At 45.0% G+C, this 144179-nt stretch overlaps 2 protein-coding genes and 1 non-coding gene across 5 annotated transcripts in view; 2 read left to right on the forward strand and 1 right to left on the reverse strand.

The window, feature by feature from the left end:
- Positions 1–1466, forward strand: part of LOC142582306 (uncharacterized) — a 6774-nt gene extending 5308 nt beyond the window's left edge. The window contains exon 1 of the mRNA XM_075691865.1: positions 1–1466. This exon is cut by the window's left edge and continues 5308 nt beyond it. The gene's annotated coding sequence lies outside the window, so the exon portion shown is untranslated.
- Positions 1467–9676: 8210 nt separating this feature from the next.
- Positions 9677–9751, forward strand: TRNAS-GGA (transfer RNA serine (anticodon GGA)). The gene has a single exon. It is a non-coding gene; the product is annotated as a tRNA-Ser (tRNA).
- A 4378-nt stretch (positions 9752–14129) lies between these two features.
- LOC142582307 (uncharacterized) lies at positions 14130–107550 on the reverse strand. Of its 3 annotated transcripts, none has more exons than XM_075691867.1 (13): positions 107497–107550; positions 106434–106572; positions 101558–101709; positions 100373–100579; positions 91276–91497; positions 88643–89176; positions 77523–77878; positions 59821–59989; positions 51070–51194; positions 49638–50285; positions 39842–40154; positions 20785–20900; positions 14130–14880 (listed from the first exon to the last, which is right to left on the reverse strand). In XM_075691867.1, exons 2-13 carry the CDS (start codon positions 106549–106551, stop codon positions 14754–14756), a joined length of 3087 nt encoding a protein of 1028 aa, XP_075547982.1. In that variant the 5' UTR covers positions 106552–106572; positions 107497–107550; the 3' UTR covers positions 14130–14753. The 3 variants fall into 3 exon arrangements, with proteins under 3 accessions (XP_075547982.1, XP_075547981.1, XP_075547983.1); XM_075691866.1 differs by lacking the exon at positions 107497–107550 and adding an exon at positions 107380–107485; XM_075691868.1 differs by lacking the exons at positions 88643–89176; positions 107497–107550 and adding an exon at positions 107380–107485.
- Between the last annotated feature and the right edge of the window lie 36629 nt (positions 107551–144179).

Genomic DNA, 144179 nt, shown 5'->3' on the forward strand with positions numbered 1-144179 from the left:
CACATATAAGTACCACCCAGAAATACACCACTGCGCAAGTGCGGCAAAACCAATATAAAAAAAATCTCTTCATGCAACATGCAACCCAACTACACTCTTTGATAAACCTCATCTCATTGTGCAGATAAACTGAGGTATCTCTAATACAATGAAGTCCCTTTTTTCTTACATGGTATGCCTCGCATATTTCCCTTGTTTTGCTATCATGGCACTGACACAAAATCTTTACTTCATTTAGAAGCGGCTTACACTTGCAAGCCGAAAAGTGGATGAGAAGGTGCGCACTTTTGTTATTCTTAATTGACAATTCATGCTCACGGAAGTGCGAATTCACGCACATTCCAGTTTGGCCTACATAGACTTTGTGCCACACGAAAGAGGTATCCGATAGACTACCCCAACACAGCAATCTATGTAGAAATTCGTGTTTGTTTTCCGCACCCAGGCAACCTATTTCTACTTCCTGTGCACAAACATAATCCAGCAAGCTCGCTGGGAGCCAAGAACACCGCCTCAACTTCATGTATTGTTTCACAAACTCCTTTAAGTTATGTGACGTCTTGTGAACATTAGGCACAACTTCGCATTTCTCATGTTTGTGTTCCCTTGCAGTTTCACTAATAGTGTTTTTGCTTTTTATCTTCTTTAGCACTGCCTCCGCTACTGCTAAAATGACTGATTGCGGGAAACCAGCTTCCTGTAACCTTACAATCTCCATATCAAAGCTTTGCTGTACTTTGTACATGCATGCCTTCTTTAAGGCTGGCGTGATACAGTGGGTGGCTATTGTCCACTTCACCGTTTTCGAATGAGCTGAATGGTAGGGCGACAGTTTCTTTTGGGACCTTGGGTTATATATTCAGCACACATGGTTGTCACAGAAGGTTATAGCGTTGTCTAAAAATGGAATTTCGTTATCCTTTGTTAGTTCATGGGCAACGTTAACCCTTTGCCAAGGTGCTGAAAGACGTGTAGTACATCTGCAATGGCGCCATCGTATGTGCAACTGGCTCGCTTTTTTAAAAGCACAAGAAAATCTTCTGCTTAATGAAAAGCAGTAGCAACCTGTCTATGGTTGATCCCTTCACTCGTTGCTGCTCTGTCAAATTCCAACAAGAAAACATTGCACAAGATAGAAGCAATGCAAGAGCCTATGCATATGCCATTTCTGTACGTAAAAGCCTTTTTCAATCTGGATAAACGTAGAGCTGAAGTAAAACTCAAGCAACGCCTAAAACCGAATGGTCGACCCGGCAGAATTCTGAAAAGACAATTTGCCAATAACTTCAGTACATTTTTGAACAACCCGAAACAATGAAATGAGAGGGACAGAATAAAACAAATCTTTTAGGTCAATGGAACAAGCATGACCAATGTCGTCGTTTGACTGTATAAACTTTGTAATGTCTTCCAAGTTATTTCTATCGAATGGGTCAAAAACACTTGCATAAACCTGCTTACTTTGTCCTGCCAAGTTTCTCTTCTGCTCACAATAGAATGGGAGGGGATGTCATATTTGTGCCTCTTGGCCGTCAAAAAGCTGCCACCTTTGCTTTTGTTGACTGAGAAAGCCAGTTTGCGCAGTTCCATTTCCCTGCACATGAAAACAGCCTTTGCCTTTATCTTTGAGGCCTTCACTGACACAGGTTTGAAGTTCTTTTTGAGAGCAGCCTTTGCCTTCTAGTAAAAAAAGCCCCAACGGCATGGCGACAATTGCTTATTCTTTATCCTGCTTTAGTAGTATGAGGTGGTTGTGTCTAAAAAACATGACGATACCTGATGTAGGGTCCTTTCGTTCTGGTAGTTCTTCAGATTTCCCGACCATCTTGGTTGGGCTGTCCACGCCATCCAATCAACACCTTTTCTGATCCTCTGTCTCCGCTTACTTGGCCATACTCCGGCTGAGGGTCAGCCATTCATGCACTTCTTTAAATATATTGGGTGGCTTATCTTTTTAGTAACATTCTCAAAACGTTACTCAAATGTTGGTCAGACTTTCACTTTGTACGTTTACAAGCGGGTCACTAAGAGAATTTCAAGTTCAGAAAACACTAGTGGGAAGGGTAATCGCATTGCCAGTGCAGCACCAACTTGCATTAGTATTCACCCATGCTTTTCTTTGTTGACAACGATATGCATTTCCGTTAAGAATTTCACAATTGCTTTTTATGTGGTGATTTTCATGGTGGTTATTTGGACAGGTCATGCGTATTCAGTGGTTGCAAGATCAGTACAATGTGTGCCAGCATCATGCCATGCAGAGTCTGATGTACAAGCCAGAGGTGTGAAGGTGAACAGTGATCAAGCTGAAGACTGAATTATAGATTGTTAACAACACATTCTATAATTTACTGTTGCAGTATATCTATGAAATGGGCTTGAATGCTTTTTCTTTATAAATTTCATACTGCAATTATGCCGCGTGTCAACCCAAGCGAACAAAAAAAATCAAAAGCCTTAACCAACAGTGTGTGCTTATTATTGACATACAGAAACAGTAATGCAACAAGGGTAGAATGTAAAAAAAACAAAGACATGATAAGGATACAGCCAACAAAATGAAACAGCTACTTAACAGAAGTTCCACTTAGTAACTAGACTTCATTACACTTGTCTGCAGGACGCACCTGGCACGTGTGCAGACAGGGTTGTCGCAAAAATCCGGTAACATCGGGTACAAGTCAGCTCTCATAGAGACCCACGCCTTTCCTGCAGCTGTTACTGCAGAACAGTCTGGCATGCAAACAAAGGAGCAATCACAGCCACGAACTTCAGCCATCCTTGCTGCGAAATGTCACAGAGCCCGAGCAGCCATTAAACACCCCATATTGATGATGATGTTATCAGGTGCTGCCAACTCAGACAAGCATTCCTGCTAACTTTAAAACCACATCGAAATGTGTTCTAGGCAACATTCACCATTAATACTCCTTGAGGTGTACCTATGTATGCAGGTGCACACTGGGGCACCCTGATGTGCTGCTTCATCCAATTACCGTCGCCCCGGGGCTGCTCGGTGCGATTTGCCAGATTTGCCATAACTGAAAGCAGCGTCTCCAGCAGTCCAGACAGTCTGGAATGACAAATCGAAGTGGTCTACTTTTTGCACTTTCAGTCAGCAAAAGCATACCTTTCGATATTGTTTCCATCGTGGGGGCATAGATTTGGACACTCTTTGGCCAAGTAGGTAGGTGAAGAGAAGGAAAGCATGAACAAAACGGGACATGTAGTCCAACCGAAATTCGCGTGATCAGTGACAAAAGATCAGATTTTGAGATTTTCATCTTTTGCGCTACATATGATTCCGGAGTGGTTGGTGGATGGCTGTATTGTACTTCTAACGTTTCGTGTGCGATTCGGCTTGATTGACCTACATAAGGCAGGCTTGTTGCGGAAATAAACTTAGTTGTGAGTGGCGCCGGTCCTGTCGTTTGTGTCCTTCAGTCCTGGTCTTTTACGCCTTGCCTTTACTCATTCAAGCATGAACCAACTAGCCCAAGCAAGAGTTTTACTATCCTGTCATACACTGCACCAATGTAACATTTCAAGATTGACATCAAGAACCTTGTTTTATTCTTCTCCTTTTACTCTTGTCTACAGGAAAAGCAGTTTTGTCTTTTTTGGGTCACTACACATCACACAGTTGACATCATCATTAGGAATAAAATTTTACAATTGCCTTATAATTTGAGAAATACTGCACCCCTTAGTGTAAAAAAATCTATTGGCAACTGTACTTGTTTGGATAAAGGATTGAATTTCAATACAATGAAGCAAATTGCAAGTTTACTGACTTCGTTACATTGAGGTTTAACTGTATATACCCAAAGGTACCACTAGTACAACTGAAAGTGATTTCCAAGAGGAATTTCAGGAACATTATCCTTAATTATTTTGTGCAACTAATAGCTGCAGTAACATCGCTGTTGAAAAGACTGTTTGGCAGTGTATGAAATGGTCTACAGCTGCAACAAAAATGTATTTTCAAAACATAATAAAAAACCATGCTTTTCATTTATAAGAGAAAGTAAGTTGACTAAGAATATTTCTACCATGGACAAGCATTAGCAATGAGATGCAGCAAAAAAAGAAGAGCTTAGCATAGCAACTGACACTACATGACATGCATTAACAAGAAATCAATTACAAGCTACATGAGAACATTTTACAGTTGGAACTGAAAAAAGAAAACAGGTACAAATTGAACAAGAAAAATTTGGCGGACACTTAAGCTTTGCCTTTAAGAGTGGAAGATGACAGCATTTAAAGATACCCAACTGCTTCTCACGCTTGCCGGCAACTACAGCATATGTAACTGTCATGTTTACTAGGAAACGCTCGCGGTGAACGTTACGAAGACGAGTGGGTGAGCTTTCTGGTAGAAGCGTGGCCTCTTTTGTGGGTCGCGGATGCAAGTGCCATCTGGATGTTGCTGCAAGGAACCGAGTGCAGTGCACTGCTCTATGAATGGTAGAAACTGTAGAAAAGGGGTTTATGTTTGAGTGTCCACGTAACAGAATCACGTGTTCTTTTATGTTCAAATTACAATCAAACACCATCATGCCTGTAGGTTGTGTTTAGGTTGTACAGTACAAGTTTTCTGACGCATTTTACTTTGAGGAATTCAATTACTTAGTTCAGCAACGCTTCTGCACCACACTGAGGGGCCCTGCATAGTTGTGGTTCGTAATGACATTTTGCAAAATGAGGTCCGACGCAAGATGCTGACATAGAATTTTACGAGACACAGGGGCCTTAATGTTATTGCGTTAAAATTGTAGGATACGAGCTGCAGCTAGCTTTTACTGGAACTAACTGCGGGGGCGGCACGCTATGCGTGCCGCCCCCGCACCTGTTTAAGCTTTTTCCTAGATGCTAGAGCTATACAATATCCGCGCAACCTTGAGCGATCGGAAAGCGCGTTTTCCACCCTGGGCCGGCGGAGAGGGGAGATTTCGTTCCGGCCGCGAAGCTCTCTACATCTCAGTAAGGTGCCTCGCGGTGGTCTCGTGCTGAAGATGCCCTCTCGGTGAGCGCATATTTCCCCCCTCATCTTTTAAGAGATTCAATACATACAAGCATTTGTCTCGCAAACCAGATTTATTTCAAGGGAATTTCCCACGTCTCAATAATTTCTCTCGTCGTATTCGAGTGCTGATTGCCGTGTTATAGTTTGTTAACGAAGCTTCCCCTCAAGTCTAAATATTGTAAGGCAGTTTTCCTAGTCTCTAAAGCCGCTAGAGTTCACGCTGCTCCTCTGGCGGCCATTTTTCCAAGAAATTATGCCTTCCAACCACTCAGAATCAGCAAAAATCGACTGCCGCGGACAACATCAGTCCCTTTCCACATAAGTATGAGGCTCGGAGCAGGAGCTTTGGCGCTTGAAAGTAACCGTTGGCTTGACGAACCAACCGACTGAGCTACCTTTCCGGGCAACATTGAAGGATCACGAGTTCAAATCACATGTTATGTTCCTTTTTTTTTTCCTTTTTTTTTTCTTTTAATGTATTTTCCTTCCTTTTATCACTGTACGGAAACCCTCCTAAAAAAAAAAAATTATATATCCTCAATTATGTGTGGCCACACATGTGCAGGTCATAAATACCAGGTTCTCTAGCCGAGTGCCATCCATGCGGTATAACCGAGCTCAGATTGGTCCACCTTGACTGATCAAATAGGGCACCACTGTAGGATAAATGAGGCGTACAACTCCTGCGGGACCCGCCGTGGTTGCTCAGTGGTCATGGTGTTAGACTGCTGAGAACGAGGTCGCGGGATCGGACCCCGGCCACGGCGGCCGCATTTCGATGGAGGCGAAATGCGAAAACACCCGTGTACTTAGAATTAGGTGCACGTTAAAGAACCCCAGGTGGTCGAAATTTTCGGAGTCCTCCACTACGGCGTGCATAATCAGAAAGTGGTTTTGTCACGCAAAACACCATAATTCAATTTTTAATTTAACTCCTGCGGGGACGGTAGAGTATCCGTCTCCAGTGCAAGAGGACCGTGATTCAAATCCCGGTGCCGCGCAATTCTCCACCGGGAAATACAAAAAAAAAAAAAAAAAAAAAACGTGTGTTGAGAAAATTGCACAAACAGGCCTGGAGTGCGGCCTGATCCCGGTGACCAGAACCGGTAACGCACTCTCTCACCAGAGCAGGATTGGCCACCCTGGTGCAGTACTTGGCCACAACCTCCTATATGAATACAACAATCAAACCCCGGCCCTCAGTCCCCAGCAGCCGCAAAGCAACTGACCACGGCGGCGGTCAGATCTGTAACGTTGCAGAGGGGGCTAAGAATACCTGGCTCCGGACAGGCCGCCATTGGAATCTGAACCTGGCAACGTTTAACGTTAGAACGCTATCTAGTGAGGCGAGTCTAGCAGTGTTATTGGAGGAATTAGAGGGTAGTAAATGGGATATAATAGGGCTCAGTGAGGTTAGGAGGACAAAAGAAGCATATACAGTGCTAAAAAGCGGGCATGTACTGTGTTACCGGGGCTTAGCGGAGAGACGAGAACTAGGAGTCGGATTCCTGATTAATAAGGAAATATCTGGTAACATACAGGAATTCTATAGCATTAACGAGAGGGTAGCAGGTCTTGTTGTGAAACTTAATAAGAGGTACAAATTGAAGGTGGTACAAGTCTATGCCCCTACATGCAGTCATGATGACCAGGAAGTCGAAAGCTTTTATGAAGACGTGGAATCGGCGATGGGTAAAGTCAAAACAAAATACACTATACTGATGGGCGACTTCAATGCCAGGGTAGGCAAGAAGCAGGCTGGAGACAAGTCAGTGGGGGAATATGGCATAGGCTCTAGGAATAGCATAGGAGAATTATTAGTAGAGTTTGCAGAACAGAATAATATACGGATAATGAACACCTTTTTCCGCAAGCGGGTTAGTCGAAAGTGGACGTGGAGGAGCCCGAATGGTGAGACTAGAAATGAAATCGACTTCATACTCTGCGCGAACCCTGGCATCATACAAGATGTAGACGTACTCGGCAAGGTACGCTGCAGTGACCATAGGATGGTAAGAACTCGAATTAGCCTAGACTTGAGGAGGGAACGGAAGAAACTGGTACACAAGAAGCCAATCAATGAGTTAGCGGTAAGAGGGAAACTAGAGGAATTCCGGATCAAGCTACAGAACAGGTATTCGGCTTTAACTCAGGAAGAGGACCTTAGTGTTGAAGCAATGAACGACTATCTCATGGGAACCATTAAGGAGTGCGCAATAGAAGTCGGTGGTAACTCCGTTAGACAGGAAACCAGTAAGCTATCGCAGGAGACGAAAGATCTGATCAAGAAACGCCAATGTATGAAAGCCTCTAACCCTACAGCTAGAATAGAACTGGCAGAACTTTCTAAGTTAATCAACAAGCGTAAGACAGCGGACATCAGGAACTATAATATGGATAGAATTGAACAGGCTCTCAGGAACGGAGGAAGCCTAAAAACAGTGAAGAAGAAACTAGGAATAGGCAAGAATCAGATGTGTGCGTTAAGAGACAAAGCCGGCAATATCGTTACTAATATGGATGAGATAGTTCAAGTGGCTGAGGAGTTCTATAGAGATTTATACAGTACCAGTGGCACCCACGACGATAGTGGAAGAGAGAATAGCCTAGAGGAATTCGAAATCCCACAGGTAACGCCAGAAGAAGTAAAGAAAGCCTTAGGAGCTATGCAAAGGGGGAAGGCAGCTGGGGAGGATCAGGTAACAGCAGATTTGTTGAAGGATGGTGGTCAGATTGTTCTAGAGAAACTGGCCACCCTGTATACGCAATGCCTCATAAACTCGAGCGTACCGGAATCTTGGAAGAACGCTAACATAATCCTAATCCATAAGAAAGGGGACGCCAAAGACTTGAAAAATTATAGACCGATCAGCTTACTGTCCGTTGCCTACAAAGTATTTACTAAGGTAATCGCAAATAGAATCAGGAACACCTTAGACTTCTGTCAACCAAAGGACCAGGCAGGATTCCGTAAAGGCTACTCAACAATAGACCATATTCACACTATCAATCAAGTGATAGAGAAATGTGCAGAATATAACCAACCGTTATATATAGCTTTCATTGATTACGAGAAAGCGTTTGATTCAGTCGAAACCTCAGCAGTCATGGAGGCATTACGGAATCAGGGTGTAGATGAGCCATATGTAAAGATACTGGAAGATATCTATAGCGGCTCCACAGCCACCGTAGTCCTCCACAAAGAAAGCAACAAAATCCCTATAAAGAAAGGCGTCAGACAGGGAGATACGATATCTCCAATGCTATTCACAGCATGTTTACAGGAGGTATTCAGAGGCCTGGAGTGGGAAGAATTGGGGATAAAAGTTGATGGAGAATACCTTAGCAACTTGCGATTCGCTGATGATATTGCCTTGCTTAGTAACTCAGGAGACCAATTGCAATGCATGCTCACTGACCTGGAGAGGCAAAGCAGAAGGGTGGGTCTGAAAATTAATCTGCAGAAAACTAAAGTAATGTTTAACAGGCTCGGAAGAGAACAGCAGTTTACGATAGGTAGCGAAGCACTGGAAGGGGTAAGGGACTACATCTACTTAGGGCAGGTAGTGACCACGGATCTGGATCATGAGGCTGAAATAACCAGAAGAATAAGAATGGGCTGGGGTGCGTTTGGCAGGCATTCTCAAATCATGAACAGCAGGATGCCACTATCCCTCAAAAGGAAAGTGTATAACAGCTGTGTGTTACCAGTACTCACATATGGGGCAGAAACCTGGAGACTTACGAAAAGGGTTCTGCTGAAATTGAGGACGACGCAACGAGCTATGGAAAGAAGAATGATGGGTGTGACATTAAGGGATAAGAAAAGAGCAGATTGGGTGAGGCAACAAACGCGGGTAAACGACATCTTAGTTGAAATCAAGAAAAAGAAATGGGCATGGGCCGGACATGTAATGAGGAGGGAAGATAACCGATGGTCACTAAGGGTTACGGACTGGATTCCAAGGGAAGGGATGCGTAGCAGGGGGCGGCAGAAAGTTAGGTGGGCGGATGACATTAAGACGTTTGCAGGGACAACATGGCCACAATTAGTACATGACCGGGGTAGTTGGAGAAGTATGGGAGAGGCCTTTGCCCTGCAGTGGGCGTAACTAGGCTGATGATGATGATGATGAACTTTGTTATATATGTATTCCGAAAAGTTAACATACACGTCATTTTTCAAGCAAGTTTTTTTTTCTTCACTAAGAGAGGACAAGTGCAAAATAAGAAGTGTTAATGTCCACTTGTTTGGTTGTATTAGGTATTCAGAAATATGGTGTCACATGCAATGCCGCTCTAACGGCTTTGTGGCGAGCATTGCGAGATGTTGTCCCCACGTCAATTTAAGTAACAGCTGAATGCTGTAGTTGTGGCAGTCTTATTTGGTTGATCAATGGTTGCAGCACAAAGAATACGGGAACACGAAGCACATGATCACTTCTCTGTACCGCGTTTTTATTCTGCACTCACCATAAATGCAGAACAACTTACATAGCAATTGCTACGAACAGGTGGATGTCTGATTTTTCCCTTTATAATTACTTCTCTCCACCTTGCGGGCTTCCGCAGAACTACTACGTCAAACACTTGCCTTTGCTTCGTGTGTTGTTGACAAATTCGACTTCGCCCTGCCCTCTGCGAGCCGCCTGGTTAGCTCAGATGGTAGAGCGGCTGCCCCGGAAAGGCAGTGGTCCCGGGTTCGAGTCCCGGACCAGGACGAATTTTTCTTCAACTCTGAGGCTTTTCTTTCGAGGAACCCGTATGGGTTTCCTTTGTAGCAATTGCTACGAACGGGTGGATGTCTGATTTTTCCCTTTATAATTACTTCTCTCCACCTTGCAGGCTTCCGCAGAACTACTACGTCAAACACTTGCCTTTGCTTCATGTGTTGTCGACAAATTCGACTTCGCCCTGCCCTCTGCTAGCCGCCTGGTTAGCTCAGATGGTAGAGCGGCTGCCCCGGAAAGGCGGTGGTCCCGGGTTCGAGTCCCGGAACAGGACAAATTTTTCTTCAACTCTGAGGCTTTTCTTTCGAGGAACCCGTATGGGTTTCCTTTGTAGCAATTGCTACGAACGGGTGGATATTTGATTTTTCCCTTTATAACTTACATAACTAAACATATATTGCAACAATTCATGCTTTGCCCTAACTTTGGAACCTTTACTCGTATGCACAAAGCCAGATTTAGAAGAGCATCTTCAACACATGTTTGGCATTGTTGCTTACATTTAATAAGCTGCTTGAAGCTGATGTACAGTTGTATTCCTGCCAAAACTAGGCCATCTTGGAAGCCAGAAAGCAAACTGACTGGCACTGCTCTGCGGCTCCTACGACCAAATCCAAACATTTCGAAGATGTGCACTACAACAGTACAGAACCATGTACAGCTAGCTGTTTATTATTTAATTAGTTTCGTTCAGTAGAGCAACAACATGTGGATTTCTTGTTCTGACCACTTCTCAGGCAGTGCCACATGCATGGAGAGGATTTGCACTCTTGAGCACGTTGTTTTCAAAACATAGTCTACATCATAATGCTCTAGTCAGATCATGTGACTTACGGTTAAGCCACATTTTGTTGCTTTTTGCCTTGGCTTTTCTCTTTTTACCTCTTATGCATAGTGCTCAGTGAAACGCTGTCCAACTTAACAGTGCTGACGAAGTGTAACATCATTGCAAGTGGTCTACCTGCACTTGCCAGCCTTTTAACAGCCAGGAACTGCCTCTGGTACTAGCGGCACTTCTGAAACATTAGAGTGAATTTTAAATGGCACACATTTAATGCCACTCTATGGCTACCACAGACGTGGCCTTGTTGAGTGCTCTATTTGGGAAGCCGAGAGTTTGAACCCCCTCTGCCACTGGTTAGCCACCGGTTATACAAATAGGTACAGGTGTAACTCTGCCTGACACTCAGTTTTTTTTAGGGATGAATTGTCCTGGAAAAGGAGCCCGTGCCATGTAAATCTCGCCGAACAATGTGGGCTCGACAAAACCCTGAAAAAGGGCATCTGGAGCACTTCCATGGTGGCACTTTTTCATGTGGTGTCTAAAGGCACTTATTAAAACACCTCTTTCCAAGCACTGAGGCACCACAATGGCGAATACCAGAACAGAAGTACGTTTATACAGCTAAACGTCGATATAACGAACTTCAGTATAATGAAATTCTGAATATATAGATTTAAGATTTTATAGCTTCTTGCGCATATAACACCCATGTATATTGATTATCAATATAACAAAGTTTGTTTACTCACTATTTCAATACAATGAAATTTCACTGCTGCCATGAAGGATTACGGAGACAACATATGGAAACTTGCACGAACACAGATGGTCAATTGGTTGAATTATATCTGGCAGTTGCGAAAGGACCTCTTAAATTGCGTGGTGCACGACCATGAGTGACCATAGATGCAGGGCAGTGTCATGTTTCATACAAAGTCGAAGATATTTTTAAATTCTTGGGTTTTAAGTGCCAAAGCCACATTTCGATTATGAGGCAAACCGTAGTGGGGGACTGCAGATTAGTTTTGACCACATGAGGTTCTCTAAGAGTGCACCCAATGCACAGTAAATGGTCTTTCTTTTTCTCATTTTGCCTCCATCAAAATGCGGCCGCCACGGCTGAAATATGATGCTTCAACATGCTTAGCAGCACAACGCCAAAGCCACTGAGCAACCATGGCAGGTAAAAGTCCAAGTGCGATAACATCCTAACATGCCCCGTGCATTGTGTGCTTTAGGTGAGAGCAAAAGCGAAGAGTGTGCCGTAAGGATGGTAGCTTGGTGAGCGCAGTCTTACCATGCAAGCTAGTGAAAAGAAAGAGAAGGAATGAGCTCACAGTAACGCGATCAAGAGCACGCAAAGGGGGTGGGGAGGTTGTCATTCGTCTGCATTGCAAATAAGAAACAGCTCAGACGCCCTCTTACAGTCATGTTTCCCTCTGACCGATGTTTAGCCTCTACTGAGCAAGTTGTCACTCAAAGTTTGTGATGTAAACAACGTCATACCATTGCTTCACACCGCTATTAGAAGAGTGCTCACAAGTGCACTTATGTGTGACTTCAGGCAGACTTTCCGCACATTATTGCGATACTTGGGAGCTTTCAGAATGCTTATACCATCCAGGTTTAATTTAATTCGAGATGTTATAGCCAGTCTCATGCTTGGCAGCTCTTGTGCCAGAATGGGGCACCGCTTCAAACCTAAAGCATTGAGTAGCTCAAATGGCAATTTGAATGGCTACCTCGATATCTAACCTTACGCACAACGTCGTGCAGTTTAGGGGGAGCATCTCACCAATATAGTGCCTCACTGTTGCCTGCAGTACAGTGTAGCTGGCATTTGTGTCTGCTTGATCACATTAGTGGCTTGGATGGCAATTTTAATCCAGGCCTTAAGCTCCAACCAGTTTAGAGTGGGTTCCCCAACATAGCAGCACTGCCAAATCCAATACCTGGACTAGAATGAATTTTTAGTCAACAGCAAATTTCCTTTTCAAGGTGTCTTTTCAGCTTTCTGCAACCACCCGAGTGGACCCCAGTTTTTCCTTTCATATTGTAGGTACACCCGAATTGCAGCAAAAGGTGCACCATGCTTTAATTGAACTCGCAAAAAACATGTGAAATCTTGGTTCAGAACATTATGTTACGTAACAAAAATTCTTGAACTCTCCAAAAGTTTCAAAGGTAGTGGCTGACTGGCACTCAGTATTGCCCAGTCACAGTTTGGGAAAGAAGTTTCAAGACTTATCCTAATGTGAGGGCTGTGCAAATGGAAAGTGTCAGTAAAGCACGTTGTGGGGCTAGTTGGTGCATAGCTTGCAAAGGATGAAGCGGCAACAGTGACGGCACACTAGGAAGGAACAAAGACAGGGCAAGGCGCTACTTGCAACTTATTGAAGTCAAAGGTGGCTGATTATATAGCCATGGGGAGAGGGGGACGAAAAAAGAGGAACACTGATTATGTGAATGCACACATGCGAGAACACTGGAGATATACATGTATGAAGGGAATCACGATTAATCAAAATTTAAAACTTGTCTAAAAACGTGCTTTGATTCAGAGACAGGGTGCTGACACAGGCATCTCCTCTTTTCTTAATCTGGTTGACCAACAATTCACGCACCACAGAATTTTTACTTTTAAACATGATTGTTGTATCATGAAGCCTTGCTTCACATACTTTTATTCTCATTCCCGCAGGCCTTGCAATAAAGTGGCAAGTTTGAACCACAACCATTTTTCAACGAAAGCTTATGCTCCTGCAGGCGTTCATTAATACGTCGGTCAGTTTGGCCGATGTACTCTTTCCCACACTTCAGCGGTATGCGGAACACGACACCTTCTTCACGCTTAACAAAAGGGTTCATATGTTTAATAGAATGCCCTACTTTCTTAGTCATCAGAACCAATCAGGCAGAACAAAGTAGCAAGTTTTCGGGGCGTGGAAAAAACCACAGAAATTTTATATTTCACGGCGACCTGTTTAAGATTATGTGCCACTTTATGAGAATACGATATTACCACTGGCTTAGCTTTTTCAACTGTTTGACCTTCTTCACTGCTTATTTTTTTTTTCTTTTTTCACCTTTTGCAATAACGCTTCCGAAACTGCACTTAAAACCAAACAAGGAAAGCCAGCCTTCCTCAACTTCAAAATCTGTTCGTCATAGCTTGCTTGTGCCTTATGACAGCACAATTTTTCAAGGGCAGATTCAAAGCACATAGTGGTAATCTCACGTTTTACAGTCTTGGAGTGCGTAGACTCGCGCGACAACAATTCCTTGTGGGCATGGGGTTGGTACATCCAGGAGGAACCTTTGCCAGTAAGGGCTATGTCAAGATCTTAAAACTGCAAGCTGTTATCCTTGGCTAGTTCAAAAGTAAAATCTAAGCCTTTGCCTTGCTGTTTAATATGCAACAAAATGCCCTGCACAGTATGCGAGTAAGTCATGGGAGATCATTCCGTCAATTAAAAAAAATTAACATACCTAAAGACCTTGAGCACCTTGCCTCCATCAAACACCTTGGATAGCACTGTCTATGTCCACAAGGAAAATATTGCAAAGTACGGGAGCCACGCACGAGCCAATACAAATTCCTTTATTTCGCACACAAAACTTGCCTCAGGTTTAGTGCCAGGTTTAAATGTGTCCGTTTAAAAAAAATAAGCGAATCTTGCAAAAGTTGCCCTCTATGTTGTTCTTCATAAAAGCATGTGTTTCTCAGAACAACAATCCACAGGCATGCATTTTCTTGCAATTACAGTCCCTGAGGAGGTCAACAGATATCTGTGGCTACTAACTGCATGTAACGAGCAATGAAGGAACACATGGCTAAAAAACTGCATTGAAATGTTAAATAAAAATATGGCATGTTAAAGCAATTACATGGACTATATACAATGAACACAATGCAAGAACATAATTTGGCAAACAGCGAAAAAATTAGAAAAGATTTGAGGGGAAGCACCCGCATCATCTGTCCCCTTAATAGTGTCCACTTTTCACGCTGTTTGCTACGTGTTAAACCAACAAACCCAGCTAACATTTTACAATGCAAGGGCTGACCCAACTAGTTGGTGTCCCCAGGTTCAGCTCAGACTCTGCCCTGCTGGTGTATGCATTATACTGTGTGAACTATATTAACATGCATGTCAATCACTAAAATTTGTTTAAAATGCTTTTAGAAGCAGCTGTTTCTTCTTTTGAGTCATTGCTTGGCCTGCCTCCGTGCATTTGTCCTCCGTGTAGCGGATGGCTGCTGTTCATCACACAGCTCCACGAATTCGGCATCCGTGGAGAGTAGCTGGCGTCGATTGCGTGTGCTTGTGGTCACACTGCACATACCAAGCAGTTTCTTGTTACTCATTCACAAAAAGAGTAACAATGAAGAGTCGTAACGGTATCCAAAGCATTAGGGTCTCCAAATACACAATTTTGCTTCATACAACAAATGGCAAGTTGGTAAATAAATTGTCTGCATAGTGCTCAGTGAAGCACTGCCCAAATTAACAGTGCAGACCGAGTGCATATAGGTATTAAAAGCTGGCAAGTGATCTAGCTGATGTGCACTCACCAAATGCACTATGCAAAATATAGTGGCAAAAATAGGAAGAACTGACAAGGATAACCAGTGACTTACATATGGCTACTCCACAATTCAGTACACGTCTGGCATAAAAGTATAAGTTCTTGGATTTTCACTTTCGGCCCACACATGCTTTAGTGTAGATGGCTCATTTCTGTTTTGGTTTCTCTCAGTCACCGAGATCATCACAGGTAGCCCACCAATAAATTTACTACCATTTACTTCTATTCCTTTTTTACCATGTTCACTCTGGCAGCGAATTTTTGGAGTTGCCATTCCCTTGCGTGATGACTCACCAAAGGGTCACTTGTTATATCTCTGGTGCGTTGTGACCCACTGGCGAGAAACCAGGAAAATATCCTTTTAATAAAATTTCCGCTTTTGAAACAAGGGTGGACAAGCAACAGTGGCGATGCTGAATGAAGTGCCCACTCCATGCCAACATTTGCACTGAAGAAGTAGCAATAAATATACATCTAAGCAGTCAGTGTCGATTTGCATGAATGGTGCAACTACCATAATTACCCAATTACCCAATTACCTATCATGCCGTCATGAGTCACAGGCAAAGCACGCGCAAACATGTGAAGTAGACAACGATGCACGTAAAGGCAGATGAGCAGGCATTGCTGACATCGACGAGAAGCAGGGCAGAAGCATCCCCAGTTGTGCTCTGGAGACGGCTTCGAGGACCACAGACCAGAGAGGGGATGTTCGAGTTGGCTGGCGATAGCTCTAGCTCCTGAGCCCCGACTACATCGCCAGTCCAACCCCATGCTGCTGTAACTGGCCCCTACCCAGTGCCACAGAGGCAATCACGTGGCCATGTCAGCAGCCCAACGCCTGACTGGCCCGGACTACGTCCTGTGCCACGCTGGTATTGGTGGAGGACAACAACCCTGTCACCCGTAACGGAGGTCGACACCTACACCGTGTCGGAACCACGCAGGCCAATGAATTACGCAATGCCACACCAACATCTGCCACTACTGATGATGTTCATAACATGCAATTCTTATGGATGACATGTCACTTCGCCAGTCAAAGTAGAAACAATATACAGCTATCTTTTCTTTATGTACGTATATACAGTCAAATCTCGATATAATGACTCATGCGGGACTGCCGAAAATCATTCGTTATTTTGAAATATCACTGTAATGAAAAACTTGCAGTTATAAGCGAGTGGACAAACTTAGCAATAAAAATGATGTACCTTGGCAGTAGATGCGAGACAAGCATACTCTCAAGATAAAGATGTGCCGGACCTGGACGAATTCTCCCTCAATTGTGAAGCTTTTCTTTCGAGGAACCCACATAGGTTTCTTTTGTAGCACTTGGCTACGTTTGGGTGGATGTCTCACTTTCCCTGTATTAATTGCTTCTCTCTACCTTGGGGGTTTCCACAGAACTAATACGTACAAAATTTTTCACTCCCTTCAAAGCTGCTTTATTTGAAGAAATCAGTGATTCTCTTCTGGTGTGTGCAGCATGCACGACCGATTAGGAATGCGTCTACATCTTCCACTTTGCACAATACCTCATCGGGTACATTATTGCACTTTGCGATGAAAGTGCAGACTTTGTTCATGTGCACTAAAACATCAATGTTCGATGTGATCTCACCTTCTGTGTTTAGTGACCCACAGTGGTCTTCCTTCGGGTCGTCATCATCACTGGAGACGTTGTGAATGCAGTTAACAATCCCTTGGGTTGTCAGGTTTGCCGCTGTTAGCGCTGCACTGTCCCTCTCCACGTAGTCATCGAAGGAAGAGAAGGCGGGTAGCAGTTCTACAACTTCGGACCACAGGTCTCCTGTGTTGTTGTCAGTCACCTCCAGGTCACCTTCAAGCTGCACAGGCACTTTGACAAGCCCTGCTTTTCGCCAGCAGTTGCTAATGATGGATGCCTTCAAGTTCCACCAAGCTACTGCGAGCATTTCCGCTGCCTGACGAATACTGATTGCAGGTGGCTGCTTTAGGTGGAGGTTGATAATCAACCGCTGCACAAGGCGCTTATGAAATTCTGCTTTCACACTCTTTATAATGCCCTGATCTAGGGGTTGCGGCAAGGACGTGTCGTTTGGTAGCAGAAACTCCAAGCGAATGTGTGTCAAGCGAACATTCACAATGTGAGCAGAGCAGTTGTCGACCAGTAGAATTCTTCAGTCATCCCTCCTCATTTGGTCATCGCATTTGATGAGCCACTCGGAAAAGAATTCTCTGGTCTTCCAGGCTCGTTTATTGGCATGGTAGTCATACGGTAAGAACACGTTTTTCATGCAGCGAGGCTTTGCGTACTTGCCGATGATGAGCGGTTTGATTTTCTTCATGCCTGTTGCATTACAGCAGAGCAGGACTGTCACGCAAAGATAAGAATTTTTTCCCTCCTTTGCACTGCTGCCCTTTGAAGTGCATCGTCCCGTCTGGCAGGAGCTGATAAAAACATGTGGTCTCATCCGTGTTGAAAACATTGTCTTCAGAGTACGATCCAGCTATCTCTAGGAAACGATCATTGCGCCAGGAATCTGCACCTTCTTAGTCAGCAGCCTTTTCCTCCCCCGAGACTAGCTGCCAAGTTATTCCGTTCCTCTGACGGAAACGAAAAAGCCAACCAGCACTGGCGTCGAACCCAGTTATTTCAAGTGCATCGGCAAATTCGCAGGCTTTTTTTTTTTGGCGCATTGGGCCAGATATGGGAACGTTTTGCAGTCTGGCATCTTTGAACCACGTGAGAACAGCTTGGTCCACATTTTGAAAGTTTCCCAGTTGCAGCCGTTTCCTTGTAGGAGCTAGTTGTGATTCCCGATGAAGCTTGACAATCTTGTCTCGGTCTTTCAAAATGGTCCAAAAGTTGATGGGGCAATGCCACGCTTTCTGCACACATCGCTTTGCTTTTTCCCTGCGTCGATTTGCTGCAATATGTCCAATTTGTCCTGCGTTTGCTTGTTCTTGGCACCGTCGCTAGCTGCATTCATCGTTGGATCTCGCCATACATCGCCAAACCTTTGTTGTGAAGTTCTCGGTGAAGTTTGTGGTGAAGCAGTTGGCACTCGACATGGTGATGATAGCTACTGCACTCTCAGTCTCTGTTTCACGTAAGAGTTGCGGCGCTGTTACTTTTAGCCGAATTCGTAATACTGATGTTCCTCGGTTAAAAGGGGAAAATAAACTATATTGAACTATTTGTGTACTGACGATGCCACCTGCATAGGTGGCGAAATGTCTATGTTTTTGTTATATTTTATTGTTGAGTAAAGCCAGTGATAACAACACATTGAAGTATGAGCTCCCCTGGCTTTTGGAAAATTTTTTCGCAAACATTTTTTGTCTCCACTAGCACTCTGGAAGCTACACAGGAGAGAAGCAGAGGTGATAAAGCCCCGCCGTAAAATTGTCTTAACAAAAACGCTTGTCGCGGCACCCTATGGCAGCCGCGCTAGACAATGCTATGCAGCATGCGGCTGATATATCGTAGGCTACACGCAGCAGGTGCAGTTGCCATGTGTGGACCGGAGGTACAAAGATCAAATGATTTTTTTTTTGTCATTTTGAGATTGCATACATATATACATACCTACCAACTCTGAATTCTGAAATATGCGCTGTATTGAAATTCGTAGTTTTGAAATATTTATACATTGAAAATACAGGCAGTCTGGTAGAGATTTTTAATATAATCGTAAATTTGAGAAATTCGTTAATGTGGGGTTCGTGGTAACGAGATTTGACCGTAGATAGTTTTCTGAATGCCTCAGATTTGGGTTCATTGATTAAAAAAAAAAAAGTGGTTAAACTTTTTGGGGTTTATTTTGCGCGAGCTTAATTTGCTGGTCATCTGTTTTGGGTTGAAATTGTTCCTTGAGATAAATGTTCTTTAGTGTATTTGCACTGTGTGTCTGTCAATTTCTAGAATGCTGAAATTCGTGACACATGCAAGTGCTGCTAAAGAGAAGTTGGGCAAAGTGTTTTAAGTTAGTTGACCACCGCAGTGGCAAAGGAATTTTGCTGCTGAGCACAATGTAGTAGCTGCTATTTTCAGCTGTGAACATGCAAGCTAAATATTACTGCACTGCATGCCGCAGGGAATTTGCAATCTCATGTCAAACACAGCGAAAAATCACTTGCTCTGGCTTCCAAAATATTGGTATGCAGCGTCATTGCAAGCAGCTGGATACACCAACCCTATTCGCCGATTTCATAATTGTGAGGCCATTCTCAATAATATATAACTGTTAATCTTTAGTTAAATAAATTGAACATATATACGTACCTGCCAGCCTTGGGACTTCAAAATTTAAAGGGGGGGGGGGGGGAGAGTAAACTGACTTGACTAAAGCCGTCATTATGCAATGCATATTAGACCTCCCTGGCTCTTCCACACTCCTCAATGCATGTCTCAATCTGCAGCAAACTGAGTTAGGCCAACACTGGCTACTCATAAATGGCTGGGATTTTAATCTGACTTCAGGTAGCTACCTGGTTCAATGGCAATTATGATGAGCATGAAAAAAAATTGGTCAAGCAAAGACTGGCCTGCATTGTGGCTTAATTAGCAAAAAGTGAAATAAGCCACTGCACACTCAATTTATTAGGAGTCGTGTTGCGTGATGCATTCTTTTCCTTGGTTGCGGCGGGGCTGGAGTTTATCGGAATATTTATGGCCTTGGCAGTGCCCAAACAACCGGGAGACTCCCAGGCTAACTGGGAGAGTTGGCAGGTATGTATATATGTATGCAATCTCAAAATGACAAAAAAAAATCATTTGATCTTTGTACCTCCGGTCCACACATGGCAACTGCACCTGCTGCGTGTAGCCTACGATATATCAGCCACATGCTGCATAGCATTGTCTAGCGCGGCTGCCATAGGGTGCCGTGACAAGCGCTTTTGTTGTTAAGACAATTTTACGGCGGGGCTTTATCACCTCTGCTTCTCTTCTGTGTAGCTTCCAGAGTGCTAGTGGAGACAAAAAATGTTTGCGAAAAAATTTTCCAAAAGCCAGGGGAGCTCATACTTCAGTGTGTTGTTATCACTGGCTTTACTCAACAATAAAATATAACAAAAACAGACATTTCGCCACCTATGCAGGTGGCATCGTCAGTACACAAATGGCTACAAATGAGAAAATACATCCCATTTATGTATGATACTGCCGTAAACATCCGGCAAGGGGCCACAGTTAGAATTGCATGCAGATTGAACAGTGGCTCCCTGCTGGATTTTTACGGCAGTATCATACATAAATAGGATGTATTTTCTCATTTGTTGCCAATTGTGTACTGACGATGCCACCCACATAGGTGGCAGAACATCTATGTTTTTGTTATATTTTATTGTTGAGTAAAGCTAGTGATAACATGTTGAAGAAAAAATGCTTGCGACACGAGATTTGTGAGACGATGTCTTTGAATAGCGAGGCCATTCTACGATTAGAAAAGTGTCTCGGGGCCTCTTTAACGGACAGGACAGCCTCTTACAAGGCTAAGATGATAATGGAAGCGAACACCTCAGGCTGCTTTGTCTGTAATGTATTCAGACCAGGTTTACAATTTATGGTAAAGAAAAAAAAATATATGTGAAACACCCTTAAAAAAAAAGGGGGGGGGGTCTTTAGCAAAATAAAAAGTCAAGTGAAGTGCACGATTCCTCACCTGCTAGTCGGGCCCCGGGAAAGCATGCCAGCTACAAAGTTGCCAAGACGTTTCAGCGGCGATGATTCTGCATTGTCATCAGCCAGGACAGCACGATCTTTTGAGTCCTCCTCCTCCTGAGTCAGCAAGAAGCGAATGCACATGCGCATAATCACTAAACATGTGGTCACCAAAAAGTTCGAAGATAGGCATCCCAGTGTTTGCTATGAACACCAGTATGTAGTAGTCATGTAATGGTTTTTGTTTTTGAGGGCAATGACTTAAATGAAGCCAATTTCTAAAGTGGCTCTGCGCTTTCCATGTATTCTGCATGTGAAATGCAACCGACTCTGCAGCGACAAAGCGATGCAACCGTCTAAAAGTTGTTCTCGCCGTTCGGCAGGAATTGCTCCCGGCTTATATTGGTGTAAGGAATGAGTCGTCGCAATCACAAATTCCCAAAGGCCGACTGCCTGCTGAAATCAACTTGACGGCCATGTTATACTATGTTATCTTGTGTTTGAAGTGTGGTAGCTACGTATGTATTCTGCCTTGTATCATCCTCCCAGCAGCAGTAGCATTACAGCATTTTTTCAATTTGTTTATGCCTTCTTATTTTACATAATTTTACATAACAGAAAACAAGCTTTCGTTAGTCTTGGTTGGCAATATAAACATTGATTTTTTTTTTTTCCATCATCTGAACAATGTGAAATGCAGAGCGTACTGAAATGCAATAGTTTTCATAACTTCATATGAGAGCCCACACGACCACTTACATAGATGTCACACTTCATGTTTTTATTACCAACGCATGTTAACAAAAATTTTTATGATATGCATGCCAATATCATGTTGAGATCAATGGCACAGAGAAAAGCTTGTGATAATTTCATTGCCACTATTAAACCAATATATGAGGAATCCTTCCGATACACATTTTAAAAGCCCAAAAAGGCATGCAAACTATCGATAAACAAAGTGTTTGCAACTCATACAGAGAAAGGACTCCATAAGTGTTTCCTTCAAAGCAAAAATTTACACGATCTTGCTCTATTTAAGGCATATTTCAGTAAGCGTATGTTGCATTTGAGATGAGTAAAGAACAATTACATGCAAGGGTTGTTTAACAGCGATATCTTAAAAAGAAGCAATTTAACATGGAATCGTACATAATGATGAAAGGCTTTCTGGTATAAGACTTGCAAATTGTTTCAATTATTATTTTGCATCCTTGGTACACAGTACACACGATCCTGCTTGTCTGAACCAACTAAGTCCTCAAAACCCTCAAACTGCATTTTCTGTTCCCTACAAATTCCAATGAAATTCAAATAATATTTCTTGCCATATGAAACAGCAGGTCACGAGAAGTACGCGATTTTCAGATTCTCCCTTTTAAGCGTGCTATTGATATTCTCGGCCATATCGGCGGCGAGGAGTTACGGAGTCGCCATCTATCGGAAGCGCCTCGCTGGCGTAGTATGAGGGATCATGCGGCGCGCTCCTCATAGGTTTTGCTGTCAGCGCTCACTGAAAACACCACGCGCGAGCTCTCCCGGACATTTCTATAAGTACTTTCGAAACGAGAGAAGTTTCTTACTGTCTAAACAATAATCTTGGGCAAACTGAAAGCACACAATCGTTAACAGACGCTATCTCCTTACCGAATACGTACAGTGAACGCCACTGCGCGCGGTCGCCGCGATGGAGTCTCCCGAACCGGCTTCTTGCGTGAAAGGTAGGTAAACGCTGAGAGCAAACTATGTGAAATATGTTCTTATAGTGTTTGTATAACTAAATGGAGCATAATAGAACGAAGCCTCAATGCAGCGATCGCGCAGATTCGCAGCGACCGTCTGCGCGTCTGCATGCTTGTCCGCGCACTGTTTCGCTTTCTCCGCGCGCGCGTTTTCGCACCGTACCATGAGCTTTAGGCCGCAGAATATGAGCATTTGACAGTATACAAGCAACCATTGTTGTGTGCGCGCTATTAGAGCTGTTCAAAAATAATTTCATTGTAGAGACTTCGACGCCTGTGATGTCCCGTTGCGACGATTCAATCTTTTTTTTCTTCTAAATTCTTTGACCTTTCAATATTATTTTTCGAGTTGCGTCGCACTGTAGGTTTATCGGTGTTCTCAGCGTGCAATTTCCCGCTGCTCCTTTTTTGTAATCCAGTGCATTAATTCATAACACAAACATGGCCATATGCCATGCTTTTTTAAAATGTGCTTCTTACCACTGCCTTTCCACTGGACTGAACTTGCGAGTATCTATAGCATCGACAAGTTCATAGACCAAACCGTCATGACATTAGTCGGGCAGCGGACTCGGGCGAGCGTCTCAGTGCGCGTTTTCAGAAGATCGCAGACCGGGCGCCGTAGCAGAAACCTTCCTCGCGTCTGTGCTTCCTGCATACCGGAGTTGTAGCCGATGACTGTTTGCCGGTTTTATGTTTCACGAGCCAAGCTTCACGCAGCTACTTGTCCTGCGGCTACGTGTGAATAAGGCTGACACCGGCCTCCGTTACGTGCGTCCGGCCCTGCGGAACCGAGCAGTAGCCTACCATATATGTAGCGCGCCTTCAAAGGCAGCCACTACCTATTGTAGTGCTTTGAAGCGTTGTAACAGAGACACTCAAAGTGGGAAAATTTCGCCACTAAATGAGGACCGCAGCGTACGACGGAATTTAAACTCGTTTTCAGCTCGCTTCGGTGCGCCCGAAGCAGCCGACGCGGCCGCTATGTCCACGTGATCCCTCCTAGCACGTCACGCCGACGGTGGCGCCAGCATTTCCAGTGGTGGAGCTCGAGGCCAATATTAGATTGTATGTTTAGCTCTTGTTTCAAGGATGGTATTTTCCCCAAGCGCATCCAAAATGCTAGAGTGACAGTAATTCACAAAAGTGGAGATAGAAATGATTTATTGAATCATTGCTCATATCGATACTTCCGATATTCTCAATGTGCTTGGAAAAGGTAATACATCTGTGAATGTCCATCTTTTGTGAGAAGCATAACTTAACACAGCCAGCATGGTTTTTGAAAATCACACTTCACCAAAACAGTGCTTATCCTAAATTTAATTGAACAAAAAGAATTTGCATTGGGTATTTATGTGAACTTTTCTAGAGCATTCAACAGGATTAACACCTATATATTACTTGCCAAGCTTGGTGTACATGGTTTCCGGGGTGCATTTATTAGCCTCATAAGGTCCTATTTAAGATTTCGTCATCGACAGGTAGTAGTCGAACAATTATTGGATACTAAAGCTATTCCTGCAGGTGTTCCTCAGGGTAGCAAATTAGGACCACTACTTTTTCATTTATACATTAACAAGAATGTCAACATCAGTGGTAAACCCGCCTTTGTTATATATGCAGATGACACTAGCCTATTTTTAGAGGAACATGCGTGTTGGAGATTCGAACCCAAATTGATCCTTGCCTACAGTTCTTACAGCATTGGTCCCTCTAATTCCCTCCAAATTAACACTGACAAAACGAAAGCTTTGTTTTTTTTTTTAGATCCAGAATCTCATGCTACTGTTCTTAAAGTAGGATCTGCCTTTATAAAAACTGTACCTCGTGTTAAGCACTTGGATGTTCTCTTTGAGGGACGCCTACAGTGGAATGATCATGTTGGTTCTGTTGCCGTAAAAATTTCAAGAATAGGGATTCTTTTCAAAGTGCAGAAATTTATTTCCTTAGTGTACCAAAAACTATTATTCATTGTTTAAGTCTTATGAACTATGGTTTCTAGGGTGGGGCACAACTTTTTTTCCAACCCCAGAAAACTATGTACTATCCAAGAACATGCTGTACACAATGTACCTATTTTTGAGGCATTTAACATAATACCTATAACAGAATACCGTATTTACTCGCATATAACCCGCACCAAAAATTGAAAAAATGTGTTTAAAAAGTGGGGGTGCGGGTAATACGCGAATATTCCGGAGAAGGGGGGCTCGGCGGGTCGGCTTCACGGCAACGCGCGGCCTGCCGTGCAGAGTCCGCATCCCCATCGACATCAACGTGTGTTGCAGTGCATATTAATATTAAGCATACGCTTTGTTCAGACGTTGATGGGCCTTGAGTAAGGTGCCGTTTCTTGTACGCCCAGTTTGCACAGTTCGCCAGCCTTGTCTAGGCATCATGAGTGTGTCTCGGCGGCAATCATTCACGGCGAAGGAGAAACTCAGGATCGTCGCCGCTGCTGAACAAATCGGCAACAGAGCTGCTGCGAGAAAGAACGATGTCGACGAATCTTGCATTCGCGACTGGCGGAAGAAAAAAGACTCTCTTGAAGCTGCGAACAAGGACAGGCGAGCGTTTCGCGGCCCGAAGACTGGCGCGTACCCTCACCTCGAGACGCAGCTTGCAAAATTCATCGAGGAGCAGAGGAGTCGTGGCCACGCTGTGTCTACAGAGATGGCGCAGATGCAAGCCCTGAAGCTGGCCCGGGAAATGCACATTCCACGCGAGTTTCATGCGAGCCGCGGATGGCTGCAGCGCTTTATGGCCAGGCATGGATTTTCGATGCGGCGGCGAACTACCATGTGCCAGCGGCTTCCCGACGCTTACGAGGAGAAGCTGCTCAACTTTCAACGTTACGTCATCGGACTGAGGAAAGAGCGCAACTACTTGCTATCTCAGCTGGGAAATGCTGACCAAACGCCAGTATATTTCGAGATGCCTATGGACACGACCCTGGAAAAAAAGGGCGCAAAATCTGTTAGTGTGCTGACTGGCGGCAACACCAAGCTGCGCTGCACAGTGATGTTGTGTGCTTTGGCCGACGGCACCAAACTGCGCCCGTATGTAATATTCAAGCGCAAGACTCTACCGAGTACACCACCAAAAAAGACCAGGTGCCTTGTTGGCACGCCGTTCGATGCTGGTGCTGGATTCGTTCCGAGGCCACTGCACTGACGCGGTGAAAGCTCGCCTCGCTGACAACGGCACAGACCTTGTCGTAATACCTGGCGGCATGACTTCCATGCTCCAACCACTCGACGTGTGCATCAATAAGCCTTTCAAGGCTCACGTGAAGCGGCTATATGCCCAGTGGATGGCCGATGGCCTTTACGCCCTTACGCCGACGGGACGCGTGCGAAGGCCAGATATTGCACTGCTGTTCCAGTGGATCGTAGATGCATGGGGGATGATCCCGGCCGACATGGTACGCAAGAGTTTCAAGAAGTGTGCCATAAGCAACAGCCTAGATGGTACCGAAGATGATTACGTCTTTGAGAGCGGCGATGAAGCCTCAGACGGCAGCAGTGAGAGTGGCGACGATTGACAATTGAACGACAGCACTGACAACGTTGCGGCAGTCGTTTTCAAATATATTTGTTTTGAAAACTAAAATGGTGACTGTTTGCTCAGTTGTAACTTCCTAGTCCTCATTTTTTCAGGTAAGTGTGCGGGTTATACGCGAGGATATTTTTTTTTATTTCATGGGGTTCAAAGTTAGGGGTGCGGGTTATATGCAAGGGCGGGTTATACGCGAGTAAATACGGTAGTATGATAATGTGTTACTTAAAAGATATAAATTTAGCATTAAAAAAAATTCTTTTCTTGTTGCGCTAGCCAAGATAAAACATAAAACTATATATATATATATATATATATATATATATATATATATATATATATATATATATATATTATATGATTCCTGAGCAGCTGGAGATTGGTTTATAGGTTTATACCAAAAATATGTACAAATTATGGTCGACAAATGCTTTTTATCGATTATCCTTTCTATTAAATTCATACAATTATTCTGTCTGTTAGGAGAGTGATTTCTGTTTGCTTTTGTATGTATTCAACCTTAAAAAGCAAGTTGTAGAATGCTTTAATTTTAAAAGCCTGTAGAAGGCTTTTTGTCTACATCCCCTTCATTATCTGAATGATGTAAGTAAATATTCCTGTCTGTGGTTTTTCTTCCTGTACCTGAAATACCAGTACTGTCAAGCATCCCGGGTAAAGGGTCCATATTAAACAGCAAAATTCAAAGAATAATTTGCAATTTGTAGTATGCTCTGCTGGTATATGCTCTTATGATGCCTGAACGCCAAACTACAAAAAAATTTTGGATGGCGTAAGACGTTGCACTTCAGATATGTAAATATAAAGCAGGCTTCATGCAAAATTTCATTTTGAATAGAAGTGGATGCACTACACAAAGTTAAAAAAAAATACATGTTTTGGTTCTGAAACTAGGAAAAAAAGAAAAGCACATGCTACCACTACTACTTGCCAGAAAAAATTTAGAACCCAGAATGTTGAGAACAAGTGCTACTCCTTCCCATGACCTAAAAGCTTTGGCGACACCCGCAGTGTGCTGAAAATCTCGGAAGCCATAGTCCGAGATTTGCACTATATCCGCTAGTCACTATGTGTACACTTTGTCTGCTTAGGTTTCACTGGAAGAAGGCATTCCAGGGAAGTATTCTCACTAATTCTGGGGGATGTGATCTCTTTTGCATGACTCGGCACCAAAGATGCTGGCGTCTGTAAGCGACAGTGTTCTTGGCACAGTGCCAAGATAGCATGATTGCCACTGTGCAAGAAGCATATTGCCTAGAGATGCCAATGCTTCCAATACCGAGTCACGCAAAGTCTCACGAAAGTGATAGTATTGCTGACCGACGTGCACTGCATCTATAGCATGTGTTGCATGAAGAGCGCAATTTGTCTAATGCCCAATTCGGCTTTTGCACAGGAAAGTCAACAGAAACAGCTGTGGTAATGCTAAAGGAACGCATACATATAAAAAAAATTCTAAAAAAGAAACAACGCTAGGCCTTTTGTAAACTTGAGCAAAGCGTTTGACTGCCCTAGTCACAATATTCTTGCAAAGAAACTTCATGTACAGCATTCGCGGAAAATCTCGAGCTGATAATGTCCCATGTTCAAGCTCACTGCCAATGTTTAGGCGGCTATAAAGTTCTGTCACAAGAGGTGTGCCCCAAGGGAGCAGTCTTGGCCCTCTCTTAGTCAATGCTTATGTTAACAACCTTGAATGTGTTGACAAGGCAGTAAGGTTTATTATGTATACTGGCAGAAGTACTATTCTTTTTGGTCATGACGTAAAAGCATTAACACAATTTAATGATGTTCTATTACAGCTTTCCCCTAGGTCCCAATTTAACAAAAATGATTAGCTCAACAAAAACAAAACAATTTTTCATGCAAATAATAAGCCATGTAATATGAAAACCACGTATTATAGCTTTAGCAAAGTCACTGGCCTTGTTGGTGGTTTGCATCGCTGACAGTCTTGGCAAGTCTTGTAGCGAGCGATGTCAGTGGTTAGGTGCAACAAGTAATACTTCTGTACTTCTATGTGCACTAGTTGAGGTGTTTGTAATCGTGACTGAAGTTCGTCAGCAGCACCTTCGGTTTCCCTCCATGCAATCGAGTTATTCCCCTTGTGATGCAAGTTTTACGGTCAAGCAGCAGATGTTCTTTGCCCTTGACAACGCCTATGTCTGGAAGCTATGTAGGGCAGAAGCCCCACTGAAAAGTTCAGCATCTCGGCGGCCGCAGTAGACTATGCTATGCAGTGCACCACTGTTATCTTGGAGGTCACACACAGCAGATGCAGCTACATGCAATTGTCGCTGAGAAGCCTATTCAGTGTTATTGCTTGGTCCATGAACAGCATTATCAACTTTGATTTTTAAAGGGGCCCTGAACCACCCCCTCCGGCTTGGTGAAGTAACATAGTCCACGAGTAGCATACATTGTTGTGAACATCTCAGCCAAAGTTCTGCTGTCGTACGCGGTCCGTGGAGCTCGCAAGCGGAGCGCGAAGTCACCTTTCTCTCAAATGCTTTCATTTCAAAAACCCCATGACCCTCGCTCCCTTCTGTGTGCTTCATTTCGTCATAAAGCACACTCCAATACGTGGCTGCTATTGGTTGCTGCGCTGGGCTACACCGCGCCCAGTGGCTAAGCGCACTGCGGCTCTCTGAGGACAGCTGCGTTTGGCTTACGTTTAGCGCGGCATAGGCACCAAATCGGAAATTTGAATTGCATGCCACGGTGACGTTTTCGTCGTAGCCTTCGCAGTGCAAGGCATTGGAGAAGGAAGGAGAGCACAGCTAAGGCAGTGTCTGATTGCCGATAACTCTGCTTCTGCTGAACGTATTGAAATACTTTGTGCGGCAAAGTGGTTCTGAAATAGCCTACCATTACTTCAGATGTCTCTCTCCACTTCGATAAAAAGTGGTTCAGGGCCCCTTTAAGTTTATGACTGCGCCATATTGGCCTAAGAAGTCCATGCCGAGGATTACATTCTGTGAGCAACGCTGCAGGATTACGAAGCTCGGACGGTAAGTATGGTTATCAACAGCGACTCTTGCTGTACAGATTCCATCCAGTCAGCATCGAATTTCAGGGACTCCCTAAGCAGCCTTTACTTTCCTCAACTTGGTAGCGAATGGTCCACTGACGACAGTAGCATGTTCCTATGTCGATTAGAGTGGTGTCGTGGCCATCGATAAGCTTGTCGAGGTTGGTGGTTTTCGGTTTAACTTGCAGTCAGGCTGTGGCATTGGATTACAGCTGCATTGCATTCTTCAATTACCATTGAATTGTACCAACAGGTCTTTAGGCAGTGTATTCTTGAATTCAAGGCCTAGTCTTGGAGTTGGCATGTCGTTGCTACATCGTTGGGATGTTTCTTGCACAGTCTTCGACTTTTCAATGAAACAACAGCACCTCCATTGGTTACTGCTTTCAGTTTTCCGGTTAAGGGTTGATAGATGGGCATGGGTTGGGCCAGCTTATGGTCAGCGCTGCATTGAGAGATAGCGACCTGGTGATGGCAAATCTAAAGGTCACCAAGGTTTCCACTGAGTCACTGCCACATAGTCAGAGCTGTAACGTGGTCTTGTGGCCTGCAGTGGATGCGGCACACCGACGGCAAAGCCTTGTAGTCCCATCTCGCGGTATGGGCATTGGTGCATGGTTTATACAGAACATTTGACTCAGTATTCAAGGACAATTCAAGGATGCCAAAGGTCAGAATTCAAGCAGAGGGAACAAACTTTATTTGTACACATACACTGAAAAGTACTGAAATCGTCTTGGCTGCAATTTCTTGCAGCTGCTAAGTTGGACACACGCTTCAAGCTCTACAGGCCACTTTTCCAAGTAGACTTTCCTACTGTAATGATTGCAATTGCCTTCTGGCATGATTTTAGTAGCGTCCGACTCCAGCCATGCTACTATGCCAAATGCCAAATACCATGCCAGATACTATGCCAAATGGCTGAACCTTACTTTCCACCAGGCATTTATAGAGCCCATGGCTCTAAAATAGAGCCATGATGTCTGTGGTGTAATCCAACTAGCTAAACAACAAAATGGTGGCACAGCTTGGTCACTTTAGGTGCCTTTGTTTAGCTCCACGATGGCAACAGTGATATAAACAAGCCCATCGTTGGTGACTGTGGACACATCACATGGCATTCGTTTAGCCACATACTATAAAAAATATAAACCGTATCTACTTGATTCTACCAAGCACCGATTTTCCATGACCAAAAAGAAAGAAAAAAAAAAAACAAAGTACAATAGTGCGCACCTCGTGCTTTTATACAGAAATACTATTTTCTCTCATTTGGAAAAAAACAGATTTAGTCCCAATACACTAAAGTTGCGATGAATAAAGCCGCAAATGGAAGCGGCGTACCTTGCCGCCAAGATCAGACGTCGCTATCAGGCAACTCCTTATTGCTGTCAACAGACCAAAACATTTCATTCTCGGTGCCATCCATGGCATTTGAAATCCCGCACTTTTATTTATTTGTTTATTTATTTATTTATTTTCACAACACTGTGGACATCTGTCCAAGCAGGAGGGGGCTACGTGAGCAGATACAAAAATAAGCAAACATACAAATATATACAAGGGTTACAGTCAACAAGATTCATCAAGTGGGCGGCTGTAACCAGTGGGAATTTCCAGGTAGGGCATTCCAATCATTGATTGTTTTCGGAAAAAATGAGTTTTTGAAAAGGTTTGTTCGCGCAAAGATCTGTTTTAAATACTGGCTGTGTTTGTGGCGGGAAATTCGAGATGTGTCCTTAATAATATAGTCACGCGGTTGTATTCCTAGTTTCCCGTAATAAAGCTGGTGAAAGAAATTTATTCTGGCAGTTTTTCTTCGATCAGTTAGTGGTTCCAAGTTTGTGGCTTCCAGCGTACTCATTGGTGAATCACGTCGTTTGAAGTGCTTATAAATGAAGCGCGCGGCTAACCTTTGAATTCTTTCTAGTTTTTCAATACCTACCACTGTGTGTGGATCCCAAATGATACTCGAATATTCTAAGAGAGGCTTAACGTACATTTTATAGGCTTTTAATCTTAACAGGCCGCCATTGGAATCTGAACCTGGCAACGTTTAACGTTAGAACGCTATCTAGCGAGGCGAGTCTAGCAGTGTTATTGGAGGAATTAGAAGGTAGTAAATGGGATATAATAGGGCTCAGTGAGGTTAGGAGGACAAAAGAAGCATATACAGTGCTAAAAAGCGGGCATGTACTGTGTTACCGGGGCTTAGCAGAGAGACGAGAACTAGGAGTCGGATTCCTGATTAATAAGGAAATAGCTGGTAACATACAGGAATTCTATAGCATTAACGAGAGGGTGGCAGGTCTTGTTGTGAAGCTTAATAAGAGGTACAAATTGAAGGTGGTACAAGTCTATGCCCCTACATGCAGTCATGATGACCAGGAAGTCGAAAGCTTTTATGAAGACGTGGAATCGGCGATGGGTAAAGTCAAAACAAAATACACTATACTGATGGGCGACTTCAATGCCAGGGTAGGCAAGAAGCAGGCTGGAGACAAGTCAGTGGGGGAATATGGCATAGGCTCTAGGAATAGCACAGGAGAATTATTAGTAGAGTTTGCAGAACAGAATAATATGCGGATAATGAACACCTTTTTCCGCAAGCGGGTTAGACGAAAGTGGACGTGGAGGAGCCCGAATGGTGAGACTAGAAATGAAATCGACTTCATACTCTGCGCGAACCCTGGCATCATACAAGATGTAGACGTGCTCGGCAAGGTACGCTGCAGTGACCATAGAATGGTAAGAACTCGAATTAGCCTAGACTTGAGGAGGGAACGGAAGAAACTGGTACACAAGAAGCCAATCAATGAGTTAGCGGTAAGAGGGAAACTAGAGGAATTCCGGATCAAGCTACAGAACAGGTACTCGGCTTTAACTCAGGAAGAGGACCTTAGTGTTGCAGCAATGAACGACAATCTCATGGGCATCATTAAGGAGTGCGCAATAGAAGTCGGTGGTAACGCCGTTATACAGGAAACCAGTAAGCTATCACAGGAGACGAAAGATCTGATCAAGAAACGCCAATGTATGAAAGCCTCTAACCCTACAGCTAGAATAGAACTGGCAGAACTTTCTAAGTTAATCAACAAGCGTAAGACAGCGGACATCAGAAACTATAATATGGATAGAATTGAACAGGCTCTCAGGAACGGAGGAAGCCTAAAAACAGTGAAGAAGAAACTAGGAATAGGCAAGAATCAGACGTGTGCGTTAAGAGACAAAGCCGGCAATATCGTTACTAATATGGATGAGATAGTTCAAGTGGCTGAGGAGTTCTTTAGAGATTTATACAGTACCAGTGGTACCCACGACGATAGTGGAAGAGAGAATAGCCTAGAGGAATTCGAAATCCCACAGGTAATGCCAGAAGAAGTAAAGAAAGCCTTAGGAGCTATGCAAAGGGGGAAGGCAGCTGGGGAGGATCAGGTAACAGCAGATTTGTTGAAGGATGGTGGTCAGATTGTTCTAGAGAAACTGGCCACCATGTATACGCAATGCCTCATAACCTCGAGCGTACCGGAATCTTGGAAGAACGCTAACATAATCCTAATCCATAAGAAAGGGGACGCCAAAGACTTGAAAAATTATAGACCGATCAGCTTACTGTCCGTTGCCTACAAAGTATTTACTAAGGTAATCGCAAATAGAATCAGGAACACCTTAGACTTCTGTCAACCAAAGGACCAGGCAGGATTCCGTAAAGGCTACTCAACAATAGACCATATTCACACTGTCAATCAAGTGATAGAGAAATGTGCAGAATATAACCAACCCTTATATATAGCTTTCATTGATTACGAGAAAGCGTTTGATTCAGTCGAAACCTCAGCAGTCATGGAGGCATTATGGAATCAGGGTGTAGATGAGCCATATGTAAAAATACTGGAAGATATCTATAGCGGCTCCACAGCCACCGTAGTCCTCCACAAAGAAAGTAACAAAATCCCTATAAAGAAAGGCGTCAGACAGGGAGATACGATATCTCCAATGCTATTCACAGCATGTTTACAGGAGGTATTCAGAGGCCTGGAGTGGGAAGAATTGGGGATAAAAGTTGATGGAGAATACCTTAGCAACTTGCGATTCGCTGATGATATTGCCTTGCTTAGTAACTCAGGAGACCAATTGCAATGCATGCTCACTGACCTGGAGAGGCAAAGCAGAAGGGTGGGTCTGAAAATTAATTTGCAGAAAACTAAAGTATTGTTTAACAGTCTCGGAAGAGAACAGCAGTTTACGATAGGTAGCGAAGCACTGGAAGTGGTAAGGGAATACATCTACTTAGGGCAGGTAGTGACCACGGATCCGGATCATGAGACTGAAATAACCAGAAGAATAAGAATGGGCTGGGGTGCGTTTGGCAGGCATTCTCAAATCATGAACAGCAGGTTGCCACTATCCCTCAAAAGGAAAGTGTATAACAGCTGTGTGTTACCAGTACTCACATATGGGGCAGAAACCTGGAGGCTTACGAAAAGGGTTCTGCTGAAATTGAAGACGACGCAACGAGCTATGGAAAGAAGAATGATGGGTGTAACGTTAAGGGATAAGAAAAGAGCAGATTGGGTGAGGCAACAAACGCGGGTAAACGACATCTTAGTTGAAATCAAGAAAAAGAAATGGGCATGGGCAGGACATGTAAGGAGGAGGGAAGATAACCGATGGTCATTAAGGGTTACAGACTGGATTCCAAGGGAAGGGAAGCGTAGCAGGGTGCGGCAGAAAGTTAGGTGGGCGGATGAAATTAAGATGTTTGCAGGGACAACATGGCCCCAATTAGTACATGACCGGGGTAGTTGGAGAAGTATGGGAGAGGCCTTTGCCCTGCAGTGGGCGTAACTAGGCTGATGATGATGATGATGATGAATCTTAATGAGGATGTGGAGTCACCTAACTTAAACTTTAGAAATCCTAATCTTTTTTGGGCTGCACAGGTTATGTTGTCTATGTGAGGCACCCAGGATAGACGTGAAGTTAAAGTTATCCCCAAGTATTTGCAGCTTTCTACTTTCCTAATCTTATTATCCTTTATTTTGTACAAGTATTCTAGCTTTCTTAACTTATTTGTAATACACATATGCACTGTTTTGTCATAATTAATAACCATATCTCATTCATTGCACCATTCTGCCAACCTACCCAAGGTTTCTTCCAGAAAAAGCTGATCAGAGACAGTTCGAATGTTGCTAAATATAATACAATCATCTGCAAACAATTTGACGCGAACAGGTGATTCCACAATTTTAACTAGGTCATTAATATAAATATTGAACAGTACTGGACCCAGCACAGATCCCTGAGGTACGCCTGAAGTGACCCCAAAAAACCGGGAGCATGATCCATTTATTTCCACATACTGCTTACGACCAGTCAGGTATGAATTTACCCAGTTTATGATCTGTAGAGGTATTCCGAGAAGTTTCATTTTATATATTAGTTTCGAATGAGGGACTCTGTCGAAAGCCTTAGAATAATCTAAGAAAATAGCGTCAACTTGACCGCCCCTATCAAGCACGGAAGCGAGCTCATGGACAATGACTACTAACTGTGTGGTTGTGGAGTAACCTTGTCTAAAACCATGCTGATTAGCCGTGAGTATATTATTTCTCTCCAAAAAATTATTCAGGTAAGTGACTATGATGTGTTCTAAAGTTTTTTCAGCAGCAACAGGTGAGTGATATTGGTCTGTAATTACTTACAGAAGATCGGAGACCTTTTAAGAAAAGCAGGAGGAATGTTATCTGGCCCTGTAGCTTTCTTTGCGTCTAACCATAGAAGGAGCTTAGTCACACCCTCAATAGTTGCACTGATCACGTCTGGGCTGTCAATTATCTGCCTCTCGGCAACACTAGTGCTCGAAGTGGAATAAACACTTTGGAAAAACGCATTAAATGCTTCAGCTATTTTCTTTGCATCTGTAATTATTACTTCACCATCGCATATTTCCCACGAAAGTTGGGAATCTTTGTTAGATAGGAATTGCCAAAATTTTGGGGAGTTCTGAGAGGCAAATTGACCAAGTGTTTCCGTAAAATAATGTTCCCTTGCCTCTCTCAGTTTTAGAGCCAAGTCATTTGCCATCGTGCCAACAATTGTCCTGTCGTAATCTTTAGATTTTTGGTATCGTTTTATTTTACGTTTGAGATGAAGAATGTCTCTGTTTATCCAAGGTTTCTGTCTGCCGATCTTCTTTGTTTTATCTGGAATGAATTTTCTGATACAAAAGTGGCACAAGGACTTAAACTTGTTCCACAAAGAATTCAAGTCATCGTCAGTACCAAGCTGTACAAGTGCTTCTTCCAAACAATGCACAATTTGAAGGTCGTCAGCAGAATCATAATTTTTAACAGTGATATACTTGGGAGTACGTAACTGTGATCGAGTAGGAGTAGGGCTTTTAAAGGCCTTGTTGACCATGGGAGACGGGATCAAGTACCATGCATCTTTCACCCATCCAGCAAAGTCCTGCAGTGAGGCACGCTTCATTTTATTGGTGGGCGTGAATTTATGGCAGCCACTGACAAGCCATTCGGTGTATAGTGCCCGAATGCTATCTTTCACTGGCTTGTTCAAACAAACATCGAGCGGCTGGAGCTGCGATGTCATGCTGCCGGGTATCACGACAAGGTCGGTGTTGCATGCAGCCAGCTTTTCCTTGATGCGCTGGACAAGGTGGCACCTGAACACTCGAGCACAAGCATCCCACAGAGACCCAAATTGCCGCCGGGTCTCTTTCGCCAAACATTATCAATCCAGCCAGCGACCAAGTCTGCAGTCTTCCAACCTTTTTCATTTGCGCACAATCATGCCACTCAGAAACACGATTTCTTTTGGGAGTGTCTTCCGTCTGAAGATAAGATACGGGGGCAGCTTGTGCCCATCCTCAGTGCAACAAAGCATTGCGGTGACTAGTTTTTTTGTGGCTGGAAGACAAAACGTGCACTTTCTTCGCCCCCTTCTTTTCAACAGTTGTGATGGCAGGCATGTCAAAGTAGAGCGACATCTGATCGGCATTTCCAATCTGTCTGAAGTGGTAGCTGTTTCTATGGCGCAACGTCAAAACGTACCGCTGAAAACTGCAATTTCTCTTCATATTCTTCGGGCAATTTTTGGCATACCCATGTCTGCCTCCGAAGAAAAAAGCCTTTTCTTTTCATAAAATTTGATAGCCAGCACCTACTCTCTTTGAAGTCACTCCGCATTAGCCCTTTCCGTAGGGCTAAACAACATCGCCTGTACTTTGAGCAGATCGGTCGTCACAGGCCAGTGTGCCGCTTGCTGCTCTTGCACGTATTCTGCGAGCAGCTCTTCTATTTCAGCGAAGCGGCCCTGCTTTGGTCTACTGAAACTCTTCCTTGCTGCTTTGCTGGCAAATATATTCTACTTCTCTTTGCGCCAGTCCCACACGCAAGTTTTGGGAACTCCGAACGCCCGTGATGCGGCCCGATTTCCGTCAGTCTCCGCGCACATGATAACTTTCCTTTGAACCCTTTGAGGGTCCATGACGTAAATGTACGGTGCCGCGAACAAGTTCAAAGTGGTTGATGCCGTATATTTACAGCGCTGTCTGTACGTTTAAAAAGTACTCCAATTTGCTAACTTATTCTTTTCTGTCATGTGCTGCCACTACATGGGAATACAAGGAATTTTTTTCGCCCGCCTCCCTCTCTCAGTTTTCATTGCATGGTTTACTTTAGCACTAGTTTGCTCCCGCGCATATTGATTGAGGGCGAGGACCTACGGAGTCTCCATTTGTCGAAGTGCCTCCCTTGCGTAGGATGAGGGATCACGCGGTTCACTCCTTGTAGATTTCGCTTACGGTGCTCAATAAAAACATCACGTGGCAGCCTTTCTGGACATTTATGTAAGTACTCTCAAAACGACGGAAGTTGTTGACTGTCGATATAATAATCTTGGGCAAACTGAAAGCAGAATCATTTACAGACGCTATCGCTTTGCCGAACACGTACAGTGAACGCCACTGTGTGCGGTCGCCACGATGGAGTCTCCCGAATCGGCTTCTTGCGTGAAAGGTAGGCAAATGCTAAGAGTAAACTATGTGAAATATGTTCTTATAGTGGGCTGTGTGTATAACCAAATGGAGCACTACAGAATGAAGCCTCAATGCAGCGATCGCATGGGTTCACAGTGACCAAATGCGCGTCTGCATGCATGTCTGCACATAATGTTTTGCTTTCGCTGTGAGTGCGTTTTCGTACTGTGCCGTGAGCTTTAGGCCACAGCATATGAGCATTTGACAGTACACTAGCGAACCATTGTGTAGACGCTATCAGAACTGTTAAAAAATAATTTCATTGTAGAGACTTCAATGCCTACGGCGACTGGTGTGCCGTCGCAACAATTAAATCTTTTTTTTTTTCTTCTAAATTCTTGGAGATTTCAATATTATTTCTGAAGTTACGTCACACTGTATGTTTATTGGCCTTCTCAGCGTGCGATTTCCCTCTGCTTCTTTTTCATAATTCAGTGCATTAATTCATAACACAAACATGACCATGTGCCATGCCTTTTTTTTAATGTGCGTCTTACCATTCCCGTTCCGTTCCAGTGAACTTGCCAGTGTCTAATATCAACAAGTTCATAGACCAAACCCTCATGACAGCCGGGCAGCAGGCGTCTCGGTGCACATTTTCTGCTACTCACCGAACATTGCAGCCCTGGCACCGTGGTAGAAATCTTCCTCGCGTTTGTGCTTGCTGCACACCCGAGTTGTAGCCAATAGCTGTCTGCCGGTTCTAAGTTTCGCGCGCCAAGCTTCACGCAGCTCCTTGCCTTGCGGCTACGTGTGAATAAGGCTGACATCAGGCTCCGTTGCATACGTCCGGCACTGCAGCACTGAGCAGTAGCCTACCATGCTGCACGCCTCCAAAGGCAGCCACTACCTATTATAGTACTTTCAAATGTTGTCAAGGAGACACCGACGGCGGTAAAGCCTCACTACTTAACCAGAACCGCCGTGCAAATGGGACTTTAAAGTTTCGTTTTCAGCTCGCTTCGGCGCTTCTGAAGCAGCCGAAGCAGCCAACGCGGCCACTGTGTCCATGTGATCCCTCATGCCACGTCACGCCGACAGTGGTGCCAGCTTTTCCAGTGGTGGAGCTCGCCCCCAATACTACCACTCGTGCATTGGCGCGCGGGTGGCCGGGCGGTTTCGGCTTCTTGCGCTTGCAAAACTGATGGCTATCTGGTTACTGATCGCTCAAAGGGTGACCGCTTGTTTCTTGCTCGTTTAGTGCTCACTGGGGCGCACATAGGAAGGATGCCACCAAGCATGCGTTTCCTGTGCTCTTCTTTTTTTTGAGACTCATGAAAACTAATTGCCTCTGGTTGGCGATAAGATGAAGATTAGCGGAACTTTGTCACACGTATTGCTTTTCTGACGGACACACAACCACACAGTTTTCTTGAGTGCGTGCACCTACGCAGTTTTATTACGCTATGGATTAAGATTACGCTATTAGTGTAAGAGCAGGAACATTTGAGCCTTGTGAAAGATCTTAGTGTGTGCATTTTCAAGGCCTTAAACTATAACAATGCATCAAATTTTTAATTCTTATCAATTTATTTCCTTCTTTATTGTTGTTATTCATGAATGAAGAGTACATATATACCAACACAAAATATTTTTGTCGCACTTTACGGTCACCCTAGAAAAATGACGGCAAATTTCTTTCAAAATAAGTCCTTAAGAAGAATTGGAATCCAATAAAAAAGATCGACCCTGGGCGGTCGCATATAGCAAACAAGATCAACCCTGAAAGGGTTAAATGCGGCATCATGATGGACTCTGTGCCCTCCCGGTCGGCGCTTCCATGCTGATTGAATAAACGCAGAAAACAGCAAGACAGGTGGTACACTAGGTTACACCAGCGCCTGGTTACACGTACAACATGGAGGTATGCACATGGAGGAAGCTACGGCAGCTAGGCTAGAGGAGCGTATGAGGTTACCATTTTTCTAATGCCGATGGCGATATGGTAATGCGGATTTAGAGTCGTACTCGATTCTAACGCGCATGGAATTCTTGGACCTGTTTATCGAAAAAAACTGCATGTTTGATTCGCGTAAATACGGTATATACTATAACTAAGATTGTTTCCTGATAGGCAGTGTCCATGCTATAGCCTCTATGCAGAGTTTGTTACTTATCCAGGTGGTGCAAATGAACAGGTTGCCTATATAAAGGCTTTCTGTTGTTTCAAAAAATAAAGTTGGTCATCGGTGTTGTCCTGTCCTTTCTTGTGCATCTTGCGCAGCGCAGTTATAGTTCAAGTGTGAACCAACCAGTCCAAGAAAGTATTAGTGCCAAATAATGTGAACCCCTAAAATCTGGATGACCAGAAAAGTGCCGTTGCTGCCACCATATCGAAACAGTAGCTGAATCTGTCAGCCTCACATCTGGCATGGGCCCTTTGTTTCAGATATAAGGCCGGAGAAGGTGACTTCAAGGCCAAGGATTCTGTAAGGAAACCTTGCCTCATAGTATTTGAATAAATATGTGAACAGATTTGGCCAAAGCAAAATGTCATTATAGATGGCCTTTAAAGGTACACAGCACATGTTGAAATTAAACACAGATTTCACTAGCACATATGAGCAGGAGTCATGCAAGCCTGTTTCCCTTGCCCTGAAGCGATGAAAAGCCAGTAATGAATAGAAAGAGAACAGCTGCTCACCAGTAGGTCCTCCGGAGGCACTGCAGACTTCTTTGTGCGACGTGCACGTGGGGTGCGGACTGGAGTCTTGAAGTCCGCTTCACTGTCCGATGGCTCTGATGGTGCCACTGACCGAGCCTTTGCCTGAGTGGCTCGAGTTGTGCGCCGGGTGTTTCGCGTTGTGCGACGAGTGCGACGTGGGCAGTTTTCATTGGCCGCCTCTTCCTCTACATTCTTCTCAGTGGCAGTGGCCGACTTGAGAGCCTGGCGCAAGCTAGAGAGCTCTTCCTCCTTTGCTTCCATGGATGCCATGGCAGCTTGGTGCGACTGCTCACTGTCAAGGAATCATGCAGAGCAAGCAGAGTCACGAAAGAGTGTCACAGCTTACAGAAATAATTGGGGTGTTTCTCTATCATTGAAAGATATAGCCATGACGAAGCAGTGTGAACTGACGACAACTGTATCGGTCAGCTTGCTTCTAGTAGTTGCAGAAGCAAGCAGCTTTAACACTAGAAGGTGGTGCTTCTCAATATTAATGGCATTGTGTATAGTCCATTATGAGTTTTTCTAACACTTGCACTGAAAACACGGATGTCTACATGCTGCATTTCTGGGAAATGCGGTACCACTTGTGTCATTTCCTGCGGTACAGGAACAATTAATGCCCAAGCAACACATGTGTTATGCAAGGTACTGTAAAAAGGGGCTTCAAGTCAACTTCAACCCTGTAGGCTTCTTTAATGTGTACGGAAAGTGTGGTACACGAGAGCTTTTCATTCTTTCCCAGTTAAAATGCGGCTGATGCGACACCGAGTCTCCTGGTGGGACCATAGTGTCCCACCATGGGACACTATTCATGAATCTTGTGTAGTGCAAACAGACAGACAGAGAAATCAGGTGCTACGCATTAGAGACCCCTGGAGACAAGAAAAACATATTAAATAATGTGCATGTGTACTGCAACAAATTAGTTGCAGGTGTAGCACACAGGGAGCCTGATACCATTGTAGTGCACAGAAAACAGACAACCTGCTTGCAAATCCAGCTTCACAAAGGATGTGAACCAACTTGCCATAGAACAAGTTATTTTGAGTTACCTCACAAACACACAGCAGGCATGACCTAGGTGTGTGTGCTTGTCACTTTTACATATGAAGCGTAGCTGTTAAAAGAATCTTCTCCAAACTCCGTTGCAATAATTTAGACAGACACTGAAAGTAGTTTAGACTGCTGTCCAGGAAGCTATCTACCCCAATAAATTTTTAAAAAGAAGGATTTAGCAATTAGTAGAGACAGGAGCCAGTGAAATGCTGAAAGATGATAGCGCAAGAAGGTGGGTTACTCGCAGCAACACAAACTAACTTTTTTTAAAACATTCTGCAAGCGACATTCCTCCATTGCCTCCTTTCATACCCAAGCTAAGGGCCACGATGATTTATTTATTTTTTTCAGAAGAGATAGCTGTTAAGGTTCACATCCCTAGTTGCTTTATTCTATGCCAGTGTTTTTTGGTGGAATCCCTGAAGGCATTGGTAAAATATTAAAGAAACAAGAAAAATTCACAGTGCACAGCTGGGATCACCCACAGATTGCAAGTAAAATATTCTACCTCCAGGCGACTCCACCTATGCTATAGCAAAGAATGCTGTGCTTGGACAATACTGTCCCTGACCTCTCAAGTGCTGGATGAAACCATTGGCTGATACCATGCTCTGCTGCTTATCCAAGAATGAGCACCGAGGCTCAAATGATGCCAGTGGCAAGGACCAATAGGCTGGTTGTGAAAAACAAAGCCACCCACACAAACGAATAAAGCAACACTGAAAAATTATTTTTCTTCCCAAAAGGAGACTGCTAATGCACATCTGCAAATGCACTCAGTTTATTCTGCCTGATTTTTTTTTTAATGCTTTCAGAGTCCACCTAGGGGGTCCGACAATATACACTACTTCAGTAAACCATCAGATTTCACGAAGGATACATGTATAAATAACTGACAATCTTGGCCCGGAGATCAGATTCAACAATCTATCATCGTGCTTGCCACTTCGTTGTGCTTCGAGTGCTGTTTGCCTAGGCATAGGCGTGCCAAATAAAGGATTGAGTTTAAGTCATGGCTTTGGCAGTGTCCCATTCTTCACTGTTATGACAATGTGACACTATGTTGGAGACCCAATCATCCCCACAGGATCTGCACACCATGCTTGCTTGTTTGCAATGCCCAAACCTGGTGAAGGGTGCTTTATATTGGCTTTTCCATGTGGGCAGGCCACTACAGCACCTGCCATGGATTAACGAAAACAATTTTCTCCTCCCACTATGGTATTTGTTGTTTGCTAATTCCTGCATATAAAGTGTTGCATTTGCACATAATGCAACCACGAATACAGTCAAACCTCAATATAACAAACACAGATACAACGAATTATTGGATATAACAAACTAAACAAATTTTGTAGCCAATATCAGCATGTCGCAAATGTATATGCCTATAACAAATATAGAATATAACGAAGGTATTTTCGTATCAGATCCGACTATTAAAACAAAGTTCAACTGTACTAATGTGAAGGGAAACTTTCAGTCTCTCGAAAAACTTAACGTAACACGAGGTGATGCTCCAAAGAAATAGAAAATGTCGCATAAAAATGGATGCCCGTAGGACATTATTCATTGTTGCTGCGAACTGCCATCACAAAATGAAGTGAAGGGACAAGTACGGATGTCGTCTTGTTGTCGCCGAGAACGGCGTTGTCTCCATGACAGCCACCAATGTTATGGGCAAACAGCATTTCTGATACGCCTGCGACATAAACGAACATGGCAAAGCCTTTCATGGATTGCACAAGGATGCACTGTGCGACTTCGAAGATTACACGCGTGACGCACCTGCACAACAGTGCTGATCATCTTGCTCAAGGTGGCAATTTATGTGCCATAACTACGGGGACACGGGTCTTAACCCTTTAACCACCAATTTAACTTCCAAAAAAAGTACCACAATCGCCAACTTTTTTAAAGTATTCGTAATTTTTGTCATGCAATTCCGATTCTGAAAATATATTACATCATTGGTTTCTGTTTAGAATTATCACAGAAATGAAAAAAGAAATAAAACTGCTGTTTAGGGCTGCTTTCCCTCAATGCATGCCGTGGTAATGGGTCGGAACGTACTGAAAGTGTAAGTATTTATTTGATGCAATACACGATAACACATTGAAAATTGCACAGATGTTGCTTCATCGTAACAAAAGCTTTCATAATTAATAGTCGCTCTTTGTGTGGTAGATTTGGTTCGAATGGATTGTGTGGATTTGGTAGAATGGTTCCTCTCCGTGACGATTAGGTCAATGATGCCCCAGTCAATACATGAAACCAGCCAAGAATGTCATTCTCGTCAGTAGGCTGCCGCAAGATTCGGGGCACTGAAGAGAACGGAAACCGCGGAGGCGCATGTGGCGGGTTATCAATATTCACGCGCTGCTTCACATGTGCACTGCTCAGTGCGTCACCGTCGTCGTCATCGCTGTTGCTCTCATCGTCATCTGAAGCAATATCCAGGGTAAAGATAACGTCCGAGTCGCTGTCGGACACAAATTCCATGTCGTCACTAACGCTGCTTTCTGTACTGCTCCAAGAAGCACTTCTTTTTCTTGGAGCATTGCCGCCACCGGCATTCCTGGGAAGCGCCATTATGAAATGACTGTTGCCAGGCTTAAAACACATGCGAAAGGACACGGAATGCAGTTTTTCTTAGACAACTAACTTGGTTGCTTGGTGTGTTGTGAGCCATATTTCATAACCTCCGGGAGGGTTGAGCATTGTCATTGCCTCACATGGCACATCGCATTGTGGAAGAAAAATTAAACTTATCGGATTATGAGGCAGGCCGTAGTGGCGCACTCCAGGTTAATTTTGGCACCATGGTGTTCTCTAATGTGTCTCTAAACCAAGGTGTACGGGCGTTTTTTATTTCGCCCCTGTCGAAACACGGCTGTCTCGGTCAAATCCGTGACCTCGAGCAATGCCATAGCCGCGAAGCTGTCACCACGGGCACAGAAGTGTTGATTTGATGTGCGACCGTTTCCGCTGTGTTGCCTAGACCTTGCGGGTGCGCTTTAATTAATGCGGCCCTGCTTCTGCACGCCCTGCGCAAGTTGTCAGCTGAACATATTTGCATGGTCTTATTATTCAGAAATAGGTTCAATGTATGGTACAGTGCATTTCTGCTAAGTTTATCCAGCGTTTCTTTGCCTTCTCGCATCACAATTGTTGCATGGTGGGGGGCTCAAATACCGGTGAAAATGTGCCAGCAATACAGTTCTAATCATTCCCCGCAAATCCTCATCAGCGGGAGCAATGGTAGCAATGGATCGCCGTCGTTGGTTGGGAAATTTCTTGTTCTCATCCTTTCCTTTGTCGGGTCTGTGCTTTTTCCACTCGGTCATATATAGATGAGTAAGCGACGAAGTTCATCTGCAGTGCAGCATGTGGTTTAAAGGCATTTCACTAAAGTTCTGAATGCCATTTGCCGCTTATACTGTTTTCCGCTTCTTTACCACGTTGCACTAGCTAAGTAGCGCGACTGCACGAGCGCATTGTGTTGTATGTTAAAGCTACAGAAGCTTGCAAGAACTGAAATTGTTGGTTTTATGCGGCCCGGTAAATCCTCGCACCAGCTGTCACACACTTCATGTTTTCGCATCTATTTTATGTGTGGCTTTGTGCATGTTGAACTGTTGCTAGTTGTTTCATGCATAACTGTTGTTGATTTTGTTGAGGTGCAAGGTTTTCCCCCTGTCTCATTTGTAAAGGGTCTAAATCACGCTGTGTCTTATCACAATGATACTAAGCAAGTGCTTCTTTAACAGCTTTATTCTTTTCGCCTGAGGGCATCTTAGATATGTGTTTTTTGGGGAAATGTGTTTAGAAATTAGGTGGATCAGGGCGAGAATTGCTGATAGTTGCTGCATATGGTATTTTTGTTCGATTTTTGCTGAAAAGTTCGTGTCACACTTGGGAAGTCATCACGCTTCGATGCTGTCTTGTCTGAGCAGACTTAGCCCGCCGAGCGATTTGTTTCACAACGTAGTGCCACCCAGGTGAATTTTGTACTCAACTGAATTCTTTCTTATTACGCTTACGCCACAGAGGACTGAACCCGGTCTTGACGCCAGCGCTCATCTACTTTGACTGGCGCTGCTCTGCCTTTAAATATATCATGTGGCATCTCTCTCTAGTAACATTAAAAAAAAACTGACAAGCTGGCCAGACTTTAGCTTTGTACGTTCCCTTGCGGAATTTAAAAGTGCAAAAACTGCAGCAGGAACGGCAGTTCATTAGTGTATTCAGCAGAATTACATCGGCAGTACAGTGCTAACACATGCTTTTATTAACCCGTGCGTTTGGAGACTTATGCGTTTGACTAGCATATGTGTTTCAATCAATAAATTTGCAATTGCTCTTCTTGAGGCGACTCTGACTGCACTTATTCGGTGATTTCATATGTATTCAACGGCAGAAAGATCACAACGGCATGTGCAAACATCGCACAGTGCGAATTTGTTTGATATAATTCTGCACTGACGATGGGTGCTTGTTATTGAGGTACAGAAGCAGCGTTACGGCAATGGTATAATTAAAAGATACGATCGTGACATCGCCTTACTCAACAAAATTTAGCAGCCGGTTAGCATTTGTTATACTTCATGTAAATGGGGTTCATGGCGTTTGTCTGCGGGATGCACCTGGCACGTATGTGGACCAGGTTGTCCCAAACACCGGTAACAGCGTGCTAATACCTGCTCTCACAGAGGCCAGCATCTTCAGCCAGCGTCACAGAGGCCGTCACAGAGGCCACCGCAGAAAAAGCGGTCTGGCATCCGAACAAAGGAGAAATCGCTGCCGCGAACTTCAGCCAAGTTTACTGCAAAGGGTTGTCTGCTACTGCTCCCGCACATACTGTTGGAAGCACCCACTAGGTGGCTACCAGTGGCACCTCTATAGACTGTGCACTAATGTCTACATCAGCGGAAGTATCTTGCATTTTTAATTATATTGTAATTATTATTTCACGGTTTTAAAGCTTGAAATTTATATTTTCCCAGTTTCTTTGTTTTCTCAAGTACAGCTTCTTTAAGGTCTGAAATTTTGGGATCAGCACTGTGTCCCTTCTACTCATTCAATTATTGTCATTCTTTTGTTCCCTGAAAGGAGGAGAGTCAGAGAGCGCACAAAAACTATGATATAGTGTCTTAGGGCACTGAAATGTTTTGAAATCTTGAAGAAATCACAAACAAGAATTCACATTTGAAAATCTGCATGCAACATGCGAATTTAAAACTTTGGCTAAAGTACAGATACAAACATCCAAGTGCTAACTTGCAGTATTTGAACATCCAGGTGCATACCTGCTTACTTCTAGCTATCCTCTTGCAGTACATTTTTTGCAAGTCACATCCCAAATTTTTAACACAAGAATTGTAACTACTTTTTTTATTGACTTCAGAAAAAAACAAAATTGCATATTTGTAGCAGTACACAAGATTAGATGAGTCCTGAAAGTTTCATGCGTCTAGAGCAAATATCAAAAATGGTTGTTCTGGATGCCATATCCCCTCATATTTAATGTTGTTTGTTTTTGCACTTTTTTCAAAACAAATTTTGGGCTCCATGTAATATTCAAGCCTCAATATCTCAACGCCACGAACAGATAGAATGATTTTTTTTTTCTTTGCAGAACGGAGCTTCTTGTATACTCTGAAATATAGCCAGGAAATGTATTTGTTTTCACTTAGGAAATTAATTACTTTGCTGCATTTTCTGACCCCTGGTTGCCACATTTTGTGGGTTTGTATTCAATGGGCTATAAAATATTAATTGTCAGATAAAAAAAGTGCTTGCTATCCTTTATTCCTTACTCTTTATGCTATCTAACTATGCCTTACAACTAATTTTTTATTGTGCCATTTATTTTTTATAGTGGCCTTAAACAATGCCAGTGACATGTTCATTGTAGAAATTAAATTATCTACAACAAGACTAATTACATATTTGAAAATCAGCACAAGAATCTTAAGACTGGAAAGTCATTGTTCATGAAAAAGAGGAACATTATTTCAATAGCAGTGTCCCCCTTTAAACGGAACCTCAAGGAATCAGGGAAACTGGTTCCGTTTATCAGTAGTGCCATTTACTGAGAGACATTGCAGAGAGCATTGCATGAATACAAAACCAACCAATCATGAGGCTAGTGTTCTCTTTAAACAGCAGTTCTATTTAAGGGGCGACACTTGAAAGTGAAAACTTGAAAGTGACTTTCTGGACGTGTTTTTTCGTCCAGTGCCTTTGTCTTATGAAAGCCATATCATAAGAAGCCAACAACACTGACATGACTAATAAAAATCGTGCCCCTCGGTTCACCCCCTTTCTTCTCTGCCTTATGAAAGGTACGATAATGTTTCCATGGATCGATTTCAGTAAATTTAGTGTTCTCGTGCTCAGAAACACCTGGGTAACATGCTAGAGCCTAAAGGTATTAAAGTGGCAGTAAAATGTTAAATGCAATGTTCTCAACTTTCTTTTTTTCGTGAAGTGCTTTTATCTCACAGAAGTTTTGATAATGTTTGCATCAACTGATTTCGGTGAACTAGGCATAATTTTAGTAATGTTGCAGCTACATCCTAAAGCTTTCCGTTTTTTCTTAAATGTGATAGATTTATTAATTAGAAAGAAGGTAGGCTAATTATGCCACATTGTTTTTTATTTCCAACATTGGCATTTATTTGTGGTAATCACAATTACTGTATTGGTATTTGCTTAGCTTGAGGATGTGCAGTGGGCCATTGGAAATGTCTGCATATTCTTAAAAACACTTTATTTTAATGAGAAATTATTACAAAGGCCCGTAAGAAATGATCTAATTAGGACTATTGTATTCTGTCATATCTTTCCTCCCAAGTCAGATATTTGAAATCTAAAGACATATTTGAAATCAGCATTCTACAACATATCGGCACATAAAATTTAAGCCCCCCCCCCAACATAATTTGAAAAATAAAAATAGTTTTCATGACCCTCATCCCTCCTTAACGCAACGTTAACAGCATTCTGGAGATGGGAGACTGGAAAACTGGGAGCTGCCATAGTGCATTTTGTGCACTCTTGTGCAAGCTGAAATGGCAGCACGCACAAAAAGCACGATGAGAAGGCAAAAAAAAAAAAAAAAAGAAGAGAAAGAATGAACATATTCATTGGGGTCCCAGACCCTAATATAATGAGAGGTGCATTGTGAAGCCAGAAATTTAGGGAAAAAAACTTATTTGTGCAAATGTGGTAGTTCCCCACACCATACTGCATCTATTGGCATTTGCAAAGTCAGAGGAGGACTTAGAACAATTTTCGGAGTGAGAAATCTTATTTGGAGCAGGTTACGGGAGAAAGGAACTCCATTTTAGAGCACAAAATTCCAAATTTGGGGCAGCTTAACAGTGAAGTACATATACAGAAAACATTGACGATGATTGCCAACATAAGTGAATAGCTTGAACAAAATGGGCAAACGAGCGAGTGACCTCGCCTTCCCTCTCCCAAGTCCGACCACCATTGCACCACTGACCTATCACGAAAAAGCATTCTGAAGAAATATTAACCTTATGCTGGGTGCCCAATACCAAGCACCCCCCCCCCCCCCCCCACCCCACTATGGTGGTTAGAAGCGCCTTTCCGTTGCTGCATCTGCACAACTGGATAGGGTTGGCAACATCTGGGACACGAACGATGGCAAAGCTGCAGGTTGCCAATGCAGCTTTTATTTTCAACTAAATCTAGCACGACAGAACTTTTGTGGCTAGTTGAGGCATTTTGGCATAGCACGTGCGCAATGTCAATAAATTTCACGCTTTTCGTGTAGCTACTGCACCCCTGCTGCACATTATACAATGAACATACGAGTTCATGATGTAAATTTCACCTAAAAGCCAATCAGGCTCATAGCTCCTTGCAAAGTAAGCTTTGGTAGCAAAACTTGCTAATAGTGAATAATGTGCTATATTGTTATGCCCATTACTTCATTATACAGTTTTACGTCAGTATAATGAAGTCGCATCAGACACAAGAATACATTAACTGTATCCAATATTTATTACAGTTAAAACTCGGCCTAACGAAACCCGATTTTAAGAAGTTCCCGCTCGAACGAAGAAATTTCCATTCCCTGGCAAGTACCCATAAAGTTCGATGTTGTCATCAACCCGAATTAACGTAACTAGCGTGCATTACACCCGATTTACCAAAGCCTTTCTAGAAATAAATCAGTTATATAAAGCTGCGATTTCTTTCTACTTTTGACACAGACAGGTTTTTCTTTGAGCGCGCGCTCCAACGGTAATGCGTTAAATTATCTAGGCACCCTGCTCACGGCCCTAGTTTTATTTTGACGAGGCTGCACGCCACGCCCATGCACGGGACAATGGACTCTGCAGTTGCTAGATTTCTTACGTACCAAATGACGCTAGGGGTGGCAGTAGTTGGGTTGCCCTTGCAGACCTTTTACATGCGCAAGCATGGGTTAGCGGCAAATACAATGCTGTGGTACGCATTGGGTGTTGCTACGTTACAATTTTAGATTTCGAAGGACCGAAAGATCCTTACTAGATTTTCCAAACTTCCCGATTTAACTAAATGATTCGAGGGTGGTAATCACTTTAACTCGAGCTTCAACTGTATATCAATGTTTAACTGTATCCTAGGTTGAACTGTACACACCATTGTGTCAGAAAAATAAAGGTGTTGGTACGAATGGTTAGTGCCCACTCACCTGGCCAGCAGCTCCTTGCGACAGCTTTGGAGGTCATCTTGCACTGCCTTTAAGCGCAACTCAGCCTCTTGCCGAGATTCTGCCATGCTCTGAGCCAACTTGCGGGCTTTCTCAAGTTCCTTGGCAATGGCACTGCTTTGCTTTTCTGCAGATGCTCTGAGCGCAGCCTCCTTTTTGGCTTCATCTTCGCTGGCACGTGCTCTCTGCTCAGCTACACTCAAGGCCTCGGTCCTGTCGTCAAGCTGCTCTCTCAGCACATCCAAGGCAAGTTCACGCTCTTGCATGTCGCGGAGCATCTGCTCAATCTTGCAGTTAGACTCTGCAGCCATCTGCTGCATGTGGTCATTGGCATGCTGTAGCTCTTCCAGATGCCGTGCTAAGCCCTCCTGCTCAGCCTCCTGCGTTGCGAGTCTTTGCTGGACGTCGTTCAGCTGTTCGAGAGCTCGTTCGGCCGAAACCTCAGCATCCTTGCGGGCGTGCATCTCATCGATCAAGCGAGACTGCGACTCTTCGAGGTGGCTGCGAAGGTCACGCAGCTCGCTTTCTACTTCTGAGAGTCGAGCCTGTGCTTTCAGTGTGGCAGCTGCTGGAGGTCCATCGCCAAATTCCTCAGTCTGTGTTTCCACCTCAACTGTTGTGGGTGCAGGGCTGTAAGCAAGAAAGGCACAGCACATGTTAGAATATCCAAGAAATCGTGTGTTGCTGGTTACAGCCCGAGCCACATCCTGTGATTTGCATCAACACTAGGAGCGTAAACTCCACTGGCTGCTCTGCGAACAAGGTGGCAGCTAATGCCATAATTGTGACGGGACCTGTATGATCAAGGGTTTCGGAAGTCCGAAGAGCTTTATAAAGTCATTTTTATCAGCAACACTTCAGCAACAGTCAAGCACTGAATTTTGTTCCGTCATGCCCATTCTGCCAATTTCAAACGCTCCATGTCATTTGCCCAAATGGCAATCAATGGCAGCGGCACAGATTAGAAGGAACACCTGTACTTTGCAAACACAAAGTGCTCAGAAGTTCTTGAGATATTTTTACTGAATAGTTCTGCCAAGTTACTAAAACTTTATTTGAACAATGCCAGCATGGTGCTATCTTCCCTCAATATACTTGGCAAGGCAGCCGAATTCCACTGCAATATCAGTTGTCAGCTGCAGGCGATGTCAGAAGTGCCATCGATTTCGGAGCACTACAGCATGCTGTCTAGAACCATGCTAGAGTAACATAACCACAGATGCCACGAACAGGTTAGAACAGGTGGTCGGTCATTCAGTGGCAGAAAAAAATGGTAACTGACGCTGCATGCTCATGCTTTCTCATCAGTTAGGGAAAAAACTTTTGCAATGAAGGTCAGCTTAATGAAGAGCCCTTTCCACTGAACAATCAGCAAAGGGTCACATGCATAAATTGGCAAGAAGCGCACACTCACTGGCGCTCTTCAGCCACTGAGACATCGTGCACAGCCTGTGCGTCCAGCTCCTTCTCAAGTTTAGCAATTCGGCACTGCGCTTCTTCGAGCTTCCCCAGTAGGTCCATGGTTGAGCCTCGCTCAGCCTAGGAAAGGATGAAAGGTGCACGGGAGAATGAGACTCAGTAAACATGTCAGTGGTTCAGTTAAAAAAACCTGTGCAGAATACAACTGTATTATGCCTTTTAGGGCAGTGAGGGGCTGAAAGGTCACATATCGAATCGACATGCCAAGTTCAGTAAAATTTGGCAGGATGCTTTGTATTGTTATCAGCACATGTAAATTTCATTACCTTAATACAAAAGAGAAAAAAATTACTCATGTCCCATTGAGTGAATGAGTGCACCACCTTAGGAAAACTATCTTTCTAAAACCTTTTCCGAATAAGTATTTTCTGGATGCCCTATATTACAGGACAGTAACAGCCAGTTGTAATTTTATTCCTTTCTGATCACGGTGGCTAACATCCCGAGAAACATGCACCCTGAATACCACAGAGAAAGGAGGCAAGCGAGAGTGAAAGCTCTACGTAAGGCCTACGAAGGACCAAAACAAGGAGAAGTCCGATACACCGACGCGGCAAAGTACAAGAACAGAGCGGCTCACGCTATCAGCATGATCAACGGCCAAGGACAAGAGGTAGCAGCGGCCTCGGTAAGCACTCCAGACATCAACTGTGCGGAAGAAACAGCGATAGCCCTGGCGGCCACTACGGGACGGCGAGAGGAAGATCTAATCACAATTATCACCGACTCACAAACAGCATATAGAAATTACCAAAAGGGCCGCATTTCCAAACAAGCCCTGAGCATCCTCGAAAAACGAGACAATTTTCCAGAAGTGTACATTGTCTGGGCCCCGGGACACGAGCCCCTGGCGGGTAATGTAGCGGCTAATGCCGCTGCCCGAGATCACATTCTCCGGGCTATCCCACCAGGTTCACGAGCACCGGTAGACCAACAAGATAGCATCCCGAAAAGATATGCCGATATCCTGAGCCACTACAGACTGGGTAGAAGGATCTATCCACCCCCGCATCCCCAGCTGACAAGAGAAGAGGCGGTGATCTTCCAAAGACTACAGACCGGCACATTCCCGCATGGCACCCTGCTACACGCCATGTATCCTACGAGCTATACTCACAAATGCGCCTTCTGCTCTACGCCCAATACCCTCTACCACATGGTATGGGAATGTCAACAAAACCCATCGACACCGCCCATCACCGGACCAACCGTCGAGCAGTGGGAGGCACAGCTGACAAGCTCGACCCCTGAAGACCAGCATCGCCTGGTGAGCAGGGCCAAGCTATCAGCTCAGGCCCACAGCTTCCTGGACTAGGGACGCCGCCCACCTCGGACGATTTTACCGTCGGCTCATTTCAACTAATAAAGTTTATTCCTCCTCTGCAGAAACTGCATTACTTGAAAACTAAGTTTTGTTTTTGTTACTGTGATCCAGAAATGTAATTTCAAAGTTGCTCCATCAAGAAAATGTTAGATATCTACGGTCTTGTCCCTCACAAATCTTCAGCCTAAAAACAATTTTGAAAACAGTTTTCACAACTTTCGTTCCAAAACGATAGTTCGAAAGTGCAAATTGGACAAAAAGTGCAAGAAGGGAAAAATTGATTAAAACATGTCAAAACGTGCCATTTTATTCAGGAAATGGTGCTATTTCACCTGCTGCATTTAGCATGAAGCTTCAGGATGGCCAACCATACATGGCAACTGGGTCGTTCGTTGTGCCAGTTACGAGGGACACTCAAAGTTTGTTGCAAATTTATGGTACTAATACAGACAAACCTGGCAGGTATTAAATGAGTGCATGTTTCTAGTTTCAAACTGAATATAAAGATTGTGATCTACTACACAGTACAGCGAAACAACCCTAGGACACCATACTAACAAAAATGACTGCATGCACTGGTAAAGTTGGTTGACGTATTAGCACTGGGTTATGCAAACAAACGAAATCACCTAATCGAATTGAATAGTGAGCATTCAGATAATTTCATTCCTAAGAGACCTGCACAGTGCCACATGTCGTGTATGCTGTCAAGCCCATTGTAATCGACACTGTCCAAGCAAGCATTTCACATCATTTTCGGCACAAAATAAGTGCCAAGCACGCTGTGGATAGGTCGCCCCGACTGATGCCACAGCAGATTTCATCACTGCGAGTGCTTCCCTACTTCAACCCGATGCAGGGATTGCCCACACGACGCCCAAACGCCACTATTTGCAGAATGGCACCGTGTCCGCCGGGCCCGCCTCTGTCGGTACAAGGTTCGTCCGGGTCGACAGAACTGACAGAAATGATAATGCAACACTGACAGAGGTCACGGCAATAATAATAATAATAATAATAATAATAATAATAATAATAATAATAATAATAATAATAATAACAACAATAATAATAATCAGCCTGGTTTCGCCCACTGCAGGGCAAAGGCCTCTCCCATACTTCTCCAACTACCCCAGTCATGTACTAATTGTGGCCATGTCGTCCCTGCAAACTTCTTAATCTCATCCGCCCACCTAACTTTCTGCCGCCCCCTGCTACACTTTCCTTCCCTTGGAATCGAGTTCGTAACCCTTAAAGACCATCAGTTATCTTCCCTCCTCATTACATGTCCCGGCCATGCCCCCTCCCCCCCCCCCCAATTCTATTTCTTGATTTCAACTAAGATGTCATTAACTCACGTTTGTTCCCTCACCCAATCTGCTCTTTTCTTATCCCTTAACGTTACACCCATCATTCTTCTTTCCATAGCTTGTTGCATCATCCTCAATTTAAGTAGAACCCTTTTCGTAAGCCTCCAGGTTTCTGCCCTGTACGTGAGTACTGGTAATACACAGCTATTATAAACTTTTCTCTTGAGGGATAATGGCAACCTGCTGTTCATGATCTGAGAATGCCTGCCAAACACACCCCAGGCCATTCTTATTCTTCTGATTATTTCAGTCTCGTGATCCGGATCTGCGGTCACTACCTGCCCTAAGTAGATGTATTCCCTTACCATTTCTAGTGCTTCGCTACTTATTGTAAACTGCTGTTCTCTTTCGAGACTGTTAAACATTACTTTAGTTTTCCGCAGATTAGTTTTTAGACCCACCCTCCTGCTTTGCCTCTCCAGGTCAGTGAGCATGCCTTGCAATTCGTCCCCTGAGTTACTTAGCAATGCAATATCATCAGCAAATCTCAAGTTACTAAGGTATTCTCCTTTAACTCTTATTCCCAATTCTTCCCGATCCAGGTCTCTGAATACCTCCTGTAAACACGCTGTGAATAGCATTGGAGAGATCGTATCTCCCTGCCTGACGCCCTTTATTGTAATTTTGTTGCTTTCTTTATGGAGGACTACGGTGGCTGTGGAGCCGCTATAGATATCTTTCAGTATTTTTACGTACGGCTCGTCTACACCCCGATTGCGTAATGCATCCATGACTGCTGAGGTTTCGACTGAATAATAATAATAATATTTGGGGTTTTACGTGCCAAAGCCACTTTCTGATTATGAGGCACGCCGTAGTGGAGGACTCCGGAAATTTTGACCACCTGGGGTTCTTTAACGTGCACCTAAATCTAAGCACACGGGTGTTTTCGCATTTCGCCCCCATCGAAATGCGGCCGCCGTGGCTGGGATTCGATCCCGCGAACTCGTGCTCAGCAGCCCAACACCATAGCCATTTCGACTGAATCAAACACTTTCTCATAATCAATGAAAGCTATATATAACGGTTGGTTAAATTCTGCAATTTTCTCTATCAACTGATTGATAGTCTGGATATGGTCTATTGTTGAGTAGCCCTTACGGAATCCTGCCTGGTCCTTTGATTGACAGAAGTCTAAGGTGTTCCCGATTCTATTTGCGATTACCTTAGTAAATACTTTGTAGGCAACGTTCAGTAAGCTGATCGGTCTATAATTTTTCAAGTCTTTGGCGTCCCCTTTCTTATGGATTAGGATTATGTTAGCGTTCTTCCAAGATTCCGGTACGCTCGAGGTCATGAGGCATTGCATATACAGGGCGGCCAGTTATTCTAGAACAATCTGTCCGCCATATTTCAACAAATCTGCTGTTACCTGATCCTCCCCAGCTGCCTTCCCCCTTTGCATAGCTCCTAAGGCTTTCTTTACTTCTTCTGGCGTTACCTGTGGGATTTCGAATTCCTCTAGGCTATTCTCTCTTCCACTATCGTCGTGGGTGCCACTGGTACTGTATAAATCTCTATAGAACTCCTCAGCCACTTGAACTATCTCATCCATATTAGTAACGATATTGCCGGCTTTGTCTCTTAACGCACACATCTGATTCTTGCCTATTCCTAGTTTCTTCACTGCTTTTAGGCTTCCTCCGTTCCTGAGAGCATGTTCAGTTCTATCCATATTATACTTCCTTATGTCAGCTGTCTCACGCTTGTTGATTAACTTGGAAAGTTCTGCCAGTTCTATCCTAGCTGTAGGGTTAGAGGCTTTCATACATTGGCGTTTCTCGATGAGATCTTCCGTCTCCTGCGATAGCTTACTGGTATCCTGTCTAACAGTTACCACAGACTTCTATTGCACACTCCTTAATAATGCCCCTAAGATTGGCGTTCATTATTTCAAAACTAAGGTTCTCTTCTTGAGTTAAAGCCGAATACCTGTTCTGTAGCTTGATCCGAAATTCCTCTATTTTCCCTCTTACCGCTAACTCATTGATCGGCTTCTTATGTACCAGTTTCTTCCGTTCCCTTTTCAAGTCTAGGCTAATTCAAGTTCTTACCATCCTATGGTCACTGCAGCGCACGACAATAATAGCAGTGCGTATTTCGTAAAGTCTGAAAGCAAGTGCGAAGATCAGGCCGATGAGCCACTGATAGGTACGTGGATTGCGTTGAATACCCGGAGACGAACTTCAAACCTCTTCAATAGCCGTCTAACTGCACACATGGTCTTGAGACTGAGTACTGACGAGCCACCTGTCCGAACATATTAGCAGCAAGCATTCCATGGCTGCTTGCAGCCCGTTACCACATTGACCAGTGGTGTCGCACGAACGTGCTGACCCTTTAGATTTCAGAATCTTTGACAGGTGGCAAATCACACATGCGCTGACGGCACCTGCTCTTTACTGTCAGCATTGGATACACGTAGAGCAGTGATCAAGTTACGTAACGTGCAGTCACTTTGCCTCTTGCACGGACTGGCCTTATAACTCACGGTGTAAAGTTGGACAGCCCTTCTGCATTGTGCAGAAGGGCTTGAGAGCAAAACTTTTTATGGAGCAAGTAGACTGCTGAAAAACAGGTCCACTATTAAGCTGAGAACTTTATTGGTATTCAGTTGAACAGAACAATACTAATTCATTAGGTTGCGAGAAAAAAAACTTGACTCTGTTCAACAGAAATTCCAACCATAAAATAAAATTTAGAGACCTCCATATAAGCAGAACCTCGTTGATATGTTCCCGCTACATACGTTTTCCCGCTGCCAATGTTTGCAATTGAGAACACAAAATATAACCCAATAGAGTTACGGTTATTTTTACCAGTTCATACGTTCCCAGAAAAGACGATTTTTCGGCACCAACGTTCACTACGTCGCCAAACTGCGATCGTGTGATACATTTTCCGGCCGTTATATTCCACATAAACAAGAAAATGCACAAGGTCCGGGCGACTAAGAACAGTATGTAGCTGCTTGCCGTGGCAGCATCACCGCAATACTTGCCTTTGGTACCAGCAAATCTCCGCTCGGGTCATCGCACACCGCATTCGCAGCTATCACCGCCAATTCAACTGTGATAAGCATCTTTCATCTCTGTTTTACAGTGCATGGCGCATAGTGCCATTGGTAGTATACTGCAGGCATTGGTAGTACACGATAATACAAATGTGCTGCCGTTCCCTTCTGCAGGCGGTGCAATGTGGGCATCACGTTTTGCTTCAGTAGCATCTAGTGCTGCCCACCAGGTCAATCTCATTTCGGTGTCCCATTGCCCTCCTAAAACACGCAATAGGAAAACAACAAAGCGCATCTCAGGCCACTAGAGCACCACCAGGTCGATGCACGTCGGCGTCTCGTGATGCAATGATCCGCGCGACGCTTCGCATTACGTAGGTGTAAACAATAGTTGAGTCAGTCAAATTTTTTTAGTTACTTCGGATCGTACGTTTTCTTAGTACCTTTCTCTCGCGGTTTTTTTTTTTTCACAACGTATGAACAAGGTTCTACTGTACTAGAACTGAGCTGTAACCAGTGCTGGCACACTAATTTGGTGTTCCCTTTAATAAGAGTAGACTGTACTGAATAGATTGCAATGTCCCTGAGTTACTGATAGCTTGCTACAGTCTTGTTATGCAATGCTAGGAGACTACCAAGCATGTGCAGCAGTGTTCTCTTGCCCAAAATTTGTAAGCATTAAATTTTGTGAAAAAATTACATTCAATACGAAATCTACTATTGGGCGTTTGCATACCCCCAATTAGCAGTGATCCACTTCCACGTCTGAAGAGGCAATGCCAAGATTATGCTGAGATGGTGGCGGTCTATGGTGACAATGTCCCGAATCGCGATACTGTTGGGCGATGGCACAGATGATTTCATTGCAGTTGAACAAGCCTCGACGACAAAGAATGGAGTGGCCGAACATCGCTCAATCACAAACCTAAATTGAGGCACAAGTGGAGGCTCCAGCGCTTGCTGATGAGCGGACAATGATAAGTACAGGCTCAGGTTTACTGTATTTACTCGCATAATGATCACCGATTTTTTCCCGAACCCTATAAAGGTCCCTGAAATGATTTGGACAAATTTTGTAGATGCATAGGGTACAGCTACAGTAAAACCTTCGCAAATATATAAGTAAGGCGTCTAATATTAACAAATCTACGAACAATTACAAGTTACTCTCCTCTACAGCCATGCTTTTTCTCAAGTCAATTGCCGAGTGATTGGGGCTAAGCTCCACCTTCAGCGTCATGATAAGACGTGTTGCCTACTTCCAGTTTCCTCGGAGCCAGTGCGCAAAGCCTCTCCAACCTCTTCGCTAGCTGCCTGGCCGCAGGTCCCCATCGAGAGCTATTCAAGCAGCACCGAGAGTGTTTGTATTCCAGTAACCACAGACGAGCAGGGCATTTTGATGGATGGGCGGAGGCTTAAACTAGAGCCCCTCCATATTACTACTGTGACGGAAGAGCCTTAATGTAGATGTACGGGAGCGGCCTGATCAGCCCGCATGGTCCAGCCACGTGGCGGCACAGAGCTTCACCAGCCAAACAGAGCTAATAGTCCCTTAAATAAGTGTAAAACATTTTAAACAATTAACATATTCATGATAATGCTACTACCCGAAATTTACACCAGCAGCAAAGTAGAATCCACTTGGTTATTGCTACATCAGCTCTGTATTTGGTTGGGCTCTGTGCTGCCAAGTGGCTACACCGTGCAGGCTTTTCACGTCTGCATCACCGCTCATTCCATAAAATGCCCTGTCCACTTGCACTTACCCAAATACCAGACACGCGATATTATTGTAGTAGCAATCGTACAGCATGAAGTGACCACTGCAAATGCGTAGATGCTGGTGCCGATCAGAAACCAACAGCCCGATGCACTGCAGGCACTTCACTCACATGTTGCATTGCAGAGGGATATGACGTCTCAGCTTGACATATCACTGATTGCTAGATTTGCAGCCCACAGTGTAACAAGGGTGATCCATGATGCTCGCGAAAAGAAAGCTAGAGTCTAACAATGCTTGCACAGCTCGCATCAACACTGAGCACGTTGTAACACAAGCACACAACACTCGCTGAGTGCGGGAAGTGCTTGAGTGTAGTGATAAATTGTGTATTCTCTCTCTGCTACTTTGTTTTATAGAAACAAATTAACCAACATTCCAATTATTATGAACAACATTTATCCACCATAAAGTTGGAAAAATTATTGATGGCACGACCTCAGTAGCTAACTGGACAGGTCGTCCAACTTAAAGACCCTCCATGCACGCTTTCCCAGACCAGTTTAAGTACCGCCAACCTACCCTCCGCCTTCGCACGTCACCCTTGCTCACCCCTTCGGTTTCCGGCGTCAAGCAGAACTTGTGTGGTTCCAGTTTCTGACTTTAGGCAGAAGCAACATGACTGCTGCATAGAGGTTCGAGCATGCAACAAACGAAAATTCAGGAACTGAAAATCACGGAAGCGGAAATTGCAAAAGCGGAATTTGTATGACCGATGGATCGGGGCACAGTGGTGTACATCAAAGGTTGGTACTACTTAGCAAAAGAAGCGCTAGCATTTGGATGGAAGGCTTTAGTGTGACTGACGTCAGATGGGCAACACGTGTCAAATGGGGTGGGGCAGCGCCATTGCACTCTGTAGCAACGTATATTTTTGAAACCTTATAATAAATTACATGCTTTATACAGAGTGCTTAAATGTGCCACTTAATGATCAGGAGGCCATACCCTAACGACTCAGTACTTTTGTACAAAATTGTCATAATCGTTTCAGAGTCCTTTTAACTGTAATGGAGAAGAGAAAAATAATTGATTAGAGCACACAACCATGAGGAGAAATGAAAAACAGTATTTGTAGAAGGCAAAAGAAAAACATCAAAGTGCTAACACTTGAATGACAGCAAATTTGTCAGTGCGCTAGAGCTGCCTTGGACATTTGGACAATGCAAAGAGCTGTGCAGTGTACAAGGTATGATTACCCGACGGTAGAGCTCAAGCCGTGTGATCTCGCAGGCATTGCGGACACGAATTGCCATCTCCCGGTCAGCACTATCGCGCTGCTTGCGCAGCTCCTGCTCTAAGTGTTTCACCAGGTCCTTGTAGTCATTGACTTGGGCTTCGTTTGCAGCAGCCATCTTCTGTGCCCACCTGCAAGGCATTGGTATACTGCTCACACGAGATGTTGCGTATTGAAGTGATAAAGCTACAGGTCATGTGAATGCAAAATGTCTTCTGACATGGTGTCTTATTCTTGCTTAAGGGGCTCACAAGTGAATTGGCAGGGTTAAAATGCCACCACATGAACTTGCAATATGCAGACACTGGGCTTGGGTTAAAGTCTCGCTGCAAACGGTATCTAAGGTATACTTTTACATGCATAGGAGCTCCAAATACGTAAAAATCTCGTGCAATTGAAATGCACATGCACAGGACGTAAAGAATACTTGCATCTCAGCTACAGATGCTAAAACTATACGCTTGCATTGCATGCTACCTACCGAGAAGGACTTCGACTAATTTTGTCGCAAGAGCTGTGCTTACTCTTCAGTCAAGATAGCATCAAACTTATCCCATAGGAGCACCAATATAAAACCATGAAAACACATGGTGCAAGGGAATTTGTAGATCGAAATAATGCCTCAACCACACCATAAGGTAGTACAAATCTTATGTTCGTTCACTTGGCAAAAGCAGAGCTTTGATTCTGGATCATGAACAAACTTGGTTGAGGCAGTGCCATATACTGCTAACAGAGGGTGTGAATGGGCATGGATTACGGTGATTGCTTCCGTATTCGTGTGGAGGCACCTCCCCATGTTGACAAGTTGTTAATGCATAAAATTTTGCCCACATGGAAGCATTGTGCATACAAACACGAACTTTTAAGCACATGGAACTAACTACCTTACTCTGTTGATTACTGAACAGATAGCCACCATGGCCTTCACACAACTTCCCATGACTATTGTACGACGGGGTGCTGATAAGTTCCAGGCTTTGCAGTCTTCCAGATGAAATAGTAAAATGTGTGGGGGCATGTAACAGCCTAATATTTGATGTTTGCACAGTTACTTATGTTTATGATTCTTGAAACAAGTTTCCAGTGAGAAAGTGTGATGGTAGAGGCACAAGCTAGTTTCATGTCATTGGAGTTAAGACCTTTATGAATTTGTTTTGCCAAGGAAAATCGACAAAGGACATTCCCACTGAGATGTCATGAACACTGGAGTGAAGTGTCTTTCCTACCAGCACTGTCAAAACCTGGTTTTCTCATTTCAAGATTGGGCATTTCACCATTGAAGACGAGCCCTGCACTGGCTGCCCCCACCAACTTCAACTGACCTGGCAATCTGCAATGCTGTCCGCAAGCTGATTAATAAAGACTGGCAAATATCTGCAAAAAGGATAGCCCAGATACTGAAGATCTCATGGGATCGTGTTGGATTTGTTATCTCCAGCATTAAAAACCATTTTCACCCATTTTCAAGCCACAAAACATTTTAGCTAGTTTGGTGACCAAGGAGAATCGCGCCTCCACACCTACCTACGATTCTGAAGCCAAGGAACAGGCGAAGGAATAGCGCCAGAGTTGGTCCCCACACCCAAAGACTTTCCACAGCCAGAAATTGGCCCCAAAAGTCATGGCATTCATTTTCTGGGGCAAGGAATATAGTCTGTTGGTTGACCTCAGGGCACTACTATTACTGGATAGTATCATGCTAACCTCCTGGAGCAGCTGAAGGAGGCAATACAGATGAATTGTCGTAGAGTTGTTGATCAAAGAAACTCTACCCTTTTTTTTTTTTTTTTGCATGAAAATCCACCTGTGCAAACTTCCAACAATGTCGCTTTCAGATTGAACACCCTTGTTTTCCATTTGGTCTGCCAACACCCTTATTCACCTGATCTGGCCCCTTCAGACTATTATCTGTTCTCGAACTTGAAGAAACACCTAAAGGGGCAACGTGTTGAGGACATTTCCAATGTCAAACATGCCGCGGAGAAGCGGTTTGAAGCCCAACAAAAGGACTTTATTTGGAAGGTTTAAAAAAGCTGCTACTGCACTTTACCAAGTGCATCGGTCTCATGGGAGATTATGCCGAATAAATATGTTGTTTCATAACTCTGGCTCTCTCCATTCTGGTCAGTCAGGAACTTATTAGCACCCCCTCCTATTTGTGGATGTGCCACTAAAACCACAAGGGTAAAGAGGCATGTCATTCTCTTAACCCTTGAGAGTCAAACTTTTCTAATAAAAAAACATGCACCTGTGGTCAATTTTTTATTTGTTGTTCCAGTAGTAAAAGACTATTGAAAACTCACGAATACAGTAAAAAATATTTGCAAACAATTTGGCAAAGTTTACCTGGCAACGTTTAACGCTAGAACGTTATCTAGTGAGGCGAGTCTAGCAGTGCTATTGGAGAAATTAGAGGGCAGTAAATGGGATATAATAGGGCTCAGTGACCTTACGAGGCCAAAAGAAGCATATAGAGTGCTAAAAAGTGGGCACGTCCTGTGCTACCGGGGCTTAGCGGAGAGACGAGAACTAGGAGTCAGATTCCTGATTAAGAAGAATATAGCTGGTAACATACAGGAATTTTATAGCATTAACGAGAGGGTGGCAGGTCTCGTTGTGAAACTTAATAAGAGGTACAAAATGAAGGTTGTACAGGTCTACGCCCCTACATCCAGTCATGATGACCAGGAAGTCGAAAGCTTCTATGAAGACGTGGAATCGGCGATGGGAAAAGTCAAAACAAAATACACTATACTGATGGGCGACTTCAATGCCAAGGTAGGCACGAAGCAGGCTGGAGACAAAGCAGTGGGGGAATATGGCATAGGCACTAGGAATAGCAGGGGAGAGTTATTAGTAGACTTTGCGGAACAGAATAATATGCGAATAATGAATACCTTCTTCCACAAGCGGGATAGCCGAAAGTGGACGTGGAGGAGCCCGAACGGCGAGACTAGAAATGAAATAGACTTCATAATCTGCGCTAACCCTGGCATCATACAAGATGTGGACATGCTGGGCAAGGTGCGCTGCAGTGACCATAGGATGGTAAGAACTCGAATTAGCCTAGACCTGAGGAGTGAACGGAGGAAACTGGTACATAAGAAGCCGATAAATGAGTTAGCGGTAAGAGGGAAAATAGAGGAATTCCAGATCAAGCTACAGAACAGGTATTCGGCTTTAACTCAGGAAGAGGACCTTAGAGGAAGCAATAGAAGTCAATGGTAACTCCGTTAGACAGGATACCAGTACGCCATCGCAGGAGACGAAAGATCTGATCAAGAAACGACAATGTATGAAAGCTTCTAACCCTACAGCTAGAATAGAACTGGCAGAACTTTCAAAGTTAATCAACAAGCGTAAGACAGCTGATATAAGGAAGTATAATATGGATAGAACTGAACATGCTCTCAGGAACGGAGGAAGCCTAAAAGCAGTGAAGAAGAAACTATGAATAGGCAAGAATCAGATGTATGCGTTAAGAGACAAATCCGGCAATATCATTACTAATATGGATGAGATAGTTCAAGTGGCTGAGGAGTTCTATAGAGATTTATACAGTACCAGTGGCACCCACGACGATAATGGAAGAGAGAATAGTCTAGAGGAATTCGAAATCCCACAGGTAACACCGGAAGCAGTAAAGAAAGCCTTGGGAGCTATGCAAAGGGGGAAGGCAGCTGGGGAGGATCAGGTAACAGCAGATTTGTTGAAGTATGGCGGGCAGATTGTTCTAGAAAAACTGGCCACCCTGTATACGCAATGCCTCATGACTTCGAGCGTGCCGGAATCTTGGAAAAACGCTAACATAATTGTAATCCATAAGAAAGGGGACGCCAAAGACTTGAAAAATTATAGACCGATCAGCTTACTGTCCATGTCCTACAAAGTATTTACTAAGGTAATTGCAAATAGAATCAGGAACACCTTATACTTCCGTCAACCAAAGGACCAGGCAGGATTCCGCAAAGGCTACTCAACAATAGACTATATTCACACTATCAATCAGGAGATAGAAAAATGTGCGGAATATAACGAACCTTTATATATAGCTTTCATTGATTACGAGAAAGCATTTGATTCAGTCGAAACCTCAACAGTCATGGAGGCATTGCAGAATCAGGGTGTAGACGAGCCGTATGTAAAAATACTGAAAGATATCTATAGCAACTCCACAGCCACCATAGTCCTCCATAAAGAAAGCAACAAAATCCCAATAAAGAAAGGCATCAGGCAGGGAGATACGATCTCTCCAATGCTATTCACAGCGTGTTTACAGGAGGTATTCAAAGACCTGGATTGGGACGAATTGGGGATAAGAGTTAATGGAGAATACCTTAGTAACTTGCGATTCGCTGATGATATTTCCTTGCTTAGTAACTCAGGAGACCAACTGCAATGCATGCTCACTGACCTGGAGAGGCAAAGCCGAAGGGTGGGTCTAAAAATTAATCTGCAGAAAACTAAAGTAATGTTTAGCAGTCTCGAAAGATAACAGCAGTTTACAATAAGTAGCGAAGCACTAGAAATGGTAAGGGAATACATCTACTTAGGGCAAGTAGTGACCGCAGATCCGGATCACGAGACTGAAATAATCAGAAGAATAAGAATGGCCTGGGGTGTGTTTGGCAGGCATTCTCAGATCATGAACAGCAGGTTGCCATTATCCCTCAAGAGAAAAGTTTATAACAGCTGTGTATTACCAGTACTCACGTACAGGGCAGAAACCTGGAGGCTTACGAAAAGGGTTCTACTTAAATTGAGGACGATGCAACAAGCTGTGGAAAGAAGAATGATGCGTGTAACGTTAAGGGATAAGAAAAGAGCAGATTGGGTGAGGGAACAAACGTGAGTTAATGACATCTTAGTTGAAATCAAGAAATAGAAATGGGGGGGGGGGGGGGGGGCATGGCCGGGACATGTAATGAGGAGGGAAGATAACTGATGGTCTTCAAGAGTTACGGAATGGATTCCAAGGGAAGGGAAGCGTAGCAGAGGGCGGCAGAAAGTTAGGTGGGTGGATGAGATTAAGAAGTTTGCAGGGACAACATGGCCACAATTAGTACATGACCGGAGTAGTTGGAGAAGCATGGGAGAGGCCTTTGCCCTGCAGTGGGCGTAACCAGGCTGATGATGATGATGCAAACAATTTCTCTCAAAAAGTAGGATTGTGCGAATACTCGAATATCACCAAAACGAACATTCAAATATTTCAATTAACAAATTGACTATCTAATATTTGATTTTGTGATTTGATATATTCGGTGTAGCCCCGCGCAGTGCCAGATGTCGCCTATATTGAGGAGCTCCTCTTGCTCGATGCCGCTAAGCAGCGTTTCACTTCAGTTTTGGCAAAAGAGGAGCAACGAGCGTGCCGCAGGCGGAGCACTCCCCCATGTCGGCCCGATGCGGAGAGCGCGCACACGTCAAGTTCCAAGAATGGTGCCATATTGGCCGAGGCCACCTCTGTCAAAGAAAGGTTCATCTGGGTCAACACAACCGATCTAAGAGACAACGCAACGGCAACAAAAGCAGCACCTATTTTGTCAAAGTGCAAAGGTCAGGATGATGAGCCGCCAATAGGCATGCAGATTGCATTGGATACGTGGCCACGAAGTTGACGCCGCTTCGGCAGCCGTCACCCTGATCCATACGTGCGATCTCGCGACCAATCACTGATGAGCCACCCATACAAACACTCCGCGACAGCTTGCGGCTCCTTACCACATCAGCCAATGGTGAATGTTCATCATGGCCGCACTGCCTAGGCCATTAGGTCTAATTGGCACTGCTTCACCGGGCGGCATTTTTAGAACTGCTAGTAGGTAGAGCGGGGCGCGGCACTTTTGACGGAGCTCGACGTTTCTGCGCAGGCGCGAGTAAGAGCGGGTGTGAGAGAGAAAATCTGGGGGCTTTTGCTCCTTGAATATATGGCTCGGCCTAGGCACTATGGAGGAGGTTTCTTAGCGCGCGTTGTATTCGTTTGTCCCCTAGACATGCCGGCATTGTGGAGTGCGGTCGAGTTGGTTTATACGCTCCTCCGCTGGCTGCCCGTGCGGTGAGGCAGTGGGCGCGGACGCCGCTTGGTGATCGCTGTGTCTGAAGAGACAATGTTCTAAGTGGTGTTGTGTAAGTCGTGGGTCGCTTTTTCGTCGCAGCGATAGATCAGATTTTTTACAAGCACTGCTCCAGGAGGGCACATGTAACTGGCAAACGGAGGCCTCAGGAGAGCACCTGATGTTATATTAAAGCAGGCGGCACAGGATCTCCGGGCCACCCAAGCAATAGTGGGGGGATCAAAGCTGGAAGCAGGGTGGCCCGTGGGTTGGGGCCGCAGAGGCCGAAGTGTGCCAGGGGGTGTTCGCATAAAAAATTGGCTGTCCGCTATCGCGGACAGCCGATCTTTTACTCCCTTGGCACGCGCAGGCCTCTGCAAGCCCCAACCCACAGACCAGTCCGGCTTCTAGCTTTGGTGTCCCCGTTGCCGCTTTGGTGTCCTGGAGGCGCCGCCAATAATGTGAAATAATGACACATTGTTTTCATTAGTAAAAACATGACTGAATAAATATAATTGCCTCGAGCCGCCAACTTGCGGTGGTAAGTTCAGCACTACCGTGCCCCGCGACTTCTGCCGGCACGCCTAGGGACAAGAGCATACAACGCGCGCCAAGAAACTCCTCCGTAGTACCTAGGCAGAGTCGTATTTTCAAGGAGCAAAACTCCCCACATTTCCTCTCACACCCACTCTTACTCGCGCATGCGCGCAAACGTCTGTCGTGTCCGCAAGTGCCGCGCCCCGCTGTACCTACAAGCAGTTGGAAATACGCCACCGGGCGTTGGTGAATAAAGTTACAGTCTGGTGCCAAACCGACCCATATCTAACCTCAGCAGCCGCGCGACACACGGAAAGCCATTAAAACAACTCACAAGCAAAAGCGAGTGCACGGAGTAGCAACAAAGTTGTTCACGGCTGCCATATTTGCGACATAACATATATGGCGGCCTCTCATTCCTGACGCCAATTATAGATGCACACCAGTCTCTTTTTGTAGCTTCGAGCAACCCGTCACAAGACTTAGCTTTGGGTTCACAGGGAGGGCGCTGTAATGTGGAGGGCACATCTAACCCTACTAACGTCACTAACAACTGATGCTACTGATCATGTTCTGTTGACCGTTATAAAATATGCAGCAATAAAGCGAGCAGAGATTCCCGCCTGTGAGTATCTGACATGCGGTGCTGCTTCATTCACTACAGGGTGTCAGAAGTGGCCGTCCTTCGGCTTCTTTCACAGTGGTAAAAGGGGTGCGTCAACAGCAGGCACGGTCGAAGCAGACATCTGAGCACAACAGGAGCAACAATGATAAGAAGACAGATGATCCTTTGTGAGGTGCACCAGCAATTGCGCCGGCTCCTGTGTTCATAGCATCGAACCCAATGGCTCCCCTGCCCTTCGACTTCAGCAACCCAAGGCAGTGGAAACACTGGCTCGTCCAGTTTGAAGACTACCTGTACGCTTCGGGCCTGTACACTGCCAATGAAGAGGTGCGCATTTGCACACTGCTGTATGGCATGGGTCCACATGCAAGAGAAGTTCTCAGCTCGCTACAGGTCTCGGAGGAGCAAATGGCGGATTTCAAGCAAGTCACTGGCAAGTTTAACTCTTACTTCATTCATCCAGCAAACGAGCTGTATGGAAGCGATAGGCTTCACCGGTGGGTACAGCAATCAGGTGAGTCAGTGAATGCTTTTTATAACGCACTTTGGGGCATGGCCTGACGGTGCAGCTACCTCCTTTCAAAGGTAGTCGAGGAAAGACTAATATGTGACCTTTTCGTCATCAGCTTGCTTGACAGCAAGCTCTCGGACAAACTGTGCAGGTGCTCAAAGCTCAGTCTCGAAGAAGCTTTGATACAGGTGCGTCAACAGGAGACGCCGTATTGCGCGCGACTCCGCCGGCGAGAGTGCGGCGCTTTCGTCCATCTGCGTGGATGCTGCAAAAGCAAGGACTTATAGCCTGTGAAATATGGCTCCCGCACCAGCCAAAGCTTCATCAACTCCAGCCTCAGGGGATGGGTGTCATTTATGTGGAAGAGTGTCCCAACCAAGAATGGAATGCCTGGCCTGATGTGCTCTCTGCAACAAGTGCCCAAAAAAGGGCCACTTTGCAGCCGTGTGCCGTTCTTCGGTGTCAGCTGTAGAGCTGAATGAAGTTGGCTCACTCAACCTGCCCCGGGTTAAGTACGTTGACGTGGAAGTCATTGGGACACTGCTCAAGTTCAAGGTCGATAGCAGCACGGAAGTTTCTGTTGTACCAAGCATACTCTTCAATTCCTGCATGTCTCGACCCTCATGAAGCAAAGCTAACAGGCCCCAGAGGGCAGCCGCTGGCGGTTTTGGGTACCTTCTGGGCTACCTTGAGATGGAGGGGGTGAACGGCTGAGCATAAAATGTATGTGGTACGTTTGCAAATGGCGCCTCGGCTGGGTTTTCCAGCCATTCAAGCAATGCAAGCCATCAAATTTGTAGAAGGCGTGACTTAGGACGAGAAGTCCACCACCGAAGGCCTCACTTAAGAGCTGTTCGAAGGTCTCGGCATGCTGGAGGAACTGTACGAGATCCGCATAGAGCTAGAGGCTGTTCCATTTTTCTTAAGCATACCAAGAATGATACATATACTATTGTGCCCTGTAGTAAAATGCAAGCTCAACAAGTTGAAAACACAGGGCATAATTAGGCAGATCACCAAGCCGACACGATGGTGTGCTGGCCTGGTAGTGGTGCGGAAAGACTCCGATAGCTACCGCATATGTGTGGACTTGACCAAATTGAACAAGTATGTCCTCCGGGAGCGACACGTCCTACCAGCGGTTGAACAAGTTCTGGGCCACCTTGGAGTGGTGAAGGTCTTTTCAAAGCTGGACGCGATGCCTAGTTTTCACCAGGTCAAGCTGGTGGAATGCAGCCAGGAACTTACCATATCATAACAGCTTTCGGAAGGTAGTGCTCTTGCCGCCTACCTTTCGGCATCGCATCTGCACCAGAGTACTTTCAGCGCCGGATTTCCAGCATTTTGGAGGACCAGCAAGGCATGGTTAACATGATCAATAATATTTTGGTGTTTGGTCGCAATCGAGAAGAGTACGACAGAAGACTTGGCAAGGTGTTGGACCAGTTACACCAGGCAGGGTTTACCCTAAATAAGGAAAAGTGCAAGTTCGGTGTGTCAAGCGTCAAATTCCTGGGTGTTGTGGTCTCTGCAGATTGCATCCCACCAGACAGCTAAAATTGAAGCTGTTCAGAAGATAGAACCACCCATGGATGTCGGAGGCGTTCTAAGATTCATGGAAATGGTAAATCATGTCGCAAGATTCCTGCCACATCTGTCGGACATGTTGGCCCTGATTCGAGAACTGAGCAAGAGGACCTGAATGTGGGGACCACCTCAGCAAGCAGCCTTCGAAAAAGTAAAAGGTACGCTTTCTTCGAAAACCTGCATGACCTACTATCACCCAACTCACCCAACAGTGGTCTCTGCCGATGCAAGTTCTTTTGGGCTTGGAGTGGTCCTGATGCATGATCAACCAAGGGGCGAAAGACGAGCTGTGGCCTTCACTTCATGCTAGCTCACTAAGATTGAGCAGAGATACAGCCGGACTGAAAAGGAGGCCTTAGCTGTCATGTGGGCCGTACAGCATTTTGACAAATTTCTTCGGGGCCTCCTATTCGTTGTTGAAACCGACCATCAGACGTTAACTACTTCTGGGTGAGATGGAGGTAGATTTGCTACCACCCAGGATACAACACCTGCAGATTCAAGTTGAAGCGCTATCAGTTCAAGGTACTGTACGTTCTGGGCAAGCTGCTAGCTACTGCCAACACATTGTCAAGGGCTCCGCTCCCCTCTTCAGATGCTGCAATTGATGAAATTGCTTCTCTTGAAAGCTACATGCAAGTGGTTGTGGAAACCGCTGGCGAGACTGTGCCCGTTAACTTGGAAGCCATGTGAAGGCATCAAGTATCTGATGGCGTCTGCTCTGCCTTGGTGGAGTTCTGCAACTACTGTTTGCCATCTAAGACAAGACCAACAGTAAGCTTGTCAGTGTACTAGAAATACCGCAGTGAACTGTCTGTTGCTGACTCGCTTTTGTTGAAAGGAGGTAGACTGGTTGTTCCTGCAGCTCTTAAGGCAGAGGTCTTAGGAATGCTACACGAAAATCATCTCGGAATGGCTCGGTCTAAGGAGAGAGCCTGCTAGTCGGTATGGTGGCCTGGAATAAGCCACAGGATTAAGGAAGTGGTCGAAAAGTGTGAGCAATGCGCAACTGTGGGACAGAAGAGGCCAGAACCCATGATACGGACGGATACCCCAGAGCTCCCATGGCAACAAGTCGGGGCAGACATCTTCCATATTGAAGGTCAGTACTTCCTGTTAGTAGTCGACTACTATTCAAGGTTTCCAGAAGTACTACTGACTCTGTGCGGAATGTCAAGCAGATCAGTGATTATGGCCAGATTTGGCGTGCCTGAAAGTCTTCGATGCGACAACGGACCACAGTTTTCGTTGCGCATTGACATACAGCTTTACTCATTGCACGAGTAGCCCCGCTTTTCCACAGTCAAATGGGGAAGTGGAACGTGCAGTGCAAATGGTGAAGGAACTGTGGAGGAAAAATGTTGACGATCACATGGCTCTGCTGGTGTACGGAACACTCCCGGTTAAACAGGCTTCACTCTTGCTCAGCTTTTGATGTGTCGGCACCTGCGCACTCGTTTGCCAAAACTTTGTGATCATCTAACTCCGAAACAACCCGACCATAGAACCTTCACAGAGCACGGCAAAGCTGTTAGGCACAGGCAGACCACAGACTGCAACGTTCACCATGGTGCTCAACCACTACCAGGTCTACAACCTAGCCACAGCGTCTGGGTGACAGATGCCAGGTGCGCTGCTCGAGTGCTTAGTCATGGTCAGCGTCCATGATGCTACGTGGTGGAAAATCAAACGGTGTGATTCAGCAGAACTGTTGTCTGCTTGCTCCCTTTGCTGGTCATAGCGAGTCACCTGGTTCGAGGGTACTGTCACCAGTGCCGGAGACAGCACAGACAACTGACAGTGCAAGAAAACTGCCACCAGTGCCAGAGACAGCAGAGACAACTGACAGTGCGAGAAAACTGTCGCCAGTGCCAGACACAGTGGAGACAACTGACAGTGTGGGAGAACTGCTGCTGAGCCTGGCGGTGTGGTTTCTCCGGAGGCTCAGCTGGAAAATGAGCCTTCCTTACCAGATGCAGACTGCCCGGGGACGGTGCACACCCGGACTCCAAGTCACTGTTTGTGGTACACTCGATCGGGTCAACATGCTTTTACACCAAAAAGATTGAACCTGTAATTAGCCTGTAATTGGTCCACCTTTGTAACAAGGCGAAGGCGGGATGTAGTGTAGAGGGCACTTCCAAACCTAACGCCACTAACGACTGATGTTACTGATCATCTGGCCATTCTGTTCTGCAGGCCAGTATAAAATATGCAGAAAAATTGCCTGTGGTGTAACTCTGGTTAACCCTAGTTGAATTGCAAAAGCAAGAGCTGCAAAAGCAGTCTCTTCCACAGTTGAAGAGTCACTCCGGGACGTGGCACGACTTCTAGCCGCATCTTCATTACGACGCTTCTCGAGTCGTGCGGTGCGTTCTTCTAGTGTCTCTTGAGCGCGTTGTCTCTTCCTCGCTTCGTTCTGTAGCTGTGCGTCTCTTTCGTGCTCTCCATAATGACTAAATACACTGAGGCGAAGCGCATATATACACCCCGCAAGGTGGCACCTCCTTTCCCTCTACCCCAGCGGCACATCTGGTGGAGCGAGCGGCGACGGCGTGGCCATCTGTTGGAGCGCGGCTGCGGCGTTGCTAGGCAACAGCAGCTCAAGGTCGTTCGTCGGCCACAGCATATGGCATACGACTGCCTACATACGGCATACGGCGCGACGAGCCGAACTGGTTCGCTGGCTGGCGTAGTACGGCTTTCGCTTTAATATAGCGAGCAGACATTCCTGTCTGCAAGCATGTGACATGTGGTGCTGCTTCGTTTACTAACAAGTGCGAAAGTGTCATGACCCTGTTACGTGCAATTGCGTGGACGGTGGATGAACGAGGGCAGAGGTGGGGGGAGTGAGAGCCAAGAACTTGCCGTGGCCGTCCCGATTTCAGAACTTGATGGGTGACAAATCGCGCCAAATCTGGCAAGGAAACGGCGTGGACTGCGCCTGCTCTCTGCTGTTGGCGCCGACTACACACCAAGCAGTGATCGTGTCACGTGGTGCACGGTCTTTTTTGTCGTGCAGATTGGCCCTACAATACTCCACCTACCGTAAAGTTCGGTAGCCCTCATGTATTTTGGAGAAAAATTGAAAACAAGACATTCTTTGCAATAAATGAGATTGCCGCAAAACATAGGTCCACCACTGAGTGGCGCCAGTCCTGTAGATTGTGTCCTTCTTCAGTGCTGGTCTTTTGCGCCTTGCCTTTACTCATTCATGCATGAACCAACTAGCCCAAGCAAGAGTTTTACTTTGCTACCATTAAAACGACAACCTCATCGGTATTCAGTACAACAGAATATCACCAGAGTCCTTCCATGTTTTTCTGGTCACGAAACTCCGTCGTCACGCTATGGGAGGAGGTTCATATGCTGCCCAAAGGTGCCGCGACGCGGCGCCACTGTGCCACAGAGGGCATGGTTCGTGTACCGAAACGCGTGCGCAGCACGCGCAGTGCGAGGCGAGTGGGACAACGATGTAACAGCAAGTGCGGGTGGGACAACGATGTAACAGCTGAAGAAGTAGAATGGTGGTATCTCTAACAAGCCATTTAAAAAAAATATGCTGTATTTGTGATGCGGCTACTTGTGTTCGTTTGAGGGTTGTTTTGCCATGTGTTATGAAATGCTTATGCTTTACACTTTCTTGTTTATAGGAACAATCGATTATGCATTCTGTATTTATTGCCATTCGTTTGCTGGTGTTTGTTTCCTGCCCCCCAATGCACATCTCTCACGTTTGATGTTATTTCTTTATGCTTATTATATCAGTGTCACGCTTTTAACAAACTCCTTGCATTGTGAATAGTGGACCATTCGTGACCGGACGCCTATTTGCCGTCTGTATTTCGCTCCGCTTATTTTACATGATAAATAAATGATCGCGTTCTATTTTTTTTCTTAATCGAATGATGAAGTTTTTAACATATTGTAAATAGTTGCGCATTACGAACCAAAATACCTAGTCTCGTCGTTTCTGCGTCGGAACCACGAGCAGCGTGAATAAGTGCTGGGCTTACTGACGCTTCTAAACGACTGCTTGTTAAGGCAGTTGCCTAATTACAATACAGCTAGTTTCAACTGTTCAGGTCCTAACACTTCACGTTCGCCTTAATCCGTTGGTAAAAGCCGCACCGAAGACATTTAGTAGCGAAGTTTGTCTTGCATTAATCCTACCTAAATCTCATTCAGAAATGGCATCGCTTTGCAGAGAAATCTTAAGCGCATGGAGCAGCTCAATTTCCTTTTCTTTGTCATTAAGTGTTCTACGGTAGCAGCCCTTTGCAATAACAATTTCATTATTTTGATCTCCTTATAACATACTGCCCACAGTCAGAGTCCTTCTCTGCCACAGTTTAACAGAAAGTGAACAGCTGTGCTCGGCGAACAATCTGGCGCTATGCGCAACGGAGAGTTGGCGCTTACTTACGGGTAAGCGGGGTTGCAACAGCCCATATGTTTGCATCTGGTGATAAGTGGGACCACTGGCGCTTTGCTGCGAATGCGCGGTGTTTAATTTCAGGTAAATATAAAAAAACGGAGCCCACCGAAGTGTTGAGGCGAACGGCGATGATGAAGATATCTGGACCGAGACCGCCCTGCCTTGTACAGCGGATGCATTTCGACGGGGGCGAACTGCAAAACACCCGTTTATTTAAATTTAAGTGCATTTTAAAGACATTTAGCAAGTTTGTCTTGCATTAATCCTACCTAAATCTCATTCAGAAATGGCATCGTTTTGCAGACCTTTCGGTGCATTTAAAGACATTTAGTAGCGAAATTTGTCTTGCATTAATCCTGCCTAAATCTCATTCAGACATTTATTTACGTTTATTTAAATTTAGGTGCATTTTAAAGGATCCCAGGTGGTCAAAATTAATCCCGAGTCCCCCACTACAACGTGCCTCATAATCGTATCGTGGTTCTGGCTCTTAAAATCCCAGATTTAAATTTTTTTTTTTTGTCTGAGACCGCCGCAAGCTCCATGTTATGGGCGGCTTTTTTTTTCCGTCCCGGGTGCTCATATCATGGCAGAAGACGCGCTCAGGCAGTAATTTAAGCATATTCAATGTTAAAAATAGTTAGGTGAAACTAAAGCGATGGTTGAGGAAGTTGAGAAAGCTAGAATACCGAGGCTGCCCCACACACAACCACAGCGGCAGCGGCGTTCGCATGCCCTCTTATGCACGGTTGCGCCCCTAGCGGCGGGCACTGGCTCTATATGAAACTGAGGCGGCAGTTTCGTGACCAGAAAAAAAAAATGGAAGGACTCTGATATCACTAATTCATTAGTGTCAGAGAAAAAGAAAAGCACTTGATTTTGTTCCACAAATCTTCCTACTGATAAAAAAAATACTTTCCAGACTTTCATATTGTAGAAGTGATCCATAATCACAGCTGGCATACTAATTTGGTGTTACCTTTAAATAGCAACTGAACCATCCTTCGGGCTTGGTGAAAAAAACAGTCCACAGATAGCATACACTACTGTGAACATCTCAGCCAAATTTTGCAGTCGTGCGTGGCACGTGGAGTGCGAAGTCTTTTTTTCTCAAACTCTCCCTTTTCAACAGAACTATGTTCCTCACTCTTTTCTGGATGCTTTATTTTGCAATATAACAGATTCCCATATACGGCTACTATTGGCCAATAGCTGTCATCAATCAAGAAGGATGTTATGATCATTGCGCTTCTTCCTGTTACTGTGTATATTTATTGAGTTTATTAAAGTTTAATAAAATCTGTTTAATTTCAATAATAATTACGTACTTCTGGAAGAAGCCAATCATCGTCTGTTCACACTCGGCCACCTATGTAGGAAATAAACTTTGGCCACCCTGCTTATTGGTGTTGTAGCCGATTCAGATTCTGAGTACTTTCGAACACTCAATTAGCCTCAAACCATGTTAAACTTGAGGTCAGGGCACACAGACGCATGCCAGTGTGTGCTCACTCCTGGCCGCTCCTGGTTAGATGCCTTGGCAGACTTCACTTCATATTGAGCTGTTGATAGTGCTTCAAAATGCGCAAAGTGGATGTGGCTAATATCTGTCGCTCAAGCTGGTGCAGGACAAAGCCAGTCTGGAGCATGCAGCACGGTCGGACTGGAGCATATGAGCACAAGTAGGCACTCAAGCTCCGTCGTGCACAAAGCAAATGCTGTGCATACGCACCACACTTGCACGTGGATGTGGTCTGCTAAATGTGGTCTGCTAAATAGCATAGACACCACGACCCCTGCAAAGTGCCGCGATGAGAACATGGCGATAAGCACATTGCTGCTTGCTGAAGACAAGCGTGTGTCTCGTCATAGGTACCAAAACCAGAAATGATGGCATCTATGTCAACATCCAAAACGTGCAGTTCAAATGTGTTGAGCTAAGCGCCACGGTCAGTAGGCGGAGAATTGTGGGCATCCCTGCTCTACCTTAGCCTACACAGTGCAAGTCATTGAAGGAGCCGAAGCACCGTGTAAGGGACATTGACTAGGCTTCAGCTGAACGCATTGAAGTAATTTTCGTGGCAAAGTATTTCTGAAATAGTCTAATTTAACTTCAAACATATTTCTCGACTTCAATAAAATGTCGTACAGGGCCCCTTTAATAAGAGTAGACTGTACTGTATATTGACATGTGTACTTATCTTTCTCAAGTGATCGTTTTTCATCAGCTAACAAATGTTAAACATTATCGCTCAGCACAGGAATGCCTGCATGTATTGGAAGTTTCTTGAATGTCATCGATGGTTCTATGCGCTGTATGTTATCACCGAAGCTTTTGTAATCTGGTTATATGCACGACTCGAATTGTGTAGTGCTTACTGGAAGACAAGCGGGCACCAGCGATTACTCTGGAACCTTCGATGACTCATGTATAAAAGCCGAAATGCTTGACCCACTGATCAGAGTTTCATGATGGCCGACTGTGCTCACCACTATCATGCTTCGAGTGTCACTTCCTTTGTGGGCATCGCGATTCAGTTTTACTACCGCGTTCTTCACCGTCACCATAACGTAACAATATCACAGTCTTGATTTCTATATATCCAAGTTACTGATAGCTTGCTACATCCTTGTTGTGCAATGCTACGAGACTCCCAAGCTTGTTCAGTACCATATTTTCTTGCCCAAAATGTTAAGCATTAAATTTGGTTAGAAATTTTCTGACATTCAGCTTTCTTGACTGGATTCAGTAATCAATTCAAACTATACTATTTGGTATTTGCCCACCCCTAATTAAAGGTATACAGGCGTTACATGCATTAACAGTACTTTTAGGTCCAAATGCAACTGCATCTGGAGAAATGCACAGAGCTTATAACAGGTGCTGTCTGCTAGAAAGATCTCAGATACAAGATTGGAGCTCTGGAAACTATAATTACAAGGGCTGTTTGTCATGAGTGACTGATGAAACACATGCAAAAGCAGGGTGAATGTGTGAAGATGACGACGATGCCAGTCGGTGAAACGAAGTTGGGAGCACCTTTTGGACACCTGATGTGTGAAGCACGTGAAACGCTTGAAGCACGAGAGAAGAGGAAAGAATAAAAAAAAGGCAAAGATGGATGAGCGGGCATTGCTGACACGGACATGGACTGGTGCAACGCATTGCCAACTGTGCTCTGGCGATGTGATTGGGATTCATTGGGGACCTGGAATGGAGAGGGGACCTCAGAGTTTGCCAGCGACAGTTCCAGCTCCTGAGCCCTGGCTACGGTGCCATGGCAATGCTCCAAGGCCTCAGTCCAGCCTTGTGAAGCTATCACCTGCCACCATTCAGTGCCACAGAGGCAACCGCCTAGCCCCGTCATCGACCAGGCGCACTACAGAGTAGGGCCATGTCCTGCCCCACATCAGCCACAGGTGCCCTGCCACCATTGTGGGAACCAGCCCTGTCAAGCAACATCGATGAAGGCTGAGGTCTGTGCCTCGTAAGCCTCTGGTGCTCTGCCACCAATGCAGAGACCAGCCCCGTCAAGCGAAATCGATGAAGGCTAACGTCTGCACCACGTCTGAGCTACGACAGAGTCTTGTGCACGTCGTAATTTTCAGACTGTTTGTTCTTTACCTTATCAGGAACTGAGAGACTGTAGCTTAAGTGTTGGGGTGTTGTGTATTACTAATAGCTAGGATATAGATTTAGCACATGTTTACAAAGTTATTGTTTGTAATATTTGTCGTTTTTTTCTTACTCATATTTGTTTTATAAATGTTTTTTTTTCTATCATGTACACGCTGTCTCCTGTCAGTTTCTAGAGCGCCCAAATTCGTGACACTGCTTGACAACAGCAAGCGACAACACTGGCTGAAGCACCAAGACCACAGCAGGGTGAATCAAATGAACACGCACTTGAGCTGGCCTCGGGTGTCCTCCAGGTCCCGCTCGAGTGCCTCGATGGTCTCGAAGAGCTCCTCAGCCTCATCTGCATCCAAGGCCGCAGGTGCTGCTACGTCCTCGGCCAGATTTGGTGCAAGGGAACCATCACGAAGCCCTTCACCTCCACTTGCACGGTGCCACCGCTCAGTCAAACGACGAACAGCCTCTTTGCAGCGAACATGGCGCGATTCCAGCTGCAATGGCACCACTTCAATGGCAACAGCCGAGAACTTAAGCGCATTCAGCGACTCCTCAAGCATGGACATGGCTGGGCAGATGTTGACTACCAGAGAGACTTGCCCACGTGTAGTGAAGTAGGCCTGCATCACCTACAAAAATCCAGAGAAAAAATATGCATATCCAAGGCACACCTTGGAATCATATCTAAAGCAACACCTATGTGGAACAGTTAATTAAATGCTACACAACTAAATAATGCATCCAATTGTACATTTTCATCCTATGCAACATGTAATGTCAAGCAATGTTTAAAATTAAATTATGGGGTTTAACGTGCCAAAACCACTTTCTGATTATGAGGCACGCCGTAGTGGAGGACTCCGGAAATTTCGACCACCTGGGGTTCTTTAACGTGCACCTAAATCTAAGTACACGGGTGTTTTCGCATTTCGCCCCCATCGAAATGCGGCCGCCGCGGCCGGGATTTGATCCCGCGACCTCGTGCTCAGCAGCCCAACACCATAGCCACTGAGCAACCACGGCGGGTATCAAGTAATGTTTGAAGCTGTGAGCTGTGTGGTGCATGATCATAATCTCACGGACTGGTTATGCACTACCATCATGCATAACTAATTCTGAAATGCAAATACGAATTCAGGTGGATGCGCAGTGCCAGATGTCAGTGCAGCAATGTTGCAACGACAAAAGCAATGTTGGATGCTTGTAAAAGGAAGAAATGGCGAAACAGTGAGACCTCAGTAAACCGTAGTTGGCTGGAAAAAGTATGCACTAAACGGTAGTACTGCTTAACCGAAATAGCGCAAGATCGCCCACTTACTTGTCAAAAATGGAACTATGAGAGATTGTGATGAAAAGGCAGAAATTATGCAGTATTTATGCACTTTGCGTGACAAAAGCATGTTATTTTCATCTGATGCTGCGGTGGGCTAGCAGCGACGACGACGGCCTCAAACTCACTGAAGCCATGAGCCAGCTTTTTCGCCAGTTTCCTCTTTTCGGCAAGCACCCTGGCAGACGGTAACGCGCAACATGTGCCACTGCCAAGCCTGAATCACCCGCGCTGTCGCTTTCCGTGTCGTCCTCACCATTGTCGTTAGGAGACACTTTGGCAATAACAGAGGCAACGATGGCGAAAAGTCGAACCTCGTAGCCGACATATTTATTTTCAGTTGCAGCAGCATTGCCTACCAACTTCTTCGCGTTTCTAAATGCTACACACCATAGTCAACGGTAGATCCCTCTCGCGTGCCAGCACCGACTTCTTCGTGCCATGTTCGATAGTACGAACAATGTCCAATTTTTCTTCCATGCTGAGCATCCCGTTTCTGTCCTAGCTTGCCCAACACCACAACACGGGCCACAATGCTCCGACTCTGGCAAGGCACCGAAGTGGTGATGTGGCTTCACCCTTCCAAGCACCCTCTGCGTTTACGCTTGGAGGCCATTCTGATCTCTGAGGCTCGTTGTTCTGCCGGGCCGACATACCACCATGATTTTGGGACGAAAAGCGGATGATGATGATGTATGGGGTTTTATGGCGCAAGAGCCACGTATGGCCAAAGAGCGCCATGTCTGTGGTAATGAGTTTGCAGTGTAATTATAATTACTATGAAGTTGGTGTGACGTGGCTGTAAAGGGGCCTTAAAATATACGCTCTAAAGTGCGTAAAATCTGTATAATAAAATTATGGCGATGACGTATGACTTGTACTATGAACATTTAGATGCATTTAAAAAGAATGATACGATAGGTAAAATATATCAGATTATAAGAAATGCTAGAGCACTACTACCTCCTTAGAGCCCTTGAAACGCAAGGGCCTGGAGGCATGTGCTATGCAAAACAATTATCGCAGTGGCATCCTCTGGAGAGAGGAGGCGTTACGAATGCATGGGACTAATAACATGTAAGACCACATCTCTGAGGAAACCTAGGACTGTGTCTATATTAAAAAGCGGTTCTGGACCAAGAAACGTTGCAGGATGAAGAGGAATGTGCTGTCAGTATGCTAAGGAAAAATGTCTCTTTCTCTCAGATTCGGCTTCCCGACACTCCAGGAGGACGTGGAGTACGGTCAGCCTCTCCCCGCATCTACCACAGGTTGGAGGCTCACTTTCGGTGAGTAGAAAGTTATGGGTGCCAAATGTGTGTCTTATTCTTAGACGACAGAATAGGACATCTGTTCGGCGCGATTTAGTATTCGAGGGCCAGAATCTTAACTGTGGCTTTATCAAGTGGAGCTTATTATCCGTTTCCGTGTCCCACATGTGTTGCCAGTGATCTCGCAGCCTCCTTCGCAAGAAAGGCCTCAGATCTGTGACAGGCACCTCAGCGGTAGGGTTAACAGCTTGCGATGCGATTGACGTGGCCATCTCGTCCGCCAGAACGTTACCCTCAATGCTCCTATGGCCAGGCACCCAGCATATAATGATACGCTGGTTAGATATGTACGCTTTACACAAGACGGTGTAGAGTTCATTAAGTACAGGATTTTTGTGTGTATAGATTGACATCAAGGCCTTCACACCGCTTAGGGAGTCTGTATAAATCGCTGCTTTTGGAAGTTTTGATTTTCTTATATGGTTCACAGTAGACAGTAATGCGTAGGCCTCGGCCGTAAAGATACTTGTTTCTGGATGCAGTACACCAGATTCTGAGAAGGATGGGCCGAAGGCAGCATAAGACACCCCGGCATTTGACTTCGAAGCGTCTGTGTAGAACTCTGCGCAGGAGTGCTTGTGCTGGAGTTCTAGAAAATGCATTCGGATTTCGATCTCTGGTGCGTGTTTTGTTACTTCTAAAAAGGATATGTCACATTCTATCAGCTGCCACTCCCAATGTGGTAACAGCTTGGTTGGATGCATTAGGCGAAGTTCGGGGAGTGGGACATGCATTTCATCACTAAGCTCCCTCACACGAAGCGAGAAAGGCTGTCTTACAGAGGGATGGTTATGGAAAAGCGTAGTACATGTCATATCGTTAACGGTGTTAAAACATGGATGTTGATGATTGGAATGTATTTTTAGGAAATATGTAATGCCGATGTAAGTTCTCTGTAGATGGAGCGACCATTCATTTGATTCTGTGTATAAGCTTTCAATCGGGCTTGTTCTGAAAGCGCCAGTGGCTAAGCGGATACCTAGATGGTGGACAGGATCTAGGATCTTTAGTGCGCTCGGAGCGGCAGAGTTATATACGACGGCACCATAGTCCAATCGTGATCGAATTAGGCTCTTATAAACATTCATCAGACACTTCCTGTTGCTACCCCATGTTGAGTGGGATAGAATTTTAAGTAAGTTCATTGTCCTTAGACATTTTTCTTTAAGATATTTAATGTGCTGTATAAAAGTAAGCTTGGAGTCTAGTATAATACCTAAAAATTTGTGTTCTTTGTTGATAGGTATTTGATGTCCACACAGTTGAACACAAGGATCTGGAACCAGGCCTCTTTTTCTAGTAAAAAGAACACAAGAGCTTTTGTGGGGGTTGATTTTAAATCCGTTTTCGTCTGCCCACTTGGAAACCTTGTTCAAGCCATGCTGTACCTGTCTCTCGCATACTGTGAGGTTGCAGGATTGAAGCCTATTTGTATATCGTCTATGTATACGGAATAAAAAATGGCCGGTGGCAGTGAAGCACGTAGTGTGTTCATCTTAATAATAAAGAGAGTGCAGCTGAGCACGTCTCCCTGGGGTGCACCAGTTTCCTGCGTAAAAGGATGTGACAATGCATTACCGACTTTTACTCTGAATGTACGATTTGACGAATAGCTTTCTATTAGGTTTAACATATTACCATGAATGCCCATTTCTGACAAGTCTCTCAAGATCCCGTAGTGCCACGTTGTGTCGTATGCCTTCTCCATGTCGAGGAATATGGATATGAAAAACTGTTTGTGTACAAATGCATCACGAATGTTTCCTTCAATACGCACAAGATGATCAGTTGTGAAGCGCCCCTCTCTGAAGCCACGCTGACAGGGATCACGCATTTTGTTCTGTTCAAAGAAATGAATGAGTCGCTGATTAATCATTTTTTCACATACCTTACAAAGGCAACTTGTGAGGGCTATCGGGCGGTATCTTGCCGCCAAGGAAGGGTCTTTACCCTGCTTAAGAACAGGGACCACAATCGCCTCTTTCCATGTGGATGGGAGGTATCCCGCAGCCCAAATAGTGTTGAACAGTGTGAGAAGTGTAAGTTGTGTGTCAGTATGTAAGTTTCTGATCATGACATACATGACTCGGTCAGGTCCCAGTGCAGTGCTTTTGCCTGTGTTCAATGCAGCTCTCAACTCGGCAATACTGAAAGGCTGGTTATACGGCTCATTCTGTCTGGATTTTCGTAAGATTGGCTTATGTTCTTATATTTCTTTAAGTTTAAAAAAGGATTGGGAATAGTTGATTAAGCTCGACACGCGCTCAAAGTGCTCCCCAAGTGAGTCTGCCTGAGCTTGCAGGGTATCGCCTTCTGTGTTTACTAAAGGGAGTGAATATGTTTGCCACCCTCTTATTCTATTAACCCTGTTCCATACTTTGGCCTCATCTGTATACGAGTTGATGCCCGATAAAAACTTTTGCCAACTCTCTCTCCTGGCCTGTCGGCGCGTTCTCCTACCTTGGGACTTTGCTTTCTTGAAGTTAACAAGATTCTCCGCAGTGGGAGAGGTGCGTAGCAAGCCCCACGCTTTGTTCCGTTTCTTTCGAGTGATCCTACATTCGTCGTTCCACCACGGGACACGCCATTTACACGCCAAGCCATTTACTTCCGATATGCATTTAGATGCGGCATCTATTACGAAGGCTGTAAAAAACTCCACAGCAGCATCAATTTCTAACAAAGACACGTCAGCCCATGAGATGCTAGTGAGAGCTCTGAATTTCTCCCAGTCAGCTGTATCAATCTTCCACCTAGGAGCCTGTGGTAGATATTTGTTTTCTTTAGGTGTTCTTAGCAGTATGGGAAAGTGGTCACTTCCGTAAGGACTGTTGATAACTTCCCATTCGAGTTCAGGCAGTATGCACGGGGAAACTAGGCTGAGGTCAATTGAAGAAAATGTTCTGTTTGCGAGAGAATAATATGTGGGTGCCTTCTTATTCAGCAGACACGCACCAGAAGAGAAAAGGAACTGTTCAACAAGACGACCTCGCACATCTATACGAGAGTCGCCCCACAGGCAGTTGTGCGCATTGAAATCCCCAAGGACAACGTAAGGTTCTGGCAATTCATCTATGAAGGACTGAAATTCATGTTGAGTTAATTTGTAATGTGGGGGTATGTAGAGCGAGCAGACAGTGATAAGTTTGTTTAGGAGAACAGCACGAACCGCCACTGCTTCAAGGGACGTTTGTAGCTGCAAACGTTGACACGCTATGGCTTTCTGAATAGCAATGGCGACACCGCCCGATGATGCGAGAGCATCATCGCGATCTTTCCGTAAATTAATATGCTGTCCAAGAAAGTTTGTGTATTTTGGTTTTAGGTGTGTTTCCTGTAAACACAGCACTTTCGGATTGTGTTTGTGGATGAGTTCTTGTACGTCATAAAGGTTTATAAGAAGACCTCTGACGTTCCATTCAATAATTTGTGTATCCATATTTAAAGTAAATTGGTGCTGTGTTTACGGAAATGGAAGTGATGCCTTAGTTTACAGAGCTCTTTCGAGGCCCTGTAACCGGGGTTTTGCCCTTTCTGGAGCGTTCGAGGGAGCCTCGCCGCTCCTTAGGCGCTTGGTGCGCCTTGAGTATAGGTGTAGTGTCCATTGCCTCTTGTGAGGCGCCGGACACGTGCTCTTGCGAGCGAGAAGTTACCAGCGAGGGTCCCGCCTTGGAGGGCAAGACCCCTGCGCCCACCAGCCCGGAGGTCGATGGGGCTCCCTGGGGGATTTGGCTGCGCCGGCTGCTGCCAGCGCTGGAAGGGGCCGGGGAGGTTGGGGCAGCCTCGGCTGCACCCACCTTCGGGGTCTGTGGCCCTGTCTGCTGGGTTGACGGAGCAGCGCTAGCTGCAACCGCCGCGGGGGCGGATGGCGTAACTGCCGACTCACTGGTTGTGGGTCGGACAGCCGCCGGTGACCGTTGTGTCACTGCCCCCTGATGCGTCACATCGGCAAAACTTTTCTTGGGCAGGTATGAAACCCGCCTGCGTGCCTCCTTGAATGAGATATTCTGTTTTACTTTGATCGTTACGATTTCTTTTTCTTTCTTCCAGGATGGACACGACCGCGAGTACGCGGCGTGCTCCCCATCACAGTTTACACAGTGGAGAGAATTCTCACAAGCTTCAGAGGTGTGTTCATGCGCGCTGCATTTCGCACAAGTTTGGCGGCCTCGGCAGCTCTGCGAACTGTGGCCAAAACGCTGGCACTTGAAACATCGGAGGGGATTTGGCACATACGGCCTAACACGGAGCTTGATGTACCCGGCCTCGATTGACTCGGGCAGGACACTCGAACCGAAGGTGATTATCAAGTGTTTGGTTTGGATTTCTTTTCCATCTCGCCTCATCTTAATTCTTTTGACATTTATGACATTCTGTTCACTGAAGCCGTCCAAGAGCTCAGCCTCAGTGAGCTCCAGCAAATCATCGTCCGAGACAACGCCGCGGGAGGTATTCATCGTGCGGTGTGGGGTTACTACAACTTGGGTCTCCCCAAATGATACTAGTTTATGCAGTTTCTCAAATTGCTTCTGATCGCGGAGCTCCAAGAGGAGGTCACCGCTAGCCATCCTCGACGCCTTATATCCTGGACCAAAAACTTCAGTAAGAGTCTTCGATACAAGGAACGGTGAGATTGTTCGCACTTTAGCTGGTTTTTCTGCGTGGATCACGTGAAAACGAGGAAAATTGTGGACTTGGCGTCCGAAAAACTGAAAGACCTCTTCGGTGCGCCCTCGTTTCTGAGGGCGATCAGGGAGTTGAGGAAAAGCGTTTTCCATAGGTACAGTTGGGTTTTCGGTCGCGATGCCGACCACCCACCATGGAGCCCAACAGGGGGACGCGACAGAAGTTCCTGCTAGAGAAACCTTGCCAATGCCAGCCGTACATCGCTGCTATAACCAAATACAGCATAACCAAGGCTGGCTAGCCACACAAGGTTAACCCTTGCCGCCAGGAAACTAGGAAGTGAGGAGAAGTGATGAGAAGACAGGAAAGATGAAAAAGGCGAAAGAGAAAGACGAAGGTTGGAGAGGAGGACAGGAAAAGGCGACTGCCGATTTTCCCCGGGTGGGTCAGTCCGGGGGTGCCGTCTATGCGAAGCAGAGGCCAAAGAGGTATGTTGCCTCCGCCGGGGGGCCTTAAAGGTCCAAGCACCCAGCATCAGCCCAACCTCCAGGATCCCCCTTTCCCCAGACACGGCTAAGCCGCGCACGGCTACACGCGGGAGGGTCCAACCCTCGTGTGCTCGGGTATGTGGTGTCGCAACACACCAAACGCCTGCTGACGCAGACGCCCCTGCGGGGGACGAAAAGTGGAAACACTACGTGCTAGCCAATACATATGCAATAAGCTGGTACGGTTCACGCAGATACAAAATGCATTATGTTCAATAGTCGCTGAGTCGATAAGTTCACTTTAGCACTTTTAAAACGAAACTACTGTTTAAGTGGGTACAGTTTAACGAGGTTTTACTGTAATAGGTGTGCGCACAAAAGCATGACATATATTTGGCTGCATTAAACAATTTATATACCTCTTGGATTACAATAGCATGTACCCATTCTAGACGATTGGCCAAGATTGGGCACATAGCCAGTGGCACATATTCAATGGCTAGATGAAATAAAATCAAGTAAATCAAATGGGCCATTGAATATTACGCGCTACTCAAAGAGGCAACCACATGCATGCAATAATCAAGCGAGGGCAAAAGGTGACTTGACAGGTGGACCGTAATATTTTCTCGAATTCACTTTGTTAATGGAAACTCATCAGGAAGTGATACTAGAAATCTTTGGTAATAAAGGAAACAGTTTACTATATTCAAAGCATCAATACAAAAACGTTTTTTCTCTGTCCCTTGGTCCTATTGGCCATCAGTCTGGGCCACTGTCCCTCCGTTCAAGTTGGGGAGACGGTTTCCTCCTTGCTTGCGATTTTTTCTTTCTTTGGACCCCTCTTCGTTCCCAGGGTTGTTTTTCAGTTTTTTTCCCGAAGACAGCCCTCGTTTCATTTCTTTTCTGCATTTTTCTGCAGACCCTGTCACGTCGAGGTGCGGGACAACTTCGTGGACGCAACATCGCAAAAAGTAGCAATTCATTCTTCTCTGAATAAGTACAATCATACTACCCTTGTTAAAAAAAACGCAAATGTTTACAAGGTCAACATTTTAGACGGAAAGTACTAGATCTAATTTTAACCTTTAAAGGGTCGAATTTTTCCACAAAAGCTGTGCTCCTGTGGTGATTGTCTTAATGCAGATTCCAGTATTAGCAAGCTATTGAAAACTCATGAATACAGCAAAAATTTATTGCAAGCAACATTTTGTCTGTTTACTCGCACCGACAGTATGCACACGAATACACTACACCAAGAGATCGAGAAAAATATCCACCAATATTCATGGCTATCAATTTGTTGTCCCAAAAGCACGTCTCATCAGAAGAAGAAACGCTTGAGCAGTTGCTGACATAAGAGGTAGTGCATGCGGCCATATTGAAATCACTACTGCACCCCAGCGTATGGGACAATGCATACAACAACCGAAGGCAAAAAAAAAAAAAAAGACTGGTACTTCAGAACTGATGCTACTGAAGAACTGATGCTAAACGATAGCATCTCCTCACACTGCATGCCTTGAAGGTAGCAGACACTCATGCAAGCTTGCGATCGAGTGCTCAAGAGGTAAACACGTTGAGTCGTATGCACTGGTAAGCAGAAACAATTTAAAATAACTTTGGGAGACTCCATAGAGATGGCAGCCCCTTTTAACAACCAGTAGTGTAGAATATGAGTGCGAAATATCAAACATAAGATTGGCGCCACACATGTAGGTCAAGAACCATGTGGGATGGATCAGCGGCGTGTACATGCCCAGCAAAAACACCCAAAGGGTTAAGATACCTTCATCGCCAGCAAAAAAGCATTCCACATAGCCTACGTTACATGCTGCAGCGTCATCTGGCATACAGAAATCAAAACAATTTCGCAGCTCTCAGGTGTCTAATGATGAAACATCAGCTATTTTGTCCTCAGCATGAAATGAGACAAGTCAAAGCCTGAAGCTCATATGCACAAGTTTCTAATGAAGTGGTGATCAATTGATCTATTGCCTGAGACAAAGCTGGTAGACCCCAGGGGTGGTGCCAGTCTGCTACAATAGTTCATGTTGCAACGAGCTTGGCTCCTGCGAATGTGACTTTCCCTCAAAAGACTTGTTTGCTTTGCACGCAAGTTCAATCACCTTTGCGTAACTCTGCTCTCATAGAGCATACAATATCTCGTCTCACATTAGGTCTGTATCCTTTAGAGAAGCCTCAAGCTAACAAATAATTGGACTGACTTTATGGCACAATTATTTCATTAGTATGCATAACACAGGTATGCTCATTGGCGCTACTTTAACAGTCAAAATTTCTTGGAGAGATGCGAACCCAGCAGACATGCAACAGGCCAAGTGCAGGTGGTGGGGGTAGGCGAAAAAGGCCCTGGTTTAAAAGCAAAGCAAAACACCGTTAATTCGGAAGATTAGATCCGTCCCCTGGACCCTGCAGGTGTAAGCATTATTTAATGCAATCAAACCCACTTATTTGGACTTATTTGGACAACTCTCAGATCTCGGCAAGTGCCGCAAATGGGCAGCACAAAAGACGAGAAACTGCGCTAGCGCCCAACTGAAACAAAGCAGTGGAGTCTGCATCGCCTCAGTCATCAGCGGAATTCATACGTGAATGACAGCAACACTACAATGCTTTATCCCTATTTGTGCCTTTAAAGCTTTTTCTTGCGTTCACCACCGCGCATAACACAACGTCGGCTGCGTGCCTTCATAGCTGTGTAGTCGCCGTCTATGACTGCATCGATAGCGGCTGCTTCGTCCGCAGCGGTTGCAGCAAACAGTAGTTTCGTTTTGAATAAATGCAAAGTTGTCAAGAATAAAGAGCACTGGCTCTATTGCAATGGACAGATGGTCTTTCGGCGACCAGCTCAATGGCGAAAAAATAATCAAGATGTGCGCGCGGTAGTGAAAAGAGCATCTCAGATGACGCGTGCGCCGCAACCGTGCTGCGCAGGAAGTCGCAAGGCCTTTATCGTTGCGAGCACCGATCAGTTACTAGATGAGAATAGCAGCTTCCGCACTGCTTTTGAGCAAAATAATAACAGAATTTGCCGAGTCATTCAGTAAATAAAAGTGTGTCGATGTAAACACTTGTTCAATTTCTTGATACCCTCGATAATTAGACATTCGCTTAATTCGGACATTTTTTCAGTCCCGTGAAATCAAAATTAACAAGGTTTCACTATACTATGTACGTTTGCGTGAACATAACTTGCAGAAGCCTGTCAAACTGCAGCCATCTTCAAAAGATACACTCAGTTGAACTGGCAACTAAACCTGCCACTTAAATATCTCTTTCACGGCATGTTGTCCAAATCCCTTGGCTGTTGACCACACACTTGAAATTGGAATGCAAGCAAAAAACTTTTCAACATTTTTACTTGCAATGTGCCTGCTGCAGGTATACATACTTTGCACAATGTTTCGATTGTGCAAGAAATAAATAAAGCAACAACCCCCCATTGTTAGTCTTTTTCATGACCATAAAATGCCAGTGTAAAAGCATGTTACAAGTGGCTCAAAGACAGCAAAACAGACAAAATTGCTTGATGTCAAGCAGCGCATTACTGAAATGGTGCGAACAAAATCTAGACACGTTACAATGCAATCATACCTGGGTGAGCTTGCTCTCTCGGAAGGGCACTGGAGCCTTCCTGGATGCATCCTTGTTGTTACGCAAGCCCTCCAGGCAGCGGCTGAGCACCATCAGAGAGGTGTTGATGCGGCCAGCTTCGCGAAGCCGTGACCCATCAGTGCCAGCTTTGGATGGCCTCTCCGAACCCGCCAGGTCGCAGAGCATTAACGTGCTGACATGCCAGTTCCGGCTACCATCCCGGCTGTCCACCCCAGAGGCTACGAGTCGCACAGTGAAGACGCAGTGGCTACGGCTCGAGCTGCGGTTTAGCTGCGTCTCGGCAAAGGTCTGGTTGTCCCGTGCCAGGCAGAGCAGCCGATGCGCTTCATCGGCCGAGTGCACAGGCACTTCGACAAGCCCACGCACAAATGCGCGTTTGGCCCGGTCTTCACCCAACTTGAGAATGGTGCGTCGCTGGCCCCCTTTTTTCTTTGAGGCTGCCTCACCTGATGGCAGCAGCAGGTCATAGATGCCCTCATTGTAAATTTCATAGAAGGAAAGCCACAGCAGTGCCTGTTGACAGATGTGGTAACGACAACTATAGAGAGTGACCCTGTGAAGAGTAATAACTGACATACCTCAAACTCTTCCCAGAATGTTTCCGCCATGAAAGCATTGAACCAGTTATCCATGTAGCAATTATACTTCTTTTTGAATTTCAGCACCTACCCACAAGCTTGATGTACACATGAAGTCTAGGATTTTATAGCAATTCCACTTATTTGGGCCACCTTTATGCAAGATAAGCAGCAAAAATTTTACTAATGTTTATCCCTTGCTCACTTTCGAAAGAAGCACATGTTGGTTAACTGATGAAGTTTCTTAGCCTGGTGCACATGCTGTCAAAAATTGTGAGAATTGCGTGAGAAACACAAACTAGGTGCTGTCTTTATGCCGCCTTTAGCTTCCTCCGCTCATGGCAGGTCATTTGGCACACAAGAAGCATAGCGCTTTCACCACTCTAAATTAATTGATAATAAAACCAGTTTTCATTAGACACAAAAAGAAAAATAATTTGACAATCGAAATTACCCTTCTACAATACCAGAAAAGCCACTTTTACCATGAGAAGAGGCATGGATAGCCAGAAAAGACAGGTGGCGACACTAATAGTCTTGTCCTGCACCAGCACACCATAATGTCATGGACTGACACTGTCTGCTCAGGCGTGGCTAGTCCCCCCCACTCCGCCCACCCCCCTCTTTTTAATCAATGAAGTTTGCCTATACTGTATGAACCACTTCTTCAAAGCAATACTAAAGAGAAACAATTTAAGCTGTATCAATAGAAAACTATTCTAAAATACCAAAAAAACAACTCTTACCATAGATAGACTACAAGGGCCAAAGACTGAATCTAGCAAGCGTCAAGGACTTTTATCGAGCCACAATGGCCCAAATAAGGGAATATAACCTAAAAATTCACGATTTCACACTGATGTACCGGCGCAGGGGTTTCAGCCCGAAATTCAAAAGATAGAACACTGTCCTTCATTTTCTCTTCTAATAATTGACGTCTTACTGTGAAATTAGCGAAAATATTTTGAAAAAAAAAATACCATAAAATACCAATCAAACACCCCACCCATGCAAGTGCCCCTTCCCATGATCCAATTTCGAGTTTTTGTTCACTGCCCCAACATTCCCTGTATTATCCTTATGTCCAGGGGGGTGGGAGGGCACTTGATTGGTATTTTACGGTAGTTATCAGCCTAAACTGATTTAGTATCCCTTTAAGAAAGACATCTAAAAACGTGAGATCACCCAAAGTTGTTCATCTTATTTATGCCAGTACAACTGCTCCAATTTCGGAAATTATGGCACCTCATCACATCCCAACTTTGGAAAAAGGAAAGCACTTACTGATTAAAATTCTTATATGCTTACTTCCCTCACAAAAACTTAAATTACCTACATGCTGTATCTGCAATCTCACTTAAGTCAAATGAGCCACCGCTATGATAGTAATCTTGTTCTCTTCTTCTGCGCACTAATCTTTCGAAATGCTTGGTTTGTGCACAAAATTATGTAATTACGGACTGCCAGCCAATGCTGCACATTTTCCAATTTTGAAGAAAGTGTTTTAATGTGTATTTGACAGATAGTATAACCAATTTTCACAATTTATTCACTGCGTTCGGATACCTCTTATAAACCACTACTATACCTAAGATACACTGCACTGAATGTGCCTTTCCCATTGTAATTTTTGTAGACACTGTCAAATTATAGCAACTGCAACTTTTACTTTGAGTTCTGATCATTCCTATAAAAGATTGCCCCACTGCTTAGTCTTTATACTGTTTTATGTTCTAAATACATAAAATAAGTATTCTAGAAGAGCCAAAGACTTTACTTGACAAGATTAAAAAGCATACGTTGAGCCACAAGAGCTCAACTTTGGGAAAATACTTTGAAATCCATGACTTCAAAATGATGAAGTGCAAAATTGATTAATGTGCGAAATTTTTTAAAGAGAAGCTGGCCCTCATTTCCATTTCTGGTGATTAACTTCTTACTATAAAATTAATGAAAATATTCAGAGGATAATTTACCAGTCCCAATTGATTTGTTGCCCACTGAATGTTGACACCACTGCAACAGCAAACTCACCTGTGCATTCTCACCATAGCCACCGTCACTGCTACGTGACAGGAACAAAGACCCATCGCTGTCATTAGCAGGCAGGTGGAAGGTGCTGAAGTCTGCAGCACTGCGGGCTCCCTTCTCACCCAACAATTTAGCTTTCTGCAAGAGCACCGAGGCCTCCTCTTCGGCACTGAGCGAGACAATGTCGTCAAAGCAGTCGGGGCGGACTGGTGCACCCTTGCACACCTGAGTGGAGCGAAGGAGAATTCGGGAGACATTCAGAAGATTACAAGCAGGTTGTTGGACTGTTGGGAGCTGGTGCCAAACAAGCAAGAGGTCTGCGAGACGCAGTAGTGGAGGACTCCAGATCGATTTTGACCACTTAGGGTTCTTTGCAACCAATGCTTGGCACAGAAGCATTTTTTGCATTCCACCCCAATTAGAATCTGGCTGGGTATGAAACCCAGAACCCTGTGCTCAGCCGCACAAAATGTGATAGCCACTGCAGTAGGTGGGAACACTGGCTCTATCTTATGCACAAGGGGTCCACCAGCCTTAACAGAAAATTTACAGACCCTTGCAGAGTAAGAGCTTAGAGAATTAGCAAGACAAGGAAATGTTGAGGACAGTAGCCTTAAACAATGTAATGTTGTGCCACTACAAAAAATAGCTACAATCTTGGCTAGAGGTCCTGAAAGAAAATTAGCTTTTCCATTTTCTTTGTGTTTAATGTGAAGACTAGGCTAAGCATGCACCAATTTTATGCGCCAGTGATAATAAGCGAGTGTATAGCCTGGTGTCTACAAAATAAATGCGAAGACACCAGCTCTCTCCAAAATTGCCTCATGCGAGCTACAAACTGAATTGCGGATGCTGTGCGATAGTTCAATGGTTAGCATTTCCGCCACAAAAGTGCACATTGCCACGAGATCAAGCCACAATGGCAACAATTGGTGAATAAAGTCTTTCTTTGCCAAATGGTGTTGTGGCCTGCCATGAACAGGCGAAACTCCAACATGCAATAAGTGGCTGATAGATGTCTGAGTGCTCCAACTTCAAGTCCCCATCACAGACTTCACAAGTAAAGCAAACATTAAAATAAGACTGGCTGCGATTGAAACCAGGGGTGGAATTGCTGGAAGAGCTGTCGAAATAATTTTTGGCACAAGAAAAGCTTGGATTTTATTGAATATTTTCATTTTGAAGCAGAACATCCCAAATCTGAAGCACCATAATGGATTATGTCATGGTCATTTTTACACTAGTCCTAAATGCTTACAGGTAAAGCATATTGAGGGGGGTATTTCAGCAGAACCCAGCATCAAAGGGCACGAAGCGTGGCTACTACAGATGAAGTTTCTCTCGTGCACTCCTTGGCACGAAGGCAACAAGGAGAAAAAGAGGCCAGTAGCTGCTTTAACTGGTAATTCACATGACATGAATGATAACCTTATGTGCAGGCTGCTCTGCTGACTGCGAACTGAAGGCCAGTGTAGGGCAGAAATGATTAACAGTGGTTTAACAAGGGATGTCATGGGAGCAAATGTTTTGGCCAGGGGACTTCAACAAGGTTTCGGCAAGTCCCCCTAGAGTAATTTTACAAGCGATCAAACATGCATGTCTGCTTGATATTTTTTTGTCTGGCGTATTTATCTGTTCTGCAGACAAATTCAAAGTGCATGGAACTGAAAAGTTCATTCCCAAGAAGCGTTCTTTGCAAGCAAAAAAAGAAAAAGAAAACCCTGAAGGTGGGCCGTGGACGTCTGGCGAGCTACTCTGAAATAGGTGGACGTTTTCTCGCTTCGTGGTTGAATCCAACGCAGTTGTGTCGAAAACCTCTGTTATTCGTTTTGATATGCTTGAATGCAAATAGCTTCCATGTGGTTTTTATGCTGTTCACAAAAAAAAAATATTTAAATATTCCGAACATAACCCAAATGTGAGAAGTTTTGTAACATTGATGTGCTTTCACACATTTTTTTCGTACAGGAACTTGAAGAGTGTCAAATATAAAGTGTTGCCTTACAACATTTCTGCAAAAGATTGTGTCCCTACAAAAAATACAAGGTAAGAAAGGAAGCTAAACAAACAAGTTTTTCCCAAAAAGATCATTTCAGAGAAAAACCTCCAGTCCCAATTTAAAAATTATTTTGGATGGAAGTCCACTTATGTCTGGCAAAACATGGGTGAGATTGTTTCCTCATTCGCTTTGTTCACAAAATATAATGGACCAAAGTGGCTCATGTTGAGCATGCTACCTTCAGTGCCTTTGCTAGTTGTCTATCAGTTTGAACTGTACATATATCTACAGTGCTGATTTCTTTGCTGCAAAAGAATGTCGTTCTGGTAACTCGTTCTCAATGAAAATGTATTCTCCAATTTTGTGTTGTGTGCATGCTGCCACCTTCAGAAGTGCTAATGTGTACTCGGTTTGCAGCTTACAAGCAACATTCCGTATTTGCGTGAATATAATGCAATTTGTTTTCCTAAATTTCTGGCCTTAGAACATGCCTCGCATTTCATCCAGGTTCGTGGCAATTGTATAATGTGTCTGTCCGAAAAAGTACAGTGCGGCTTAACCGAGCCAAATGCTGCCTTACTACAGCAAAGCTCTTGAGTGTTACTTCCCCCACCATTGTGTCTGCATGCAGAAAAATGTCTCAAAGATAGTGCAATGCCAGGCCAACCCATGGCGGAGGTGACACAAACGTTAAACACTCCCAATACGTGGGCCAGTGCTGAAGATAGTACAATACCGGGCCAACCCGCGGCGGAAGCACGACCGATCCTCAACATAGTGAAATGCTGGGCCAACCCGCAGCGGAGGTGCAGTTCGCCATTAAGGAGCCCACATACACATCCTCGCTAGTCATCCTTCTTCACAGAGCGGAAGAGCATCGAGTTTTTATGATGCTTTGTCAGCACCTTGGTAATGTGCCTTCCTGCGCCGAGAACAGCAGAGGTCACTGGTGGTGCCAGACAAACTGCCCTGTGACCAGGGTTGCCAGGTCCAAAATGTGAAAAGTAGCCAACTTTGGCCACATACAGAAATGTAGCCAGAAAAGTAGCCACGTTATGGAAAAAACATTGCATTTTCATTTATTATGCAACTCTGAAGACATTATCACAGCGAACACTTAAAGCTGCTTTTAGTAAATGTAGGAACATACAAAAAATATTATGAAACGGGTATAAATGACTACAGCTAAGAGCGCTTTGATCAGCATGTAATATGACTAGAATATTATCACAAATCAGAATCACAGCTCCAGTTCAGGTGTAAATGTTTGAGTTAACCTTGGTACACATTTTTCGAAGGATGTCAAAGGTCGAGGCATGCTCGAGCGATCGCTTTCGCGATTATTTATGTGCGATTTTGCGTCTTGACATTGGACGCGTCGCAGGCCTTTTGCTATGCTCTGCAAAGTGAGATGCCCAGTCGCGCGAAATATCGCAAAAGTGATCATATTCCTGAATACAGCTGTATATTTTCAAGCTGGGAACACATAAATGGACCGACTACACCGAGAGCGCGCTGGCCAGACCGGCCGCTGACATGCTGGTAGCATGTTTACGTTTATCCCGTGCTCAGCTGTCCAAGTGTTCGATTTTGCAAACTTCGGGCAGCTTCTGGTTGTCTTAGGATCCCACCTCACGTTGACTTCCCATCAGGACCGGCACTAGCTGGCTGCTTTCTCGCTTCCAGCGGGCTGCCAGAACTCCGGAAATCGAAGAAGCCCAATGTGCGGAAGGACTGACGCGGAACGTCAATGTGAAGATGGAACACACTTGACGTCACCTGTGCGAAATCCTTTGCATGAAATGAAAGCGCTCGAGTCAGATTGACGATGATGATGGACCAGCTTGAAAAGATTTGAAGTGTCGTCATCGTGCGTTGGCCTAAATATTTGCTAATGCTGCTACTTAATATGAGCTACATAAGTTTCTATCCAATAAAATACAATAGTCAGGCTATTTCAAAAGTAGCCAAAAATGTAGCCAAGTAGCCAAGGCATTTCTTTCCCCACCAACAGCCTCAAAAAGTAGCCAATATGGCGCAAAGTAGCCAAATATGGCAACCCTGCCTGTGACAACGAGCATGGCCCACACATTTTGAGAGTGCAAAGATTTAGGTGGCCCTGTTCATAAAACACGAAACTGCAAAACAGTCTTGAGCCTCAGTAACGACAGTGGCACAGAAAAAGCGACACAATGAGTGACCAAATGGATTTCTCGGGAATACATAGGCCACACTCAAGCTGCAGCTGTTCTAAAGGCAAAGAGCGAGCAGCGTTGAAGCACTGTTCTGCCATTCTGACTTTGCGGAAAACTAGATTGTTATTCTGTGAATTGAAACAATCGTACCACTGGCACAAGAAAGAAATTTCCATCTTCACCTATGTTGCCACAAAAAGGAAAGCAACACATGTCTTTGGTGTCATAAGCTACGACATGCATCACAATGCAGCATGTGCCTGCTACGTCCTACGCAGAGTGCCCAAAATGTTAGATGAAAAAGCACCTATCTGCTATCACATCACCTATGTCAGTGATGGTGCAGTGAGTCCTTTTAGGGCCCCTCACCAGGCCCCATAGCAAATTTTGGTTATACGGTGAAAGTTGTTACGTGTCCCCTAGGGAGCGCTCTGCCGAAAAAATTTTTCAGGTCGGCTCATTAATACAGTCGACTCCCGATAATTCGAAGCCGCTTAATTGGAATTTTCGGTTAATTAGAAGTGAAGTGCTGGTCCCGTCAGTTTTGCATGTAATCCTATAGAAGAAATCGCTTGATAATTCGAAGTCCTCATCCAGTAATATTGTTTAATTGGAAGTTAATTTTCAGCCGGGATCCTCGAGGTGACCGTCATTCTTTGGTAGAATGTGCAATTTTTCAAGTGTTGCAACAGTTCCGTGCTCCGCGTTGGTGTCATCGCCACCGCAGCCGCCCACAACGCCATCCTTCTTGGAGCGGCGCGATTATTCATTGCTACGGCTGCCGTGGCCTCTGCGATCAACTCCGGCGGGAGGCGAAGCGGCTCCCGCCGGAGGCCACGCGCGGCTGCCGCGCGTGCCCGGAGTTGATCGCGGAGGCCACGCCGGTGCCATAAGTGCACGCAGCGCTGCATACTGGCAGTGGCGAGATTGTGCGAGATTAGTCTTGCAGCGTGCACAGCATATGTCGAGGCGTGTGTTTTGGTCGAGCGCCTTTGTGCGGGAAGCTCGGAGGTTAGGTTGTTCCACGAGTGATTCGGAATTGACTGTACCTAGTCGCGCAGTTTATAGCCATGGCAAACCGTGGCTCTTATCGCACGCTCGACCTGGCAACGAAAGTCAAGGTTTTGAAGGAAGTTGAGAAGGGAGGTGCCGCCAAACAAGACATAGCACGAAAGTACGGGATCAAGCTGAACACGCTCTCTAACTACATCAAGAACAAGCGCACAATAATGGATGCATTTGAGAACGACAAGTTCAAGACTTCTCGGAAGCGAATGCGCACCGGCGCTTACCCAGAGTTGGAGAAGGCTCTGCTGGTTTGGATTAGGGAGGCCAGGAGCAACAAACTTCCTCTCAGCGGAGACATCGTTGCGATGAAAGCCCGAACGCTTGCAGCAATGTTGGGGATCGATGACTTCGTTTCGTCAGGTGGATGGCTGATGCGCTTTAAAGATCGCCATGACCTGGCTTTCAAGAGCGTGTGTGGTGAAAAGGCGTCCGTTAACCAGGAAACATGCGCCACGTGGAAGGACGGAAAGCTGCGTGAATATCTCGCCAAATACAGACCGGAAGACATCTTCAATGCAGATGAGACTGCACTCTTCTATCGGCTTCTACCAGAGAAGACCCTGACATTCAAGGACGACGACTGTGCTGGGGGCAAACGCAGCAAGGAGAGAGTGTCGGTGCTGATCGCGGCAAACATGACTGGCACGGAACGATGTCTGTTACTTGTGATCGGGAAAGCCGCGAAGCCGAGATGTTTTAAAGGCGTGAAGACGCTGCCTGTGGATTATGAGGCGAACAAAAAAGCATGGATGACGGCCGAAATCTTCAAGAGCTGGATAAGCAAATTGGACCGCAAGTTTGCTGCTTCGAACCGCAAGGTGTTGTTCCTTGTCGATCACTGCAGTGCTCACGTGAATGTGCCAGCCTTGAGTGCAATACGCCTCTCATTTTTGCCTGCAAACACAACGGCTGTTTTGCAGCCAATGGACCAAGGCTTCATCAAGAATGTTAAAGTCCTGTACAGGCGGCACCTCCTCGAGCGCATGATTTTGTGTATGGATAGCTCCACAAAATACGAGGTGAGCCTGCTTAGTGCCATCCACATGTTGGCGCGAGCATGGGATCGTGTGAAGCAAGAAATAATCGCAAACTGCTTCAGGGCTTGTGGTTTTGTGGCAGCTTCTTCGGAGGATGCCTCTGAAATTTCAGCGGAGGAAGCGTCAACAAGCGAGCTTGACGGCACTGATGTTGGTGATGCTCTCGGGGACGTCAATTTTGAAGATTACATCGCCGTAGACAAGGCGGTCGAAACTTGCGGTGCGCTGACGGATAGCGAAATTGTAGAGATTATTCGGCCCCAGGAAGCGACCCAGGAAAGCGACGATGACGTTGAAGGCGAGCCACAACCTAAGGCTGCCGATGTAGCTGCAGGCCTCGCTCTTGCAGAGCGCTTCTTTGCCGCTGAAGCTAACGCGGAAGAAGCGTTCCGCCACATCTACAGCCTGCAGAACTTGCTTTTAGCAGCGTGATTCGGCTAGAAGAAGCAAAGCAAGATGACCGACTATTTTTCTTAGAGAAAATACTCGATTTCGCCACAAATAAAGTTCTGTTTTTTGTGTTTTGTGCTTAATTGGAAGTTCGTTTAATTCGAAGTTTTTTGCGGTCCCCGTGAACTTCGTATTAACGGGAGTCGACTGTAGCTGAGATAGAAATATTTCAGTGCCGCCAATCCATGATTTCAGCAGGCGAGCTCCACTGCATAGCAAGACTCTCTCCATTCGTCCCGTATAGCCTCCTCAAGCGAAATTCCTTCCCAGCGTTCTCCCATGTCGGACCTTGAGGATCGCGTGACGCATACGTCACGGGCCCCACCTTCACTTTTTATTTTTTTGCTTTCTTTTTTTTCGGCGATGCGCACTTCCGCTGGCAACGTTGCGCGTGAGCTGTTATCGTTTCACGCAGGGCACGATTTTGCGCACTATGCACAAGGACACATGACTAGCAGTATAATTCAGTGCTACACGAATACCGAGGCAGAACAAGCGGATCGCAGAGCACGATCACTCGCTGGAACACTGTAGAAAATGGCATAGTTTCGGTACCTGCGCACGTGACCCCACGACCATGGGAACAAGCAGATGAAGTGGAAGTACATCCCTCTTGCTTTGGTGCGAAGTAAAATAAAAACATGCAGACATTCCCTTGGTGTGTTTTATTATTTCTCTAAAATTCAATTCGTCAATTCAAGCAACAGATCACACAGATAACAAATGTTGTCTTGAATAATTCTCGAAGTCGCGTGTCATCATGAGCGGCGTCACACTGCGGACACCAGTATGTAGGTACACGAGCACGAGTACATCATCCAGCTTGGAGCACGGCAGCCATGAGAAGGAAAAACGGCGTTCGGTTTGAAATTTCAGATCTTTCCGCGGCGCACAGTGATGCAATACTTTGCAGACACGATCATTATCACGCAATGTATGCTTTGCGCTTGTTAGCTCAAAATGGCCAGACCTGGTGAGAGGCCCTTTAACATTAAGTAGCAACTGTATGAGGTGTGCCAAGCCAAGTACAAAGTTGGAAGGTGGTTATTTTCTGCTACTGGGCACGGAAGAAGCACCCGAGACGGTTTGGGCGGATTTGTTAAGCACCAAGCTTCCCTGCACAACCCGAGGTCTGGAAGTGCCGCCTCTATTCAAGCAGTACACAAGATGGTCTAACTTGCTTGATGCGCCTGCTGCAGCCATCAAGGAGTATCGTCAGCAGAAGTGAGTAGAGTAGAATTCAGTCATGGCATGAGTGGATGTTTGCTAAAGATCAGTCAAGTGGACATGTGCTGTCCATTGTGAGAACTGCCGCTAGCCAGCTGACGACGATTAAACTTTTTGACGTAATAACTGCTCACTCAATAAATTTTTCCAAGCACAAGTAGTGTCAAGTTTGTTCTCTCTTGCGTTGCGTCCCACAAAACAAAAGTAGAAAACATGCTCACTGTTCGCTGCACAATAAAAAAAAAACCAAATAAACCTTCCTTTATTTGTGGTAACCGTTGATTTTTCTTTATTTTATTCTTTTTTTAGAGAGTGAATGTTAAGAAACCGGAACGAGTCCTCAGGGCATTAAAACTAGCACATGCAACGTCTGCCAATTTGGCTTATTGTATTTTGTGAAAAAAGCAAATGAGGAAATATTGTACCCTTGTTGTGCATGGTATAAGCAGACTTCCATCAAATTTTTTTTTAATTGCAACCAGAGCTTTCTTGTCTTTTCTTCTTTTTTGAAAATGAGTTTTTTGGAAAAACTTGTTTATTCAACTATTTTTCTTATCTTGTATTTTTTGTAGGAACACTCTTTTGCAGGAATGTTGCAATGGAAATGGTCTATATTTGGCACTGCGTTCAAGTTTCAGTGTGAAATAAGCATACTAAAATGAGCAGGAAAGCTTTCAACTGAGCTTTTTCTAGTATGCACTGAATTCGACCATGAAGTAGTAAAATATTGCAGTAAGCAGTAGCAGGATACTCACTACCACCTTAAAATTTTGAGTGTGTGTGTGTGTGTGTGTGTGTGTATGTGTGTGTTTGTGTGCGCGTGCGTGTGTGCGCGCGCGTGCGTGCGTGCGCGCTTGCTTGCTAGGAACGCTTTGTGGGAATAAAATTACTGGTTCCATGCTGTTTGAATATGCCTACATAACACATAAATAAACCAGACAAAATAAGAATACAAAGTGGACATGCATGTCCGATCTCTTGTGGAATCCCCTGCTTGCCAGAACATTAGCTCCAGCAATATCCATTGTTTGAACACCGATCACTACAAGCCTTCATAGTTTTCCGATCCTCTGTATAGTGTGGGACAGTGCAAGGAAAGAGATAGAAAGCGAACAGTCCCTGACCTGAGGTCCAAGCAGCTTGAATAGTCTGTCAAGAGTGCGAGGCACCACTCCTGGGTCAGTGGGTGGACCCTGCATAGTGTACGTTTTGCCCCCAGCAGTGGGACCATATGCAAAGAGCAGCACATTGGCTCCATTCACGAAGGCATCCACTGGATTTCGCACAGCCTCCATAAACAGCTGCTCCTGGCTGCTGCCCTCTGGAAACACCTGTGCACATGAATGGGGAGAACATAAAGACGGAGCATGAGGAAACAAGGCCAAGAGTGGAGGCTTGTTTTTGAGGAATAACTGAATGAAAGCTTTAAAACACTGCACATGTTTCCCAAATGAAAAAGCTGACAATGGAGAGGAAAGACAAGCAAGAAGAATGCTGCTCTCTGTGCCACGTCTAACTCATCAGTTTTCACATTGGTAAATCCTCACCAAACAATCCACACTGCTGGGATAAAGGGTGCATGCTTGCACATAACTGTACAAACAGACATGACAGCAAAGAATACAAGACAAGGTGAAACCTGCCTGCCTTGCTGTCATGTTTTCTTTTGGACTGACAACAAAGTGGTACTTCACCAATTCAGCTTGGCCAGAGAAAGCCTGGCCAAGCTGAACATTCAACTGCTCCTAGAGCAATCAAAAGAGTCACGCGGCTTGAATTCTGCCAGGTCTAAGTTACGTTCCCAGGTCAAGCACAAGAGTACTGTCAAGCGCTCGATATTGACCAGCCGAATGTATAGTATGCTGCCAGAGAATTCAAAAGCTATCACTCAGGCTTACCAACAGGAAAGCCCAGTTAGCACAGTGGAGCTCATCACAAAGCATTGCCCAAGTTACTCTCAAAAGATAAAAATAGCTTATGCTTGAAAATGCACAGTGGCAGCAACAGAAGCACTTCAAGCCCATTGAGCCCCCAACTCATGACAAACAAATGTGCTATAACATCGACAACACTCAATACAGAAAATTTTGTGCAAGGTGCTAACAGTGGGAGACAGCAAAATCCTTGTGCTGGTTCGAATCAACTGATAGGCAAGACGTTCTACTGATATCAGTAAAACCTCAATTATTGAATTTTTCCCGAAATTAGAATATATGAACCAGACTGATTTTTTTTTAGCAACTTCATGCCTACATTCTGCCATTTGCAAACTTATTGTTCACTCGGCAGACACTGGTTGTGAAACCCACCTTTGTAAAAGTAAAGCGTTTTTGATGCTGATGTTCCAGAGTCGCAGTTGTGGACTCAACAGTTGTATCATCACATGGCTGGAATGCAGGATTTGTGAATGACCTGCCTCCAATTCTAGGTCGAATGCGTAAATAGACCTTCAACGCTGAGCCTGCAAATAAAAGCAGTGTTCCCATTGCATGCACCAACTCACAGTGGCCAACTTAGTTCAACACTTCATTTGCCTTGAAAACAATGCCCTTTCCCAACTTGATTATTTATTGAACATACCTTACAGGCCCCTTGACAGGGCATTGAGTAAGGGGGGTAATAAAAAGTACAAAGTAACTTGGCAGTGTACAACGTACGGCTCAAATTTGCAATTTAACACAAAGGAGAGGAATTGATAATGTGGTATGACGGTAAATACAAGGTTGGGCGGGAAAAAGGATAACACGAAGAGAAAAAAAATATTGGCTGGCATTATACATATGGCAAAACTGCACACAAGAACTATAAAGTATACCGATTACAATGACAACAGTAACAAGAAAAGAAACTACAACCAAAGATAGACTGACAAATATGCGGAATCTAGGTGCATGAACAGTTGGCAGGGTTTAAAGGACGCACAATGGTAGGGCATGATAAAAACGCAGGAAATAATGGCGTGCACAGTAATAACATTTATCAATATAAGAAATGCAGTCGGGCACAAAGTGGGATTCTGAAAAAACAAAAAATGACGTAATCTTTGGTCTTAAAGCTGTCAAAATAACAAATAAATAAATACATGGGTGGTATACAGAACATGGCACCGGATGTAAAACAAAATTGGATAAACTAGTGGCAAGTTTTTATTGTGAAAAGAAAGAGTGCAGGAGTTGACGGAAATTATAAATTATTATTTACGGCCCTGGATTAGAAGCAAGCCTCTTAAATTTAGCTGCCCTTTCTGAACCAGATCTTGAGAGTACTATGCGCACTGCTGCACAATTTCATGACGAGCAAGTCCAGAGCAACTTCCACATGCCTCTTAACCCTGTTGCAAACTGAGGAGAAAAGTTCAGCCACAAAGGAGCTCTGTCAACTTCAGTGGCCAATTAAGCTTTTTTTGGCAAAGTAGCATGTAACAAAGGGTAAGGCATTGCCTTTTATTTATTTAAATAATCGTGGCAGTTCTACAAATGGCAACGAAATAATGGCTGTCTTTTCATCACAACATGCATCTTAAGAGAAAGCTGTTGAATTGAAAGCTAGTTAGTGCATTAGAAGCCTTTTCAAATGAAACCCAGGCATAATAAACAAGAGTAATTGTTGAATCTAAAACGGGTAATATACAAGTCTGCATGCCACGAATCAAGTAGTCCTGCACCGTGTATGCTACCAAGAGCTTGCATGTCACCTGCACTGGCCTCACATCAAGTTGAAGAGCACAATGCAAGGCACACTCGCTGCACTGTCAAAATGAGGGCAAAAGTGTTGCACTGTCTGAGCTAGCGTAGAGAACACAGCCAAATCGAAGAAACTACGTGTGATACTGGGCTCAATACAAAATGGGCAACTGCACAACATAAAGATTAAAGGAGCCCTGAAAAACTTAACCCAAGAAAATTTTGATGATTTGCAGACTAGGCTCGTGTGAACGTGAGCTAAATATGATTGCACTGCATGCAGCGGCACAGGGATATCACAATGTCGTGTCAAAAACAGTGCAAAATTGCTTACTCTCTCGTTTGCAGTGTAGTGAACAGCTACATTACATCAGTCAAGCAGGCACAACAGGTATTGGCGGATTTTGCGATTGCGAGTAAATTCTCAGTAATACTATAATAGTTCATATTGAGTTAAATGAAGAATACATGTTTGCGATCTCAAAGAGACTAGAAAAATATCTTTGCAGTTCTGGTCCATATACATCTGTTATATGTAGGTGCCTCTGTAAAGCATGCCATCCATGATAGCATTGGCGTGCTGTGTTGCATGGATACCATGGCCAAAATGCTGCAACAAGCCCTCTCATTGGCGAGATGATCAGACAACTGCATGCGCTGACTGGTCTCTAAGCAACATAGGTTCAGGAAACCAAGCACCCATCTCATCTCGCTAGAGTGTCTTACACATCTGAACCTCAAGTAGCATCAAAAATAATAAAACGTAAGTGTTCAACTTTCGCTCGGGGCCTTGCCCCCCTGTGAGCTTCCAGTGCGCCAGTGGAGACAGAAAGAGAGAAAGCCATGCATCGGTGTGATAACTATCTTCACTTATACTTGAAGGATTCAAAAACATTTTTTCAGCAGGCGATTTTTGAGGTGATGTTCTTTAATAGTAAGGCCATTCTTTGAGCACCTAGAAAAGCTTTTCAGGGCCCCTTTCAGGCCTGCAGAACGAAAAAGTCCAAAGTGCAGAGAAAACAAAAACAAAGAACTGAACACTCCCATTCAGTAAGGATAACGCTCTTAGACAAAAGCACTCTTAAAGGGACACTAAAGAGAAATAATTTGAGCTGTGTTAGTAAATTATCCTCCCACAATAACAAAACAGCCACTCTTAGGGGGACAAGATGCATGGCAAGCCTGAAAAGACAAGAATGAAATGGGTGACATCGCCACCTTGAAAATTCCCAGCCCTGCTAGCCGCAACGTCTCCTCAGGCATAGTTAAAATTTTATCAGTAATGTGTTGCTTTGTTTTCCAAATGAGCAAATACTGAACTCAAGTTTCAAGAACTATTACTGAAGCACAATGGCCGAAAAGGCAAAAAAATAATTTGCAATCCATGATGTCACACTGATTTACTGGCCCTGGCGTTTTGGCACAAAACTCTGAAATCAAAGTTTGACCATCATTTCTTCTTCTAATAATCAGCCTATTACCATGAAATCAGCAAAACTAGAGCAAGAATACTTGATCAATCTAAACTGATTCAGTGTTTCTCTTTAAGTATCCCTTCAATAGCTGATGCTGTAAGATGAACAGTATAAAGCAATCAACTATTCACTTCGGTGCAGTTGCGCAGAATTGATAATCTAATAAGGCTGATTTTGTCCTCTTTTGACCAGGAATCTCATTAACCCTTTCTGTACTGCAGAAAGTGACATAAGTGCTACATTTCTGAGCAATATACAAAAATGTGGCTTCACGATGACTGCATTAAGGGTTAAAGGCAAGTATGAAGTAGAAATGCAACTGTGGGTTGCTATTTGCAAATGTTTTCCACTGCTAGTGCTGCTACATGAGAAAGTTCAAATTTTAGCCAGCAGAAAGGACCCACACATAGGGCATAATTAAAAGCTCACACCAGTTTGGCGAAGTGTACTTGGAATGCTTGAAAGTATGCAAAAGTTTTCTGCACTAATTAGCATTTAGTGTGGCTACTGCAGTCAACACAGGGAATACGACATGCATATCCTATCTAACCTTAAGGGCCCATAACTGAAGGAGAAAGTGGGGCCATACAAAATACAAAAAGAACAGAATAATGCCAGGTGCTTCATAACTGCTCTCCTAGTGCAAGATGGAATATCACACTTTTTTCCGAGTCTTCCAAGCTGCATCAATTTTGAATAAAAAGTAATGTTTTAGATACATCGACCATATCAGCCAAGGGTGCACAGTGTATCTTTGGTTGCATTTACATGTGTGCAACTATATGCTGCATGCATTTTGCTGCAACATGGCACGCACAGGGCAACTCAAGAAATGACAGGGCTTTCCTGGGGAAACTATAAGGCCTTGAAAGGGATTGCACTAAAACTAAACTTTTAACACGATAGCATTAAGTGTCCCATGGAGGAAATCCAGTGTTGGCGTTGTCCATCAGAAAAAATCATCCCAAGCCATAACCACGCAGGCCCTCCACGTCGTGAATGGGCGTTACTAAACTAATAGAATTGCTCTGAGTAAAATGCATCAGAACATTTGTAAAGTCCAACTTACACACAACCTCCAAACATGATAGCACGATATTGTTATTTTAATATAGGAGAAGATAATTTGAATATACGAGAAAACAGTTTTGTTATGCGGAAACTCAAACACAAACCCCCTTTTCCTTGCTTATGGGGGTATGAGCCATTGCTCTGCCCTGCATTGCTGCCAGGATCAGCTCGCCATTGTTTTCTATCGCCGTGTCACAGAATATCCAGTGTCAGTGTCAACAGGGCCTGGTAACGCTATCGCCTTCCACTCTTAAAGGCAAAGCTTAAGTGCCCTCCAAGTATTTTTGCTGTTGTACTGGAGAAACATACTACTAGTGGTGCTGAAATAACACGTCTAAACATGTGGCCTGTAGAACCACTGAGAGGTATCAAGCCTATGACAAGAACCAACAAAATGATAGGATGTGGATGAGATAAAATTAAATCAAAGTGGTGCTCCAATTTATCTCCAATTAACATCTCAACAACCTGCTTTCTCACAACTCAGTTTTTTTAACCTGAGTACATATACTGCTCCATCTGCTAGGAAGCACGTATATGTGCTGCATGGCTGCCATGAACACTGTACATGACCAGCCTGCCACAAGTTGTCAAATAGCAAGCATTAAATCTTCCGCACACATTTATGACAAAAGGTCACACTGCTTAGTGCTGGAATATTGTACTGATATGCCAGCCTTACCATTGTGGAACAGTGTGCAGAACGAGCTCACAAAGTGTCATTTTTCACTTGACAATATTCAGCGCTGAATGTGTAGTCTTTTTTCCATCTTATGTTATACCACTAAGTACCTACCTACAGACTGATAGGAGCACCGTTTCCGCCCAAGCTGCCATTTACACCTGCCGTTACGCTCCGAATAAGGTAACAGTGCGAGATGCACATTTATGAAGCTGAATCAAGCGCCACATTAAACAGCCAAAATGAAATTTCAGGAGCAAAAGTGAAGACTCACTTGCAGCAAGGTTGGCATCAAGTTGTTTACACACTGTCTCCACTGGTGGCAGAAGTTCCGCGCTTGCCGACTGAGCAGACTCCGCCGAACCCGTGTAGGGTCTTCCCGGCCTTTCCATGGCTGTGCAAGTCCACACAAGCTGCAAGAAAACATCTCAATTATGTCAGCATTACGTTGTCGCTGCGCTTGCCAGTATTGCAGTCCTTGTGTATGGGACGAAAAAGAAAGAAGCATATTTTGCAAGCAAGCGGCGTGTGCAAGCAATGTGTATTGGAGGGCTTATTTGAAGCGAAGACTTCTTCCCTGCACTGAGTGGCAGGCTTGCAGGTGCAAGGGTCCTGCCTAGCACACCACTGAACGCAGACTCGCTCTTATGCAAAATTAAAATTCTTTGCCTCATCGCCGAACTTTGCGGGTGCACGCTGTTTTGCACAGTGAGCTAGTCTCGGAGAATGCAGAGACCGAGGCGGAGCAGCCAAGTGTGGTTTAGAACGAAAGCGAATGCTGGTTTGTAAACGCGAAGTGTACCGGCGTCGATAAGCAGCGAAGAATAGCTTGGAACACGAGCAATTGAACCTGACCGTGTCATTTACAGTTCATAGAAATACTCTGAGAAAAATTTCGTGCAGGACCAGTTCGGTTCGGCGAGTAGTACGTGCGACATACTCTGCTTCCTGCCGGTCGTGTCTGCGACGTCAGTCCGCCCAAAGTTTACGTTGAGCGAGGCGTATCTCGGTGAAAACGCGTCCGACTTCGTCGCGAGCTAAAAATGTTCAGGAATGGCGGCTAAACTAGAACAGCGTTTCTAGCAAACACCACAGAAAGCTTAGCTTAAACGGCCTCCCACAGTGCATGGGTTCTGCTTAATTTTTTAGTACAAAGAAAAGTGGAAGTTGGGAACCGACAAGCACCACAACGGTTGCGCCGAGGGTTCGAGACCACTTACTTTTATTAGGGCGACGGCAGTTTCAGTATCACAGGCAACTTGTGAAAGGAACAACGACAGTCAGTGACAATAGCAATGTAGGCAATGTCGGTTAAACAGCTTGAATCTCGTGCTTACCGTTTATAAAATGCCACGTGACCTGCAGAGCCAAGTTTGATTGGTCTTATTGGTCCCAATTTTTTTTTCTCCATAATTGGCCCCAGAGCTGCGTAAGATAACTCTGGCAAATATTTAAAAAAATATATATGCTACAGGAACTGCAAGTCAACAGTTATCTAAAAGCCTCTAAATTAAAAGAAGTGGTGTCCAAATCCATCACCTAGCGACGAATCTCTCCGAGCAAGAAAATTGAATCTCGAAGGCCATACTTTCTTTTGACTGGGTTGACTGCATGCGGTGAAAGCGGTTGAGACTTCCCCGCTAAAGAAAGGAAAAGGATAGGGCGAGCATGGAGGAAAGAAATAAAATGGTAGAGGCTTTGACTATGCCTTGACGTAACGTTTTTGAAGCCGGAAATGCAGGCGCGTTGGTGTGCCATCTCCCTTTGCGCCTCCAATCAGCACGCCGGAGAAGTTAGGCGCGAGCTTTGAACTTACGAGCTGCCAGAACCGGCCGGAACTGTGTGCTGCTTACGCGCGTCAGAACAAAGCCTACGAAATTTCCGTAAGAGCTTTAGTGCAGCAGACGCACTCCTGGGCACGTTGAAGATGACGAAGACCCGCGCCGTGATTACTTGAGTGTGTCTGTTGCTGACTGACACTCGCTCTCACAGACCCAAAACATCTTTCAAGCTAGTAGTACACAACGCTCCGAAGTCAGCGCTTCTCGCGAACAACATCTTCTCCGAGAAAGACACGGGCCCAAAAAACTACAAAGGTGCGTTCCAGGGAGAGTGGCCGACTTCGTGCCCTCAACGCACACCCACATTGCCACGGACACAACGGACAAGCTCCGCCGGTCTTGCACTGACGCTGTTGGCAACCGCCTGCTTTGCAGTGTTGCTGCCCTCCACTGCTCAAGCACAACATCTGCAAGCTTGGAGTGACGCCTGTCACCAGCAAAAGATGCCGAGAGCGAGCGGGGCTATACTAATCCAGGTACAACCAAATTAGGAAGGCCCACAAAGCTTCAACAAGACACTCCCTCACCAGATCAGGAATTGGCCACACTGGTGCAGTATTCGGCCACCCCCTCCCACATGGCTCACTCAATTACCCAATAGCCCTCAGTCCCCAGCAGCTGTGGAGCACCTGAGCAAGGCGGCGGTCAGACGCGTAACGCAGCAGAGGGTGCTAAGAATCTCTGGGTCCGGACAGGCCGCCACTGGAAACTGACCCTTACTTGCAACTTTTAACACCCGAACTCTCTCGAGTGAGGCCAGCTTAGCAGGACTCTTTGAGGAATTATCAGACATTGTTTGGGACATCATCGGCCTTAGCGAGATTAGAACTGGTGAGGCTTATACATTGCTGAATAACGGACATGTCCTCTGCTATAGAGGTCGCCTAGATAAGAAGCAATACGGGATAGGATTCCTAATCCATAAGGACAAAGCGGGCAACATTGACGAATTATACAGCATTAATGAGAGGGTAGCTGTAGTCGTAATCATACTTAATAAGAGGTATAAATTAAAGGTAGTACGAGCCTACGCTTAAACATGCAGTCACGATGATGAGGAAGTAGATCAGTTTTATAAAGATGCTGAATTAGCGATGAGAAAAGTGCAAACTCAGTATACTGTAGAAATAAGCGACTTCAATGCAAAAGTGGGGGAAAGCAGGCTGGTGAACAAGCAATTGGAAACCATGGCGTCGATTCTAAGAACGCTAGAGCAGAGATGCTGGTAGAATTCGCAGAAAGGAATAAGCTTCGAATAATGAGCACCTTTTTCAGGAAGTGTAGCAACAGAAAGTTGACCTGGAAAAGCCCTAATGGTGAAACAAGAAATGAAATTGACTTCGTACTTTCTGCCTGTCCCAGCAGAGCGCAGGATGTAGAAGTGATAGGTAAGGTACAGTGCAGTGATCATAGGTTAGTGAGGGCTAGGATTCACCTAAATTTGAAGAGAGAAAGAGCAAAATTGGTCAAGAAGAAACAGGTCAACCTAGAGGCAGTAAGGGTAAAAGCAGGCAAAGTCAGGCTGGTACTTGCAAACAAATATGCAGCCTTAGAACAGAGAGATGATGAAGACATCGAGCTAATGAATGAAACAGTAACTAGGTTCTTCAGAGGCAGTAATTGAAATGGGAGGCAAGGCACCAAGGCAACCAGTAGGCAAGCTCATCCAAGTAACAAAGGACCTAATAAAGAAACGACAAAAAATGAAAGTGTCCAACTCAAGAGATAGGATAGAATTCGCAGAACTGTCAAAAGTGATCGATAAGGCGAAAATAAGGGATATTCGAAACTATAACGTCAGAAAGACTGAAGAAGCCGTAAAAAATGGAGCAGCCTGAAATCAGTGAGAAAGAAACTTGACATAGGACAAACCAAGATGTATGCACTGAAAGCTAAGCAGGGTAATACCATCAGCAATCTCGAAGATATAGTAAAAGCAGCGGAATAATTCTATACTGACCTGTACAGTACCCAGAGGAGTCAGGATACCTCAATTAGAAACAGTAATGAACAGGATACAGGAACTCCTCCAATAACTAGCGATGAGGTCAGAAGGGCCTTGCAAGACATGAAACGAGGAAGAGCGGCAGGAGAAGATGGAATAACAGTCGATTTAATCAAAGATGGAGGAGACATAATGCTTGAAAAACTGGCGGCTCCTTATACGAAGTGTCTATCGAGTGCAAAGGTCCCAGAAAACTGGAAGAATGCAAACATTATACTAATCCACAAAAAGGGAGACGTTAAAGAATTGAAAAATTATAGGCCCATTAGCTTACTCCCAGCATTATATAAAATATTTAGCAAAATATTCTCCAATAGAATAAGTGCAACACTAAACTTTAGTCAACCAAGGGAACAGGCGGGCTTCAGGAAGGGATACTCTGCAATGGATCCGATCAATCTCATTAATCAGGTTACCGAGAAATCCGCAGAGTATAAGAAGCATTTCTATATGGCTTTCATAGATTACGAAAAGGCATTTGATTCAGTAGATATACCAACAGTCATAGCGGCATTACGTAATCAAGGAGTACAGAACGCTTACGTAAATACCTTGGAAAATATCTACAGAGGTTCTACAGCTACCTTAATTCTACACAAGAAAAGCAGGAAGATACCTATAAATAAAGGGGTCAGACAGGGAGACAGTCTCTCTAATGGTACTCGTTGCATGCATAGAAGAAGTATTCAAGCCATTAAACTGGGAACGCTTAGGAGTAAAGATCGACGGTGAATATCTCAGCAACTTTCCGTTTGCCGATGACATTGTTTTATTCAGCAACAATGCAGACGAGTTACAACAAATGATTGAGGACCTTAACAGAGAGAGTGTAGGAGTGGGGTTGAAGATTAATATGCAGAAGATAAAGATAATGATAAATAGCCGGGCAAAGGAACAAGAGTTCAGGATCGCCAGTCGGCCTCTAGAGTCTGTGAAGGAGTACGTTTACCTAAATCAATTAATCACAAAAAACCCTGATCATGAGGAGGAAATTAACAGAAGAATAAAAATGGGTTGGATCGCATACGGCAGACATTGCCAGCTCCTAACTGGAAGCTTACCATTATCGTTACACATAACCTACAAACATAATAGCGCGGGACTGTATTTTTAATATAGAAATTATATTTCTCTTACGCGGAGACTCAAACACAAATCCCTTTTACAACTGCCGTTTGAGTCCTGTCTTAGAGCGGGGCGCCCCACTCGGTTTTTTACAAGAAGATCCAGATGGCGCTCGCTTCCGCGGAAGCGGCAGTGCCCGCCGTGCGGGGGAAAGAGAAAAAGAACCAGAAAGCTCGGCTCCGTGCATAGCGTATGCCGCCAGCCACGCCGTGCCGCCAGCGTTTGCAGGTGAATATTACGCTTACATGAGCCGAATTTGTCGGGAAGCGTGAGAAGCAGTCAGGGATCATTGAATGCTGTTGCGTTCCACTTTTAAAGGGACCCTGAAACGAGTTTGACACTTTTGTACAAACGAACCGAGACGTTAGAGTAGGTCCTTCTGATCAATTATTGACGCATCTAAGTGCTCTGCGTCAAGCATGTAATTTATTATAAGGTTTTAAATATGTACATCGCTGCCGATGGCAGCACACTGCTTGGCTGAATTTTCATGGCGCCCCTACCCTTTTGACGTAAATTGCCCTACTGACGTCAGTAGGGCGAGCTATCCGATTGGCTGCCCAGGGCGCGTCATCGATAATTTTTCTAAAAGGGGGAGAGCAGGGGCACATTATGGAGGAGCAGCTCACTTAGCGTACTTCTGTGAGCTTCACACGGATCACCTCCCCAGATTTGCGGCTCTCCATCTTTCAAGGTGCCGCTTAGTTCGCACTGCCGCTTCCCTGTTAACCTCCCCATCATCGCCATCAAAGCCTAGTGCAACATGTACGGGATTGTCTCTTAGTCACTGGGGCTCAATTTTCTTGCACTGTATCCCAATGTGCTGCATAGTTTTGTCAGCCCCACCACATACGCGACACATCACATCCGGCTGCTCACTATCAATCCTACTTTGGCGTTGCAGTGTGCGCAGTGCCCCAGCTCGTGCCTCGAAGAGCAGGCAGCTCACAAGGCTATTGTCAAAGATTCGCACCGCACCTATGGTTCCGTTGTGTCGGCCATATAGAGTCAATGTGGTCTTTTCGTTAATCGCTTGTAGCCACAGCGCCTCTTCCTTTTCCTTGACGCGGTCGCGTACCTCCTGGATATAGTGCTTCACTGAGTCCGCCTACATGCTGTGAAGAACCCATATTTCTTCTCAAGGCGGTACATGCGGTTCGTCGAGTCGGTGCGCATACATGTGGCTGTCAAGTATTCGAAGACCTGCCTGGCCAATCGCTCCTTCCACATAAAATGCAGGCGGCAACGGTAGGTAAGTTTGTTTGCCGCCTCATGTGCTTCGAAGGTGGATCACCCGAAGTCCCCCTGGACTGCCTTGTTGGCTACCGTCCCGTGTGATCCCAAAGCAGCGCGGCCGACCTCCCGCTGGCGTTGCTTCAACCATTCCCTAGTTTCATGTGACAAGCAGACAGTGGCATTGTAAAACGTCAGCGCGGGCACATTTACAAGTTTCCACGTGCCGCGGATCATAAGGTATCGGTTGAAGCCCCACAGGCTACTGCGCTCGAGAACACATTGTGCCCGCAGAGCCGTCCGTCTTATGTTGTCCTCGTGCCGTCTATAGGCGGCGTGCACGCCGATGGCCGCGCCACTGGTGGCGGCCTTGCGCGGAACGCACGGGAGAGGAGCGAGCCGCGCGCCGTAGCACGCCGTAGTTTGTTGCGTCGCTGATAGTGCTTCTCCGTCTTGTTTGTGTTTTGAGAGCAAAATAGGCAACACCCTTCGCATGTGTGGGATGGCCAAAGCTTCCGAAGAATGTCGAAGAAGAATTGTTGCAGGGTGGGGGGCTCAAATACCGGCGAAAACGTGCCGGCGATAGGGTTCTAATTATTCCCCGCAAAGCCTCATCAGCAGGAGCAACGGTGGCAATCGTCGCTTCGGCGCCAAATTTCTTGTTCTCATCCTTTCCTTCGTTGCTTCGTTTTTTTTTCTTTTTTATTATTATTTTTTTACTCGATTGTAGTTAGACGCGTAAGCGACGAAGTCCTTCTGCAGTGCAGCATGTGGTTTAAAGGCATTTCGCTAAAGTTCGGAGTGCCGTTTGCCGCTTATATTGTTTTCCGCTTCTTTACCGCGTTGGGCTAGCTAGGCAGCACGACTGCATGAGCGCATTGTGTTGTATGTTAAAGCTACAGAAGTTTGCAAGAACTGAAATTGTTAGTTTTATGTGGCCCGGTAAATCCTCGCACCAGCTGTCGCGCGCTTCATGTTTTTACATCTATTTTATGCGTGGCTTCGCACATGTTTAACTGTTGCTAGTTGCTTCATGCATAACTCTTGATTGTTTTGAGCTGCGAGGTTTTCACCCTGCCTCGTTTGTAAAGGGCATAAATCACGCTGTGTCTTATCGGAATGACACCAAGCAAGTGCTTCTTTAACAGCTTTATTCATTTCGCCCGAGGGCATCTTAGATATCGTGGTTTTTTGGGAAATGTGTTTAGAAAATAGGTAGCTCAGGGCGAGAATTGCTAATAGTTGCTGCATATGGTATTTTGTTCCATTTTTCGCTGATCCATTTCTCGCTGAATAGTTCGCGTCACGTTTGGTAAGTCATCACACCTTGATGCTGTCTGAGCAGACTTAACACGCCGAGTGATTTGTTTGTTTCACAACGTAGTCGCTTCTTGCAAGTGAATTTTGTACTCAACTAAATTATTTCTTATTATGCTTACACCGCATAGGACTAAACCCGGCCTTGCCGCCAGCGCTGGATCTAATTTGACTGGCGCTGCTCTGCCTTTAAATATATCATGTGGCACCTCTCTCTAGTAACATTTAAAAAAAGTACTGCAACGTTAGACTATAACTTTGTACGTTTCCAAGCAGCTCCCTTAGGGAATTTAAAATTGCAAAAACTGCAGCGCGAACGGCAGTTCATCGGCGGTACAGCGCTAACACGCGCTTTTATTAACCCGTGCGTTTGGTGGCTTCGTTGACTATAGTGTACGCGTTTTTATCAATAAATTCGCAATTATTCTTCTTCAGGCGACTTTCACTACCCTTATTCGGCGGCGTCACATGTATTCATCGGCAGAAAAATCACAACGGCATATGCAGACATCGCACCGTGCGGATTTGTTATCTAAGCCTGCACTAACGACGGGTGCTTATTATTGAGGTACAGAAGCAGCATTACGGCAAGGGTAGAATTAAAAAAAAAACACGGTCGAGACATCGCATTAGTCAACAAAATTTGTCGGCTAGTTTACATGAGCTCCACTTCATGTAAATGGTCTTCATGGCGTTTGTCTGCGGGACGCACCTGGCGCGTGTGTGGACCATGTTGCCCCAAACACCGGTAACATCTTGTTCATACCCGCTCCCACAGAGGTCTGCGTCTTCCCTACAGCTGTCACCGCAGAAGAAGCAGTCTGGCGCCCGAACAAAGGACAAATCGCAGCCGCGAACTTCAGTCACCCTTGCTGCAAAGCGTTGTCGTCTGCTACTGCTCCCGCGCGTATTGTTGGAAGCGCCCGCTAGGTGGCTATCAGTGGCGCCTCCATAGGCGGTGCACGAGGCCTATAGATGTCGCCGCCTGAGCACAGCGTCATACCCAGGCATTTGTGCGAAGAGGCTCATCATCATCATCATCATCAGCCTAGTTACGCCCACTGCAGGGCAAAGGCCTCTCCCATACTTCTCCAACTACCCCGGTCATGTACTAATTGTGGCCATGTTGTCCCTGCAAACATCTTAATTTCATCCGCCCACCTAACTTTCTGCCGCCCCCTGCTACGCTTCCCTTCCCTTGGAATCCAGTCCGTAACCCTTAATGACCATCGGTTATCTTCCCTCCTCATTGCATGTCCTGCCCATGCCCATTTCTTTTTCTTGATTTCAACTAAGATGTCGTTTACCCGCGTTTGTTGCCTCACCCAATCTGCTCTTTTCTTATCCCTTAACGTTACACCCATCATTCTTCTTTCCATAGCTCGTTGCGTCGTCCTCAATTTCAGCAGAACCCTTTTCGTAAGCCTCCAGGTTTCTGCCCCATATGTGAGTACTGGTAACACACAGCTGTTATACACTTTCCTTTTGAGGGATAGTGGCAACCTGCTGTTCATGATTTGAGAATGCCTGCCAAACGCACCCCAGCCCATTCTTATTCTTCTGGTTATTTCAGTCTCATGATCCGGATCCGTGGTCACTACCTGCCCTAAGTAGATGTATTCCCTTACCACTTCCAGTGCTTCGCTACCTATCGTAAACTGCTGTTCTCTTCCGAGACTGTTAAACAATACTTTAGTTTTCTGCAAATTAATTTTCAGACCCACCCTTCTGCTTTGCCTCTCCAGGTCAGTGAGCATGCATTGCAATTGGTCTCCTGAGTTACTAAGCAAGGCAATATCATCAGCGAATCGCAAGTTGCTAAGGTATTCTCCATCAACTTTTATCCCCAATTCTTCCCACTCCAGGCCTCTGAATACCTCCTGTAAACATGCTGTGAATAGCATTGGAGATATCGTATCTCCCTGTCTGACGCCTTTCTTTATAGGGATTTTGTTACTTTCTTTGTGGAGGACTACGGTGGCTGTGGAGCCGCTATAGATATCTTCCAGTATTTTTACATATGGCTCATCTACACCCTGATTCCGTAATGCCTCCATGACTGCTGAGGTTTCGACTGAATCAAACGCTTTCTCGTAATCAATGAAAGCTATATATAAGGGTTGGTTATATTCTGCACATTTCTCTATCACTTGATTGACAGTGTGAATATGGTCTATTGTTGAGTAGCCTTTACAGAATCCTGCCTGGTCCTTTGGTTGACAGAAGTCTAAGGTGTTCCTGATTCTATTTGCGATTACCTTAGTAAATACTTTGTAGGCAACGGACAGTAAGCTGATCGGTCTATAATTTTTCAAGTCTTTGGCGTCCCCTTTCTTATGGATTAGGATTATGTTAGCGTTCTTCCAAGATTCCGGTACGCTCGAGGTTATGAGGCATTGCGTATACAGGGTGGCCAGTTTCTCTACAACAATCTGACCACCATCCTTCAACAAATCTGCTGTTACCTGATCCTCTCCAGCTGCCTTCCCCCTTTGCATAGCTCCTAGGGCTTTCTTTACTTCTTCTGGCGTTACCTGTGGGATTTCGAATTCCTCTAGGCTATTCTCTCTTCCACTATCGTCGTGGGTACCACTGGTACTGTATAAATCTCTATACAACTCCTCAGCCACTTGAACTATCTCATCCATATTGGTAACGATATTGCCGGCTTTGTCTCTTAACGCACACGTCTGATTCTTGCCTATTCCTAGTTTCTTCTTCACTGTTTTTAGGCTTCCTCCGTTCCTGAGAGCCTGTTCAATTCTATCCATATTATAGTTTCTGATGTCCGCTGTCTTACGCTTGTTGATTAAGTTAGAAAGTTCTGCCAGTTCTATTCTAGCTGTAGGGTTAGAGGCTTTCATACATTGGCGTTTCTTGATCAGATCTTTCGTCTCCTGCGATAGCTTACTGGTTTCCTGTATAACGGCGTTACCACCGACTTCTATTGCGCACTCCTTAATGATGCCCATGAGATTGTCGTGCATTGCTGCAACACTAAGGTCCTCTTCCTGAGTTAAAGCCGAGTACCTGTTCTGTAGCTCGATCCGGAATTCCTCTAGTTTCCCTCTTACCGCTAACTCATTGATTGGCTTCTTGTGTACCAGTTTCTTCCGTTCCCTCCTCAAGTCTATGCTAATTCGAGTTCTTACCATTCTATGGTCACTGCAGCGTACCTTGCCGAGCACGTCTACATCTTGTATGATGCCAGGGTTCGCGCAGAGTATGAAGTCGATTTCATTTCTAGTCTCACCTACTTCTAGCGTTTTTCCCGACAGTGTAAGTATTAGTGTTTCACTGTCTCGCATCACACCTGCCGGCTGGACAACAGTCGTTTTCTCGGCATTGTAGCGAAGCCCCAGCTTTGCGATTTCTGATGCACCTATGTTCAGCAGCGTTTGCGTGGCTCTTGGAGTTTCTGTCATTAGACTTTTAGCGCGTCCGGTATTCCGGCAAGTGCGGGCGGTTTACCGGTTTAGCGGGGGCGCAAACGTAAGCGGCCAGATTGGTGGCGTCAGCTGGTGGCGCAAAGTTCAACCACACAAACACAAAGCTAATTGCTATATTCTGCTTAGCTGCTGGTGTAAATTTTCGACAGTGGCGCAATCATGTTCACAATTACGCCGCTGCCAAAAAGTTGCACCAGTAGCGAAGCAGGATATAGTGGGTTACTGCAGTTTTAGCTCTGTGTTTGTCTGGTTGAACTCTACGCTACCAGGCGGCTGCACCGGTCTGGCCGCTCACGTTTAACCCCCTGCCCCCCCCCCCCCCCCGCAAATACGGCAATCCGCCCAAACGCTCCCGTTTACCGGAATAGCGGGCAGGCTGAAAGTCTCCGCTATTCGTCGTCCGCAAAAGCAAGACCCGGTATCCTGCGATCTCCATCCACCCCTGTGGTGCTGAATTTCAGGCCGAAGCCAAGGGAAGACTTCATTATCGCTTGCTTCAGGTCGGACACATATAGTAGGTATATAATTGGTGACAGTGGGTAGCCCTGTCGTAGCCCTTTGGACACCTCCACTGATTCCGTCATTACCCCAGCAAAGGACGCCGTAACAGTGTTTGCTGTATAGCTGCCTTATTGTAGATAGTAGTGCTTACAGGAGACCCAGGTGCCACAGGCAGCTGAAGAGACTGGCATGTGATTCATTATCGTACGCTTTCTCCACGTCCAGGAAGCAGCAAAGTAAAGCATTGTTTTCCTTCCTGGCAATCTCGGCACACTACATTAGGACGGAGAGATTGTCTTCCAACCACCTGCCATTACGGAAGCCATTCTGCAGCTCTGTGAGCAGCCCTCTGGACTCTGTACAACCTTTCAACACATGTCTAAAAGCTCTGTACAGTGTGCAAGTGACTGTCAGTGGTCTGTAGTCGCACAAATGACATGCGTTGCCTCCTTACTTGGGGATCATCACTACTCTGCCGAGTCGCCAGGTGGAACAGCGCAGGATCGACACTGTTGTGAGAGAAAGCCCAGTTTGTTTCCGGGAGGTATGGAACTGTCGGCACACGAGACTTGATGTGCATAGGGATGTCACTAGTTTCTGCAGGGCCATACAGGACTTAAGGTATGTTGTGACATACTCTCTCAGGTCACCTACCGGTTTTCCAGTTTCGCTGTTCATGATTTGAGGCTCCGACTGGTCTTTCCTATTGAGCGACTAAACATAGCACCACAATTTTGCAGCCGTTGACTTTCCCTCTTCCCACAGGTCCTGTAGCGTCTGCCTATTGGCGAACGGTGAGCTTCATTTGCACCACAGCTTGCATTTCGTGCTTTAACTTTAGATATTGCTGCCACTTGTTGTCACAATATTCACGGTCTTTTGTCTTGACCGCACGGCGGTGGGCATGGTTTGCCTCTCGGCGTGCCTGCCACGCTCGTGCTACTTCCCTGTCCCACCACAGCTTTGGCGTATGGCACGTAGGGTTCCTGTCTCGCAGCATATGTCTTTGCATAATGCAGTGTAAAATGGAGACGTATTCTTAGTATTCCTCTCGCCGTTGTCTACTGTCCTCAAATTCCGTAGTCATTGCTTCAATACCTTTTGCCTGAAGGCGCATTGGACCCTCGCATCTCGTGTGTGTGCTCGGTTTGAGGTGTGTGCGGGAGAAGTCAACCCGAATACGATTATTATCGCTCCCTATGCTGTAGTCACCCTCTTCGTCAATGTCCAGGGAGCTGAGGAGGCGAGCGAGGTTATGTGAGATGAGGATATAATCTATAAATGTTGCGCTGGCTCGAGCACACCACCTGAATTGGCCATCACATCTATGGTATAGAAAAGCAATATCCAGGTGTAGGCGTTCTGCCAACTGCATCAGAAGATTGCCATTCACGTCCGTGTATCCATCCAACTCAGATATATGTCCATTAAAGTCTCCAAGGATCAAAATTTCTTGGTTGTTGGTCAAATACTTTACGTCCTGGCACACGAACTCTATCAGCTTTTCGTTGGCCTCTGTCCGAGCACCGCGGACTGCCATGTATGTGCACGCACACCGCGGTAGAAATCCCCATAATGTCCCCCGTTGACAACATATGGTCACTGCGCTTTCTCCTCACTTTTTGCCACTGGATTTCCCATCGCCACACACACAAAAAAAGTAAAAAACGACTCCTCCTCCTGGTTGCTTTGGTTTCTTGGTTTCAAACTGTTCCACGGGGGTTACCGAGCTAAAGAGTTTGCAGGCGGGGTAGGCACTGTCCTTTGCAACACTGTCCTTTGTCCCCTAACATATAGCGCCGGCCCTCGGAGGTGGTCGAAACACACGCAAGTTGTCGGCGCGCTCTCAGCACGGCGAGGCGCCGCCGTTCGCACACCTCTCATAATATTCCTACACCATGCTTTTAGCTTAAGGTCACTTGAAGGTCGACCACAACGGGAGCTATATGTGCGGGAGAAGTCAACCCGAATACGATTATTATCGCTCACTATGCTGTAGGCACCCTCTTCATCAATGTGCAGGGAGCTGAGGAGGCTTATTATGCATTTCATGCATAATAAGCTGGAGTGGTAGCCCCCGTAGTTTCTTACCAGTAAAGGTAAAGCCAGAGTTTGCCTATACTTCTACTCTGAAAGAGGGCCGAGACAGCTGAAAGCTTTTCCCAGCTCACGTCCTTTTGGTCGTTTATTGCAAATGCTAGGGGTGTTTGAAAATAAAAACTCGATGTCATTGCCTAAAATATTACCTTTGGCTGCGTATTGATATCATGACGGGCCATAAAATTTGAAGAAAGAAAAGACGTTTAGGCTTCCAGCTGAAACCAGTGACGGAAAGAAAGACGTCCAGCAATATCTATAAGACTAAATTAAGCATCCTAAATAGCACGGAACGGGAAAACGCTACGAATATTCGCCGCAATTTGCTAACGTTACTTCTTGCCTGTGGTAAGATGGCGGCGGTTCGGCTTCACTTTTGAGATGGCATCTCCACTCCAGCATTTATTTTTAACCTTCCTTGGGGGAAACCAAGAAGCTGACCCGACAGGGCGCGCCCTATTTATCGAGTGCGTCATTTGCTTTTTTTTCCTTTCCTTTTTTTTCTTTTTTAACATAGCTAGGACGCTAGGCAATATAATAACAATAGCATGGTGGTGCAACTCACCAAAGGGGACGCTCATAGCATCCATCCATCCGCGGCGGGTGCGCACCGCTAAGATTTGTGGAGGACGAAAGGGCGCACCAGTGCGAATTATCGAGGTAGCTACGAGTGTCGCAGCCTGGTGACGAAATATTGGTACTCCGGATCGTGGTCTATATAGACGTACGCAACGACACAGTATCCTCCTGGGAAACGAAAACGAAACTCGTTGTAGAAAAGCTATTTAATTATTTACGGCGCTATTAGGCTGTCGTTCTTTTTTCTATAGGGTTTTGATGTCTGAGAGCTTAATTTAACGTAAAAATAATATTCGCGAATGTCATGTCAGCACCTCTTTAAGCCATAAGTATGGTTAGGGAATACTGCGGTTCTTGAAGTCTTTTCATAAAATGCAATGAAAAGGCTCATGAGAAATAAGCCCTAACGTTCGTGATAGGCAAGTGGCAAATTACAGCCGCCCAGCGCGCAGAGAGCACGAGAAAGAGTATTAATGAGAGGAAATCGGGGGTGATGGACTTTCAAATTTCGCAATAGTGTCAAATCCTGCAGTGATATAGTGTTTTGGGCCAATCACCTGTAGGTGCCGTAGCGGTACTGTGGGCCTCAGAAGATGGCGAATTTAGCAATCGGTGGTGTCCTAATTCACGCCTCACAGGGTGGCGCGCTCTGGATTTAAAAGGCGAGTGTCATAGGCTATGCTTTCTTTGGTTGATAGTGGCAGAAGCGAATTTGGGAGCCGGATGTTCATTAGGCGTAGAGCATGTCCAGAACAGGAATGGAAGAATCCACTGTGGTCCAGAATGGGAGTGGCTCTTTTCATTGCAGAAACTCCAACTTTCCTTTTTTTCGCGCTGTTTTTTCTGTGGGAAAAATTTAGGTCTGCCGTGTGATTTGGTCCTATGACATCATTTATTATGCGAAAATAAAAATAATACCGGCATACAGAAGCCTCAGGAGAGCACAGTCATTTGCCAAGCCTCGGGGTAAGTGACTATTTATTTCCGCAAGTACACAAGGTGTATAAACAGCGCGTCATATTATTTTGGTAAACTTTTGCTGCGCATATAGCTCCAGGACACGAAAGGGGCAACGACAACACCAAAACTGAAATCTGCATGATCAGTCTTTGGGTTGGGGTTATCGGGTACTCTCCGGAGCCTCAAACCCGTCGGACCGCCCTTGTTCTGCAGCTTTAATCCTCCGCTTCCCTTCGGGTGCCTTTCCCCATGCATCGAGCTTATGTGCTTTCTTGTACGTAGCAGTAAAATAGTTTTTATGAGATCCCGCGCCACCCTCTTTATTATAAGCTCAGGTGCTCTTCTAAGGACTCCGTTTGCCAGAGCCTGGCAATAGACTTCTGCAACACCAGTTAGAACCTTGCCGGCATAAACACTGTACTTACACAGCACTGGGATATAGGTCACGTGGTAAGGATTACCTACTGGAGCGTGAACTGAAACAGGCTCCTCCTGCCGTAAGAGAACAGTTCGGCAGAGGGACGGGTTTCTCTCCTATAAGCACCAAACAAGTTCGGAAATATAAAGGGGTTTTTGAAAGCGTGCAAGAAACGAACACGGCACCAAGGAAAAGTGCGTGAGCATGGGCCCAGCGCACGTTCCTGATGCAATGGGTGTATGTAAAATCTTGAGAGACATATAAAAGAACTGACAACCGATTTTTATGGTACTCATTTTTTTTAGTGCAATCAGAAGCTTACCGTTCAGAGTGTCTAATTATGACATGGTAACGCGGAAAACGCCGTGGAAAATTTTTTATCACATTTTTTTTTATCTGCAGTGAAGATGTTCACTGGATGCATGCTGAAAGCAGTAATACTTGAACGCGATATACGACTGCACGCCGGCATTGGTGGGAGGCAGACAAACATTGAGGCAGACTACAAGTGCGGCTGTAGCTGTGAGAAACTATGGAAGAGGAGGAGGAGGGGAGGAGGAGGAGGGAAAAACTTTATTCTTGTCCTGTACAAGGTGTTGCCACCTGCCTGGCTAGTCCCATGTTGGGACCGGGAGGTCAAGCCTCCTAGCCCTATCACGGGCGTACTGGACAGCCAGGACTTGAGGGATATGATCTGGAGATCTGATCATTCCTAAAAGCCGATTCCGGGAAATGCCAGGGCCGAGCGACCCACACTCCCAGAGCATATGTTCAAGCGTGCATATCTCCTTTTTGCATGCTTTGCATATAATATTGATGTCTGCAATGCCATACCATTCCTTTATTTGTGCAGGTGAATAATAAGACTCTGTTTGTAATTGCCTAAGTGTAACTGCTTGTGCTCTGTTTAGTCTATAGTGAGGGGGTGGATACTCCCTCCTTCCCATGTAGTAATGTTTTGTAATTTTATTGTATGTAATGAGCGTATCTTTCTGTAAGTTCTCCAATCCAGCAGAATCAAAACCATATGTAAAAGCAGCCCGGTCTGTAAGGTCGCGGGCGACGCTGTTGGCCGATTCATTTGGATTGACAGGAATACCGTCAAGTGAACGAACCAAGGTGCGCCGGGAACCAATAAATGTAACGTGTAACATTTGTTTGCCTTTTGTTAATTATTTTCGCAGCCTGTGGGCCAATTTTTCCCCTGTTGAAAGCTCTAATAGTTGTTTTCGAGTCGCTATAAATTTCTGTAAATCTATCGTCTGTTAGTGCCAATGCAATGGCAACTTGTTTAGTGACTTCAGGTTTGCTAGTGTAGACCGTGGCGCAGTTGGTGCAATTGCCCTGATGATCCACTACTGCCGCCGCGAACTTAGTTCGATCGTTGTAGGCAGCCGAATCAACAAAGCAGGCTCCTCTGCCCCCTTTATCCATTTTCTTGATTAACGCCCTGGCTCGTGCAACTCTCCTGTTGATGTTATGTTTTGGGTGCATATTCCTGGGTAGCGGTGCGACAATTATGTTGTCTGTGAATTCTTGATTAACTTGTATTGTGTATTGTGTATAGTGTATTGTGCTAGATCCGTAATCGGATCGATCATGATCTTGTCCAGGATTGATCTTCCCGTGCTGGTTGTAGATAGTCTCGCTATTTGTGATGTTTCTTGCGCCTCCGCGATCTCCATGGTCGTGTTGTGTATTCCTAACTTGAGCAATTTTGCAGTGCTGGTTCGAATTGGGAGCCCCAATGCGTTTTTGACAACTTTCTTGATCGCTGAGTCAAGCTTCTTGAGTTGAACCTGCGTCCAGTTGTACATGGCAGTGGCGTATGAAATATGACAGAGCACGAAAGAGTTGATTAACCTGATGAGGTTATCTTCTTTCATGCCCTTGTGTCTTCCTGCCAGGCGTCTGATCATCCTGCACGCGTTATCCGTTTTAAGAGTGATTTTCTTGACCTCCGTATGGTTTCCACCGTTTGCATCAATGAAAGAGCCTAGTACCCTGATCACGTTGACTCTGGGTATATTGGCACCATTTTCTGTATGTAGGTGTATATTGCTTTCCGATAGAGGTTTCCAGCCCTTAGGCCTGCCCCCTTTTTCACGTCTATAAAGTAGCAACTCCGATTTATTTGGGGAGCACCTGAGTCCAGTGGGTCTCAGGTATTTTTCCACCGTCTTGATCGCTTCAGTCAATGCGTCCTGTATCTGCCTTTCACTGCCACCAGCACACCATACAGTGAGATCATCAGCATAAATGGCATGGTCAATGCCCTTAATGTTGCCCAGCTTTCTGGACAGACCAATCATGCACAGGTTGAAAAGGACGGGAGAGATCACCGATCCTTGGGGCTCCACGATCTCCGAGCTGAACCACTTCCGAGTTTGTGTCTCCGACCTTTATCTTCGCCGTGCGTGCTTCGAGAAAGGATTTGATGTACTTAAACATCCTCAACCCGAGTCCAATGTCTTCTATTGTTTCGAGTATGTACTCATGCTTGATGTTGTCGAACGCTTTTTCCAAGTCTAATCCCAGTATTGCCTTAGTATTTCTAGAATATCCGTCGAGTATGTGGTGTTTAATTTGCTTCATGGCATCCTGCGTGGAAAGTGCGGACCTAAAACCCAGCATGTTGTGGATGTATATATTATTGTCCTCTAAGTGGTCCTTTAGCCTGTTAAGGATTGCGTGTTTAGCGACCTTCCCCACGCATGATGTAAGTGATATTGGCCTTAAGTTGTCCAAGCTTGGAGGTTTACCCGGTTTCGGTATTAGTATAACTTGTGAAGTTTTCCATTCTTCTGGCACTTCGCCTGAGATCCATGCTTCATTGATGAAGTCTGTCAGCGATTCAATTGACGGCTCATCGAGATTGCTAAGTGATCTGTTTGTTACTCCATCAGGACCGGGGGCTGACTTTCGATTTAGTTCACTTAACACCCTCCGGATTTCGGATGTGGTGAAGGGTTGGTCGAGTTCAGGTTGAGCGGCTCCCCTGTATTCTGATGGAAGTGGCTGGTCCTGCTCATTTCTAACTGGTAGGTATTTGTCATTTAGTTGTTTGGTTACTGTTTCGATGGGCTGATCCTTAAGGGCTATGTGTATAGCTCGGGCAAGGCTGTGTCTCTGGTTGGATTTAGTGCCTTTTTCATCCAGCAGATGCTTGATCAATTTCCACGCCTTGCCATTCCTTATTTGCCCATCGATTGACTCACTAAACTCGTGCCACTGTTGCTGGTAGAGGGTGTTACAGTATTGTTCGATTTGTTTATTAAGTTCTGCGATTCTTTTTCTCAGCCTACGATTTAGTCTTTGGGCCCGCCACCTTCGGGTTATGGCTTCCTTGGCTTCTATAAAGTGGGCAAGTTTCGAGTCCATTGCCTCTACATTAGTGTCTGTAACAATTTTTTTGGACACCGTTTTAATGTCCCTTCTGATGCCCTCACACCAGTCTTTGAGATTGAGTTTGGTGATTTCTTTTCCGCTTTGGGCTCTTAACTTACGAAAGAGGTCCCAATCTACGACCTCGAATTCTCGAGTTCGGCCTTTCTCTACTTCCATTTTGACTTCTATTACGTAATGATCGCTGCCAAAATTCATGTTTGCGTAGTCCATGAAACATCCTCTGTGTTCTTAATGAACGTAAGGTCAGGTGTGGTGTCTCTGCAGGCAGAATTGCCAACCCTTGTAGGATGTGCCTTATCCGTGATTAAGACCAGGTCTAGCTCATTCGCGTGGTTCCACAGATTCCTGCCCTTGGCATTCGTCGTAACGTAGCCCCATAGCTCGTGGGCTACATTGAAGTCTCCTAATATTATCAGAGGTCTACTTCCAGCTAGATTAGTAGCCTTTTCGAATAATCTCTTGAAGTGTTGTTTCTGGTGTTTCGGATTGCTGTAGATGTTGAGTACGAATAAGCTATTGTTCCTTTGATTTTTGTGTGAAGTTAGTACTACAACCTCAACAAAGAGGTACTCTAGATTTTTGTCTAAGATGCCTAAGTCATGTGGGATGTGTGTAAGCTGCTTATTTACAAGCACGTACAGGCCCCTACCGAAGGTTTCACACTCTATGGCTCTGTATCCAGTGAGGGTGACATATCCATATCCTGTCTCTTGAAGTGCGATAATATCCGGTTTAGAGTGAAGTGACCTAAGGTATTGCTGGATGATGTTACGTTTGTTATTGTATCCCCCGCAATTCCACTGCCATATTCGAAATTCCTTCTTATTGTGAGCCATATTGTATATTCATCTCCCCCACCTGGGGAGTTAGTGTAGCTCTAAGGAATGACGACCCGCATTGTTCCCTTACGTCCATTGACATAGTCATCATCTCCAGGGTTTTGATTCTTTCGCCAAAAGCCTTCAGTCCCTCCTTAGGGTCATTCAGTGCCGTCTGTATTTGGCCTACATTCATTGTCAACTGTGAGACACTGTCCATAAGCATCTGCATGTTGTCTTTGAAAGACGCCAGCGCTTGTTTGACTTCCTCCATCTGTTTCAGTGTTCTTGAGCTTTCTTTCAACAGCCTTACGCTTGGCTGACATGGGTCCCTCACCAGCAGGCGCGGGGACTAGGGCTTCTTTGCGTGTATTAGTGCTATCTTTGTTTTCTGCTTGTTTAGCCTCGCTTAAGAGTTTCCTTATTGCCGTCATCTCTCTAATCATGTTCTGATTCATTTACTTTAGTTCTGCATTCTCTTTCTTGAGTCTTTCTATTTCACGATCCTTACTTTGCTCTGGGGGTGGGTCACAAAGCATGGCACTTACCGGATCAGTACGCGCGTCGTCGGCCCAGATAAGTCTTGTTTTATTGGTGTCCCGGTGAGGAGGCGTCTTGTCCGCTATGGCCGTTCCCTTGACTTTGTCGGCCCACATGGATCCGTTGCTTCCTTCCCCGGGTTTCGATGCAGCCTGTTGACTCCGATCTCTTGATCCGGATGGCGCCCTGGATTGGGATCTGGACACGCTTCTTCCCCTGGAGCGCGAGCGACTGTGGGACCTGGACCTGCCGCGGGACCTTGATCTTGGCTGCGGGTCGTTATTGTCCTTGTTGACGTTGGTTGCTAGTGCTCTTTCGTTTCTCCGTTTTCTGACCACGTATGGAGTTGTATAGCGCCGCCTACACATTTTGTCCGCCGTTGGGTGTGGGCCACCACACAGTTCACACCTGGGTTGGCACTGATGTTTGTCAGACGGGTTCACTGCACCACAGCCTCGGCATATTCTCTCTTGCGGAGACGGGCACACGTCAGCTCTGTGACCGAGCCGACCGCAAGCGTAGCATACGTCCACTTGTTTCCTGTTTAGTGAGCACCTTACAAGGACCGGGCCGTATCTGACGAAATTCGGAACCTTGTGTCCATCAAAGGCGATGATCACCGTGCCGGTATTCTTGATTCTTTTAACGGTGAGGGCCAAAGGGTTTCTTGAGTTTACTATGTTCTTCTCCAGCTCCGTCGGGCCATCTGCTAAGTCAATGTTCCTTATCACTCCCTTGCACGTGTTGTGAGGTGCAGCCTCATATGCATTAATCTCGAAGCTGCATCCATCCAGGTTAATTGACCTTATTCTCACATATTTCTCAGCATTCTCTCGTTGAGGTGTACTCGCCGCAATTATGTTTTGGTTGACGTTCGGGCATATGATGTCTCATGCAATGTGGTCTGAGTTTAGACCAGCTGCTTCAACGATCGTATCATTTTGCTTATTTTGCTATCATTTTGCTTATTTTGCTATCATTTTGCTTATTTTGCTATCATTTTGGTTATTAAGCCCGTGTTCGGGCGATTCGTGTTTTCCGAAGTGTTAAATTATTTCTACAATAATAGCTACGTGTTATCGTGGTTTCCTGTCCAATGGATTTTGTCAAAAGTCAGCCAAGGGTGTTCCTTAGCCAAGCCGAGTTAAGTATCTCGAAAGCGAAACGACGCTTTTAACATGATACGCAGTTCAGCGTGTTGCCGTGGCCACGCGCGTGCTAACATTGTAGTGCTGGCAACCACTTACGGCACAACTAGTCGATGACATTTTATACCTCACAGGGAGACCTCTGGGTACTCGCTCGCTAACTTGCGCGCGTACAACAAACAGCATGTGCACCGCCATGCATTGTGGGACGCTGTGCCGCTCGTTAGCGTGGACTTTCTTTACTTCGTAGTACACATAGAATAAAGCGCAAATGTCTAATAATAAACAAACTTCAATTTTAAAAATTAATATACTTAATAACCGCAGACTTACTTGCACTAATCGCATATATGCTCCGGTGGTGTGCCCGGCGGTGTGCCTTTCTTGGTGATTTCGTAGCATCGGGTGTGATGGATCCGTGGTAGAGGGCATCGGAAATTTCGGCCATCTGAGGTTTTATTAACATGCACCGATACCGAACTAGTACAGAGCACCATGCGTTTAACCTCTATAGAAACTCGGCCGCCACGGCTGGGTGGTTCCCACGTCCTCAGGATCAGCAGTCGAGCGCGATAACTACGGAGCCTATACATCCGGGCCGCTTTTATTGCTTCATTGTAGTTCGAAACGTAATTTATATTTGTTCTGTGGGATATTACACACTAATACTACGAAATGAACCGTTTCTGGCGCATTTTTATGTTTAGCTGGAGCATAAAGCATGCGCTTTCATTGAACGTTTTATTTTATTTTGTGGCCGAATTCTGTTTAGCAGTGCTTCCATAGTTATTCTTAATTTTGTTTTGAATTCTTTTACCTTACTGTAAATATGCAGATGAGGGTAAACAAAATATTGAATGCATACCAGATTATTTGGTGCCTTACATGTGGCTTATATAGCACTAAATCACGACTCTCATGCAGAAATTGACTATAAAGCCCTGTTTAGCATATTTTCTGCACTAATATATTGTCAACTGGTAATTGATATAAACCGGTCATCGATGTTGCAAAAATAAAGTGGCCATACGGCTTCTCAACACTGAGAAAAAGTGCATTCAATAGATAGCAATTTACAATGTGATAGCTCGTTTATTTGGTCGGGAACTTTAACGATTTCAAGAACAACAAGCGCTACAACTCACTGATAATTAACTGCAGCGCATGTCTTGCTTCCATGCCCACTAATTCTTGCAGCTTCGAGCTTGCGCAGGTGAATGCGTAGCCTTACTCTTGCATAACTTGATATCAGCATGCGTTCCAGAGAATCCTTGCGTCGTTGGCATACCTCCAGACTGCACTGAGCCCTCTTCATTAAATATTCTGTCACAGTCTTTAGAGGAGACTTCAGGGTGAACAGGTTGTCAGTCCAGGACGTGATTCCTTTAAAGTGCTCTTCGCAGGATGTGAGCAAGCTCATAACTTCACCGCTCGGATAACATAAGTTCTTATCATCATGAACATATACTCTTTTAGTGCAGTTAAATATGCATGCTCATGGCTCGTCGAGCCTAGCATTGCAGCCCTGCGCTGCTCGCAGTTTTTCGTTATTTTTTCAAAATTCCTTTCACAAGAAAGCCACCAATATGGTGCAAAATGCTGCACTCAATTGAAGTCAGTGCTTCAATGAAAAGAATTTCGCCATCATCAATTTCTTCTTGAACATATTCAGCACTCTTTTTCCTTGTGAAATCATGTCGACCAAGTACTCAGAATCATCCGTCCCATAACTTGAGGTGGCTGGCGTGTGCGAAAATTGACTGACACACACAAGCTTCAGAGCACATTTCATGTCGTACGCGTTTGTAACGGGTTTCCTATGGCGCACAACAGAAAAAAGATTCTCTAAGCAGTCCTGCAGCAGTCTCCCGGTGAGGAAGAACTTGTAGCCATCCATTTTAAGTACAACATCTAGCAAACGAAGGACCACTGTCGTTGCTGTCATTAGCCCTGCCTGTGAGGGCTTACACTGGGACGTGCTGCCTATCTGCATGCCTTGAATGGTCTCTCATGCCAACGTGTCCAGGGCTTCGTGGTACTTTGCCATGTCTCGCCAACTAAGTGCAACTGGTGGATGTCGCGAGGACATCAGTTTGTACCATTTTGCGATGAGGAACCATGATGTGGTTTCAGCTTCTGGCTTGAGCACTTTCTCTCTTATTAGGCAACGAATGGCAGCTGGCGATTCCTTGAAACACTGAACTGCTATGGCGACCTTCATTTTCGTAAAATGTCCTTTGCTGACGTGCACTTCCGAAAGTTTAGGCGCAATTTTAAGTTCTCTGTCACTGTCATATTCCACGACAGCACGCACATGCTGCACCTTCACTTTGTTGGAGGGTAAGCCATGGTGGCAGACAGTTGCATCGCTTAGTGTAAAGTCAATCGAGTTCAAAAGCTGACCCCGAATATATTTTATCACGTGTGCGGCATCTGCTGTGAAAGAAGAGTTCCATTCCCTCAAGCACAGGATGGCGATTGAGCACACCGTTGTAGAATTCCTGTGACTAGAAAAACCTAACTCGCGCCACATCGCTCTATTGGAGGATCCCATGTCAGAGGTCACCGCAAGAACTCAGAGAAATATCTGCGCGAAACTGCACGACTGCGAGCCCAAAATCCTTAAGCCATCGACAGAGCTTCCTGTAAAATGGTATGCAATGATCTGCTTACACCTTGAGTTCAATCATCCGACCACAAACACTAAGCAATGACAGGCAGGTTCTTCTGGCTCTGCTGAGAGTTTTTTTTTTTTTCAAACGCCACGTCTTCAGCACGCTCGAGCTCATATCCCTGGGCAATTTCCATTTCATTGCGATAAAGTACGCAATCTTTTTCAATGTCTTCCATGCCCCCTGCTTTTACTATAAGCACATCAATCACTTCAGTTAAAATTCCTGGCAGGAACTTGAACCCTTGAAGACGACGGACAAGAGTCCTATTGGAAGACAGAGGGTACCCAAGTTTTCTGAGGGCTTCATAGCCTGATGTTCCACTCGCGAACTTTATCTGAAGGGCTTGTTTAATTATTTTCGACGGCCAAGCGGCACCTCGGTTGCTGTTCCGTGATAGGGCTTGTATTTGGTCTTCATTTAGAAACTTCAGTTTTTTTCGTAACACCCCGCTGGCATTTTCCAACTTTTGAAGCTTCTCTTTAATTGATGATTTGTAGCACTGCCTTGCTATGAACTTCGTGAAGTTTCGCGCACTTTCTCTTCATGTCCTCAAGCTGTTTATTTACTTCAGCACCCGAGCAGTTACTGCACTTCTCTCACAACCATTCGTCACGGGTTGCACTAGCTGGTCCAGCAACTTGCTGAGAATCTGTGACAGGAACTGAGGTTTCCGGCGTGGAACTTGGGCGAGGTGAGTTGTTCATTTGACGTTGAGTCACCTCCGTGCCATCACTCGGCACTGACAGCAATTCTTGCTTTGCTGCCTCTGGTATATCAGCCACGTTGTTGACATGCTGGTCTTGAATTTCTGTCGGTGAGGTATCAGAAACACTGGGTCGATGCTACAGAGTATGTGTTCCTTCTTCTGCTGTAAGTGCCCCTTGTGGTAAAAGCCTTTCTTTCGGCGGCTTCCTGTGCTTAGGCATCGCTGAAAAAAAGAGAAACCACAGACGTTGCATCTCAGCGGGAACATTCTTTTATCATTATGAATGAACATGCTCCGAGCAGTGGCGTAGCCAGAAATTTCGTTCATGGGGGGCTCACTTTGCAGCTCGGCCTCCTCCTTATAGAATTAGTCGAGGGATAAATATATGTGTGTATGTGTGTGTGTGTGTGTATGTGTGTGTATGTGTGTGTGTATGTGTGTGTATGTGTGTGTATGTGTGTGTGTATGTGTGTGTGTGTGTATGTGTATGTGTGTGTGTGTATGTGTATGTGTGTGTGTATGTATGTGTGTGTATGTGTGTGTGTATGTGTATGTGTGCGTGTGCGTGTGCGCGTGCGTGTGCGCGTGCGCGTGCGCGTGCGTGTGCGTGCGTGTGCGTGCGTGTGCGCGTGCGTGCGTGTGCGTGCGTGTGTGTGCGTGTGTGTGCGTGTGTGTGCGTGTGTGTGTGTGCGTGTGTGTGTGTGCGTGTGCGTGTGTGTGCGTGTGCGTGTGTGTGCGTATGTGTGTGCCATTCAACAACCTTGTTTACATTTTCGTACATATGCAACGACCAGGGGAAAATCTGAATGACGCTGTCCTTTGTTAGAATGTATTGCGCAGGAGCAGCTGTCATCGGTTGTAATTGCTCCGAAATTATAGTCGCAACAGAGAGCACATATAAAAAGCAGGAGTTCTGCAAAATATACGAGGGCGAGTCAAATGAAAGTGAGCCAATGCGAATTTATGACAAACGGCGTACTTTATTTAAAAAAGTAGTCACCATGAGTATTTAGACACTTGTCCTACTAACGAGTCGCGTGATTCCCGTCTCATAAAACTTATTGGGTAGCTGCCTCAAAAATCTGTAAATGACTACAAGTCATCTTCCGACACGAACCTGGTTCCCTTGAGCAGTTCTTTTCAAATTTTACCATATGTGGAACACGCAAGGCAACAGGTCTGGGCTGCATGAGGGATGTTGCAGCGTTTCCCACTTGAACTTTGCCAGTTTTGTATTGACCACATCAGCGACGTGGGAACGGGCAATGTCGTGAAGCAAGATGTTCCCAATGCTCAATTTTCCAAGTCGTTTGTTCTTGATTGCGACACGCAGCCGATACGACCTTTCACAATATCTGAAACGATTTAGAGTCTCTCCAGGTTTAGAAAATTCGATCAATGATGTCCCTTAACGATCTAAAAAGAAGTCAACACTTTTCCGGCAGAAATGACGGCCTTTGTTTTCCTTGGGAGTGGTGAATCCTGATGTTTCCACTGTAAGCTTTGCCGTAGTGTTTCAGGCTACTAGTAGCGGCACCATGAGTCATCCCCGGTCACAATTGCAGACAAAAAGTCGTCACCCTCATCTGGGGTTCTTTGACGTGCACTTCAATTAAGTACACGGGTGTTTTCGCATTTCGCCTCCATCGAAATGCAGCCGCCCTGACCGGGATTCGATCCCGCGACCTCGTGCTCAGCAGCCCAACACCATAGCCACTGAGCAACCACGGCCTTCTCAATTGTGTCGGGGGTGATTGCACGGTGGCTGTGACCCGGCCATGGATTGTCTTTGTAACTTTCATGTCCTTCTTTGAACAGTTTGCTACAACGCTTCACAGTGGACAATGAAACGCAATGTTCAACGCATACGGCAGCCATACGGCGAATAATTTCCTTTTGGGAAACATCATTTGTCAAAAACCTCACGACACAAAGCTGTTCACTTTTGGAGTGTCCATTATGTCACGCAACCATGTTCAACCCAGTGTATGAGAGCATTAAATAACATTTAACCTCACCTTTGCATGTCACTTGTAAATGAGATGCGTATGTGCTACGCGCATGCCTCGAAAATAATGAACCGAACCATTATTGCGCGGGGCGGGTTGTCTCACTTTCATTTGACTCGCCTTCGTACATTAGAAATGCGAAGATACAATGGAATATACAAATGTGAAGATACAGCTTGATACAGGGCAAGAACTTGTCACTGGAAACAAAGTTCACTGCGCATATACACAAAACCTCGCAACAAGATGTTTAAATATACGTATAAGTCTCCAATAAATCTACGTACCTAAGAAAAAGACGGTATATATAATGCGTCAAACAAGGCATATAAACTGGTTGCGCAACCACAGATCCACAGATCACCAGCACCCCCCCCCCCTCCCTCCACTCCCAAAATGTACCGCGTGCGACGGAAGGCGGCGCGCTTCCTCCCCGCTTTTCTCCCTTGCGCACACAAGACAGCCCCATCGTCGGCTCACCCCTTCCCTCTTCCACCCCCCACGCTTTCACTTGCACATAGAGCATGCGGCGCGCGGTCACGATATTATCGCCCTTGGCCGTTATTTATACGGAACATGAGGGCAACGGCAGGAATGCGCCTGGAGTCTTCATATAGCTGCTATCGCAATAATATAATAGTATCCGGCAACTGAAGCGTCCCGTGTCCCATTACTTTCCGCAAAAGAAGTAACAAAATCGAACTTTCACCATGCAACAATTCGCTGCGCTGCAACAATGTCTCTTCTTTTTTTCTTTTGCGGGGCGGGGGGGCGGGGCGGCGATATAGGATAACACAAAGGAAAGCATCAAATCAAATCAAATCAAATCAAATCAAAGTTTTATTTCATCTCTCAAACAAAGAGAGAAAGGGGGTGGCGGGGGTGGCAGGTGACTAAGCCCGGCCCCCTATGGTACAATTCGACAGTGTGCAGCAGTAGTATAGGTACATAACATAAGTCAAGGCACTGAAACAGGAAATGTGAAGGAAAAAAAATGGTAACATGGACGTACAGGCAGTAATTTTTTTTATGCAGGACAACAACAACAAAAAATTGACGAAAATAGAATTACATACGAGATGATTTCAGAAAATAAGCTGTGAATGCAGCTAAAAAATGAACTAAGATTGAATACATCAGATGTATCCAACTCGATATAAATAGACGACATAATCATATGTGAATACATACACATATACATACACTAATACTAATGTATACCAATACCAATGTATGTACTAATATGTATACAATAATCCAATACAAGTACAGGAATCACACAGCGGGATATTGCGAGAGAAAATCAGTGAAGAAAGAACGAGGAGACATAGTATCCGGGTTTAATCCACTTGTAGTTAGGGTGTTTAGTAGATCAGCAATGCAGTAGGACACAGATTGCTGTCCATAATTAGTACGACAAAAGCTTGTTAACCAAATGTCGGTGTGTCTCGTGTTATAGGGAATTTCGCGACGATTCAGGTTAAACAACTTTACATAATCAACATTTCCCCTTCTCAACGTTGTTCTGTACAGGCATGCTAGACGAAATGAATAAATGAATTCAACCGGCATTATTTTGTATTCGTAAAAATATTTAGACGAGTGTTCTTTGGAGGAAAGATTAGCTACAGCACGAATTGCTCGTTTTTGACATAATTTTACTTTAGCGATGTTTTGTTTTGATGTCGTTGCCCAAACTAGGTGACAGTAATTTAGTGTAGAAAGAAAAAGTGGGTTATATACAGTTCGTTTCACAGTGGTAGGCAAGACATGTCGGTGTCTATGTAACAGTCCCGTTATTCTGTTTAGCTTTCCGCAAAGAGATTCCACATGTTTGTTCCAAATCAGATTTTCTGAAAATATAACTCCTAGTGTTTTAACGTCGTTTAAAATTTTAATTTCCTCACTTTTTAAATACAACCTGTCTTCAAGATTTAGGGCCTTATGCTTTGGGAGAAACATGATCGCTTGCGTTTTTTTAGCATTAATTCTTAAATAGTTTCTATCACACCAATTTGCGATATCCTGGAGCACAATGTTTGCATAATTGACCAGAGTGTCCGGATTTGTGCCCCTGAAAAAAATGGTGGTATCGTCTGCATAGCCTATCCATTTGATGCTTTCAGCAGTCGAAAAAAGATCATTCATGTAAACAATGAAAAGAAGTGGTCCGAGAATGCTCCCTTGTGGCACACCATGTGGGATAGCTTTTATTTTTGAGTTTGAATGACTATGGCAAACGTACTGACACCGATGTTGCAGATACGAAGACAAAAGCTCGTTTGCGTGACCACGTACTCCGTGTTGTTCAAGCTTAGCTAAAAGTGTAATATAATGAACAGTATCGAATGCTTTGGTGAAATCTAAATATATACCCAAGACTAGTTCTTTTGCATCAAACGCTGTAGCTATAAATTCTTTTTGTGTCAGTAAAGCCAATTCCGTTGATTTGCCTTTGAGAAAACCATGCTGTGATGTCGAGATGAGCGAGTGTTTGTCTAAGAAACCATACAATTGCTTGTGTAGGATTATTTCTAAGCCCTTCGAAAAGACAGGCAAAATGGAAATGGGCCTAAAATTATTTGGGTCGTTTTTATTTCCACCTTTGTGGATTGCTACCACTTTTGCAATCTGCATCTCCTTCGGAAAGCAGCTCTTTTCTAAGCATAAGTTGTAGATTTCAACTAAATTGGCGCAATTATGTCTATAACAAATTTGACTGGTCTAACTTGCACATCATTTACATCACGTGATTTGGAATTTTTAGGCTATAAAACACATTTTTAACTTCATTTTCACTTGTGGGAAAAAATACCATACTACCAGAAAATTGTGCTGTTTTATGAATCGAGGGTATGCCTGTTCTGTTGCAACTTGTAGGCTCTCCAACAGCTATCAAATGATCATTCAAAACGTTTGAAAGATCTGCTCCGCGGACAATGCGGTCGTTCACAAGCATGCTGTTAACATTACAACCATTGGTCTGTTTTATAAGACTGTTTAGTCGCTTCCAGAACAGGCCTGAGTTGCTCACCACATCGTTAAAATAGGCTTGGTAATACTCTTTTTTTCGCGGCGTTTAGTTTAGCGTTGAGCTTATTTCTAAACACCTTGAAGGCCTTAAACTTGTCAACGTCTTTGGTTTTCACAAATTCCCAGTACATGCGGTTTTTCGAATTTATCTGCTTGTAAAGGGAAGTGCTACGCAACCTTGAGCGATCGGAAAGCGCGTTTTCCACGCCTGGCCGGCGGAGAGGGGGGGGCTTCGTTCCGGCCGCGAAGCTCTCCACATCCCCGTAAGGAGCCTGGTGGTGGTCTCGTGCGGACGATGCCCTCTCGGTGAGCGCATATTTCCCCCCTCATCTTTTAAGAGATTCAATACATACAAGCATTTGTCTCGCAAACCAGATTTATTTCAAGGGAATTTTCCACGTCTCAATTATTTCTCTCGTCGTATTCGAGTGCTCATTGCCGTGTTATAGTTTGTTAACGAAGCTTCCCCTCAAGTCTAAATATTGTAAGTTTGTCGTGTGCGTATCATGGCCACGCATGCTTATATCGCCTTTCCGTTCCTCTACCACGGTTGCGCCTTAAAACCACGGCGCTGCAAGTTTGCTTTCTTTTCCTTCCCTCTTCTCCGCCCTTAAACTGGCTCTCTTAACTACTACACGCAGAGGCAAGAAACAGCGCGCGCTTTAGATACTATAGATGAGATGAATATTTACAATTATTATTAGGGTTATAATTATATTCGAGTGCTGATTGCCGTGTTATAGTTTGTTAACGAAACTACCCCTCAATTCTAAATATTGTAAGGCAGTTTGTCGTGTGCGTATCATGGCCACGCATGCTTATATCGCCTTTCCGTTTCTCTACCACGGTTGCGCTTTAAAACCACGGCGCTGCAAGTTTGCTTTCCTTTCCTTCCCTCTTCTCCGCCCTTAAACTGACTCTCTTAACTACTACACGCAGAGACAAAGAAACAGCACGCGCATGCGATCGCATAGATGAGATGAATACATATATATAGAAAAGCATCAGTCATAGCTCTCGAAGTATAATATAATATAGAATAGCTCTCGAAGATAGCTATTCCGGCGGCTAGCTTCCCACGCTATGCGTGCCGTCCTCGCACCTGTTAAAACTTTTCCTAGACGCTAGAACTATACTATTCCTACGCAACCTTGAGCGATCGGAAAGCGCGTTTTCCACGCCTGGCCGGCGGAGAGGGGGGGCTTCGTTCCGGCCGCGAAGCTCTCCACATCCCCGTAAGGAGCCTGGTGGTGGTCTCGTGCGGACGATGCCCTCTCGGTGAGCGCATATTTCCCCCCTCATCTTTTAAGAGATTCAATACATACAAGCATTTGTCTCGCAAACCAGATTTATTTCAAGGGAATTTTCCACGTCTCAATTATTTCTCTCGTCGTATTCGAGTGCTCATTGCCGTGTTATAGTTTGTTAACGAAGCTTCCCCTCAAGTCTAAATATTGTAAGTTTGTCGTGTGCGTATCATGGCCACGCATGCTTATATCGCCTTTCCGTTCCTCTACCACGATTGCGCCTTAAAACCACGGCGCTGCAAGTTTGCTTTCTTTTCCTTCCCTCTTCTCCGCCCTTAAACTGGCTCTCTTAACTACTACACGCAAAGGCAAGAAACAGCGCGCGCTTTAGATACTATAGATGAGATGAATATTTACAATTATTATTAGGGTTATAATTATATTCGAGTGCTGATTGCCGTGTTATAGTTTGTTAACGAAACTACCCCTCAATTCTAAATATTGTAAGGCAGTTTGTCGTGTGCGTATCATGGCCACGCATGCTTATATCGCCTTTCCGTTTCTCTACCACGGTTGCGCTTTAAAACCACGGCGCTGCAAGTTTGCTTTCCTTTCCTTCCCTCTTCTCCGCCCTTAAACTGACTCTCTTAACTACTACACGCAGAGACAAAGAAACAGCACGCGCATGCGATCGCATAGATGAGATGAATACATATATATAGAAAAGCATCAGTCATAGCTCTCAAAGTATAATATAATATAGAATAGCTCTCGAAGATAGCTATTCAGGCGGCTAGCTTCCCACGCTATGCGTGCCGTCCTCGCACCTGTTAAAACTTTTCCTAGACGCTAGAACTATACTATTCCTACGCAACCTTGAGCGATCGGAAAGCGCGTTTTCCACGCCTGGCCGGCGGAGAGGGGGGGCTTCGTTCCGGCCGCGAAGCTCTCCACATCCCCGTAAGGAGCCTGGTGGTGGTCTCGTGCGGACGATGCCCTCTCGGTGAGCGCATATTTCCCCCCTCATCTTTTAAGAGATTCAATACATACAAGCATTTGTCTCGCAAACCAGATTTATTTCAAGGGAATTTTCCACGTCTCAATTATTTCTCTCGTCGTATTCGAGTGCTCATTGCCGTGTTATAGTTTGTTAACGAAGCTTCCCCTCAAGTCTAAATATTGTAAGTTTGTCGTGTGCGTATCATGGCCACGCATGCTTATATCGCCTTTCCGTTCCTCTACCACGGTTGCGCCTTAAAACCACGGCGCTGCAAGTTTGCTTTCTTTTCCTTCCCTCTTCTCCGCCCTTAAACTGGCTCTCTTAACTACTACACGCAGAGGCAAGAAACAGCGCGCGCTTTAGATACTATAGATGAGATGAATATTTACAATTATTATTAGGGTTATAATTATATTCGAGTGCTGATTGCCGTGTTATAGTTTGTTAACGAAACTACCCCTCAATTCTAAATACTTTAAGGCAGTTTTCCTAGTCTCTAAAGCCGCTCGAGTTCACGCTGCTCCTCTGGCGGCCATTTTTCCAAGAAATTATGCCTTCCTACCACTCAGCAAAAATCGATTGTCGCGGACAACACCAGCCCCTTTCCACATAAGTATGAGGCTCGGAGCAGGAGCTATAGCGCTTGAAAGTAACCGCTGGCTTGACGAACCAACCGACTGAGCTACCTTTCCGGGCAACATTGAAGGATGACGAGTTCAAATCACATGTTATGTTCCTTTTTTTTTTTAAAGGTATTTTCCTTCCTTTTATCACTGTACGGAAACCCTCCTAAAAAAAAATTATATATCCTCAATTATGTGTGGCCACACATGTGCAGGTCATAAATACCAGGTTCTCTAGCCGAGTGCCATCCATGCGGTATAACCGAGCTCAGATTGGTCCACCTTGACTGATCAAATAGGGCGCCACTGTAGGTTAAATGAGGCGTACAACTCCTGCGGGACCCGCCGTGGTTGCTCAGTGGTCATGGTGTTAGACTGCTGAGCACGAGGTCGCGGGATCGGACCCCGGCCACGGCGGCCGCATTTCGATGGGGGCGAAATGCGAAAACACCCGTGTACTTAGAATTAGGTGCACGTTAAAGAACCCCAGGTGGTCGAAATTTTCGGAGTCCTCCACTACGGCGTGCATAATCAGAAAGTGGTTTTTGTCACGCAAAACACCATAATTCAATTTTTAATTTAACTCCTGCGGGGACGGTAGAGTATCCGTCTCCAGTGCAAGAGGACCGTGATTCAAATCCCGGTGCCGCGCAATTCTCCTCCGGGAAATACAAAAAAAAAGAAAAAAAAAACCGTGTGTTGAGAAATTGCACAAACAGGCCTGGAGTGCGGCCTGATCCCGGTGACCAGAACCGGTAACGCACTCTCTCACCAGAGCAGGATTGGCCACCCTGGTGCAGTACTTGGCCACAACCTCCTATATGAATACAACAATCAAACCCCGGCCCTCAGTCCCCAGCAGCCGCGAAGCAACTGACCACGGCGGCGGTCAGATCTGTAACGCTGCAGAGGGTGCTAAGAATACCTGGCTCCGGACAGGCCGCCATTGGAATCTGAACCTGGCAACGTTTAACGTTAGAACGCTATCTAGTGAGGCGAGTCTAGCAGTATTATTGGAGGAATTAGAGGGTAGTAAATGGGATATAATAGGGCTCAGTGAGGTTAGGAGGACAAAAGAAGCATATACAGTGCTAAAAAGCGGGCATGTACTGTGTTACCGGGGCTTAGCGGAGAGGCGAGAACTAGGAGTCGGATTCCTGATTAATAAGGAAATAGCTGGTAACATACAGGAATTCTATAGCATTAACGAGAGGGTGGCAGGTCTTGTTGTGAAACTTAATAAGAGGTACAAATTGAAGGTAGTACAAGTCTATGCCCCTACATGCAGTCATGATGACCAGGAAGTCGAAAGCTTTTATGAAGACGTGGAATCGGCGATGGGTAAAGTCAAAACAAAATACACTATACTGATGGGCGACTTCAATGCCAGGGTAGGCAAGAAGCAGGCTGGAGACAAGTCAGTGGGGGAATATGGCCTAGGCTCTAGGAATAGCAGAGGAGATTTATTAGTAGAGTTTGCAGAACAGAATAATATGCGGATAATGAACACCTTTTTCCGCAAGCGGGTTAGTCGAAAGTGGACGTGGAGGAGCCCGAATGGTGAGACTAGAAATGAAATCGACTTCATACTCTGCGCGAACCCTGGCATCATACAAGATGTAGACGTACTCGGCAAGGTACGCTGCAGTGACCATAGGATGGTAAGAACTCGAATTAGCCTAGACTTGAGGAGGGAACGGAAGAAACTGGTACACAAGAAGCCAATCAATGAATTAGCGGTAAGAGGGAAACTAGAGGAATTCCGGATCAAGCTACAGAACAGGTATTCGGCTTTAACTCAGGAAGAGGACCTTAGTGTTGAAGCAATGAACGACTATCTCATGGGAACCATTAAGGAGTGCGCAATAGAAGTCGGTGGTAACTCCGTTAGACAGGAAACCAGTAAGCTATCGCAGGAGACGAAATATCTGATCAAGAAACGCCAATGTATGAAAGCCTCTAACCCTACAGCTAGAATAGAACTGGCAGAACTTTCTAAGTTAATCAACAAGCTTAAGACAGCGGACATCAGGAACTATAATATGGATAGAATTGAACAGGCTCTCAGGAACGGAGGAAGCCTAAAAACAGTGAAGAAGAAACTAGGAATAGGCAAGAATCAGATGTGTGCGTTAAGAGACAAAGCCGGCAATATCGTTACTAATATGGATGAGATAGTTCAAGTGGCTGAGGAGTTCTATAGAGATTTATACAGTACCAGTGGCACCCACGACGATAGTGGAAGAGAGAATAGCCTAGAGGAATTCGAAATCCCACAGGTAACGCCAGAAGAAGTAAAGAAAGCCTTAGGAGCTATGCAAAGGGGGAAGGCAGCCGGGGAGGATCAAGTAACAGCAGATTTGTTGAAGGATGGTGGTCAGATTGTTCTAGAGAAACTGGCCACCCTGTATACGCAATGCCTCATAAACTCGAGCGTACCGGAATCTTGGAAGAACGCTAACATAATCCTAATCCATAAGAAAGGGGACGCCAAAGACTTGAAAAATTATAGACCGATCAGCTTACTGTCCGTTGCCTACAAAGTATTTACTAAGGTAATCGCAAATAGAATCAGGAACACCTTAGACTTCTGTCAACCAAAGGACCAGGCAGGATTCCGTAAAGGCTACTCAACAATAGACCATATTCACACTATCAATCAAGTGATAGAGAAATGTGCAGAATATAACCAACCGTTATATATAGCTTTCATTGATTACGAGAAAGCGTTTGATTCAGTCGAAACCTCAGCAGTCATGGAGGCATTACGGAATCAGGGTGTAGATGAGCCATATGTAAAGATACTGGAAGATATCTATAGCGGCTCCACAGCCACCGTAGTCCTCCACAAAGAAAGCAACAAAATCCCTATAAAGAAAGGCGTCAGACAGGGAGATACGATATCTCCAATGCTATTCACAGCATGTTTACAGGAGGTATTCAGAGGCCTGGAGTGGGAAGAATTGGGGATAAAAGTTGATGGAGAATACCTTAGCAACTTGCGATTCGCTGATGATATTGCCTTGCTTAGTAACTCAGGAGACCAATTGCAATGCATGCTCACTGACCTGGAGAGGCAAAGCAGAAGGGTGGGTCTGAAAATTAATCTGCAGAAAACTAAAGTAATGTTTAACAGGCTCGGAAGAGAACAGCAGTTTACGATAGGTAGCGAAGCACTGGAAGGGGTAAGGGACTACATCTACTTAGGGCAGGTAGTGACCACGGATCTGGATCATGAGGCTGAAATAACCAGAAGAATAAGAATGGGCTGGGGTGCGTTTGGCAGGCATTCTCAAATCATGAACAGCAGGATGCCACTATCCCTCAAAAGGAAAGTGTATAACAGCTGTGTGTTACCAGTACTCACATATGGGGCAGAAACCTGGAGACTTACGAAAAGGGTTCTGCTGAAATTGAGGACGACGCAACGAGCTATGGAAAGAAGAATGATGGGTGTGACGTTAAGGGATAAGAAAAGAGCAGATTGGGTGAGGCAACAAACGCGGGTAAACGACATCTTAGTTGAAATCAAGAAAAAGAAATGGGCATGGGCCGGACATGTAATGAGGAGGGAAGATAACCGATGGTCACTAAGGGTTACGGACTGGATTCCAAGGGAAGGGATGCGTAGCAGGGGGCGGCAGAAAGTTAGGTGGGCGGATGACATTAAGACGTTTGCAGGGACAACATGGCCACAATTAGTACATGACCGGGGTAGTTGGAGAAGTATGGGAGAGGCCTTTGCCCTGCAGTGGGCGTAACTAGGCTGATGATGATGATGATGAAAGGGAAGTGTTTATCCAAGGTTTTCGACAGTTTTTACATTTTCTGATTACGATATCTGGACAATGTATTTTATATATAGTGTTAAAATCCACAATGAACGCTTCGTACATGCTATCTGCGTCGGTACAAGATAGAACTTGACTCCAATCATGAATTTGAACTTCCATTCGAAAAGCATGAAGGGAACGATCTGTAATATGCTGCGTATGCACCGGAATGCTACGTTCACGCTTTTCTTCATTTCCATCAGAAATAAAAGCAAAGACAGGAAAATGGTCACTAATATCGCACATAAGTGTTCCACTTGACACAATTTCACAGTCTGCATTTGTGATAAACAGATCAAGTAGACTCGATGTTCTATCAGTGATGCGGGTAGGTTCATTTATAACATTTTTAAATCCACTAGATGTGAGAATTGACTGAAGATTACTACTAATGCCGGAAACAGATAGCAAATATATGTTCAGGTCACCGCTGAGATATAGTACATATTTGTTTTGGGACACGAATTCTAACATTTCCTCAAAAAAATCAAGAAAAACTTCACACCGAGCGTTAGGAGGCCGGTAGACCACTGATATAATCCTGGAGCCGTTTTGCACAGTTAACACTTCAAAATTATCATGTGAGATAGAGAATTCGTTGAGAACTTGCACGTCGTGAGCGCGACTAACCAACAGCAACACGCCACCACCGCGGCGTTGCGGACGGTTTAGTACGAAGGTTTCATAACCAGTACGCGTAAACGGAACGTTCTGTCGTGAATACCAAGTTTCAGAGACCATTATGGCGTCAAAGTGAACATCAGTAGAATCAATGAGCAAATCTATATCATCATGCTTATTTTCTAATGATCATGCATTAAGATGAAGGAAGGCTGGGGAGTTCTTGTTTCGCAGTGTTTTTAGGTTTTTCGGCGCAACAGCCATCTTGGCGCAACAAGAAAATAAGATGTAAGCTTGGGATTGAAAGAGATTGCTCTGATAGGCTTATCACGGCTCTTCAGCATTGTTTGTCATGAGCTGTATGGCATCGAGGCTGATGAGCCGAAGCACAGGGGAGCCATCTTCTCGACGTGCGAAGACTTTCCCGTCTTTGGTCCATACGTGCTTCCACCCCGCCTGCCTCTTTTTCGCTGTTGCAGCGCCAAGTATCTGCTTACTTTTTCGGGTGAGATGTTCGTTTATGTACACGGCACTCGCTTTCCCTTGCCCCAGCACAGCAGTCGTGATCCGCATTTTCTTTGCTTTCGCAAGGACTGCATTACGCTTTTCTCGCCTCACGAACCGCACGACAATGTTTTTTTCATTTCCCTTTGCAGTTGGTACCTGATGACAAACATCAATGTCACTTTCGGTCACAGCGTCACCGATAAACTCAGCCAACTTCGCGACGGCTTCAAATGGCTCATAGTTTGCAGGGACGCCCTTAATGTCAATGTTGTTTGTTCGAGAATAGCGTTCGAGGTCTTCGATTCGGTCAGTTAACCTGCGGTTTTC

Source organism: Dermacentor variabilis, chromosome 5, assembly GCF_050947875.1.
Source record: "Dermacentor variabilis isolate Ectoservices chromosome 5, ASM5094787v1, whole genome shotgun sequence".
Classification (NCBI taxonomy): domain Eukaryota; kingdom Metazoa; phylum Arthropoda; class Arachnida; order Ixodida; family Ixodidae; genus Dermacentor; species Dermacentor variabilis.

Bases quoted from the DNA above. Each gene is read 5' to 3' on its own strand.
- LOC142582307 (XM_075691867.1), bottom strand. From the start codon at position 106,551: ATGGAAAGGCCGGGAAGACCCTACACGGGTTCGGCGGAGTCTGCTCAG. The intron at 89,177-91,275 runs GTGAGTTTGCTG...ATCTGTCAACAG, and splicing joins GCTATGGTGAGAATGCACAG to GCACTGCTGTGGCTTTCCTT. The intron at 40,155-49,637 runs GTGAGTGGGCAC...ATTCCTTGACAG, and splicing joins CGCAAGGAGCTGCTGGCCAG to TGAGCAGTCGCACCAAGCTG.